Source organism: Natrix helvetica (assembly GCF_964273705.1).
Source record: "Natrix helvetica genome assembly, chromosome: 4".
Classification (NCBI taxonomy): domain Eukaryota; kingdom Metazoa; phylum Chordata; class Lepidosauria; order Squamata; family Natricidae; genus Natrix; species Natrix helvetica.
Window position 1 is genome coordinate 125,026,015 of NC_138550.1, and position 144,179 is coordinate 125,170,193.

At 38.5% G+C, this 144,179-nt stretch overlaps 1 protein-coding gene across 1 annotated transcript; it reads right to left on the reverse strand.

Moving 5' to 3' along the window:
- Positions 1-14,701: 14,701 nt before the first annotated feature.
- On the reverse strand, positions 14,702-95,941 carry KLHL14 (kelch like family member 14). The gene is made up of 9 exons (XM_081952634.1): positions 95,742-95,941; positions 93,664-94,659; positions 73,815-73,936; positions 39,642-39,731; positions 34,116-34,194; positions 22,070-22,260; positions 21,811-21,969; positions 18,511-18,668; positions 14,702-15,798 (listed from the first exon to the last, which is right to left on the reverse strand). The coding sequence occupies exons 2-9, from the start codon at positions 94,614-94,616 to the stop codon at positions 15,658-15,660; spliced, it is 1,893 nt and encodes a 630-aa protein (XP_081808760.1). The 5' UTR covers positions 94,617-94,659; positions 95,742-95,941; the 3' UTR covers positions 14,702-15,657.
- Between the last annotated feature and the right edge of the window lie 48,238 nt (positions 95,942-144,179).

The window sequence follows — 144,179 nt, forward strand, 5'->3', positions numbered from 1 at the left end:
GGTCCGTCCAACCTGCCTGAAAAACCGGTTCCAAATGAACTGCGCAGGTCTGGTAGAGTGAAACAAAGACCCACCTACCTCAAAGACTATGTGACCAATAGGAACATCCCAACCAAGAGGGGAGGGGTGTTAGATATTAACACTAGCTACCATGGTTTCCACTCTGGTCCTCTGTTCCGGCGGGAACAGAGGTTTAATCTGATTGGTTAAGAGGTCTGACAGCGCCCTATAAAAGGAGAGCTGTCAGACAAAATAGTTGCTGGATTGTACATACTTGCTGTTGCAATAAAGAGATGTTGTTGCGTTAAGCCAGTGTCTGCCTTCTCATTGCCCTATCTAACAGTTATCCATTCAGAGTTCTATTCTTAAGATGAGCAGCCATACAAAATTTAAATAAATAAAGAAATGTCTGTAGAGGCTCTCCATGCAATTCCACACTCTAGAATTTCACTGAGAACCTTTATGGAGGTGGAGGAGAAGTTTTCATTTGTAGGTTATGAAAACAAAGGAATTTATTCCCGTTCTGTCTGCTCACATGTAAAAAATTATGTATGTTGCTTATGTCTGAAGAAGAGCTAGGCAACGTTTATAACAAAGCCATTGTAATGTCTCACTCCAAAATTCAGTACATACACCCTACTATGTCCTATGGATTGGACAAAGATAAAAAGGAGGCCCTTGCAGAGCTGCCATTCATCATTTTAATTAAAAATTTCTATGCTTTTCAAGCAAGATAACATTGTGTTCAATACTTAATTGACAGCAAGCTCAGCCTATAAGGGGTTTGAGTTTCAAATGCTAACCAAAAATTCCTTAACTAATCATAAAAAACCCTTTAAGTCAGTGCAAGTAATGTGATTATTGGTTAGAGGGCTTAGCCAATGTCTTTAGCCCAAGAATTCTTCAAACCTCTCCAACCCATTCAATAATGCCTCCCACATTGCTAATTTGGGTGCTTACCAATTGTTCTGGTTATTTTCTTAACAAACTACTATAAAACTTCCTGTAGTTAAGTCTAATCACTTGGTTTATTACACTAGCAATAACTGGACATACAGGAGGTGACTCAGTCTTCGGGGTTTATTCTGCTGTCCTTGTGGAAGGTCCAATGGGAAGTTTATAAAAATTTAACAAAAATCCACAAAAAATTGTTTTGATTCCCAGAATGAAGAATAATTCCTCAATGTGGGGCTGAAAGATATGCAAACACAACATTAGTGCTAATTAGTGAGCTAATTAGAGAGCTTATTGGACGAACCTCAAGGCATTCATGAGGACAATTTCTCTACTGAAAGTTGAATGAGGTATTTCTAAACTTATCCATTGCCCTATTTTACTTGTTTACCAAATTCTAGAAAATATTCTGGGAATGCACAGAAGTTCTAGGACAACCTTACCCAAACTAAATGCACCATGCTGAACTTCTAAAAGTTTCAAATAATCACCATTTTGGCTGGGAATTGTGAATATTTACATCAGTGGTGGGATATGACCGGTACGCCCCGGTATGGGTGTACCGGTGCCTGCTGGGAGCACCAGGTATCGTTCCGGTGTGGTGCTCCGGAGAGCCCACACACCTGCCCGCCCTCCTTACCTGTATTTGAGCCAATCGGGGCTTTCGCACACATGCACGGAGCATACGGCGCCTGCACGACGCTCCGCCAAGAAGCTGGAGCTTCGCGAGTGGTAAGTACGCATGCGTGCGCTGCGCGCATGCATGGTAGACGCCTGGCCCTGTTGCAGTGTACTGGTTGCAACGGGATACGGAACCCACCACTGACTGACATCTACATATCTGGGAAGTGTTGGGAAGTACAAGCCTACTATTGTAGGACAAATGATACTACTTTTTCACTGGACTTCTAATCTCTTCGGTCAGGTGTATTTTTTTCTACTATTTTCAGTTGCGAGATTAATTAGTTGGAATGATCAATGCTGTGAGGATAATATTAATTCTTTCAATATAAGGAACTAAGATCATTAATTGATCTTAGTTTCATTGAGTTGAAATATGAATACTCTGGAGTCTATACTTTTATTGCTGCCTCATGCTTGACTATTTGGTAGAACTGAATCTCATCTGCCAATATAGTTGAAGGTCTTTGTAGTAGGAGATGTATAAGTTGCCTCTGAGGATACTAAAAACATTTGTCCTACATTGGCACTGTTCCATTTGTGTAATGGAGCTGCTAACTTAGACCCATTTATTACAGGATGATGGTTTTTCTAAGCCAGTGTAGATTCACTCCATCAGCTTAAATAACTTGTCTTCTAAAGTTAATTGATTTGTCTAGTCTACTAAGGACAATAATGGCATCCTTCAATTGGTGTGGCTTAATTACAGTTTGAATTGGAAAGAAATTATCCTCCCATCTCCACTTGTTGGTTAAATATGGACTTTCCTCTTATAGTGGCCTTTAGGATGTACTATGGAGTAGTCCAAAGTCTACCAACTGTATAAAGGCAGGAAATGTGTCCCCAAACTGTCAAATGCTAAACAGAGTTCCTTATAATTAGACAAAACATCAAAGGAGGAAAAAGATGGCTAGTTCTGGCAATGAACATCTGCAGAATAAACCCCAAACAAAACAAAAAAACATTGGGCTAATTACAATTCCCCCAATGGCATTAAACTTGTGTCTCATTGGTAAATGCATTAGTTGTGATTCCATCTCTGCCATTCAGACAGAAGCAGAATAGGTCTCTGCTATTAGATAATGTGTGAAAGAACTCTATGGATAAACATAATCATCCTGTAGGAATTCTGTGAGAATTACAAAAAGTATTAACAATCAAAGTTTACTAGGTAATTTATTATAAATTCAGTCTGAGAAGACTTAAATCATCTCATGGAACACTTATTAGGCTGAATTTATTTAATAAATTAGAAAAAGTAGAGTATTAGAACTGAAAGAAGAAATTACTTAAGCCTAGGTTTGAATAAGTTTTCCTTTTGACATTTTTAACAGAATAATTTTTATAGATGGAAGGATACTGGTATAGTTTTGAATTTTAAGGTAATCTCTGTAACTGGTTTTGATGTCTTACTCAGCTTTGTACCAGTAGTACTAGTTCTGTAATAATTTGCATGAAAACAAATATGAGGATGAGGAAGCATTTTCCCTTGTGTGCAATTCCCACAAAACATTTACATTCTTCTAATTTATTGGTTTACTGCACCGCTTAGTGCATTCTGGAGATGTGTAGAATGCCCTAACTGTTGGAATATGCAGACAAATTTCCCCCTTTTTGCACTAAGTCATTCACTGTCTCCTTGAAGTCATCACATTCTTTTCTCGTTTCTCCTCTCTTTGCTTTGTATGTTGCAGAGAGCCTCTTAGCAGTGAGGATGAACTTTTCTATCAAACAAAGAAGAAGAAATTCAGACAGCCATCAGAAGGAGAACAAAAATGGGACGAGGAAACAATTGTCCAATAAACTAAACAGGATTGGATGGATTTATTAGGTAATATGTTACAATACAATTAGATCCTCATCCACATAAGGATATTCAACAGAAGAGAGAAGCGAACCTTGGAGTTATTGGGATAGGCAAAGGAGAGCATACAGCTAAAATAACACTCTCTTCCAATAAAGAATATTTTAATCCCCTTGTTTTTTCCTCCTCCCTCCTCCCCAATATTATATCAGTTATTTATAAAATTTAAGGATTTGGGGCTGATTTAAGAGTTTTCCAGGAAAACATTCATGTTGCTATTCCTTTCAAGGGCTTCCAAAGTGGTATTTGTCTGAATCTGGACATGTAAAATCTCTTCACTTCCTTGCTAAACACCATTATCAGGAGGGAGATTGTTAAGTTCTGCTTAACCTTATTTATTACCCTTTGCTAATGTCTGAGGTTGTGTATAGAATACTTGGGTGAGGAAAAAGACCATAGCATGCATTTTGTGTGAATAAATTAAAACTATCAGGAATATTACTCTTCTCTGCAAAGCTTTCTTTTCTTGGAATTACACTAATGCAATCTTATGGGAGAAGCAACCAGTACGACCATCTTTTTCAATCAAAGATGTCATCTCAACATTCTGTTTCTGTGTATTTAATGTCTGGCCATTTATTTCTTTTTTGGTACTACTATGCAATTGCAGGTAGCCCTCAACTTATGAACATTCATTTAGCGATCATTCAGTTACAAAAGCACTGAAAAAGTGGTTCCTTGGACTTATGACTGATGCAGTATCCCTATCACCATATAATAAAAATTCAAGTGCTTGGAAAGCAGCATGTATTTACAACGATTACAGCATCCCAGGGTCACAAGATCACCATGTGCGACCTTCCCAGCTGGCTTCCGACAAGCAAGTTCAATGGGAGGAGCCAAATTTGCTTATCGACCACACAATTTGCTGAACAACTGCAGTGATTTGCTTGACAACCGAGGCAAAAAAAAGGTTGTAAAATTGGGCATGATTGATTCAATTGCCTCATTTAGCAATGGAAGTTCTACTCCCAACTGTGGTCATAAGTCAAGCACTACTTGCATTTTTCTAGTTGACTTCAGGATGCTTGTGGTTCTTTTCCTAGGGTTTGCCACGATTACTCTATTCATATGACCTTTTTAAAAAAAGGAAAAGTATCATGCCAGAAAGCAAAGCATTAGCTTTTTCTACTGTATTTATTTGTAAGAATGTTCACTTGGCCCTTGAGGTTGTTGCAGAGTGTGCATCCCTGACCCCATAGCTTTCCAGAAAGAAAGAAAAGCAAAGCTAATAACGAATGATTGAGAGTATTCAAGGGAAATGACATGGACAGGTCCAAGGACTACTAGGGAAATAACCTCAACCAGTTTGCTTTCTGGTAGCTCTGTGGCTTGTGTCCATCACCATAGCTCTTTTATGAAAAGACAATCATTTGTTGAGAGCCTCAACAATGTGAGCACTCAACGTCAACATATACTAATTGATTTTTAAAAAATCCATTCTTGCTTTACAAATTTGGATTCAGCAGCTTTGCCCTGCATTGAAGCAACAACAGCATAAGAATAGCACATCTAAAACAGAGGTGGTATTCAGCAGGTTCTGACCAGTTCTGGAGAACTGGTAGCGGAAATTTTGAGTAGTTCGGAGATCCAGTAAATACCACCTGACTGGCCCTGCCCCCATCTATTCTCTGCTTCCCAAGTCCCAGCTGATTGGGAGGAAATGGGGATTTTGTAGTAACCTTCCCCTGGAATGGGGAAGGAATGGATATTTTGCAGTATATCTTTCCCCTGGAGTGCGGTGGAAATGGAGATTTTATAGTATCCTTCCCCTGCTACATCCACCAAACCACGCTCACCAAGCCACGCCACGCCCACCAACCCATGCCCACAGAACTGGTAGTAAATTTTTTTGAATCCCACCACTGATCTAAAAGGTACAGAAGTATTACCGTGTTTTAATGTAATCAGCTTAAATATTGATGGCTTATATAAGCATGATAGACTGGCTGTAAAGTGTTTATAAAAATACTATTTTCTCCTACTATATTATACAAGTTCCATTAATATAATATTTCACACTAGTGTAAACTTCAGAAAATATGATACTTTATAAAGCAAACATAAATAATCAAGTAACAAGGCACCCGGCTTCTTTGAGTGCTTTCTAAGTAGAAAAATGAATTTGCACATTGCACCTTATGCAAATTACAACTTACACACTGACTAGTAGAGTTACATAATTTTATTTTAACATTAAGTGATATTAAAGTATGAAGGCTAAAACTAAATAATGTATGTATTGCAAAGTACTTCAGAAGTATTATACATTATTGAACCGAGAAAAAATATTGAAAGATTTGAGCTTGGCCATTTTAATAATCCATACCTTTAACATTTCAGACAACTTGGGTACGAAGGAAAGTAAATTTTACTAAACAGAATTGATGCAAGTTGAAGTCTTGAATATTCATATTTTTGTGATTGCAGTTGTAAAATAAATGATTAATCTTTCACTAAATATTAAAACTGAATCTTGTTCTCAGAAGATATTCTGTGACTTCAATCCAGTGATCATATTTATAGGCATCTACTGGGACAATGCTGTTTCTCATACAAGAAAATCTTTACCAAACAAAATGTTGATAGTGTCAAAAGTTGCATTGCAAATTGATGAAAAGAGCAGTTCCAGGAAGAACAAAGAATAAAAGTGTACATACCAGAAGAGGTTCTGATTCAGCTTCAATTCTTGTTTTCCACTGTCCACACTTTCCCCTTTAAACCAAGAATTCCAGGGTTGACCACATGAAAATAATATGGTTTTGGTTATAATTTGTTTTAAAAATATACTTTTCTTGATGAAGCTCTTAGAAATCTTTTCCACTGACACATGACACAATACAACAACGGAAAAGCCAAGCTATTGTGGTGGTATCAGCTATATAATCCAAATTCCAAAATTTCACAACCATTGTTAATTTTCCTACTTTGAGCCTTCACCCCAAATCGTAGGAACACTGCTGCACCTATTTTACAATTCATTGATATTTCTGCTACTACTGAAATTCAGTGTTTAGCTTTTGTGATCATTACCTATTGAATATGGCAATGAATCCATCTCACTCACCTGTAGATTCTTATTTAATCCAGTAGTCCTGATAACAAAATTAAAACATGTACTTTTTCTCTATATTCTGTTTTGCAAAATTGCTCTTAATGAAAAATGTGCAGTGTCAAACTTCCATTGTTTGGCTATTGTTTGCTAAAATGCTTCTTTCTAAGGATTTCTTCTCTTAAAAATGCATTTTCTAAAACATCACCTATACACTACTACTACTGGTATGTCCTAGGATGGATAGGGTGAGATAGAACAGTTCACTCTGTTTATATTTATTAATTATTTAATATATTTGTATACTGTTCCCATTGTTGCAATGAAACAATTTGTGATAGGATAATTAAACTCAACAAGTTTAAATGTGGTGAAAGTGATAGGTTCATTTAGAGAGGTCGTATCCAAACATACACAAGGCGCAGTGGCTCAGTGGCTAAGATGCTGAGCTTGTTGATCAGAAAGATTGGCAGCTTGGTGGTTCGAATCCCTAGCACAGCGTAACGGGGTGAGCTCCCGTTACTTGTCCCAGCTTCTGCCAACCTAGCAGTTTGAAAGCATGTAAAAATGCAAGTAGAAAAATAGGAACCACCTTTGGTGGGAAGGTAACAGTGTTCCGTGCGCTTTCGGCATTTAGTCATGCGGCCACATGACCACAGATACACCTTCGGACAGCGCTGGCTCTTCGGCTTTGAAACAGAGATGAGCACCGCCCCCTAGAGTCGGGAATGACTAGCACATATGTGCGAAGGGAATCTTTACCTTTTCCTAAGCAACACTGGGCATGCAATATATTTCTCTAGAAACATAAAGATGCCCCTTGCCTCCTGAGTCTCTCTGTATATGATTCAGACATGTCTCAGAGCAATCAGCTGCTTTTTCTGCAGATGCAAACCAGCTTTTCTATTCGTGAAAATCAGAAGTCCTTCAGAACCTAAGAATACTTCTAGATCAGATGCCAATGTGTCTTTCTTCCACCTTACATAGTAAGGCACTCTTTATTGCCTGTTTCTCTGCAAGAGTATTTGCACAGTGTTTTATCTCCGACTCTCTTCATATTTTGCTTTAGCCCTCATACGTGGGGAAATAAAAATAAAATCAAAACTGTTCATGCAACCATTCATCTAGGAAAAGCCTAGACAAAGAATTAAGCATCTGCCTAGAAAAGGTTAATAGGTGGCTTATGAATTTCAGAGAAGAGAACATTTCAGAGTGCATTCTTACTATGAGAATGCTTTAACCCTTTTGGACTGTGCCAAGAAACTGCTTTTCAGCAAGCATATTATACAAGCAATCAAGAAGATGCAGTTAATAGAGTTCCATTAGTGAAATTAATGACAAGAGAGAGGTTAGAAACAACAGGCCACGAAAGAATATGAGAAGATATAGGCCACTTACTGGGGTTTCATCTCTTGTAATTGTTGTAGAGATAAGGCTTATTGGTGAATGTTCCTGAATGGATTAGTAGAAAATATTCGGAAATTATCACAGCAGATGGCAGCATCTATTTGATCTAGGAGCCAGGCTTAGTTCGCACTGGGATAGGAGACTTGAACTCCTAACGTGGGAGACTAGTCTGAAGTTGAAAAACATTCTGAAGGGAAGCAGTGGCAAATCACTTCTACACCAATGCCAAAACCACAATTTTCAGAGTTGAGATTGACTCAAGGAGGACTATATTCTTTCAGCAACCACTTATATTTTTTCAGCAAGTTGTGCAGTAAAATTTTATCAAAGCAGATTTATTAAGAAAATGACTTTAGATATTGCTCTAGGCCAGGGCTGCCAAACCTGCGGCCCGCGGGCCAATGTGTCTCGCACTGGCCATGTGGTAGTTCCAATATCTTGTACTCAAACCCTGCTGCAGGGCATACATCTATTTTAAAATCTATTCTATTAGAATGTCGTCTTCCCAGAATTTTTATTTTAATATATATAGGATAAAACTACTCTAAAAGTCTGACCATCTTATTTCTGGGAAATTCTGAGGAATTAATTTGCTGCTCTAAATTTTTTGTGTTAACTATTTAGAATTTACATTTCTGCAGGGACAGTGCTTAGTAAAAGACAAAATGGTGATAAGATGTGGGCTAAATTCCCATAAAATATCCTATTATCAAATGTTTTTTTAGTCCTAATGCCTTACAAGCAGCACAAAGAGATACAGGAGGAAGTCAATTACCTAAATCTGTAAGTAATACTCAGGGCTTACAGTTTTGCCAAATATTCAGCAGCCAATCTTCCTGTATAGTTTCATTGGGACTGGAGCATAATTTAATCAATATGAGTCAAATCCTTATAAAACATATCCACAGCTTATCTTCTTTCATGTTAACAGTGCTCATCTAGGACCAATAGCTCAATGAGGTCCTTCTAATTGACTTCATTGAGAGCAAAATGTTGGCATTCATGTCCTCAACTAAATAATTCGGCCACCCTAAAAATCTTTCATTTACCATGATGTTACTATTTAAAGATGAAGGCTGTAATGCCTGGAAAGCAAAATCTTAAATTTCAGTCTGCATGAAGTCAGTAGATTCTATTTGATGCTATATTTTTAAGAAACAGCACTGGGAATGGGGGGAAGCAATATTCTTATATCCTATAAGATGTAGCTTTAGTCCTTCTAAGATTTCCAGTTCAAAATATTATTCCATTAGGATTACTGTCTAGCATTTTTTCATGAAGTGAATTAGGAAGCAACAACATCATGGAATTTCAGGGTATAAACTTATTTATCCCAAATTAATACTGGAAAAAGTATCAGTGGGAATTTTGAGGGAACAAGAGAAAAATCATTACATTTAAAACTACAAAAAGGAAGTAAACGAACTCAGTTGTGCCCTGGTTAGTCACCACGTTGGGCTGCACAATCTAATAATATAGTTGATCAGGACCATGCCGGTGCAGTAATAATGCAATTGTACCCATAACGATCCTTTAGAATTAAAATACATAAATGATTGTGTCTTTTGTAGAATATGCACTCTGTTTTGGTTTCAATAAAAGACACGAAAGCCCAACCTCTGTAGTTTTAGCTTGCAATTCATGGATGGCTTATTAATCAATGCAAGATGCATTCATTGAACTGGATTAATCCTGCATAAGTAATTTCTGAAATTTCCTGCTGAAGTTATTTTTCATTTCTGTGAACAAATAATTTATTTGGATTTTCATATATCAGGATCACAGAGATTTTCCACAGCTAGATTTTAATTTCAATGACATCTAAGTTGGCTTAAATATTAGGGTGCAGAGTTTTGCATGAGAACCTCTTCAAAAATCTGTAATTGGTGTGGAACACTGACACGCACAGAATAAATCTGACAAGGTCCAGAGAGCTGAGTTCAGTTCCACTGATCAACATCTATGCTGCAGATTAACAGAAGCATTTATGGTATTAAAAGCTCTCTAGAATTCATTAGTTTCCCCTCCCACTAACTACTCTGACCTCTAATACCACTATTTTTTTTCTGTCATGAATTTAGAAACCTGGAACAAAACACAACACAAGATGCCCTGTTAAATCTTTTCCTCTCTTTCATTCTCTTTTCTCATACACTAACATTTTTTAATAAGCATACAATAATGATTAAATATACAACTGTATTGTTTATTTTTTTTAAAAAAACCTCAGCTTTTCCTTACAAGGAAAAACCTTTAAAGAGAGTTGGCCTATCAAAACAAGATGTTCAAAATATTATACATGTTTCAACAAAAAACAACAATTTGGCATTTCTATATGGGATTCAGGCCAGAGAAACAATACAAAATGATCGTGGTTAATAGTCAGATTTTTATGTATCGATGTGATGAAAGCAATTTCAAAAAAAAATAATGCTGGATAATTTAAATATGTTTAAACAGAGATTTGTCAGACAGGCATGTTAGTACATAAGATTTTATTTAAAGTTCCCTCACCCTACAAGCAAGCTTCATTTACACACGCATAATACTGTACAAAATTTACACTGTTGGTGTCTTGTATGATTTCCTTGGTCATGCCTTCTAGAGAGTTAAAATGATTGAAATATAATACTCATAAATTCTTTAATTATATTTCTTAAAAAAGAATTTTAAATGATAAGACCCCCCTCCCCACCCCTTAAAGTGGCATTTTAACAGTGGCACATGATAATGTTCAGTGTTTGACTTTTTTTTTTTTGAATGCCATAAAATATTCTCTAATGTAGCGTTTGTGACAGGCTTCCTTTTCACATATTTATATACACAGATATATATTTCTAAATACTATCCCTCCACCCAAATGATGATTGCACAATGTATTAGTTTACAAACAAATCTTTGAATTGAATAACACAAATAAATACAGTATATCAGAATTCCACAACATAAGCAAAAATGAAATGAAGTTCCAGGATAAATATTTTAATTTCAAGGAATGTATTAACAATGTTACTTTTTCCCTTTAGATACAATTCCTTCAACAAATAATTTGCTGCCTGGGTAAGGCAGTACCCAGCCAATTTTGGTGAAATTATATAGTGTCACTGGATTAAACATTAGTAAAACAACTACAGATAGTAATAATAGTAGTAATAATAATAATAATAATAATCATCATCATGGCATAGTGGTATAACACATATGAATTTTTAATATTTTCTGAGTAGCCCAAACCTTATGGAATATTATCTAGTAAATTGCTTCTTGTATTCTGCCTATTTATATGTTTCACGTTTGTATCCCATTTGAAGTTATGTACTGCCTTGCATTTTCGAATATACAATATTCATACAAATTACAAGCTAGACTTTGAAACAGACATACCACGAGTTCACTTAATTTTCAGAAACTGTGCTAATCTACATGAATTTAGAATTTGTACCGAACACTGGAGTTCAAAAATATCATCTATGGCTTGTTATAAGCTGCTGAAATGAGATGAACGTTTATAGAGTCCCCCAAAAGTCAAGATATATCTATTTATTCATATTATGACTCAATCCCAATCTTAGTCTACTCTTCCTGAGTCCTAGGCAAGATAACTGCATAGTGCAAGGGCGCTCAGTTGATTCCAGTGGAAGGAAGAAATGATAGAAGCAACATACCCTCCAATTTTTGTATAGCACTGATGAGAAGTGGTCCTATTTTTCCAGTCTAATAAAGGTATGGGATTCTTGGAGCACAGGGCAAAGCCAGTTGCCTCAAACAGGTATATAATTAAATCTTGACTCCAGCAATGCAAGATTTTACTTACTGGGCTACATTTTAATCTAAGCCTTGAGGATAGGAGAAAGGAGTTTCATTGCTCAAAGTCTAAAAAAAATATAGACGAGTCTAAATTCCTGTTAGTTCTAAGTAAATATGTATGTAAATATAATTCAACCTAGTAACAAGGATAAACTGCCATTTTGGAGTTGAATCCATGTTGGTTTCCCCCCTCTAAAGTAGATCTAGCTGCTCAGCGGATTAGTCAAAGGACTGAAGTTCAAATATTGTACAGTGCAAGGGCAATCCTCTTTCTTTTGTGATGTTCCTGAACGTTATCTGATAGGTCAAGGAAACCCCTAATTGCCCCAAAAAATGCTCAATGGCCTGAGAATACTGAGCATCAGTTAGGGGATGGGGTATCAAAACATTCCGTATCAAAATAGGGAAATAAGAGTGGAAAATGAAAGTAGGTGGAGACCAAAATTGAACTTTTTGTGGCAATGCACACTGTTAAATCCAAGTATTGAGTGCTGGGTCAGGGGACAGGAAATCTGAAGCGTTGTTCCAATTTTTTAAAAAAAGACAGCAAGAGAGAGGGAGAGAGGAGAGGGAGAAAGAAGAAGGGAGAGGGAGGGAGGGAGGGAGGGAGGGAAGGAGGGAGAGAGAGAGAGAGAGAGAATTGTCAGTCCACAAAACTTAGCTACCAGTAAATTAAAACTTGACCTCCTTTGCCATGCATGAACTATTCTATGTTGAAGATGATCAGAAATTAGTGACCATTTTGTTTATTACTAAAAATCTCCAACAGACTTTGATCCGTAGCTCAACCACAGCCTCAATTTGAAGGTATCATTGGATACAAATGGTAGGTCAGTCAGTGTGGAGAACGAGATAGCACGGGATGTCTGATTTTATATGAAGCAGCTTTCCATATTCTGTATGGTTTTTCGGCTTGTTTCCTCTCTTCCTGCTTGTTTTTAATCATTCAAAAGTTATTGTTTGTACCCTTTTCATGAATTCTTTTTAATATAAAAAGGAACGGACCACCCACTTGAAGAATGTGAGAAAGGCAGAACAAAGCCCAGGATCTGATTCATTGTTTATAGCTTAGGGGGGGAACCACTAGGTTTTTATATCACATCTGTTTCCGTTCTGAAATGCAGATTTACAAGCATTCAGCCCCAAGCATAAGATATTATGGTTAATTATAATATTTGTTGTACCCACATCTAAATATCTAAAATGGCAGGGATGGCACCTGACACACAATAGTTGAAAGGAAGTATATAAAAATTCTGCAGTCGCTGCTGTCTTGCATTCTGCATATACTGTTCACATCTTTGGGGGGGGGTGTATATTATACAGCTTAACAGACATTAAACATAGGCAGGTAATCAGCTGCCAATTTTAAAAGGAGGATTCCAAAGACAGCAATTTACTGTGAAGAACACGACAGCTTCAAGCTATATGTTCCTTCTATACTTTTCTGCCCAAATCTTTCTATGCTGCATGTCCTCTCTGGAAGATTCCAACTGCATAACATTTGCCTTACTTTCAGTTCATGACCATTTTTCATTGTAGCATCCCCATGCTTATGTGATCAAAATTTACATGCTTGGCAACTGGCTCATATTTATGACAGTTGCAGTGTCCTGGGGCCATGTGATCATTTTTTGTAACCTTCTGACAAGCAAAGTCAATGAGGAAGCCAGAGTCACTTAACTACCATGTTATTAACTTAACACTTGCAGTGATTAACTTTAACAACTGTGACAAGATAGGTTGTAAAATGGGGCAAGACTCATTTAACAAATGTTCTCACTTAGCAGCAGAAATTTTGGGCTCAATTGTGGTCATAGGTTGAGGACCACCTGTATTTGGATTTAGTCAAGAACATACCCTAGTACAGTGGTGGGCAACCCGCAGCTCGGGAGCCACATGCGGCTCTTTACACCCTTTAATGCGGCTCTTCTGTGTGCCGGGTGCCCGCTCCCCTCCCTCCTCTCGGGCTTCGGAGGGAAGCTTCTGCAAAAGCCCGGGCGAGTGACAACCAATTTTGGTCCTATGACTGCAGAATGCTGCAAAATACCATAAATGCAGGCCAGTTGTTGAGTGTTTCAAATGTGATTGGAACACTCAACAAGGTGACCACAGTGTGTGTGTGTGTGAGTGAGAAAGACAGACAGAGAGAGGAACAGAGAGAGGGAGTGAGGGAGGGAATCAGAGAGAGACTGACAGACAGACACACACACACACAGACATACAGAGAGAGACAGAGAGGGGGAGGGAGGGAGAGAAAGATAGACAGATAGAGAGACACACACAGAGTGAGTGATTAAGTGAATGAGTGAGAGACAGACACACCCACATACACAGAGTGACAGAGAGAGAGGAAGGGAGGGGAGAGAGACAGAGGGAGAGACAGAGACAGACACACATACACACAGAGTGAGTGAGAGACAGACAGACAGACAGACACACACACAGAGTGACAGAGATGGGGGAGGGAGGGAGGGAGAGACAAAGAGCCAGAGAGAGAGAGAGAAAGAAAAAGAAAAAAAGAAAGAAAGTGGGAGAGAGAGATGAAATTAAAAACAACAACATACAAACCTGACTTACTCAAACTATCCAAGGAAATGCAAGGCCAATGTTCACATTAGTGGTTGTGACTTTGTCAGTCAATGTCAGGATGTAATTTTCTCTACATTGTAAGGCAAATTTTATGGAATTTAACATTATCGATAAATAATATCGTTCTAAAATTTTTGTTTTATTAGTTGTGTTATTTGTATCCTCCCGACCTATGTGGATACTTGCATGCAGAATATTCTCAATAAAAACTTATTGAAACTAAAAACAGTGTACCATCCCATGTATTTTCGGTTTTAAAAATGTGGCTCTCAAAGTAAATTTCAATCGTGGTTTTGGCGAGATTTGGCTCAGTTGAAAAAAAAGGTTGCCCACCACTGCCCTAGTAGGTTAGCTCTCAGAGTTAGGCCTGCATTTTTTTTACTCAAGCATCAGAGTAGTTTATATTATCAATATTAAACAATTAGGAAATTTGCCAATCTTTGCTAATATTGTATATCACAAAATCCTCATGTTATAAAAGTACTGCGCTTGAATTTTGTCCTTGGAAATGAAAAGTAAAGAATATTTACCATTTTTGCAAAATGGCATTCGTAATTAACAGATTTTAAACATTAATCAAAACTTTTAAAAAACACTCTAAACAGTACATGCTTAAACGCTGTGGAAAGAAGGATAACCAGAATCTGTGAACTTTTGCAGTAATTATTTTGGATTTATACCCTTGCAAATAACATTAAAGATTGGCACAGATCCTGAAAGCTAACATAATGTTTTTGCAATTCTTAATGAGGAGAATATTAGGGCAAAGTGTACATCAGAACAACCAATTTGTTTTCAATAGAAGCATTACATTATTACCTCTGAGTTTTCTTCTGAAGTTTGTTGCTTGCAGAGTATGTAAAGCAGTCATGGATTATAACTGTAATGGAGCAGACCATTCTACGATTCAGTGCTTTTCAGCACCACAATTTTGAATTACAAGTGGACTATCATTGTTACTTCAACACAGATCCCATGCAGTAAAACAGAATGCGCAGTAATGTTCTTGTTCATTTTCTTTAAATTTAGTATCAGTATATGGGTCTGCAGAAGGGAAAATATCAATCTGAAATGGCCATCTGTCAACATGTGCAGTGTTCCATGCGTCTAACCTACTTGTCTGACAAGATACCAATTCATCTGAGATGGGAATTTGCTTAGTCTTTAAAAAAAATCATAAATGCAGGTGTAGGAGGAGGATCTTGTGATCTGTGGTCCAAAGAACTGTTCTTTAAAATCATTACGTTTCCCATCATTCCTTTCCTGAATGCATCAATGTCCTCTTCTGCATTTCCAGAACTTATTTGTTGTACGGCACACAGGCAGGAAGTATGACAGTAGAGCAAGCAGGACCTGCAAGTGGCTCAGCTACATCTCCTTCGAGCTCTGTCCAGGATCCTTTCTCAGGACTATAACAAATAGTAGAAGATTTGTAGGCTCCCTGTAATGCAATATAGAGGCTTGTTTAATTAGCTGAAAAACATCAATTCAAAATGTAACATGACAAAATGTAACTGTAACATGATTCATATTAAGAGCCATGGTGGCGCAGTGGTTAGAATGCAGTACTGCAGGCTTCTTCTGCTGACTGCCGGCTGCCTGCAATTTGGCAGATCGCATCTCACCAGGTTCAAGATTGACTCAGCTTTCCATCCTTCTGAGGTCAGAAAAATGAGGACCCAGATTGTTGGAGGAAAATATGCTGACTCTGTAAACTGCTTAGAGAAGGTTTGGTACGTCTAAGTGCTGTAGCTATTCAAGAACCTGCTATGTATTAATCCTCAGAATGTTATGTTCATACAAGCCTTTCAGACATAAGGCTTTCAATCATTAGGTTGACTCAGCCTTCCATTTTTGAGGTCGATAAAATGAGGATCAAGATTATTGGGGAAAATATGCTGACATTGTAAACTACCCAGAGAGCGCTGTATATGCTGCCCACTATTGGGCCGTATGTAAATCTGAGTACTAGTGCTATAAGGGACGGTGGCTCCGTGGCTAAGGCGCTGAGCTTGTCGATCAGAAAGGCTGTCAGAATCCCTTGCTCCCCGTAATGGAGGGTGCTCCTGTTACTTGTCCCAGCTCCTGCCAACCTAGCAGTTTGAAAGCACGTAAAAATGCAAGGAGAAAAATAGGATCACCTTTGGTGGGAAGGTAACAGTGTTCTATGCGCGTTCAGCATTTACTCATACTGGCTACATGACCACGGGGACATCTTTGGACAGTGTTGGCTCTTTGGCTTTGAAATGGAGATGAGCACCGTCCCCTAGAGTTGGGAATGACTAGCACATATGTGCAAAGGGGACCTTTACCTTTACCTACTAGTGCTATAAGCACTTATTTTTAAAAATGGCAGTGGAATTTTAGGATTGAGAGTGGACAGTGTAAAAAGTATTAAGAACCTGGTTATAATGATGATTGGGAAAAATAATCCAACTAATATCACTACCTTCTTTTTATGGGAAGTCCAGTGGAAAATGGCAGGAGTCAGGGACTGATGCTATACCTCCTCGCGGTCAGCAGTGGTCAGAGAGGTTGTTGCTATCTTGCTAGTTACTCCCCAAAAACAATTTCTAATACTCCCTTTGACAATGGGGCTTGAAATTAGTAAGATACCTTTTGGATAACAGGATGGATGTAATGTATTTTCTAGACACAAAGGAATACTGCTGCTTGATTTGGAAAAGTGCTTATTGGGAACAAAGAAAATATGTCAATGCAGAAATTACAGAAATTCTAGCACAGCTTACATATTTTGTACATGTATCATGGGATGACTGAAAGCTTTATGACTAAACAACATCACTTGCTCCCAAATTTCTTGGAGGACTTGTGACCATAATGGAAAGTTAGCTTGTTTCTTGCAGTGAGTTGGTGCTTATTTTTGATATTACAGTACTAGCATCTTTTAATGCTTGTGCTAGCTGTTTCTTTGGAACAAGCTTCAATGCAGGCAACCTTATTTTATTGTTTTTGTGCTATTTTAGATGTTCAGTTATTCCTTGTTTCGATTCTTATACTACTTTGGTTAGAGAGTTTTGTTCTTTCTGAGGCAGATGAAAGGCTGCCTGATTCTGGAATGAAAACAATTCAATAGCTGTGCTGCCTTCACTTACTGACAACTTTCCCTGGTTTACCTCTACAATCTGAGTTACTTCTGACAAGGCTTTGATTTCTTTGCTCTGGGAAGACCTTTGCAATTCTTCCAATTCTGATTCTGTTAGTTTTTCCAAAACTGGTACATCCATTTCAGATATCCAGTTGTTGTTGGACTTGATCTCTAATAGCAGATTATTTCTTTATTTTCAATCACTTTATATTTGCAATGGATAAAAACCTTTTCTTCCAGTAGTTCTGTAGCTGCTGGCCCTGATTGCTCAGCCAAGAGTCCTGAGTCCTGTAGCTCATTTTCTTCCAGGAACAAGAACACCTAGTGTGATCCACATTGAACCGTGCAATGACTGAACGGGCATGTGTTTTTGTAGTTTATGTCTCACCATATTCACACTCTTCTCCTGGCTCCTCTAATGAGATTTGTCTAATATGAACTGCATTAGTTCCCAGTGAGTTTCCAGTTAAATTCAAGATGCTGGATGTCACCTATAAAACTGTACATGGCATGCAGCCAGGTTATTTGCAGAATTATCTGTCTCCTGACATTTCAGCTTGCCCGGTCAGTACCATGATCTGGGTTTCTTCTATTAGAAAATATCATCTTGTAGCACCTGGGATTGTGTTACAGCACTGGCCCTATGAAACAGTATCCCTTTAGAGGTCAGGATGGCTCTAACCCTCGGCAAGGTACTGTAGACCTGGATGTTTTCTCAAATAGTTGAATCAGAATGCTGAACAGCTCAGGGGGAGGATTTGTTTATTTTCGTGTATCTGGATTGAAAATGGAATGTTTTGGGCCCAGAAGAATGCCCTTTTCTGTTATTATTTCTACTACTGGTACTGCTACTCTCACTTGCACTATTACTTAGGATGGAGTAACTTTCTTTCTTTTTTGTATTGTCTTCTTTATAATCCTCTGTGTTCAGTCACTGCCATGAAATTAGGTGGTGGTAAACAATTGCTTAACTAAATAAACAGCAAGCTATAAAATTAAAACCATACAACCTAGTTAAGACTACATGTTCAAATTAATGCATACCATACTCCAGCTGTAGCCTCCAACAAGATATATGCTGTCATCAAGAACTGCACATCCAGGACCACTTCGACCCTCTAAAATAGGAGTTTGCAAAATATTCCATTGGTCGCCCTTTGGGTCATAACATTCCACAAGCATGACATCAAGGTGAGAAAAACCTGCATCACACATTCATAAAATAATTTGAATCCACTTATTTTAAAGAATGACTAGAGTCACCATTGAAAAATAATTTGTCAGCAGCATAAAAAGACAATCTTTATACTTTGTTAAAATAAGAGGAATGAGCCTGTTAAAATAAAACTGCAAAAATGTCCTTTGATTTTCCTCTGAAATTCAGCTAACATCATCATAGGACATTGTACTGAAATTCAACTTCTTAATTATTGGCAATTATCTTAATAGCAAACATATAGTGGTTTTGTCAACTGTACCACTCAGTCATTTAGTGCAAAGAAAGATTCCTGGCCATTTGTTTTGCCAAGAGTATACTTTACTGAAGCTTACATTGTTACTTAAGTAGCATAAGTGGAACCTGAGGTTTCCCCATGCAAACAACACAAAGGAAAGTGTCCACACACACACACAGCCATCTCCCGGTTTTCTGCAAATGTCCAATCAGGTACTTGTATATTGTTTAGGAAACCTGTGCTGGTTCCCAGCTCTGCATATCATTAGGTGACCTTGGCTGGCTGTAGCTTCTCACAAGGCTCAAATGGGTTTCCATCCTCCCCTTCTTCCTTAGTTTCAAGATCCCCTCCTCCTCAGTGCTAATGTCAGGCTGTCAGCTCAGGAAGCTTGGATAGGTGAGATGCAGCCATGACAGACCTCTAACAACTACAATAGTTAGGGCTGTTAATAACATGTGATGAAAGATTTTTCTACTCAATATAATATATTGAGATTTTGATTTCATGGTTTAAAGGGATTTGGAATATTTATAGTAAAACTTTTTTTTTTCACTTCACAGAGTTTGCACTGAGGAATTTCTTGTAAATTCTGTCTTTGACAATATTCTGATGTTTACAGTTTGCTTTGTAAGAGATATGTAATCTCTTCTTCTACTCTGTGATTTTGAAAACAGAGCAAAAGACAAATGTTACTAGGCAAATCAAACAAGCAATACTGATGTGTATAGACAAATATAGTATGTTGCAATGTCACTTGCAAGGAATTGTAAAATTCCAAAGATCCGTAAGATCTCTGTACAGGTAGTTATTAACTTGGGACCAGAATTTCCATTGCTAAGCAATACGGTTGTTAAGTGAGTTACTGCTGATTTTACGACCATTTTGCCATGGTTGTAAAATGAATCACAGCACTTATTAAGCGAATCCAATGTCCGCCATTGACTCTGCTTGTCGGAAACTGGCTGGAAAAGTCACAAATGGCAATCACATGAGTCTGGGATGTCGCAATCACTGTAAATACAGGCAGTCCTCAATTTACAAGCGTTCATTTAGTGACCGTTTGAAATTACATTGTCACTGAAAAAAGTAATTTGTGACTGTTTTTCACAGTTATGACCATTGCAGTATCCCACGGTCATGTGATCAAAATTCAGATGCCTGGCAACTGACTCATATTTATGACGGTTGCAGTGTCCTGGTATCATGTGATCATCTTTTAAAACTTTTGTTAACTTTCTGACAAGCAAAGTCAATGGGAAAGCCAAATTCACTTAACAACCATGTTACTAGCCATCAACTGCAATGAGTCACTTAACAACTGTGGCAAGAAAGGTTATGCAATGGGGCAAAACTCGCTTAACATATGTCTCACTTAGCAACAGAAATGTTGGGCTCAATTGTGGTCATAAGTCGAAAACTACCTGTACATGGGGTTTCAAATGCACAAACTTTGATCAGGCAACATTGATGCTGCAATGATCATAAGGACGAGTACTGGTCATCACATTTTTCAATGCCATTATAACTTTGAACAGTCACTAAATGAATGGTTATAACTTGAGGACTACCAATAAAAACATTGGTACAGAACACTAACATGAGGAAAATATGTTAGCAGAAAGGCTCGTGTATATATACAAGCATTGAATGTATGTGCGTCCTAAATTCTTCAGTGAAACCCCATCACACTGATTGAAAAGAAATATCTTCTTTTAGAGAGTTGTACCCTCCCATACATTTCATTTTTCCAAATGAGAACAATATAAATGCAATCCTTTTTAACAAAATTTAGTAGTGCATTAAATGAAATGGAGAGTAGTGAATAAAACCAAAATAAACCAAAAAATAGAATTTTTTTAAAGAACATAATAAAATTTGGATTGACTTTACAAAAATTAAACTCAATGATCCTTTCATTTAAATGCACTTAATAATAGGGGTTTTTTTCTGTCAAAAGCTACACATCTCAGGAGTAGTATATTCTAAACAGTGAGAAAAGCCAAGCCAAAAAAGCAGAACATGATTGGCTTTAATTTAAACTCCAATTTAATTAATTACTGTTGCTATTCTTTGTCTTTTCAATAGGTTCTATCTTCTGTCACATTAAATGACAAGTTGCTGGGAACTTCTGGAACAGTTCCAGAGAGTATAATCAAGAATTTTGCAAATAGAACTCTGAGGTTGCAAGTTATATCTTCTGTTTTAAATAATAAAATAATTCAGGAATTGATTGTTACTGGGGCCATAATGGTGCTTTCCCTAAATTAATGGGAGCAAGATTTCGGAGAAAAGGTGAGCATATAAAAGATTGGAAGTAATTCTGTTTTTTCTGGGCACAATGCTGCAGACAAAATTATTTTAGATATAAGTACCTGTGCAGAATATTTTTGCAATATGAATACAAAGACATAATACATGCTTTTAGCATTAATAAAATGCTAATAAAAATAAAAAAGAAATTTAGATCAATCGTATTTATGCCAATTCAGAAGTTCTCAGGTGAATGTTTTGCAGCTTAATATTCAGAGTTTCTTCATGAAATCTAGGAACAGTTTTTCCTTGGAACTCTTGTATAACTTCTTACGATGGCAAATAATTTACAGAGGCAAATATTGCAGGGAATTTGGGTTAATAATAATCTGTTTGTTCCAATGAATTCATAGGGATGACAAATCATCCATGATTCTGAGTAATGAAAATTCTCTTTTTTATTATCTAAAGCATTCATTACTCATTTCTTTAATCGGGTGTTATAAATTTTTCTTTCCTCAAAATGTTGCTGAGGCATGATACTAAAGTCTGTGGCAGGTTTTTAACTATAATAACAGAGAGAAAAACAATGTTCGATCAAAAATAAAAAAGTACATTATTTTGCTATTTAAAAAGTGACCTTTCAAATGATTTCCTCCAATTGCATACAGTCGGTCATTCATTACGGCCAGCGTGTGGATAGCTCTTTTTGTGTTCATATCTTGTTTTCTAGCCCAGACATCCATTATAGGGTCATAGCAATAGAGCCAGGGGATATATTCACCATTATGAACACCACCTATAAATCAAATATACCTCTATTAGTTACAGTTTTTAAAATAAAAATTTGACTCAAACGAATTTTAAAACAATCAAATGGAACCTAGGAAACAGCTTACCTGAAATATAGATTTTTCCATTATGTACAGCTCCTGCATGTGCTGCCAAAGGCTGTGGTAGGGAAGATACATAACGCCACTCATTTGTCTCTAAATTATAGCATTCCACACTTGACAAGTAGCCAGTTTCATTTCTCCCGCCAATCACGTACAAGTTCTTATCAAGACGACACGCATAAAAACTAGCTCTCCTGGAGGACAAAAATAGCAAATAGAGCAGTTAGTTTCCAGTGACTAGAATTAATTCTGTCATAATTATTTACAAAAGTTGAACAAAAAGCATTTGCTTATTAATATACTTCAAAGAATTCAAATTGTGGTTTCTTAAATGACTGAACTTCCACTCAAGCCCCCACTTTAAATACTAAGAAAAAGAAATAAAACAGTGAATATTGCAAAACTTTTGAATGTAGCTATCCTTGAAATACTTGGTATAATTCTCTAGCAAGGATACTGTAGAGCTGGGGAAAAATACAAGAAAAAATTAGGAAGCTGGAAACTCAGGCTATAAGGAAAGATTTGCACCTTTTCAGTTTTACAAAAGGTGGCTACAGGGGATTGTTTGTATGGAAAAATGGGATATACAGACAATGATTTTCCCCATTCTCAAAATATTAGAAGTTAAGAATCATCTAATAATAATGGAAAACTCAAACCGATGGAATACTTCACACAGCATATTATTAAATTTTGGAATTTGATGCCAATAACACTGATGACTGAGAAAGAGATAAACAAATTAATAATGTATAAAGGATGGTATTAATAACTACTGTTCAGGCTGGAAGAGACATTGTTAAACAGATCAGAGATACAGAAAAAGAAACCCAGAACAACCTTTAAAAGAGCAGCTGCTTCTATGACCTAATTGTAAAATTTCATTAAGTGTAGTGATTAACAAGATGCTGAACATCTCTTGCGTCACATGCTGACCCCCCCTCCCCGCCTGGTTTAGCAAAGGGGGAACAAGTCCCGATATGTCACATGACGCCGCAAGTTTGACACCCCTATTTTATAAGGAAGGGAGAAGCAGTGTCCTGTATAAATGATGCTATATTCTAAGTAAGCTGATATTATGAAGATTTATAGATGGGCTATTTTGGGTGGAACAGAAGACAAAAGGCAGAAGACAAAAACAATGCAATGTTGATAGTGTTGGATTTATTCACATAGTCATTAACATTTGGTGCATTTGGTATCAGGCTAGGAATTACAACTCAGTAAGACAAGTTTAAAGTTAGGACAGATAATGTAACAATAATAAATTAGCTTGACATTCACTTTCTTTATGGTCCTTCAAGGGTCATTGTTCTCAATTTACTAAGAGAACCACATCATCAAATTTTTTCTTCAATTATCGCTTTTCTTCTTCTTTCTGCACTACTGCAAACAGAACAACTTTCCTTGTATTACATTCGTTCTTTCCAAAAAAGGATTTCTCTGGCTAACTCTGAACAAAATCTTATTTATCTGCTTGTTTTCATGGTCATATTTCAAAAGAAATATAAAAGTTTACTAAGGAATCAATATTGCTACCTGACATCTTTTCATACAGTCAGTTTCAATAATTTCCAGTGCTTTTGAAACTCCTAAGAGTTATTTTTTGAACACTCATTTCATTTATTCATTAAAAGTAATCTGGCATTCCTTTTGTCCCTGTATAAATAAGCCAAGAATCAAAGGTTAAAGTAATTCATCTTCAACTCAAACACATTCCAGATGATGTTTTATTGCGCAGACTATAAATATTTTCAGTAAAAGAGGACCAAAATTCAGACATCAGATGAGGCAAGATAATCTAACATATACATTTTTCCCACTCCACAAAGATTACAGGGGAATTATGGCAGAAAAGACAGATATCTGATATCTGCTGAAATTCTCTCCAAAACAAAGACAAGTCCAGAGACAGTCCATATGTACTCGCCTATAGCTGACTTTTGTGAATAGATCGCAGAAATTGACATTTTTACAGCTTCTTGCAATCAGCTGAAGGTAACGGGTTCAATCATGTTCTAAATCATACATGGAACTTCTCATGAATTCAAGGTTTGACCAACCCTCCTCTTTTTAATAACTTTGAAGTTTATTTTTTGTACTGCCTCTTTAAGATGGAAAACCTGTGGAACTGTGAGCCTACAAATTGCTGGATGACTGCTTTAGAGAAAGACTTTGAAACTAATTAGAAAGATTCTCTCATGTGAGAAAAATCTATTTTGTTAACTTTTCAATGCAAAACAAAACTTTGAAGATTGATTACCAAAGCACATGATGGCTACTTTAAAGGAAAACTTAGATCTGTGGGTGTGTGAAGTGCTTGAGCTTTTTAATTCTTTACTATAGCTAAAAGTTGTTATGGAAGATGAACAAATTCCTTTGAAGACAACTGAAATGGACTTTAAGATGGGCTTAAAAATTATAACTAACAAGTAAGAAATAGAAATGCTGGATCATCTAATTGGATGATCATTTAAAGAACAAAAAAACATACAAATAATGTACCCAAATAATGTATCCTTTTAAATTGAAATGTAAGAGATTTACTGGAGTAGATCTTCATGGAAAATACCAATGGACTAGGATAAAGATGACAATAACTTCATGAGACATGACAAAGTGATTAGAAAAAAATAAGAGTTAGAATTTTATTTATGCAACATTGCTGGGAAGAAGGAAAATAACCCCAAAACTGGTTTATTTGACTGTATTTAAAATTATCTTTGATGTTTAATATTTATCTGGATTGGATAGTTTCTCTTTTGAAAATGGTTTAATGAATTTATAATACTTACATTATCATTTTTGATACCTAAATAAGGGTCTATTGTTTCTGGTAATGTTTAGCAACTTCCAATTTTATTATGTTTTGCACTTTTTAATTGCTAAGAGAGGGGTGAGGGAAATTTAGATTAAATGGAAAGAGATTACATTTTATGTTATTAGGTATTTTTGTTGATTTTTATTGGACCTTGGTTGATCAGTAAAGAGAAGATTTAGAGATGAATTTATAGAGTGGAGTGAAGTTTGGAATAAGATGATACTTATTGTAATTTAAGACAATTATAAAATTGTTAATGTTCAATATACTTGCTGAAGATGAAGAAAGAAGTTTCTTTTTCTTATTATCTTTGGGGGGGATTTTTTCTTATTTCTCCTCCCTCCTCCGCACTTTTTCTTTTTATACATATCTTTGTATTGTTTCTTTCTTAGTTTTCATCTATTTAATAAAATTATTTAAAAAAATAAAAAAATAAAGCTAGTATTCTTAAACCCATCCTGAAGTGTGAAAAAGTGCCCACTGTCCCTGCAAACATTTTTTAAAAATGCTCACTCACTCGACAGAATCCATAACAGAATTAAAACCTGTACATATTTCTATGAAAAGTTAAAGAATATTTTCTACACCATTTCAAACATGAAAATTCCATGGACATTCCAAAGTATTAGAATCTCCAACAAAGCTCTACCAATGGATTCATGATTTTAAAAATGTTTAAATGGTATTAACAGATCTGAGTTTAAAACTGATTCATAATTAAGATACATAGATATATACTATACTTGTCAAAATGTATTTAATAGGATGGACATCAGCTTTTCTATGCTAGTTCTGTTTAGCAGAAAGCCTCATCCTAACTCTCAAATTTCATTTATACCTGTTGTATAATTTATCTCAAAATTACACCAAACCTCTCCCCAGGCATATTCTACACAAGTAGACTCCCCCCCTTTAAAAATTAATTTCCCTCTGTATTGGGAAGCAAAAGTATCATTTTTCCAATCATTAGGCACACATGCAGTCTTCAGCTGTTTTGATAAATCACACTGCCACTCCCTAAGCAAACCACATACATCTTTTAATGTTTCTCCAGCCATATCATTTAAAAACTTTTTAGACATTTATATCTTCATTTCATTTTTCTTGGACACTAACATTTGGAGCAGGGGTGTCAAGGCCCAGGAGCCAGATCCAGCCCGTGGATTGGGCCTGTGGAGCCACCCTGGAAACAGCGAAGGACCGGCCAGCTGTGCCTCTGCCAGTGAACATGGAGCTCGGGAGGACTGCGGGCAGCCCATTTTTGCTGGCAGAGTGCTCAGACCACCACAGGTGCCCCCAACATGAGTGATGTTGAGCTGGCCATGCCCACCCTAGTCATCCTCATCCTGGCCCCCCAAGGTCAAACACAACCCTGATGAGACCCTCAATGAAATTGAGTTTAACATCCCTGATTTAGAGTATTTGTTTCAGTTCCCCTCTTCTACATATCACATTCATTCCCATGAAGTTATCTAAAATACTTCTTCAAGCATTTCTTCACTTCATGTTCTTTCTCTGAAAATCAGAGCTGTCAAAGTATGCAACAAGAAACTTGAGGACAAATAAGTTTTTTATGTAAACAGAGTATAGACAAAAGAACAGCAAAAATGCCTTACAATATCCTCAAAACAGGAAAAAAATGGCTAAGGATTGAAATTTCATTCTTTAAAAGTCTGTAGATCTTTGTTGCTACAATAATTACTTATGACAGCAATAAAGCTTATGTATCCCAGTTGTGTTCTTTTTTCTCCATGAAATTCCAGTGTGCATTTCAATTTTGAACTTTGTCCATATTATATACATCTCTCATTTTTTGCAGCAGGATTTATTTCCTCATCCACAGCTACTTCATCATCATCATTCCATCATGGCTTTTTTTCCTATTTCCCATTACAATACCTTCATATGTTTATGCAGCTCACTGTAATATTTTTCTTTTCACTTTTGGGAGATTCTTTTTTTTTATTAAGTTCATACTTTCTTTTCTAAAGTCCTTTTACCGTCTTTTTGGTTTCTTTGACCTTATTTCTTTTATTCCATATGCAACTTTTTCCATCAATCCACTCTTGACATTATCAAGAAAATAATCTAGTTTCACTTCACTCTATATATCTTTCACTAATTCTCTCATGTTTTTCATAATAAACAAATTAGTCATGTAACAAAACAGATAGATTTTCATTTTCTTGCAATATATAAATGAATACTTATGCTTACACCACATATTCAAAACAGTTTTTTTCTAAGCAAATGCTTCCAGTCATTATTTTAATTCGCTCATGAGTCTCTGAAATAACTTATTTTTTCACAACTCTCTTGTCTTGTTCCCATTTTATTCCTCCATTTGTGTCACCTAACCAGAAGTTTCACAGTTATTGCAGAATTCACTACTGTTTCTTTCATTATTACATTTACCAGACTGCAGTAGGCGACTACTGTATCGTCAAAATAAGGATTCCAAATTTTATGCACATGTACAATTGCCTACAGATGTATATTCATATTTTCTGATGTAACCATTTCTCTTCCTCCACACTTGGACTGTACTTTTTGAGCATTACCACCTCCTTTCTCTTTATTTTCTCACACACATAAATCTATTTTTCCCTTAATTTCATTTGTCGATTCATGCTCTTACAATCCAAGTCATATCCTCCATAATATGCTCTGTCCAGATGGACTCATAGTTATAGATCTCCACCACCAGAGTCAAACATTATGACTTTGGCCAAATTACAGTTTCACATAATGCTTTATATTAAGATATAGATGTAGACTGGATTAACAACATCAGTTATATCCATACTACATGCAACAGTCCTTGCTAACCATAATTCCTGACACATTTGTGCTAGTTATTTCATAAGTGCACTTATACAAGATATAAGGTCCACACAGTATTGTGGTATGCATTCAGAATGCATGTTTAAACAATTACAAATGTATAATTTAAAATATTCTTTTTTTAAAAGCAACTCCTTATTTAGAAACATTTTTTGTAACGAACTTATTGCCTGTGTGCATTTTTTACTTCATCCACATAGTGTCACTGTTAGGAACACAAATATAACATTGTGTTTTAACTTTCAAAATGTATTTTATTGGCAAACTAGTAGTATGTTTTAGGTTTCTTTTTCCTTCTTTACCACCAAATAAATTACATTTGAGCCACAGAGATCTAATTAATTAATGTAACATTTAATTGCTATAAAAAACTTCCACGCTAAATTATTACATTAAAAATGCAATTTCAGAAAGGAATAACCTCCTCATATATATCAGATCACCAGAAATAACTTGCTACCTCTGGTAAAATATATTACATTGAATAGTTCTTCCATATCAGGATATTGGTTCAATCATAAATCCTTCAGAGCCTTGTGAAAAAAAGGTCCTGTAATTGAACTTTGGACAGTGAGACGGGCAACATATAAATTTAGTAAACATACTTAGGTAACTTTTATAATGTAGATACATGAGAAAGGTAAGAACATCTTTCTTGAATTCTGCAGACAATGATTTTTGCCCAGAATCTTACAGGTTGATAATCTGTTTTACATTGAGTATGGATCAAAATTATGAGTAATTATAGCAACTCAAATTCTTTTAGAGGGTCACTTTCCACTGAAGAGTTTATGATTGAAAAACACTGTGCTGTTTTTCAATATTACAGATACCTTATGACAAGCCCAGATTGGGTCAGTGGCTGAATGAGAAGGGAAGATGGCACCCTTACTTCTTAAAAGTATGGATGAAATTCATTGTTATAAAACTCAGGAAAAGGATGTATCCCATTTACAATCTGGTCAAACCATTGATTGACATTCAGAATGGAGAAATGCTCCAAGAAGCTCTATGATGATTCAATTCCACCATCTAAACACTATTTTCCCTGCTAACAGAACCATATTAGTCTTATAATGGTCTTGGTGATTAAGCTATAGAGATAATGATAGCACAAGATGCATATTGTATCCATTTCTGAGTCTTTTCAATAAGCTAACAGAAAAGCTAATATTTTCAGCTACATTGCACTGATTCAGAATTATCCAGTGTAGCTTAGAATTTGAAAAATTTAAGCTGGAAATTCTTGGAGAGATTGTTCATATTCCTTTAGACTGGTATGGGGCCATTTTTCTCCACAAGAATAGATATATCTTATCAGCAGTCATAGCCCTAACTGCCAACCACTTATTACAATAATGGCAACTGAGAATTCTCTATGAAATCTTTAAAAACTTATTTTTTTAAACAAGTAATAATTGATCAATACCACTTAGCTTAAGTTGCAAAACAGTATGGTAGTTAAGCCAAAGTTCTATAAGGTACTGCACGTATCAACCCTTCAACTGGGTTGCAATCACAACAGAGAACTGTTTGCAATTAATGTAGTTTATAAAGCTTCTTGGCTTTTGGATTCCAGAAACGATGTAAGCAAATAGCTAACATGGATCCACAAACTGAATCCAACTCAATTATTTCTGTAAGCAAGCTATCGCCTCTCTATTAAAACTAGTATCTTTCTTTATTCCAAAGCAATATAAGATGAGTGTCCCTAACAGTGACATCTGAATGAATCTAATTCTAAGTAATGATTGTTAACCGGAGAAGAACTGTCATGGAGATTCTTTTCAATGAGAGAGAAAACAAAATGACAATGTGTGTTTGAGGAGATTGAAGTGGTACAAATCATATTAGCGTTATGTCACAAAATACCTATTTGAATCAAATGCCTATTTGAAAAGTTGAGTTTCAGATTAGAACAAAAAATGAACTGATGATACAATCAAACTGTGGAAATATCTGAAGACTACAGTGTACCCCTGTGACAATCGTGCTGATTACTGATATTAAATGAACACGAACAGAAGGTAAGTGGTACCTAGTAGTAGGTAGCTGAGTAGAATGGAAATTTAGTTTGAATTGAGAGAGAAGGGAGAAATAGAAACAATTTCAAAGGATTTTAGGAGTTGAGTATTTTGAAATCTAGGTAAATAAATACATAGATAGGTTAATAGAAATAAAAGTAGGTTTCTATTCAAATTACATTGGATTTTTACAATACAATACAATAGCAGAGTTGGAAGGAACCTTGGAGGTGTTCTAGTCCAACCCCCTGCCTAGGCAGGAAACCCTATACCGTTCCAGACAAATGGCTATCCTAAGATTATCTCTATTTAACACTATATAACGCTATTTCAGACAACTACTACCGCGCCAGTCCGGTTTCCGACCGGGTCACAGCACAGAGACGGCTTTGGTCGCGTTGGTGGATGATCTTTGGAGGGCGAAAGATGGGGGCTGTTCCTCCATCTTAGTCCTGTTAGACCTCTCAGCGGCTTTCGATACCATCGACCATGGTATCCTATTGCGTCGTCTGGAGGGGATGGGGGTGAGGGGCACCGTTTTGCGGTGGTTCTCCTCCTTCCTCTCCGGTCGGATGCAATGTGTGTTGGCGGGAGAGCAGAGATCGACCCTGAGGCCGCTCACGTGTGGAGTGCCACAGGGGTCGGTCCTCTCGCCTCTCCTGTTCAACACATACATGAAACCGCTGGGCGAGATCATTCGAGGATTCGGGGTTGAGTGCCATCTGTATGCGGATGACACTCAGTTGTACATTTCTACCCCGAACCACCCCAACGAAGCCGTCGAGGTGATGTCCCGGTGTCTGGAAGCCGTGCGGGTCTGGATGGGCGACAACAGACTCAAACTCAACCCTTCCAAGACGGAGTGGCTGTGGCTACCGGCGCCCCGCTTTAGCCAATGTGTTCCATCTCTGGCCATTGGGGGGGAACAACTGCCCCCAGTGGATAGGGTACGCAATTTGGGCGTCCTCCTAGATTCCCGGCTGTCGCTAGATGATCATGTGACGGCCGTGGCTAGGGGGACGTTCCACCAGGTTTGCCTGATGCGCCAATTGCGTCCCTTACTGGAGCGGGACGCCCTTTGCACAGTCACCCATGCCCTAGTGACTTCTCGCCTTGATTACTGTAACGCTCTCTACATGGGGCTCCCCTTGAGATGCACCCGAAGGCTCCAGCTGGTCCAGAATGCAGCCGCGCAGGTTATTATGGGAAGTACTAGGTACTCCCATGTAACACCTTTCCTGCGCGAGCTGCACTGGCTACCTGTGGCCTTTCGGGTGCGTTTCAAGGTGTTGATCGTCATCTTCAAAGCGCTCCATGGCTCGGGACCTAGTTATTTGCGGGATCGCATTCTACCCCATACATCCCTGCGACCAATCCGCTCTCACAGAGAGGGCCTCCTCCGGGTACCATCCGCTAAACAGTGCCGGCGGGCGGTGCCTAGGAGTAGGGCCTTCTCTGTGATGGGCCCAACCCTCTGGAACGACCTCCCCCCCCGATATTAGAACCACCTCTGATCTCCGCTCCTTCCGCAAGAAACTCAAGACCCACCTGTTTCGAGTAGCTGGTCTGGCCTAATTATAATTATAATCATAACTGTATTTAACATCTATTACAAACCTTCCTGGATGGCTTTTTAAATTTTATATTGGGGTTTTAAACGGGTTTTAAAATTGTTTTTTAAGTATTTAAATTGGTTTTGGGATTTTATATACAGACAGTGTGTGTGTGTTGTTTCTGCTCTATGTCTTATGTTATTTTCTGTTGTTTTGATTATGAATGGTCTGTACACCGCCCCGAGTCCCTACGGGGAGAGGGGGCGGTCTATAAATTAAATAAACTATAAACTATAACTATAACTATAAAAAATAAAGACATTAGGGCTTGAAGAAACATTTTGATTTGATTAAGTTTTGATTCAATCACCCCACAAAGGAGATCCATGAGATAAAACAAGCTGAAAATTAGAAAAGGTACTTCCCAGTGGGAGGTAACAATGCTGCCGTCCAGAGCTTTCCGGATTGGATGATTTTCCTATTGTGGATGCATGTTGATGTTACCTAGTTTGGGTAATGAAATGTCTGCAAGAAAACAACCAAACACAGGGAGCACCAAAGACCCCTAATTTCCTACTGCCTTGTATGAAAAAGGGTGGTGCGCGATATTGACACTCTGATATTGACAAAAGCCAAACAATTTAATCCTGTACTAAACTCTTTCATTATCAGAGCTTCCTTGGACTGGTTATATTAACATTTTATGTTATATTTTTCAAATATGAGACAAGCCTTAATATAGTTTATACTAATTAATGCTACATTTCTGGAATGTAATATACTGTAAGTGGAAATTCAATTTAGCCTTCAGTATCCTGAATATGGATTCCCAACTGCTCTTATTGGTACTTTTAAAATCTGCATGGCTGCAACATGCCTCTTGAGATTAAGTGAATAGATATCAAGCTAATTCAGTTGCTGGCCAAACCTTTACTGTTGTAAAATAAGGGTGTGGCAATACTACGATTTCATTTTTTGTTATGCCCTCATTGTGTTTTCCTCTGTAGTCTGTGTATCTTTGTGATACTGTGTCTCACATAACCTGCAAGCCACAACCTTCATATAGCTAAGTCTTGCCAGTAATGAGAATGTTCTTTCCTAGAGAAACTAAGCTTGCTTTTTAGCTATCTTCTAGGCACTCCAATTATCAGAAGCATACAAAGTGACATCTCCCCACAAGGTTTCTTCCAAAAAGCAAGACTTGGAAGAACCACTGATTTGCCCTTGTGGGGTGAATCAGTGATTCTTCCAAGTCTTGGGTTTTTTTTGGAAAAAAACCCAAATTATGTCCAAATGCTTCCCTCTCTATGTACTGTAGACCAGTGAAATGGGGGACCTTGTCTATATGCTATTTTGCTTGACAATTTGGAAGCCATTGAAGTTGTCTTTCTTCACCCATACACCATAGATATGATAGGTAAATTGGAACATAAATAAAATTTGATCAAAAATCAGAATAGAAATTGTGAAGGTTCACAGATATTCTGTTAGAAAACTGCAGGAGTATATAAGGCCTTTTTATTAAAGAATTACTAGATGCTTAAAATCTTTCTTGAAACACTTTATAAGCTACATAGACTCTGCTGTAAGGCCAATGACCTTACTGTGAAACCCAAATAGCAACAAAACCCACAATATTTAATAAATCACACGGGTTTTGGTGCTTTTATTTATATTTGAAAACTGAATTAGGCTTGTATGAAAATACTGAGGATGTGTTCTACCTCAATATATCTGTAGATGTAATATACTCAGTACAGACATTAAATCTGCTTTAAGTTAGAGGCAGTGAGGCTGGGAGAAGTAGATTTATTCAAATGGATAATGAGCTGAACATCTTCTGTTTTTATGGATGTCCTAGCTAAAGGGTATCCCCAAATGCTTTACATAGTGTTCATCAGTGTCTTAAGATCTGGATTATGACTTTTATCTTAAAATTGCAACTCTTGATTTACAAGCTGCCCAAGTAATCAGCTACATTAAATTTAGGGGCTCCCTAATTAGCTTTCACTCCATATGGCAAACAAACAAACAAACAAACAAACAAACAAACAGAAAGCTTGGAAGTGCAGCTTTTACTGCTTTGTTCAAAGGCTTTACAGTATATTTCCTATGGTTGAGTACCAATGCTTTGCTTGTTCTGTTTAGTAAATTTGCGAGGTTTTTTTTTAACTGTTGATACCTAACCTTTTAACAGTTTAATTATTTGATATATCAGCACTTTGATATCAATTTGAATAACGCAGGATTGATTCAAAGTTTATTTGTTAGCAGGTGGGCTTGTATAAAATAAGCAAAATATTTCAATTAAAAAAAATTAAAACAATGGGTTGATAAGTTTCAGATCAAAAGAAGAAATCCCTTCATTGCTAGCATGCTTCAATCAACGTTCTCTGCCTGATTATACAGAAACTGCAGCCCTACAGCAGATGTCCAGATGCTGTGGTTTAACTACCAAGGCATATGACCTATTGGCTCCTAAGCTACACTAGGAAGTCAATTTTCCAACCATACTGAACTTAAGAAAAGCATGAATGAATATCATATCTTTTTTCAATCTTAAGAGAAAACAGCAATGTTAGATTTTATATGACATGCTAAAATCAAATGTTAAAAAACTTAAGAAATTACACATTTTAAGACTTCCAAAGAAAATATTACTTTCATAACTCAAAATGATTCTTTTCTCTTATTAATAAGGAAAAAAACCCATAGCATTTCATTTCTCTGTATCGCTGCTCTGCCTCAGAGAAAGTACTGCCATTCATTACGATACCACCATTTCCCAAACATCTAGTAAGTTTTACCTTTCTTGCATAGGTGGAAGTTGTATCCAGCTGTTAAACCTAGGATCATACCGACTGACGAAGTTTGTACTGTGTTTGCCTGTAAAGAGATTAATTTCACATTTAGCTCTTTGCTTTTTGAAGGACTGACGCAAAGCCTTTTGTTGCTTGAAGACCAAAATGGAAAAAAAATCTCCGTTCAAATACAGATGATTAGGCTGACCAAAAAACCCTCTCATTCCAGTATTAGGATGTACAGTAGGACTAGCAATGCCTTGAACCTAATTCAGAAGAATATGAAGGGGCACACGCATATAATTTATTGAACTAGCCCAGAGGTGGTATCTCCCGGCTCGCTGCAGTTCAGGTGAACCGGTAGTGGTGGCGGTGGGAGGCTCTGCCCACCTGCCCAGACATCATCGCGGACGCTTTGCACATGCACAGAAGGTTATGCACAGAAGCAGCGCATTCGAGCGAAGCGAGTGAGTGCACACACACGGTCCAGGTTCCAAAGGTAAGAGGATTTCATGCCTGAACCAGCCATATTTGTTTCTCAGATAGTGTAGGAATATGTTGCACAGAACTAATAAGTAGCATTCTTCATAACATCTGAATAGATGAACTTAAGGGCTAAACATAAGACATAGTTGTATACTCCCACTTTTCATTACTGTTCCATGCCCCTGAGCATTTGCCATTTGCCTCATTCTGTTTTAATAGTAGAGTGGCTGCTGATGCTGTATGATTGCAAGTCACAGTTTTATAGCATCAGTCTTTTACTTGTGAACAACAATTATGGATGTTTTTATTTAGACCGATAAAAAATTAACAACATTTCCCTGCAGCTTTTTCTAGTCAAATTTATTTAGTCAAATATGAAAAAGCATTAGTTATTACTTCACCCTGTATTTCATAAAGACTTGTATATGCCAGTCATGAAAAATCTATGCCCCAAAGATATTAAACTATATTGAATGCATGTTATATTCTTATAAACATCAAAAGAAAGACTTGAGCAAGGAGAGTACATTACAATTTCTGTCTAATACCTGAACCTTCAATGCAGAAATCTTAAAAATTATTCCTTGCATGCAACTTAAAATTATAGCATAACTATATCACAGTTAAATCATGTATTCCTCTATCAAACCATGATGCTTACAAAATGCTTTATTCATGGGAATTAAATTCAAAATTCAGTGGCAATGAAATATAGATTTTGGCATTCAAAACTAATCATGTAAATAATTTAATTTATATTTTCTAGTTATGTGATTCAGATTCTTTCATACTTCTGAAGAGCACTAAGGAGTCCCTTATTTGTATGAATTTCTCTTATTAACACAGGTTACCCAGAAATACTATCTGTCATGTCAATCAGCATTTTCCAGCATAATTCCATTTTTCCTAGAATATCAATCCTCTTTTCCCTTCACATATACTTTCCCTTTCAAATCTCCCATTTATTGTTATTAATCTTTCATCTTCCAGTTATACCTTCCCCATTTCCCCCTTTCCAGCTCTTCTAATATTCAGAAATTGAGTAAGAAATTTGTTTAGACAAAACAAAGAACAAAGCAAAAGTTTTTGTTCTTTGTTGATAAATGGCAAGCAAAGCTGTGGAGCATATTGTACCCCATATACCACTCCTAAAATGCATCTCTGTCAGGAAGATGACTCCTTGGTTTTTTGTTGTTGAAGTAAGGGTATTTACATTTGTTTACAAGCTATGAAAAAGTTCAGGTCTTATGTCCAGATTTTAAAAATGGAAGCAAAGGGAAAATTCCTTGGTTTCAGGGTTTTCAATGTTATGCTATAGTAGCGATGGCGAACCTCTTTTGGCTCGCGTGCTATAAGTGGGGGGAGCGCAGGGGGGGTAGTGTGCGGGTGTGCTGCACCCATAATGCAATGCGCGACCCCACAGTGCCATATTTTGCATGCTTTTTTTGCCCTCCCCAGGCTCCAGAGGCTTTATAGGACCCTGGGGAGGGCGAAAACAGCCTCCCCCCCCCCCGGAAGCTCTCCGGAGGCTTGAGGGACATTCAGGACTCTTCCCTGAAGCCTCCGGAGCAGTCAAAACGAACCTCCAGGTGAACCAGAAGTGACGTCTGGTTTGCTCGAAGGGTCGTTTTGAGCGCTCCGAAGGCTTGAGGGACCTTCAGGATGTTTCCCTGAAGGCTCCGGAGCAGTCAAAACGAACCTCCGAGCAAACCGGAAGTCCGTTCCCGAACTTCCGGTTTGCCCGTACACCCATTTTTTTGCGCTCCAGAGGCTTCAGGAAAGCTCATGAAGCCTCCGGAGGGCCTTCGGGGGGGGGGGTGGGGTGAGGCTCTTTTTGCCCTCTCCAGGCTCTCATAAGGCCTCTGGAGCCTGGGGAGGGCGAAAAACGGCATTAAAAAAGGGTGAACTCAGCTGGCCAGTTGACAGGGCAGCGCCTTGTGTGCCCTGACAAATGGCTCTGCGTCCCACCTGTGGCACGCGTGCCATAGGTTCGCCATCACTGTGCTATAGCATCACCAGGGTCACCAGAATAGTCTGTGTAGCTTTCAAGTAGCTTTTATCAAGAAACATGAACATCAGGATAAGAACTGGGAGAAGCAGTTTTTTTGATTTTCCAAATCCCTGACATTAGTTCAGGAGTTTGAGAAGGTAGGCCAATAAAGTAAATTCTCCACTATTATTACATCTTCTTCTACGTAAGGGGCCGCAAGGCTTGATATGTTCTCCCCTCCTGTTTAATTTCTAGATGAAGCTGTCAGAAAGGTGTTTTAACAGTTTGGAGTGAATCTGCTGCTGATACCCAGCGTTTTTATCTCCACCCCAGACCATTTGAATGATACAACAGAAGTCTTATCCTAGTGCCTGAAGGCTGTGTGGGTCTGGAAAGGGCGCAACAGGCTTCAACTCAACCCACATACGTTTGTGTGGCTTTGAGGGCTTCCTGGTTCTGGGAACCTTCCATTTTTATTTCTGGATGCGGTGACACTGTCTCAGGCAGAAGCAGTGCACAATTTGGCGTCCTCCCAGACCTGTAGCTCCTGCTCAAAGAACCAGTGGCAACCATGGATAGGAGGGCCTCATGACATCATGATCATTTGTGCCCCTTGTCACCTCCTGTTTGGATGACTGCAATATGCTGTTCATGGAGCTACCCTTGGAGAGCATTCATAAACTTCAGTTGATGCAAAATACAGCAATAGGTAATTACTGGTACTAGCTATTTGGATCATGTAACACTACACCATCACCACTATCAGTTTGCCCTCCAGATGTAATTCAACATTCTGGCAATGTTTATTACCTTTAAAAATCCTATAAGGCTTGGGCCTGGGTTACTTATTGAATCATTTCATGCAGACTGTTTCTACCCATCCTGTCAAATCTAGCAAGTGAGGCATGCGATATGATTCTTCAACCAAGGTGGGTTGGCTGAGCCCCCTTTGGAAAAAAAAGGCTTTCCTGCTGTTGGCCCCACTCACTGGAACATCATTACTCCTGTAATTAGGTTGGCCCCCAATCTGCTGCCTGTTTGAAAGGCTTTGAAGATTTGATTCTGTGGCTGAGCTTGGGGCCCTGTATGTGAGATGGAGCACATTTCTTGTTCATGATTCTATGATTCTTTGAATATTGTGCATTTTATTTCTTGATTGAGTTTAATATTTGTATATATTTTGGTTCTAATGTTTTGAGCCTCCTAGAGTTATGTACTTGAGATGAGTGGCTACATAAACAAACAAACAAACAAACGAACAAACTAGCCAGAAACAAAACTAACAATTTCAATTTGAGTGAAATAGTTTGGAAACTATCCTTCTGAATTTAGTGTAGCCGTTGGGGAGACCTACCATCCAGTTAGTCTAATGTACAATGTTTGTCCATTTTTTTGGTTAAAGAAATTCAATAACATCAACCTTCAGGTGAACTCTATAGCATATACTTCTATAAATAAATTACCTGTAATCTTTTTTTATAGAATGGCTTGTTAAGAACAGAATGCAAAAGTTATTTTTCCAGAACACTGACTTAAATAAATATTTTTAAAAACTCTATTGAAATAATGCTATTAGAGAAGATTGCTTAGCTTAGTTTGTAAAGAAATGAACAGATGTAATGCTTCGATACAGTTTGGTTTAGCACAGATGCTGCAATGGGCTTTTCAAATAAAATATATGCAGTATACGTAATTTCAGCAGGATCTTCTGGCATTTTGAAGTGAAAATGTGTACCTGCAAGCTGTTTTATACTTTCTAAGTCATAATTATCTATGTTACACAGACTGCTACAGCTGCAACTCTGCCTTTATGTACGAGCCTCTCAATGATGTCTTGACAATATTCTAAATTTTGCAAGGCAGATTGTTCTTTTGCTTTGTTCAGAAGCCTGTTAAATGATTTCATTTCTCTCCACAGAAAATTTATAAAGTAATCTCGTTAAAAAGCCCTTACCATAATCATTATGTAAATCGCTGATAAGACTAGATATACAGGAGTACCAGAAAAATCTGAAGGCGTTTGAGAATGTGAATGCATACCCATTTTACATGATCATATTAGATTGGAACTAGAAAAAAAGTGAATAATGGACACACAAAAGATATAATAACAAAATAGCAAAATAACATTGATACAACTTTAAATAATTATCACCAAATGTCTTAATTAGGGAATAACTATTCAAACATTTTAGAGATTATGAATGAATACCAGAAATATTGAAATCCCAAATCAGCGACGTAAATTAGTTTCCACTTTCTATTCTTCCATCATAATGTAGAAGTGTTCTGCTAAAGGGGAAGGGCTTGATTGTTGAATTAAAAGAGTGATTTGGAGTAAGATTTCTTTTGAAATACAGAAGCTTGTTGCTGAAATCTCTTTTGTTAGACATATATGTGTATGGGTTAGTTTACATAGCTATTTTAAGAGATTATCCTTCTAATACATCACTTTTGAGCTTCCTATTAGCATATATGTTCTGTTTTAAATGTTTAAAAATTATGCATATGTTTTTGCAGTAACATCAACTGGATCTATAAAAATGCATGCATTATGGATCCTCTCTTTATGTATGCATAGATTTCAAAAAATACAACTTAAATGTTTTAATAGACCTCAAAAGCCTGTGTTCTAATTTGATCGTTAGAACTCTGTGTTCTAATTTGTTCTTATACAACTGTGTAATGTTGGACAATCAATGATTCAAAGTTGAGACTTTATTGCCATAAATGAATTTCAACTCACAACCTAAATCATTGGTATATAACCTGAAGCCCAAGAGAGTTGCTCAAGGTTGCTTGTAGATTCCTAATCTTTCCTTCAGTGTTTTCTGATTTTTTTTAGCAAATAAGCTAACATTAAACTATCTGCTGTTCCAATCCGATGAGATTAGATGTGAGATGGGGCAAATCAATTTATAAAAAAAGAAGGAAAATCACCATATTGCTATTTCATGTATAAGTAGCTGTTCATGGATTTCCTACCCATTAGTGATTTGTGTGGAGGATGCTATTTATGTATTTCTTCATAGTTCAACTAATTATTGCATACGTACCATTAGGATTCCACTGATCTTCTCCTCCCAGAACGAACAAGAAATTTTCTACTTCCACAACACAGTGATGGGCACTATTGTATGGCATAACTGTGAATAAAGCAGATATATTTTTATTAAGGTGCATTTCAACAGTAGGTTTAATAGTATGGTTCTTCTGAGGATTTCAGGGAAGTTCAAATTTAGACTCCAATCTGGGTCGGTAAACCAGGACCAGAGGTTTTGTCTTCCTAGCTTTCGGACTAGTACTGGAGCCCATTCATTCTTCAGGAACTTCTCTCTAGTAGAGGGTGTGCTGTTAGAGAAAAGTTCCCTGAAGATGGACTCCAGCATGAGTCCCAAAGCTCAGAAGAAAAAACGTCTGTCCTGGTGACCGACCCCGATTGGATCTTGCAACATTATCCTGGGACATGTATATTTGCCTTCATTTGTTCAAATTTAGACTTTCATGTCTTAGTCCCAGTAAATGTGCTCAGTGATCTAAAACCTGCTGTGAATCAATCCTTATAATCTGTTTAGATGGTCAGTGGCATTGTCATATCTGCTTACTGTTCTGATAAGAACATTTTGTTCTGTATCTGCAACTGAAAGCAACTTCTTTAGCAATACAGAGCCTTGGAAAACTCCAGCATAATTGGTATCTCAAAACAAAAGAGCCCAGAGAAGTTTGTAATAGTTTCTGGAATTGTGTGATTTGAATGAGCTGTCACAGTAGCTTCCCAAAGTATGCGGAAGGTCTTATTAGCACGCACAGCCAGTCTCAATAGCATTATCAACTAGATTTTGGACTGAGGCAACTTTAGCATCCATTCTGGACAAAGTTTAGCTTGCTAACCACACATTACAGTAAATACTGTACCCTACAAAACAGAAATATTTCATAAAACGCAATAGTTAGACTGTGATCTGTAATCATATAATAAATACTAAAAAAAAATAGATTTACAAAATGTTAAAAAAAATACCCTCGGCCAAGATTCAGTCTGTAGGCAACATTTCCACATCAAAACTTCAAACTATTCAACAGCTTTCTCTCACACCGCAATAAGCATGCTGCATTTCCATATAGTTTTTAGTTTTTAAATTAAGGTCCTGCTGATTTAATGCCTCCTCCAAATGTATATGCTTAATTTTCTGTACAATGTCATTAGCAGCACAATCAAACATTTCCCGTCCACTGAATCAGGAATCCTTTGTTGAAAGAGCAACATTCCTTTAAAAACTATTGTGGGGAAGTTGTAACTATGAAGGGGAGAAAAATGGGACAGTCTTTTTTTCGGATATGTTTTCCCTATGGTTACCGAGGTACTAGGAAAAAAAATGCAGCATTAATGTCATAAAATGAATTTCTTTGTGGTATGTGGCAGTATTAAACATCGTATGTTGAAATGCATACTCACACAGCTAAATTGTACCACATGCAGCAGTTCTGGCTGGGTGTCACCAGTAGGAAAAATAATGTCCTTGTTCTGCTCATCATATGGGCACCTTAAATCTAGGTGAGGACAAATGGGGAGGTGATGTGCATGTATAGGCAGAGAACTTATTGCTTGACACGGATCAATAGAGCACTTAGGAAACCAGTGCAGTGGGAAATCAATATGACTCAGGGCCAGCTCTTACTTTGTGCTGTTTTGCCAGTGCCAAAAAAAGAGGCAGCCTATCTCACACATGAATTATTTTGGGTGATATATCTCTCATTTCATTTGTTTTATTATCTTTTATTTTTCTCAATGCACTTGAATGTAGCATATGCAAATAACAATAAGAAATATATGCAGCTTCCTTGTGTAGGACACATTTTCTTAAAGATCAAGTAGTCCCATTTAAGCTTCTTACTGATTTTTTTTCTTTTCTAAAGCAATGATGAATAAGCAAGGTGCATATTTAGTTTCCAGTAAAGGTCAAATATAATTTTCATAGTCTGTGCTCATGCAGCTGTCTAAGCAAAAGCAACTGATAGGCAGATAAGGTTAGTACAAATGCATTAATTAATATTATATATTGGTGGTATATCTTATAAGCAACAAATACTATTAATATGCTATTTTATTTTAATTTGTGACAAATGACAAGTCAATTGTATTTTCTTAGGAATTGATTTTAAAAAAAATATTTATTCAGGTAAAACTCATTGAACTCCAGTTTTGTTTTTGGTTGATGTTATACTGCAGTGCCCTTCAACAGCATATTCATGAGCCTTATTAAAATGATGTGATGCTATACTGAAAAACCATGCATCTGAAATGGTTGGGCCTATGAATGAGCTTTAAATTTCAAACAATGCCAATTATCTGTTAATGCAATCAACTGTATTACCTTTAAATTCAGTGTTCTTAAGTAGAAGACAAACTACATGTGCATCTAATTATACTACATCACACTGTTATATTTTAGTGGTTGAAGTATTTTTATGCTATTGAGCATGTCTGTTGATATGCAGTGAAATGCAAACGTAAGGCAAGCAACTTATCAGAGCAGAGCTTGAAAAACCTACCAGATTCTCAGTATTATGATTTTGTGTCATTTCAAACTCTAAAGTAATAAGCAAAGTAAGGAAAGTTCAAGAATGTCAACTAAAAAAAAACCGAAGTCTGAAAACTTAATTTATGACGATCATAGTACAATTCTCTACATTTCAGTTCAAATACAGGTAGAACACTAAATAGGATTGCAAAATTTAAGCAGAACAATGGAAAAGAGGATGAAAGTCTCTATGACTAGCTGTAAGATATACAAATGTCCATGTCTAAAATAGCCATTTGAACTATGCAACACATATGGCTGAATTTTGGAGGACGTAACTTAATTTTTTTCATACTGCTGAGACATTCCTCTTGCCCCACAATACCTTTCAACTAATCTTACAACAATTCACTAAGAATTCATGGGTGTAAATAATACAATGTACAGGCCAGTCTGCAGTCCAGTGATGCAAACCATCTCTTTCATTAATTGTATACTGTCTTCTGCTTTGCTGATTTATTTTAATATGAGTCTCAGGCTCACTCATCTTTGCATTTCATTTCAGCTCAGGTGAGTACCTGTTTTCCCCTCCAAAAAGGGATTTGAAAAGAAGTTTGAATGCCACGCTCAAACACAGCCCAGTGTGAGTTTTTAGCGTGTCAGTCAGTGAGTTAGAGGGAAAGGGTAAAGAGAAGCTAATCAGGATGAAATGAGATTAAAGGCTGTCTAATTTTACAGCAACTGTGATCCATCAGCCACTGTGAAAGTGACAGTGGAAATGAATGATGGAGACAGACAGGTGGGGCTGTACATTTCACTGATTTATCCTCAAATGCACTGGGCCTTATTTTATTGAGTGAACATGACCGCATTTATCATGACTGTCATCTAAACCCACTTCTCTCCATTTAAAAAGGTCACTTTACTAGAAGGAAGTAGGATAGAGCCACTTTCAAAAGTGATTCAGAAATCTAAGAACATGAGTTTATAATGCTTTGCAAAGCAGCTCTCAGCTTTATTAAACAAAAAGTGAAAAAATAAAGACCAATAAATAAGAGGAAAAAATTTTATACCTGAAAAAAACACATTTAAAAACAATCTTTGTTTTTTAATCCCAAGATTCCAAAATAAAGGTGCAGTATTGGGCTAAATAGTACTCATTTAAAATTGTATAAAGTATCTTATTCTGCAGGATGAGGAGCTTCTTCCAACTTGATTTCTTCCAATAATTGTTTGAGGACACTCTACTCCTTCTACTATGTATACTGATTGGACTGTAGGAATATGTTTCTGTCTATCAATCTTAACCGATTTGTGGAAAAAAGGAAAAGTATCCAGCCAAAAATCAGAAAAAAGCAAAAGGGAAAAATATTTGCCTACTGCATCATATTTGTTGAACTTACTGCTACTACCAACCTTATATTCACTGTTGGTGCATTCCAACCAATAAAAAAGGCAACACAGCTTGAAATAACACATGCCCTGTCACATATGAAATATGAAGTACATATCTAAATCCTAAATGTACAAAAGAACTGGAGAAAAATTAGCATTAATGCAATTGCTAGCTAATTTAAGGATACATATCTTTTTTTTTAATATCATGTGAGGTTTTTTTTGCAAGAAATATAACAAAAGTGGGAAATGCTAACATTATTAACCTTTTTTTATTTTTGGAAGGTGTGGCTAGCCATACCCTTACTGGGATTTGAACCTGGGCTGTATTATATCTTAGGCAGGAGTCTTAGCCACTAAGCCACAGGCTTGCCTCCTTATCAGTTGAGCCAGGGAAATAGGTATGTATTTGTGTTACAACCCCTGGTATGCCTAAATATGGGAGGAAGGTCACTACTCCCTCTTTCTGTCCTTCGGCTATAAAAAGGCAACATTAAAAATAAAAATATGGTTTTCTGCCTGCATGGTCTTCTGTGATGAGCCGAAGTGATGAGGTGAAGATACTTCCAATTCTACGCGGGGAAAAACCCGAACAACCAAAGACGCACATATAAACACCCGCAAAAACCTCAAAACACACACACACACACACACACACACACACACACGTGTGTGTGTGTGTGTGTGTCCCTTGTTCATACCTTATGATAGATTTGACTAACCATATCACAAATCCTCATTGGCCATTCCAACATTACAGCTTACTGTGACATATGAACTGGATATATTGATGAAAAATGATTTTTTAAAAAAACCTTCTCTACTCAGTGGAAGGACACTGTTTCTACAAATAATGATTTTCCTTATCATTTTTCCCTGGTAAGATCTCCCTCTTTATCTGCCCTTGAAACAGGAATTTTTTTTAGAATATGCAGGAAAAAATGGCTTTATCAAAATGGCGAGAGCACTAAACCTTGAGGTTATGTATTCACTCAAACTCCCTCAGTAATAATAGAAAGACCTACGAGAAGCTCAGATAATATTTAGTTGCAAATATGTGGAAAAATTGAGAAAATTCTAAGGAGGAATGAACTCTTAATTCTACTCCATAGAACTATAGGTCCTTTTTAAACAAATCTACTGATATGTTTTTGTTCTAACATTGTTTGGAAACTATTTTTTGTTAAAACATGTAATTTTATTGTTCAGATATATATACTATATACATATATATATATATATATATATATATATATATATATATATATATATATATATATATATATATATATATATATATATATATATATATATATATATATATATATATATATATATATATATATATATATATATATATATATATATATATATATATATATATATATATATATATATATATATATATATATATATATAATCAGTGTATAGTGTGTGTATGATGAGGAAAGTAGTATTTTTCCCAAATAAGTAGCAGCATGTGTCATTATGCAAAGGTTTGAAACATAGCTTTTCAAATTATAAATACTACAAATTGCTAGTTGTTGTACCTTGTTGTAAAAGAGCAGATCCTGAATCACTGATTCAAATGATTTCCACGAAATCCTATGCTGGTGTACTCATATGTAATCCATACAGTAGTCAATGGAACAGATTTCCAGGGAAGTAAGATCTGCAGTCCTAGGCATGCTAGATTCAATGTTCATCAGATCTTATTTTTGAGTAGCCATATGTGAGGTTACACTGTCAACCTAACAAATTAATCATAACAGTTGCAGTATCTTTGCTACCTTGTTTTTGTTTTAAAACTAGTCATCCCCTCATCTATTGCAATTGTAGAATAAACTATTAGATGGTTCACAGCTGCCTTTCTGCCTATGGCCTACCTCAAGATGATTTGAATTATTGTATTAATCAGAATTTCCAGCCAACCAAAAACAAAGAAGTGAAATGCAACAAAAATGACATTGCTGATTTCTTTCTAGCAGTAAGCTTCTTGTTTGTTCCTCTTGTTCAATTTGAAGGGAAGAAATCAAATGCACTGTACAGGAAACATGTATATTTGGTGCTGATCCTAATAAGTACTGAGCTCCTACATCTTCCATTGATTAAATTTAGCATTAAATCCTAATTATCTGCTTTTCTTGTCTCAGACCCTATGCCAAATTGGATGTGAATCAGTTCTTGATTTCTCTGGCAGTCCAAACACATCTGGTTTTTCATTCTGCACTTTAGTACTAGAAAACGAATTGCTTCTGTTTGCTGCCTTATGGCTGTCTCATGCATTACATCTCAAACAAGTTCCTGCAGCTTCTCTGTTAGTTGCTATTTTTTTTTCTGTTTTCTTATGATTGAAATCAAACTATAAATACATGGCTGGAATAGTAACAATGCAAAAGTTAATGAATTAAATGAAACAATTTTGTGTTTTTAAAAAACAAATCCACTAACTAAACACATGAAAATAAAACTGCAGATGGTAATGTTAAAATATTCATGACTGGCAGAGACATGGGAACAAGGTCAGCCAATTAATAGGCATAGCAACTAAGTCAGCCAATGGGAGCTTAAACAGATCTGAGTCTCTGCAGAGAATTGAAACAGAAATTTAAGAAAGCAGTCTGCTGCTCTGAGAAATAAACTAGCAGTCTGTCTGGGCTTGTCTGCTAAAATGAAACTAATTGCTTGTGTTTGCCTATAACTCTCCTGCCTTGTGTTGACTTGGAAGAACCACCTGTTGGTATTGTAGATTTATTCATCTATTCTTATGTATATAAAGAAGTTAATGACTTCTGCTGCATCAGTTACCTGTGTATGCTTCTGGATTTGAATTTATGTAACGAACTCTGACAAAATGCAACCCTGAAAAAGGGTACCCTTTTTTTTTCAAACAAATAGAAACAAAAATAACATTACATTAAGCAAAATATGTAGTGCTGTTAAAACTATGCAATACTTTAGATTTGATTCACAAGAGCTGGTTTGGAATTTGTCAGCACCTGTCTATAACTTATTAAAACATCTATGTCCATCTATAGGACTGCAAAGCTGCAGAAGCATCCCCACAGCAGCCATGATTGTAGAAAAAAACATAGCTGATTTAAGGAGCTACAAATAATGAGCTCATTTTCCTGCACATTTTGAAGCACCTCTTCTGAATACAATTTTCCCATTACATATCACATATGTTTGTACTCTCCTTAAGTTTTTCACCCAAGACAAAGGAAAAAAAATCCAAATTATAGCAGCTCTCCATAGCACAGAACCATATGTTTTGTCATACTTAAAAATGGATTCTATATACATATGATAGAGATGCAGAGAACATAAAAGGTTCCTGGACCAGTTAAAATTATCCTTCATATTTATGGGACCCTGTATGAAGAACATAAATGGACTAATGCAATGAGATCTATATGGGACTGTCCTGGAAGACCATTTACAAGCTATAGCTGTTCCAAAGTGTGAAAAACAAGTATTCCATGTGATGCTACTGCTCCACAAATTGCACTATTTATGGTTGCCTTCTTGTTGCAGTTCAAGTTGTGGATTAACACCTAGTATAAAGCACTCTGTAGCATACAGCTTATTTTTTTGAGGTACAGCCCTTTTCCAATTGTTTCTCACTGCTGATCTAGTGAGTTCAGGCAGAGTGGGTGTACTTTAGATCCCTTCAATTAAACAGTGTCATCTCTTGGGATCTAGAAAGCATCCCTTATCTTTTGTGAAAGTATATCCCTCCAGAGATCCATTTAGTTCATATCCTGTTGATATTCAGAAAGTCATTCAGAAAGTTGTTTCCCCACGCCTTAGGCCAGGGGTGTCCAAACTTGGGAACTTTAAGACTTGTGGACTTCAACTCCCAGAATTCCCCAGCCATGCTGGGAGTTGAAGTCCACAAGTCTTAAAGTTCCCAAGTTTGGACACCCCTGGCCTAAGGCGTGGGGAAACAACTTTCTGAATGACTTTCTGAATATCAACAGGATATGAACTTAGGCAAAGGTAGTGGTTGAATCCCTGCAGGATTACTGTGTTTACAATAGAGTACTTGACTTCTGGATCTAGAACTGGACATGCGATTGGTACATTTTTAAAACTGTTCTTGCTTTTCTTAAGTGTATGCTACTCTGTTGTTTGGAATTCAGGAGCCTCTACGTTGAAACAAACCAGCAAACAAAAAAAACCAAAAAAATCTAAGCTGCTGAACCTTTCATCTCCATGGCACTCAAATTTTTCACATCACTTCCTCCCCAAAGATTATATACAAATGTAGCTTTAATTAAAGAAATGTGGTTTCTTTGACACAATGCTGACGGATATCTGCAATTACAAATAACTGTTGCATAAAAGTGCCACTTTCTCCTATTTTTACAAAACTTTCTCAAGGAATACAAGTTCCAAAAACCAAACAGAACTAACATTACAACTGAAGAGGGAAGGTTTAGCACGATGCCGATTATGCCAACAAAACAGGTGAAACTCAAAAAATTAGAATATCGTGCAAAAGTTCATTTATTTCAGTAATGCAACTTAAAAGGTGAAACTAATATATGAGATAGACTCATTACATGCAAAGCAAGATAGTTCAAGCCATGATTTGTCATAATTGTGATGATTATGGCTTACAGCTCATGAAAACCCCAAATCCACAATCTCAGAAAATTAGAATATTGTGAAAAGGTGCAATATTCTAGGCTCAAAGTGTCCCACTCTAATCAGCTAATTAAGCCATAACACCTGCAAAGGGTTCCTGAGCCTTTAAATGGTCTCTCAGTCTGGTTCAGTAGGAATCACAATCATGGGAAAGACTGCTGACCTGACAGTTGTGCAGAAAACCATCATTGACACCCTCCATAAGGAGGGAAAGCCTCAAAAGGTAATTGCAAAAGAAGTTGGATGTACCCAAAGTGCTGTATCAAAGCACATTAATAGAAAGTTATGTGGAAGGGAAAAGTGTGGAAGGAAAAGGTGCACAAGCAGCAGGGATAACCGCAGCCTGGAGAGGACTGTCAGGAAAAGGCCATTCAAAAGTGTTGGGGACTTTCACAAGGAATGGACTGAGGCTGGAGTCAGTGCATCAAGAGCCACCACACACAGACAGATCCTGAACATGGGCTTCAAATGTCGTATTCCTCTTGTCAAGCCGCTCCTGAACAACAAACAACATCAGAAGCGTCTTACCTGGGCTAAAGAAAAACAGCCCTGGTCTGTTGCTCAGTGGTCCAAAGTCCTCTTTTCTGATGAGAGCATCTTTTGCATCTCATTTGGAAACCAAGGACCCAGAGTATGGAGGGAGAATGGAGAGGCACACACTGCAAGATATTGAAGTCCAGTGTGAAGTTTCCACAGTCTGTTGATTTGGGGAGCCATGTCATCTGCTGGTGTTGGTCCACTGTGCTTCATTAAGTCCAGGGTCAACGCAGCCGTCTACCAGGAGATTTTGGAGCACTTCATGCTTCCTTCCGCAGACGAGCTTTATGGGGATGCTGATTTCATTTTCCAGCAGGACTTGGCACCTGCCCACACTGCCAAAACCACCAAAACCTGGTTAAATGACTCTGGGATTACTGTGCTTGATTGGCCAGCAAACTCGCCTGACCTGAATCCCATAGAGAATCTATGGGGCATTGCCAAGAGAAAGATGAGAGACATGAGACCGAACAATGCAGAAGAGCTGAAGGCCGCTATTGAAGCATCCTGGTCTTCCATAACACCTCAGCAGTGCCACAGGCTGATAGCTTCCATGCCACGCCGCATTGAGGCAGTAATTGCTGCAAAAGGGGCCCAAACCAAGTACTGAGTACATATGCATGCTTATACTTTTTAGAGGTCCGATATTGTTCTATGTACAATCCTTGTTTCACTGATTATATGTAATATTCAAATTTTCTGAGATTGTGGATTTGGGGTTTTCATGAGCTGTAAGCCATAATCACTACAATTATGACAAATCACGACTTGAACTATCTTGCTTTGCATGTAATGAGTCTATCTCATATATTAGTTTCACCTTTTAAGTTGCATTACTGAAATAAATGAACTTTTGCACGATATTCTAATTTTACGAGTTTCACCTGTACATGCCACAACTGGATATGTAGCAAGGAAAAAAGGCATAAACAAAAAATAGATGTACAGAACTTGGAAAGTGCATTTGCTAGCATTACAACCTCTTTAAAGCAGGATTTCTAGTCTATAAATCTGTAACGTTTATCCCTAAATGGATCAATTTCCTTACCATTGCAAAAATGCCATGACAATTAGTTCACTGTTAAGCTATGTGTGTAAACGGTAGTGAAAAGTGTTGCTGCAAAAGGCGGCATTGCAGTTTCTATTGGAGACCACATGAGAGAAGAGCACAGAATCTGAATTTGATGTCAGCACTGAAAGTTGTGCAGTCAGTTTGAGGACAGCAGCCACGAACTGTGCACTTCTAACTTTGTGCCTGACCTCTAATGAAAAAGTGTGTCTACAGCACTCTACTCCCAATTGCCTGCTATCATTTTCTGATGTTCTCCAACAATAGCCATCTGTTGGGAAAGCTTTTAATTTGCCAGCAAATTACAGCACTTGCTAGTGCCACTAGCAATTTGCTTGAAAGTGGTTGTGCAGGCCGGAAATTTGGGGAATTGAAATTCAATCCATATGAAGACACAGGGTTATAAAAGGTTGCCACAGGAGTGCTATCCCTTGCAGGTGTAAACTTGAGTTGTGCAGCACTTAAAAATCAGTCTTTAAAATATTTTTGGAATGACAGGTGCTACAACAAACCAATGTGCCCTCACCTGCAATAGTTTGCTAGGTTTGTGCTTCTGTGAAGCATTTCTTGAAGTTCAAATCTGAAACATAGAACAGCCCCAGGATACAGTATAAATGAGCAAAATATAGAAACAAAGTTAAAACATTTTGCCTCTGTCTATCCTAGGGAAAGAAATGAAGAGAACTGCAACAAATGCAACAAAGTAACCCGGATGGATGGATGGATGGATGGATGGATAGATAGATAGATAGATAGATAGATAGATAAATAGATAAATTTGAAAATGCTTTTTGGTGCAATATTTTTTAAAATGATGTAATAAATACCAGAAATTTAACCATATTCACCAGTTTTCTCTAATCTGACACATTTATAATATGTATTCAGTATAAGCTCCATGTATTGGTCATTGCCATTTCCTATGAAATGGAAATTGGCTTATGTAACAGCCATAGTCTATTCCTTTCTTCTTCTTCTTTTGTGGCTCTTGAACCAGGAAAAAAGAACTCGAGTCGTAAGGAAGACAAGCAAATTTTATGATTACTTCTGCTTTTAATGATTTTTATTCATTTGTTGCTTTTTTGCATCCCAAAAGTTTGGTTCTCAATATTCTCAAATGGAACTGAAAAAGAGTAGTTTGGGAAAGCAGCAACCAGTCAGTATAAATGTTAAATGCTGATCTGATACAAAATGGCTAAGTTTTTCTATGCATTTTATACTTTGTTGTGAACCATAGGAGGAGAGCCATTTTAGTTTATGCTAGCCAAAAGTCAGAAAATGTTGGGTAACACTTTTTAAAACTAATAGTGATTAAAGGATATATCTTATAGTATCAAACCATTACAGTGGTTAGTACTAAAAAGTGCTACCGGACTCTTTTGTGGCTACTACCGTGTTTCCCCGAAAATACAACCTGTCCTGAAACTAAAGCCTTGCCACATTTTTTGCGTGGGCAAAAATATAAGCCCACCCCCGAAAATAAATCCCTGGACAACCCCCCCTCCGGCCAGGCAGAGCACCGCTCACCAACATAGTGGTATCCTGAAGGCGCCAAGCCGCAAGAGCCGGGGGGAGAAAGGCGCTTACATTACTTGGCGCCTTTGGGATACCACTAGGTTGGGGAGTGGTGTTCTGCCTGGCCGGAGGGGGGAGTTGCCAGGCAGCTGCTCCCCTGCCTCAACATATCCGGGCCCAGTTCTCCCTGAAGCGGCAACCACCGCGCTCGCGCTCCGAGCATAACGTTTTCTCCGGTTCCAAACTTCCAAACTGGGCTGCCGAGTCTTCCAGCAGCGGCCACTCTAGGAGTGCGCTCTATGGTTGTAGGCTGGCTGATGGAACTCTCTGTAAGAGATTCTTCCGGACAGAGAGTCTTCCGTTATGCTCGGAGCCTCGCGGTGGCGGCAGCAGCTGCTGCAGGGAGAGCTGGGCCTGGACATGTTGAGGCTAGGAGGCATGCCTGCTGGGGGTGGAACAGGTACTTGCGCAACCCCCTTCTCCAGGCGGGCAGAGCTCCTTGCACTGACCTAGGGGGTATCCCGAATGTGCCAAGCCGCGGGAGCTGGGGAGCGGGCAGAGCGCCACATGGCTTGGCGCCTTAGGAATACCCCCTAGGTCAGTGAATGGCGCTCTGCCCGGCTGGAGAGGGGGTTTGCCGGGCGGTTGCTTGTGAGTTTGGTCACCTCATGGCTGCTTCGCCCCTGAGGCTGTTCCCGGCTCTTTAGGAGCCAGTTTGCAAGGGAGCAGCTGCCTGGCAACCCCAAAACAATAAGCCCTCACCTATAATAAGCCCAAGGCCATACTTTGTAAGTGAAAAGAAAATAAGACCCTGTCGTATTTTCGGGAAAACATGGTATGTTGTGAGAAACTTCATATTTCCTGCGTCAGAAAGCAGGGATAAACGTATTGTAATAAACAAAACATTTGCACAAAATGATTGACATTAATATCACTATTGTTATCATGACAACAATCATCTAGGGCAGTGTTTCTCAACCTTGGTCCCCTGAAGATGCGTGGACTTCAACTCCCAGAATTCTGGGAGTTGACATTCACACATCTTCAGGTGGGCCAAGGTTGAGAAGCACTGATCTAGGGGAATCACTGAATCTATTTTTATGTGGTGTCAAGGATGCTTCTGTATTAATGTGGCCACTGCTTGCTCAAGCTTCTAAGTGCAAGGCTGACACTTCAACATGTCACTGAAGTAGAAGCCCTGATGCTTCCAACTGTTGACTTAATAAGTGAGATACAATGAATATAGAAGGTCCACTAAGAATTCTTTGCTAAGCTAATTAGATGACCAAATTGAAAGTGTTAATGTGTTCACAAGAGAAGAATATATTAAGAGATTAAGTTCAATTCTATTTCTTGCATATTACACTTTACCTATTATTCTATGAAGGTAACTTGTTGCTCTTCATAACAATTACTACATTTCAAATATTCGAAGGTATTTATAGACTATCTTTCAAAAAATCTCCATTATAAGTGAGATATTGAGATATTACTTTTTTATTTTTTTTTATTGTCCAAATTTTATTGATTTTAGAAGGGAAAAAGGGATTAAAAGGTTATAGAACATTTTGACAGCTACATCGTGCGGGGGGGGGGCGAAGCCCCCCCAGGTCTCACAACTTTTACAAAAAAAGAAAAAAAAGAAAATTATCAATATTTACATAGATATTAGCAGTTTTAAGTTTAACACAAAATCATCAGTATGTTTCAATCATTTTGCTTTTTATCACTTCCATAATGGTACATTGTAACATTTGCAATAATGTTTCAAATCACTTTTGTGATCTGAGTCTTCTAGTTGTTGCATCCTCCCCCCTCCCCCCCGTCCACTGGCAGAGCCTCAGCCCCTCCCTCCTTTGTTTCTCCCATGTCACCTAAGAGAGCACTGTGTTTTTTAGTGAAAGCCTCTGCTTCCGCAACTGTGTTAATTCTAATTCTACTGCCCTCCCAAAAAATCAACATGCCTTCTGGTAACAACCACCTAAACTAAACCCCATTATTGTATAATTTTTTTGCTAAGAAGGAATATTTCCTTCTCTTATCTCTTACTTTCTTTGGGATCTGCTTAAGAATGATTATTTCTTTATCCTTATATTTTAATGGTCCTCCCCTTTGAGCTCCTAGAACCTCATCTCTTGTGGTTTTTCTAAGAAATTTAACATGAACTTCCCTTGGAACATTGTGTGCTCTTGCATAGGCTGAATTAATCCTATAGATCGGATCAATATCCCACCAAAGCTGTTGTTTGTCTCTGTTAATATATTCTGCTAACATTGTGGTCATAATCTCCTTAAGATCTTCATTCTCAACATCTGGCAAGTTTTGGAACCTAAGGAAAAAAGACATCCTTTCAAATTCCATTTTTATCACATGATTCTCAAATTCTGCATTCCCCCTTTGGATTGTCTTCAGGTCATCTCTCATCCCAACCGCACCCTTCTCCAGTACACCTATCCTCTGCTCATTCTGTGTGGTTTGTTGTTGCGTCTCTCTGAGCTGATCATTTAAGTCCTGCAGTTGTTTTTTCATTTCGTCCTGTCCCTTTAAGATGGCTTGCAGCATCTGATGAATGGACAAATCCTTTGAACTCTCTTCAGGGGCTTTAGGTTGTAAAAAAGATCCCAGTTATGACTGGTGAGCAATGGGGCTGGACGTAGAAGATGTCGGGGCCGATGAGGCCTTTCCAGGCGGCAACTTCTTAGGACCCATCATGAAGCTCAGAGATAGTTATTGTTCTGTACAGAGAAATGGTGTCTGTGGGAAAGCACAGCCGGTAGAGATCACCAGACAGGCAGGTCCAAAGGAGAATAAATCGTTTAATACAAAACTAGATCAGATAGGTGGATCAAAATATTCCAAATCCAGAGGAAAAATGTATTTGAAGAGGCTCCTGGAGGTCTCTGGGGTGGAAATTAGTTCAAAGCCATAAACTTTTTCAAGGGAGGAGTCTCATGCACAAAGACAAAGAAGAAGGAGGAAGTTGGCCATATTGGCTCAGCCAGTACAGGTGGTCAGGAAACAACAAAATCAAAATTCCCATGCATAGTTTAGAGAAGAATCAGTTCAACCATCCTTTCTCTCGCAGTTGTGGTCAAAAGAAAAAAAAAGAGATTTCCCCCCCCCCCCATTAGTTAATGGAAGTAAAAGTAGATTTTAAACTTTCTCTCTCTCCCTTATAAGGGAGAGATTTTCCAAGTGCCGCTTTTCCAAGGGGGGTTGGAAATTTCCCCCCCTCCAATCTTGACTCCTCCAAGGGTTGAAACAAAGCCCCCCCCCCAAAAAAAACCTGCAGATCAGTCAATAGAGTAATAAACTGTAAAAGACCTGGGGAGACCCCCCACCTCACCGTGCTTCAGCTGTTGCATTCAGATTAATCATTTCCTTCCAGGCTGCGTTCGGCGAAGCGCGCAGTGGCATTCCGCGCGCTCCCTACCCTCTCCGGCTCCTGGGGCAAAGCTGGAGACCCCCCCGTGGCCGCCACCGCTCCAGGGGCTCCCAGCAAGCCGCCCCAATGGCAGGGCACCCCTCCAAGGCACCCTGTGCTCCCCCTAGGATTTAGGGGAGCCCACCGAAGCAGCAAGAAGGCAGACGCATGCGACCGTCGCCTTCGGCTGCTGGAAGTCATCTCCCGAGATATTACTTATTTGAAACTATGGTAGATTTTATATTTTTTCCACCTAATAAAGCTACCACGATTTCATCTTGGATGAGAATGCTGACCTAGCCTCTATCACTGAAACTTGGTTGGAAACAGAGAGGGGCTTTTGCTTTCTGAAATGTGCCCACTGGGATTTTGAGTGTGACACCAACTGTGATTCCAAGCCAGAGGTGTGTGTAGCTGTTGTCTTCTGTAAGTCAAATGCCAGTCCGGGGAGGGGGCTTTGCATTCCTCTAATGCAGTGCTTCTCAATTATTTTCTGTCATGCCCCCCCTAGGAAGAAGAAAACATTTCGCTCCCCCCGCGCGACTGTAAATAGTATCATTTGTCTATAAAATTGTTATAAGTACACCTCTGCATAACACTGTATCCTTATTAACGTATAAGAGAATAAAAAAAGAAAGAAATGTGGATCAATTTACAACAAAGAATAGCTTTATTAACTGTAGCAGAAAAGATTTAAAGGAGCACAGGATTTAAAGGAACACAATATTTAAAAAAACTTTAACCTGCAAAACAAAAATATATAAAATAATTTGAGCTGAGCCCCCCTTTACGGAGCCTCGCGCCCCCCCTGGGGGGCCCGCCCCACTATTTGAGAAGCACTGCTCTAAAGCAAGGGGTGGCAAACTCAATTTCATTAAGACCCATATCACGACTGGGTTTGACCTTGGAGGGTTGGGTGGGGGTGGACGGGCATGACACAGAACCTCACCTCCGCAGACATGGTTTTATAAACTTATAAAAATAAGGAGGCGTACATTTCTGTGATTTTGGTTGTTTAATACTTACTTGATCACCTTATGAAAGAGAGACCAGATCAAGAAACTGACTCCATAGGAAGACTAGAACTATAAATTATTGACATACTGTAGACTATTATATCCTGATAGGTGATGAGGTCAAGAAAATCTGAATGCAGTGGTTTACAAGACATAGGCCTAGTAGCAGAATCCTGCAAGCCTGAAAAGTAAAATATTTTACTTTTCCTCCCTTTTATAACCTTCTGAGTCAAGGACGGCCTCCTGCAGTACTCTGGAGGCCCCATTTTGGGCATGGGAAACCTCCCGGGCCACTCTGGAGGCCCTGTTTTGGACCTGAACAACTCTGGAGGCTTCCTGGACAACTCTGGAGGCCTCCTGGACAACTCCAGAGGCCCCGTTTTGGACCCAGAAGGCCTCCTGGACCAATCTGGAGGCAAAAACTGTTGCTGGGGGGACCCGCACATGTGGCCCATCCGCGCCCCATTGTTGCTAGCAAAAGAGCCACAGGCCGGTCCTTTGCTATTTCCAGACAGGCCCCATGGGCCAGATATATCTGGTCCACGGGCCTTGAGTTTGACACCCCTACTCTAACGCATCAATGAAAGCCTTACCTGCACTGGAAGGTCTTGCTCACCATCACTAATGCCTTGGTCATCTCCAAATCTCATTTGAATTATGCATTCTACAAGGGGCTATCCCTGAAACCATCTGGAAACTACAACTGATCAAAATGTGGTGGCACATATAGTGATGATGACCCTAGATTTACCTTTGTAATACCCGTGCTACGCGAGCTATACAGGGTTCCAGTTTCCTTCCAATCTAATGCATAAAATATCAAGTACGTTCAGAATCCCTTTTGGCATGTGGGTCTAACCCAGAACTTCAAAAAGGAGTTTAATTTAGCCCTTGGCTTCAAAAGAAGAGTTTGACTGAAGCTGTGTTCAATTGAAGCAATCCTTCAAAAGTCCCTACATTCTTAATATATATTTTAAACAGAAAGCTGGAGTGTTTTATTTAATATATTAGACTATATTTTAGCCACTAATCTGAATAATTTTTTATAATTTATGTCACAACCTGACCATATAATAATTTGCAAGTTTCATAAAACATGACATTCATATTGCATTCCATATAGCATTAAATTAATAGGAATGACAATCTAAGATGATCCTTACCACTTAAGACTTAAGCATTCCTAAAAAATATTTATTTATCTGCTTATGTAAAATGTTTTATGTAATAGTCCCCCTTTTTAATAAAATCATAGAACATCAGTGCATCAGTTATACCAGTGCAAAGATCGGTATTCAGAAATTCCATTCCTACCAATCCAAACTACTTGTCAGTACATTTAGTTCATCTAGATATAAAATCCAGTCTCTCTTGTTGCAAGTAATAACATGAGAAAGATGATATTATAAAAGAAACATCAGTAATAAAATTAATAACAAATAATTATATTCTTTTTAAATAGAACACATCCTGATGTTTGGACAGCAATTTAATTTCATTTTTTTTCATTTTTCTCTCATCTAATTGGCTTTTTTAAAATGTTCATTGATAGTAGGGTAAAAAAGCAAGGGTTTTAGCCCCAGTTCATCCTTATCATTTTAACAAGTACAACAAGACAAAAGCATTAAAGTAAAATTAATCATGTCAAAGGATTTTAGCAAAAACAAGTGAGATCATGCAGAAAGCATCGCTTTGTCTACTGAAGTCTCGCTCTGATTAAAAACATATAATGAAAGTAAAAGTGATACATCATTGCCTTAGTGGCTGCATTTTTTAAAAGAATTATACAGCTTTGAATAACTCTGTCTCTTATAGGTGACTATTACTTTAGTTCATTTCCAACAAATAAAGCAATTCCTCCAAAATCCTTTGATAATTGTAATTTGGCTCGATCACTTTAAAATAAATTATGTTTTAGAACTGAACAAACTGCTGCAGATTTTACATAATACGGCTAAAAGTCTAAGCATTGGTACTGTATCCGATTTTTATTTGAACAATTCTATTGATAACCCAAGACATATTTATTTATTTCATCTCACCTCACACATCCCTGCGACCAATCCGCTCTCACAGGGAGGGACTCCTTTGGGTGCCGTCCACTAAACAGTGTCAACGGGCGGCACCCAGGAGCAGAGCCTTCTCTGTGATGGGCCCAACCCTCTGGAATGACCTCCCCCCCGATATTAGAACTATTACCGACCTCTGCTCCTTCCGACAGAAGCTTAAGACCCACCTGTTCCAATTAGCTGGCTTAACTGATTTATAGTCCCATTTTTAACCCCCTGGCAAACATCTTATTGGGTAGTTTTTAAGGGTAATTTTAATGTTTATTTGTATTTTAATTATATTGTACAGTGCATATCCTACCTCCTCCGTTTACCTATTTGTATATTTAAGTATATCTATATTTTGTATTCATACTGTTTTAATATGACTGTACACCGCCCCGAGTCCTGTTTAGGAATGGGAGCGGTTTATAAATTAAAATTTATTATTATTATTATTATTATTATTATTATTATTATTATTATTATTATTATTATTATTATTATTATTAATTTCTATCCCGCCTTTATTATTTTTACAAATAATTCAAGGCAGCAAACATATCCAACACATCTATTTTCTTCACAACACCAACCCTGTGAGGTGAGTTGGGCTGAGAGAGAGAGTGACTGGCCCAAGGTCACCCAGCTGCCTTTCATGGCTAAGATGAAACTAGAACTCACGTTCTCTTGCTTTTCTAGCCTTAAGCTAGACCAAACTGGCTCTGTTCTATTGCAATGTTCAACTTTAAAAAAAAATCAATTTGCTTCACAATCTTATGCATATTTCTTTAGAAATATTCTTCATTGAATTCACTGGCATTTGCTCACAGGTAAGTGGCTACAGATTTGCAGCTTTAAAGTTTAATTAATCACATATTTATGCTGATAAAGGTGCTAACAACGAAGTTTTGTGCTGCTCACCTGACTTACCCAATTATGTCATGGATAATGCTAATTTATATAAAATGCATGTCCTGTACATGAAACAGTGGATGGGTTAGGAAAGCACCACTTCCTACACATATTTAGTCCCCTTTACAAATGTGGAACTTTCTTCTGCATGAAATGTTGGGATCATCTTATGGAAGTTGAATTTTAAATACAAGTGTTCCTGTGAAATACATTTCTGCTCGATGAATACAGTTTGTTAAGCATTTATTGGAGGATGCTGGCATAGACCTGACAATTATCTTTCTTGAATTTTTTAAAAACCAAAGTATGTAACTGATAACAATGCACAATTTGGAATACAGGTAATCTTGACTTACTACCACACTTGGGACTGGAATTTCCATCATAACTCACTGTGGTCAAAAATCAAGTCAGAATGTGACTGGATCTGATTTTACAACCATTTTATGATGGTTAGCTGAATCACTGAGGACATTAAGTGAATCATGTAGTTGTTAAGTGAATCCAGCTTTCTCAATGGACTTCTTTTTGCCAGATCTAAGAGCTAATATGACAATATTCAGAAAACATACTTGCTTCTCACTGCTGTTAAACATTTCAAAGGGTTTGATAAAACAGATTTAGGTTTTATGCAACAATGTCAACATGGAAGTGGCAGTGATGAGAAGCAGGTAAGGGATCTGCGTGAACTACCCTTGCCCTCAGGGGAAAAAGCAGGCCAGGTGGTGTTCATACACAACTCCAGATTCCCATCCAGTTATCTCATACTCAATGATAGGAATCTCCAGGAAGGAGAACTCAAAACTGCTCGCAATTTAAATTTAAAGTAATTACATTGTTGGATTAGGAGTGGGAACAGATCTGATGCTGAATGATTCATCCATAGTCTTGCCATCTCAAAATAATGCATTCCATGTGGTGTGTTTGCTCGAGGTGAGGTCCATCTTCAACCATGGAAACTCACCCTGCGACTTTGTGGAAATCACTTTCTTTCCACCAAAGTCTACCTTAGCTGAAGTTGTTGTAAGGATAAAAATGAAGAGAGAGTCCCCCTGTAAGGAGATTAACTGTACCTATTTGGAATCACCAGAATAGCTGAGTCAGTTGCCTATTTCTTCTTTTTCTTTATATCAGGGGTGTCCAAACTTGGGAACTTTAAGACTTGTGGACTTCAACTCCCAGAATTCCCCAGCCAGCCATGCTGGCTGGGGAATTCTGGGAGTTGAAGTCCACAAGTCTTAAAGTTCCCAAGTTTGGACACCCCTGCTTTATATGATCAAAATGATGTTTAGAGGAACTGTTTCCTTTTCTTCATGTTACTCCACTTTGATTTGATCAAAGAGTAACCAATCAAAGATGCTTCTGAATGCCAGAGGTCACTGGACTGAGTTTGTCAATGGAGCTGGCAATGGCATTTACTATTACTAAACTCACTGGAGAAGAGCCTAACGCTAAGAAAGACTGAGGGCAAAAGAAGGAAGGGATGACAGAGAATGAGGTGGCTGGATGGAATCACTGAAGCAGTAGGCGTGAGCTTAAATGGATTCTAGAGGATGATAGAGGATAGGAAGGCCTGGAGGAACGTTGTCCATGGGGTTGCGATGGGTTGGACACGACTTCGCAACTAACAACAACAACATTATTAAACTAACTGTTCCACAGAATATAACAGCCTGGAACAGATACATGACTTAAGATGTTACTGGTCTGCAACACATTCTCCCATAGCAATGCTGAAAAACCATCAAGAAATCACCATTGGTTTCTTGATAGACTTTTAATAAGAAATACACATCTTCACATCCTGGCCTTCCCAAATACACAGCAAACAGAAGAAATGGATATCAGAGGGCAGCAATTTACAACTGCACTTTTGAGTGTATGCAAAACAGAGTCCTACAGTCATAAACTGGGGTTAGGGAAACTGCAGAAGGGCCTGCATTTCACACTCAATCTCTCCAAATGAAAATGAAAATAATGAAAGAGATTAAGAGTAAATATAATTAAGCAAAGGAAAGAGTTTCAGCTTCACACTTGATGGAAAATATGCAAAGGCTCTCCTGCTGATCAGAGAAAACTGATAGCAAGGGAGGAAAATCTTAGATCATTAAGTCCCATCAAAATCTCTGCAGCTGTGGAAGATGCCCCAAATGACTATGTATAGACAAATAACACAAATATGCAATACCACAAAGATATTCACAAGACCAGAGTGAAATCCTTAAGCAACATAGATTTTACGAATTATGCAAGGCAAAGGATTTTTTTTTAAATTTTCAAAAACTAGTATTAGCACACTCAACTTGCAATTTTCTACATGGGACTGGGTGTGCTAGTTTATATGGAAACTGAAAGATGTGATATATTTACCACTTTATGAAATAAAGTCAACTGAAGCAAGTTAAATGTTAGTTTTCCCTGTGGAGGTAAAAAAATATGGAAGGAAACTATTCTTCTCTCTTGCATTCACCCCCAATCATGGTTCCATTTGACGTGCTCCATACATAGTTCCAACACGTTTTTCATCTTTATATAAAACAATAAATCATTAATCCTTTATGTTTATGCTCCCTCACTCCTGTCCAATTTCACAGGCACATAAATTCTGAGTCAAACTATATATATATTGCTTGTTGAAATTACGCTTATAAGCTGCTATATCAAATACCACTTTAAAAGGTTTCTGCATCTGCAATGGAATGACCATTGTCTTACCTGAAGGGTCGTTTCAGGGCGCTGCGAAGGAGAGTCCAAGCAAGGGTTAAATACAGCCAATCTGCCCAGAACTGAATTGAAACTTTAAACCACGCCTCTAGTGCTTATTATCTTCAGATTTTTTCAATGAAGACGTGGAACTGTTGCCGGCTGAGAAGTCCAACAATGTAACAAGTCCAACAAGGAAACAAAGCAACTGGAACCGTAAACGTTCGAACTGACACCAGCGGAGCCAGACCCCAGGTTGGGGTGGACTGTCCTTCGCAACGCCCTGAAAATGACCCTTCAGGTAAGACAATGGTCATTTTCCAGGGCGCTGCTCTGGAGAGTCCAAGCAAGGGACATGCCCAAGCTAATTGTCACTAGGGTGGGAAGTGGCAGCATTCAGGGTCTCATTGCTGGTGTGAATGCCTTGAAGAACTCGCCTCCCGAATGCCCCTTCTGCTGACGCAAAGCTGTTCAACTTATAATTTCAGACAAACGGAGACAACGAAGTCCAAGTAGCCGCCTTCCAAATTTCATCAATCGGTGCCTGGATTGCCCAGGCTGCCATGGTGGCAGCGCTTCTAGTCGAGTGTGCTGTTACGTGGTGAGGCACAGGTTTGGACTGTAGGACATGGGCGAGAGCGATGCAGGTCCTAAGCCATCCGCCGATCGTAGAGGAGGACACCTTCCTGCCCTGGGATGCCAGCTGGGATGATATGAAGAGTGATTCAGAGCGTCGAAACTCCACCGTGCGCTTGATGTACCTGCGAAGTGTCCTGCGCACATCCAGTAAGTGCCAACATTTCTCCCTCGGATGTCTAGGATGCGGACAAAAGTCCGGAAGAACTACCTCCTGTGCTCGATGGAACCAGGAATTAATCTTGGGGATGAACGCCGGGTCCAGTCTGAGAACTCTCCTGTCTTGTCGTATCAAGCTTAAGTCCTCTCTGACGGACAGGGCAGCCAGCTCCAAAATGCGTCGAGCCGAGGTGATGGCGACCAAGAAGGCTGTCTTAAATGTCAGATGTTTGAGACTGGCAGTCCTGAGTGATTCAAATGGGGGCCCGATGAGGGCACGTAGCACTACGTTGAGGTCCCAGGATGGATATCTGTGAACCACTGGAAGTCTCAGGTTGGTCGCGCCTCTGAGAAAACTGCGAATGGTGGGATGCCGGCCGAGCGAGGAATGCCCGTCCGGAGCCAGAATGGTCGAAATTGCGGCCACCTGGCGCCGTAGAGTGTTAGGCGCCAGGCCCTTGTCCAAACCATCTTGTAGGAAGTCTAGGATGACAGGGATCGAGGCTGAGGAGGCGGAAGACCCACGAGCAGTGCACCAGCTGGTGAATGCTCTCCAGGTAGCGTCATAGATCCGGGTCGTGGACAGACATCTGGATGCTTGGATGGTGCAGATCACTTTGGCCGAGAGGCTGCCTCTGCTCAGGAGATCCATCTCAAGTGCTAGACGGCTAGTAGCAGCCACTGGGGCTCCGGGTGTTGAAGAGCCCCCCTGGCTGAGAGAGATCTCCTGCAGAGGGATCCGCCAAGGAGGTTTGACAGAGAGGCTCACCAGGTCTGCGAACCAGGTTCTCCTGGGCCAGAACGGTGCCACCAGCAGTATCTCCGCCACCTCCGACAGGATTTTCTGGATGACTCTGGGAAGTAGAGGTAACGGTGGGAAGGCATACAGAAGACCCCGCGGCCAAGGGCAGTGCAAGGCATTGACTCCCTCGGTTCGCAGGTCGTGAAACCTCGTGAAGAATCTTGGGAGGTGTGTGTTGGATGCGGTGGCGAACAAGTCTACCTGCGGACGGCCGAACCTCTGGGATAATTGCTGGAACAGGTGCGGATGCAGGCGCCACTCCGAGTGATCGACCGTGGCTCTGCTCAGCCTGTGTGTTGGTTGTGCCCAAAATGTGTTCCGCCTGTAACGACAGGAGGTGTTTCTCCGCCCACCGCCCTAGGACTTCGGCCTCTGACATCAGGGATCTGGAACAAGTGCCCCCTTGGCGGTTGATGTGCGCCTTTGTTGCGACATTGTCCGTCAGTACCCTCACATGGTGCCCTTGTATGCTGGTCTGGAAATGAAGGAGAGCCAATCTGACCGCCCTCAGCTCCAGCCAGTTGATGCTGTGAGCAGCCTCAGAAGACCACCTGCCCTGCGCCAGTTGACTGTGGTAATGAGCTCCCCAGCCGTAAAGGCTGGCATCCGTTGTGATGGTGAGACAGACCGGTTCCTTGAAAGGGGAACCCTTTGTCAGGGCAGGGGACAACCATCACCTGAGGGAACGCCGTACCTCTAGGGAGACCGGGATTAGTCTCATCGAACTGCTTTTGTTGGCCCTTTCGTAAGGTAGCAGTAGCCACTGGAGTGGGCGGGAATGGAGTCTTGCCCATGGCACGATGGACAGGCACGAGATCATTTTGCCTAGAAGCTGAGACAGCTGAACAACCTTGGCCAGGGGCGACCATTGCACTTGTGCGACCCTTTCCCTGAGGCTCATCACCTGTTCCAGAGATAGGAAGACTCGGCAGGAGACGGTGTCGATGATGGCCCCTAGATATTGTAGTCTGGTTGTCGGGAAAAGATGACTTTTCTCCAGGTTTATGTAGAACCCGTGGTCTTGAAGCACCTGGATGATGTATTCCAGGTCTCTGGTCGCCTGTTGGTGAGATGATGACTGGATGAGGACATCGTCCAGGTAGCAGTGCAGTCTTATTGGGTGGGATCTGAGGAAGGCCGCCACTGCCGTGAGGATCTTCGTAAATATCCTGGGGGCCGATGATAGGCCGAACGGCAAGGCTCGATACTTACGCGGCCTGCGTAAGTGAATCTTAGGTATCAGCGGTGGGCTTTGCGGATGGGTACATGGAGGTAGGGCTCTTTGAGGTCTATGGATGTCAAAATATCCCCCGACCTGATGCATCCCAGGATGGACTGGAGGGACTGCATCTTGAACCTTCGATAGGTTACATGATAGTTTAGCCTTTTTAGGTCCAATATTCCCCTCCATCCCCCGGAATTTTTGGGGACCAGGAACAGGATTGAGTAAAATCCTGTCCCCTTCTGACCCGCCGGAACAGCCTCTATGGCCCTGATATTCCTGAGATGCCTGATCTCCTGTTCCATGAGAGCCCGTTTGACTGGGCAAGAAGGGACAGGGCACCTGATGAAGTGGCAGGGGGGGAGGGAGAGGAATTCCAAGGTGAGACCCATGCGGATTGTTTGTAGGACCCACTGGTCCGACATGATCTGCTCCGACTTGGTGTGAAATAACTGGAGACGCCCTCCTATGGGAGCTGATCATTGATGGTCATCTGTATCTCCTGAAGGGGTGTGAACCAGACCCCCCCCTGAAAGGGGCATTTGGAGTAGTGCTGCTGGCGACCTCTGTCGCGAAAGGGCTGACAGTCCTGGGACCAGTCAGTTTGCTGGGGATTCGCCTGGTGAAATGGGGGGGAGCTAGTGGAAGGCTCAGTGTTCCGAAAGGGTTGCCTCCTGTAGGAGTTGGAACCCTTCCGATCGGACTTCTTTGTGACCGATGGCATCACTTTCTTCTTGTCCTTGTTTTCAACTAGGACAGGGTCCAGGACCTCCCCGAAGAGCTTGTCCCCTTTAAAGGGAGCTGTGACAAGCTTCCACTTGGAACGCATATCCACGTTCCAGTGCCTCAGCCACAGGAGGCATCTGGTGGTAACATTAGACGCTAGGGCTCGAGAGGCGAACTTGGCCGCGCTCAGGGTGGCATCAGCTGTCTATTCTGTGGCTGCCATGATCTTATTGATATCCTGCCTCAACTTAGTGTCCCTAGCTGGAATCTTTGTCAGTAACTGTCTCAACCAAAGCAGGGCTGCCCTGGAAAGGAAGGAGGCTGAGGTGGATGTCTTAATCACCCATGCTGCCGCCTGGTGAGTTTTGTGGCAAGCATTCTCAGTCCTCTTGTTCTCTGTCTTGAGCCCCTCTAGCAAGTCAGGGGGAAGAACAGACGTAGAGGTGAGTGCCGCCACGGGAGGATCGATTGGAGGTAGCTTAAGCAAATCCTCTAGGCTGGCATCTACTGTATAAAGCTTCTTATGATTGTTAATGGGGATAGCCATGGTAGCAGGCTGTGCCCATTGCTTTTGAACCATGTTGAGAAAGAGTTTGGGGACTGGAACTATCTCCTGGGCTGACACAGGTTCTTCAAAAAGATCCCCAGATAGATCGTCTGGGTCCTGGGCTGTCGGAGCCGATGGGGTAGATCCCATGCGGGTTGCTACCTTAGCCTTATCCAGAATGGTTTTGAAGTTGGTCAATTTAAATAGGCCTGAAAAGGTAGGCTTTTGGGAAGAACCACCTTCATCCCCCGAAAACTCGGATTCCTGCCTAGGCAATAAGTCTTCCTCCTCCTCCCAGACCAAATCCCTGAGGCTAGGGAGGAATGCGGGGACTGAGGAGGTTGGGTGAAGGATGCTCTACTGGGAGCAGCCTGAGGCTCCAGATGGCGGGTCTTGCGAGTGCGTTTGCCTCTCTGTTGCATGCCCGCTTCGATGCCCTGGGAGATAGCCCTGTTGATGACCTCCTGCATCTCCGCTGAGAGGTTGGGCCCCTGGTCCTCGACTGGGCAAAGCCTGGGATCGGGCCTGGGAGGTGGAAGCTGCGGTGCCAAGGGCCTCACAGGGGCTGGCCCCTCCTCTAGGTCCGAAGGACAGGTGAAGAAGTCGGCCTGATCCGCCATCGAGGGGCCTGGAGTAACTGCCATGGCCAAGGAGGCCGTGGGTGAGAATTCCTGGTCTTCCCCCTCGCTATCAGAGATAGGATGAGCCTGGGCAAGAGTAACCTCCCCGGAGGATTCCTGAGGGTCCACCAACTGGGAGGCTTGGGCCTGCTGTTGGGCCTTAGAAAACTGTATCTCTAAGGCTTTCTGGTGGCATATGGCATCCTTATCCTGCCCCGATCCCTGCTTAGGCCCGGGTTTGGAATAAGATTTGTTGCCTCTGATGGCCTCCCTGGCAGCCTTGCCAGCCTGCCTAGCGAAGGCTCTGGAAGAAACCCCCATTGATTCAGGCCCTTCTGGGATCTGATCTGCCATGGTGTTAATAATGGGTCCAAATTGAGACATGTAGGGAACCACCTCCACTCAGCACCTCATAGTAGCCCACCGCAAGCCAAAATGCTCAAGAAGAGACACAGAAGGTTGCAGGATGAGATTCAGCCAAGGCAGGGGTATGGCGCGAGCAAATCCAGCTCCTAGCGCCTGCAGGAAAGTAAATGTTGTGATCCAGGCGACCACAAGCCCTTGCCGCTTTAGTCCAAAAGGTTAGAGGCCCAGATCGCCGGTCTGAGCGGTCAATGAGGTCTCCACGCGGCTCCTGCTATGAGTCAAGTTTTAGGCAGCTGCGGCATGTGGTTAAATCGAAATCGCAACCGGCAGGGCTCCAAAAATGGCGGCCGGAACTCCCTGCCGCCTCTCCAGACCTTTTAAAAGTGCCGCTAACACTTGGGAGAGCCCTGAGGGGCCGCGCCAAATGCTGGCTTGTAAAAAGCATGGATGACAACAATGGATCTCTCAGCGAGGATTTCCTCCTGCAGCAGGGTTGCTGCAGCGGTGCTGGCATCAGCATCTGACCCACGTGCTTCCCAAACAGCTGTCTGTGACCCTGCGGGGCCCGAGCAAGATTGGGACACCGGGAGGATCAAGGGGTGAGAGAGAAGACAAATTGGGATTTAAAATAAATTTTTCTCACCAAGCCTGCTCCAAAATAAATAACACAATCTTTTCTTTTCTGTAATATAATTGAGAGTCCAAGCAATCTATCTAGAATTGAAGAGAAACTTGAAGCGTGTCCACTGGGCTAGCTGAATTGAAAAAAAAACTGAAGATAATCAGCACCAGAGGCGTGGTTTAAAGTTTCAATTCTGTTCTGGGCAGATTGGCTGTATTTAACTTGCTTGGACTCTCCAGAGCAGCGCCCTGGAAAAGTCATCTATCCATTTATGGATAATTATCATCAATATGCTGATGACACCCAACTTTATAGCTGTACTCCAGGCCAAATAACAATGGAACTCTTCATTTCCTGAAGTTATAAGGGGGTGAATAGGTGAATCTGATTTCAGCAACCCAGAATTAGCCAACAGCTACAATGGGTGTACTATTAGAATACTTGAAGTGTTAGGTTGGGGTCAAATCTTCATGGAGAAGATCTACAGTAACTATGTGGTTATTAAGATTTAACACCAACTTAATGGCACTTAATTAATCAATTAATCTGTATTGGTACATGCCTCTATATAGTGTTTTTCAATTCTGTACTTTTTTCAAGTTCCTACTTTTATGACTTTAGATAAAATTGCTCTTAGGCTGCCATTTTAGAAGTCTCAAATTTCACCAGTCTAGCTGTTAAAGTATAGATCTGATTTATGGATGAAAAGTGCTCATTTATAATTTTATCTGAATAGCTTTAGGCAATTCTGACAATGAAAAATTTAGCTTTATTGACCAATGCAGCTAACATGTCCACAAAGGGACTGATATATAAATGCAGCCAATCAACCCCCAAAAAACATTTATTTGATTCTACAACCAAGTAAGTTTGGAAATTGTAATTGATAAAACAGCATTTTCTAAATCTCCGGACAACTACCCTTTAAAAAAAGAGATGAACAGAGTTGGGCAACTATAAGTAATAGTCTGCATTGACCCAAGGCCGCGTCAGAGAGAGAGATACAAGACAGATTCATCTAGCATTGGTGTAAGCACAAAAATGGGAATTTAACATACTGTATTTTTCGGAGTATGACACAACGGAGTATAAGACGCACCAAGATTTTAAAGAGGCAAATTAAAAAAAAAAGTCTTTGCACTCTGCACATCTCCCAAAAACGGCCCATTTTTATCAAATAAAGGGCATGCATAGCCTTTAGGAGGCTTGTAGAGTGCTCCTGGGGGTTAGGGGGGGGGGGGGGCAAAAACAGCCTGTTTTCTCTCATTTTCCCCTCCCCTGTCCCCAGGAGCACTCTGGAAGCCTCCGAAAGGTTATGCATGGCCATTTTTGCAAAGGGGGTGGGGTTTCAGGAGGCCAAAAATGCTGTATTCAGTGTACAAGACGCACTCAGATTTTCAGCCTCTTGTGGTGGTGGTGGTGGTGGAGGAGCATCTTATACTCCAAAAAAATACGGTAGATCTTTTCAAGTAGGTATTGATTTGGCTACTAAGGTTTATAGAGTAGACATATTACCAAATACTTTTTTCAGCTCTTAATTCAGTGAGTTTGGTTTTGAAATGGAGATTTCAGATTGGTGTTTACATATGAGATGGAGGTAAAATAAAATACTGATACAGAGGCAAAAGTGAGACTGTAAAAAGAAGCTAAAAGAGTACTGATGTTAAGGTACTTAACCTTAATCTAAATTAAACTACAGATTTAAGAATGGTTTGGGACATAAGCAAAGCTCTCACTAGAGGTTACTTTTTACAATATAATGGTAAACTGAAAGAAAAGAGATAAGAGAAAACACAAGCTACTTTGAGTGACATAAAAAGAAGAGAATTATAGAAGTTTCCAGAGAAGATAAGTACCGTATTTATCAACAAATTAAGCTTTTACAGCAACAATTATCTATGTAAAAAGTAAAAGATAAGAAAATGAATTATGCAAAAGAAAATAACTCTGAGTTTGCAAATAAATGAAGGAAATGGTTAGCATACAAATGATGAAAATAAAATAAAATGATATTGAAATTTGCAAGAGGGAGATGCTGTAATAGCAGATAATGTGGTTATGCAAAAATTATTTAATTAATATTATTCTAATCTAGATAATGTACAATACTTTTTGGAGAAAATAGATCAATATTTAAAGGCACAAAATTTATTATGAGTTGCAGAGAAAAAGAAATAGATTACAAATGGACTTATAAGGGAAGTTTGTAAAACTATAAAAAAGACTAAAACAGGAATGGTTCCTTGGACTATATATGGTTTAACCTTTTCTTATTATCTTTACAAAATATGATTAATTCCAGAGAGCTGCAAAGAGGCTAACAGGGACAAGAATTGACTTTAACACGAAACTATCAGCAGTATCATGACTAAAAAATGATTATGTTGTTTACAATGGTTCTAATTGAAAGAGTGAAAAAAGTTATACAAGAATTTATTTATGAGGATAAATGTAGATTTTTATCTAAAAGACTTTTAAAGGATAATGTTAAATACTTTGGATATTTTGGATTACCGGGAGCAACTTAATGAAAAATTGGCCACATTGATTGTCCTAGATCAGTGGTCGGCAAGCCGCGGCTCGCGAGCCACATGCGGCTCTTTACACACTTTAATGTGGCTCTTCTGTGTGCCGGGCGCCCGCTCCCCTCCCTCCTCTCGGGCACTTCAAAACAAGCGCCCCTTTCCCTTTTTTCTTTTCGACCCACAATGATTAGGGAGGATCCTGAAGTCGGGCGGGGACGAGAAGCGAGGAGGCAGAAAAAGAAACGGAGGCTAAGGAGCTTCCCCCCTGCCCCCTCCCAGCAAAAATCTAACGGGGGAGCCAGGCGGGCAGTAGCAAATTAGCCGATCACGCCGCGTGATCGGTTAATTTGCTACTTCCCACGCGGCGTGATCAGCTAATTTGCTACTGCCCGCCCGGCTTCCCGGTTAGATTTTTGCTGGGAGGGGGCGGGGGGAAGCTCCTTGGCCTCCGTCTCTTTTTCTCCCTTCTCGCTTCTTGGGGCTCCACCAATGGGGGAGCAAGGCCCACCCAGCGCCAGGCTTTGGGCTAACACAGAGGTCTGCAAAGTCGGCTGTTTTAAGACTGGTGGACTTCAATTCTCAGAATTCTGGGAGTTGAAGTCCACCAGTCTTAAGAGCCAATTTTGCAGATCCCTGGGCTAATATGATTGATGCCCTTGGTGGACTTCAATTCTCAGAATTCTGGGAGTTGAAGTCCACAAGTCTTCAAGCTGTCAGGTTTGAAGACCCTGGGTTTTTTTTTCTAAAGGGTTAGGGGTGCAAGGGTCTTGCAACTTGACAGCTTTAAGACTTGCATGCTTCAATGTCAGAGTTCCTGAGCCAACATGACTGGAGGAGGAATTCTGGGAGTTGAAGTCCACAAGTCTTAAAGCTGTCAGGTTTGAAGACCCCTTGGGGTTTTTTTCCTAAAGGGTTAGGGATGCAAGGATCTTGTAACTTGACAGCTTTAAGACTTGCGTGCTTCAAATGCCAGAGTTTACTGAAACTAAAAACAGTGTACCATCCTATGTATTTTCGGTTTTAAAAATGTGGCTCTCAAAATAAATTTCAATCGTGGTTTTGGCGAGATTTGGCTCAGTTGAAAAAAAAGGTTGCCCACCACTGTCCTAGATGCAGTAGAGGCCTTTGACGATTTGAACTGGGCTTTCCTGTTTAAAGGTTTAGAAGATAGGAACATGGGAGAGAATGTATACAATAAGTAATAATAAATCCATCTATAATTCATAGAAATCAATTTATACTTCATAGAAAGTACACATCACTGTCAATGGAGATTTGATACAAAAAGGGACAAGACAGGGATGCCAGTTGACTCCTGTCCTGTTTATTTTAGTTACTAAATCACTGAATATAAGTCAAAATGACAGAATTGTGGGAGCAAAGATGTAAAAACTTAAAGGCATTTGCAGATAACTTGCTCTTGGTTTTGGAGTACCACTAAAGAAAATAGAAACACGAATGGGAAAATTAAAAGAAGTTTGTGCTTTAGCAGCTATTAATATTAATAATCAGAAGATGAAGATGTTAATGAAGAACACAAAATGGTTGATCAAAGAATTGATGAAGAAAATGGGATTAAGATTGAGAAAAAGTATAATATTTGGTTATTACTATAACAAATATGAACTACATTTTATTCAAAAGAACTATGTTAAAACATGGAATGAACTTAAAAAGACATGTTCAGATGGGTGAAACTACAATTGTCATTGCTGCAGAAAAATGTTGTGATAAAAATGAATATTTTGTCTAGAATGATTTTTTTCAGACAATGCCCATTTTGTCAATTGATATACCATATAAACAGTGATAAAAGGATATACCTAAATTGATGTGGCAAGGGAAAATGCCACAAATTAAAATGCAGCAAGATGCAAAGGAAAGAAGAGCATTTGATTGAGTTGATTTGAAATTGTATTTCATGGCTTGTGATTTGGTTTGGATGAAAGAGTAAGTGCTTCTAAGAAGTAGACAACTTTTAGAGTTAGAAGCACATGACCTGAAATTTGGATGGCATGGATATTTATGGTGTGATAAAGCCAAGCGTGGCTACACAAAGATTTGAACTCAGTCCTTGGGCAGCAAGCTGAAGTTAACCCATGCATGGACACTCCAAGCAGCGCCTAGGAGAACAGCTCTGTGACCATCAACACAAACAGCATTCTATAGATGAGAAATAATAGGCAAACTAAATGTTTTAGTATCATGAGGCACTAAAATTATGTCAAGGGGAATACAAAATAAAATCAAGAGAACAACCAATGGCAGAAATACAAGTTATCTATGGTTTTTATTTACAGTTATCAAAACAAAATTAAGTAGATAAAACAATTTATGTTATTGAACACTGTAAAACTGAATTTGAAATAGTATTGTACACAAATGCCAAACATGTGATTGTTAAAATGTCTATTTTTAATTGAAATTTGAAACACAAGATGTACAAGTTAAGGAATGTATGATAAAGTGGACTAAATTTTTTGGTTATAATATATAGATGGAACAATGAGAAAATATATGGATAAAAGGTCTTAAAACACTTTTATAATATTAAACAGAATTTTTATAAAACAATGTGCTATTGGTATGTGGCATCAGAAAAATTATCTAGAATATATGAAGGTAGTTCAAATTTATGTTGAAAATGTAAACAAGAAGAAGGGTTACCAGATTCATATCTGAAGAGTTCAATTATCTACTTTATTGCTTGTGCCTATTTCACAGGAATCCCCCACCCACCCACCCACGGATTGGTGATTTGTACATAGGCCACACTAGATAAGATTCAACAGCATTCAAGGAGGTTTGACTTTGCATTCTTGTGACGACATAAAGATTCCAGACTAATTCCCTGTTTGACTCCTCCACCAGGTTCTGCCGGTCTCTTTCCAACTTTTTATTATGCTTAGTGGACATGCAAACAAGTTTTAAAATGTTGGGTTCAAATACATTCAGTTATTTAGGGCATTGAAATCAGAACTTTTCCTCTTTGGACAGTTTGAAAAAAGTCATATAACATTGCTATATATGATGATTGCAACCATATTATTGTATTTACAAAGATACAATAGAGAGGAAAGACTAAAGATGACTAAACTCATGGAAATGGCCAAATTTGACTTGTTTGATTAAAGGAAAGACAAAATCTGAAGGGTCTTTGGAGTCCTCTGAGCTTGGTTGTTTTCTTGCAGACATTTCATTACCCAAGTCAGGTAACATCATTAGCACAGCATTACCTAGCTTGGGTAATTAAATGTCTGCAAGAAAACAAATAAGCTCAGAGAACACGAAGGATCACTCATTTCAGTCCTGAGCTACAAATATTCTCCTGTATTGATAAGACAAAATCTATGTTTTGTGCTGACTGGGAATCCCTTATGAACCCCTTTTTGTGTAAAAAGCAACAACAAAAAGTGAACTTATGATTTATAGTTTTAAATATTAGAGAGAGATAAAGTATACAAAAAGAGAGTCATAATATAACTTTGGAGAGAGAGAGATCAATATACTTATAGCTGCTGCAAAGGAGATTGGAAAATCCTTTATATTTTTAAATGTTCTTTTATATTTTCTACTTACCTACTTATTTATTCTACTTATTTTCCTAAAAAGTCTTTCATTTCCCCCCCCCCTTTTCTTTTGCTCTATTTTAATTTGTATTAGTCTCATTCTTGTGTTTAAAATTCTCAATAAAATTGTACACATATACAGAGTAATACAGTAATCACACCGCAGTAAAAGATAAATAATAGAATGCAATACAGAGTACCATGAATTTCAAAATATAAATTAAGCATAATTTCAGCCAAGGTTAAACTTCTCAAACTTTATTAGCTGCAGTGTTTATGATGTGAACAGATACGCAATTGTCCTACAGACATAACTGTTCTTGTAATTCAGTTTTACTGGATGGTAGCCATAGTGTATAACATGCCCTGCACTAAAAATGCCTGCTTATTTAGAGAAGGTGAGATAGAAAGCGAAACAAGTTTATGCTAAAACAATATTAAATGATTTTAAGCCAGTTTATTTTGGGCTTAGTCACAGAAAATATATTACCTTCCTCTATCTCAATTTATTTGTCCTTTGTGAAATCCTATTGCTATATAAACAAATCTCTTCAGGGAAGGCAATCAATAAAGTGCCTAATTTGATTAGCCATGTTTTAAAATTCATCAAGGTAACTTAACATAAATAAACTGCTTACTTGTCAGTATTTTCCATGTCTTCTTTTCATCATCGTAATACTGAACCAAATTGCTGGGAAGCCGGTCAGGTCCAGGAGGCAGCCCTCCAACCAATAAAAGCATTTTCTTGTTGGAACGAATTCTTCACCCCCAAAAAGAGAGAAGATAAAAATCTTATGTTATTGGAGAGTGTTTTAGCAATAACAATCAGAAACCTCACAAGAATTTTCACTGATTACAATTTTTTATTCACTTTTTCTATTTCTTTCCTTATTATGTCTCAACAGCTTTCTGAATCAAGCAGAAAAAAGAATAATCTGAAAAGCTGTGCAGTCCTCTACTTGTGGGATAATACATTTTTTTAATGCAATTTGTTGAAGGTTCATTCTAGAACGACCTTTTTCTTCATATCATTCCCTTAAATCATCACTCTTTACAGCTGAATGCACACGGAATGCTCTGGAGTTGTACTAAGGTTAAGCATTAAAGTTGCATGTCAAAATTGTATTAGTCGAAATTATTATTATAAGCCATTCTAAACCCAAAGAACCATGAAAAAAAATTAAGGTGCTGCCACCTAAGCTGAGCTGTCTAGGCCCCAAAAGAAACCACTGAAGTACCACCCTAGCAGTAGGATGGCCTGGGTGCCATGTCCCTAATTTTTACACTTGCTTTCCAAAAATTATTATCCCATCGTTTTATTTCTCAAATGACAGTTTACAGATGTTACTTACAATGAGGGAGGAAAATAAGAAAGTAGAGGCAGAAATAATAGGAAGTCTGAGGGAACACTGAGAAAAAAGGGCCTGCATCAAAAATTTCTGCTTTCTTTCCTAAGACTGCAGTTTGAAATCAGAACCCTACTATGTAAAAGCAGTGGATCATCACTACTTCACTGTTCCTTCTTTCTGTGCTTTTCTTCACTATAGATCTTACAGTTTGCAAAGAGATGCTGTAAACTCTAACTCTTTTTGCCCTCTATTGGTTTCCGCATTTTTGCATCCAGAACTGCTAATCAGATCTGTTCAATGTGTGGGACAAGGAAAATTAAAGCATGTCCCACATGCCTGGGTGCCCCAAGTCAGCTGCTTCCCAGGCTTCCCCGTGTTTATACCATTGGAGAATGCAAAGAATTTGCAAGCCAACTCCTTAATTATATACTTCAAGTTAAATTCCAGCATACCAGTACAATTAGAAGCATTTCAACCATAGTTATACACTGTACTCTACTTAGATCTAAAGAACCGTTCTGTTGCTTACTTTAGCCTGGCCTTCCGATTTCCTCCGTTCTGCTCCCATCCCATTGCCCCTCCTTTCTTTGCTCTCCCACTGGCTATAGCAACACCAATTGGTAAAAATGAGACTGTGATGTTGTTGAGAGCCTCCCCAGAGTGGAGTCCTGCCAATGCCTGCCACTGATCCAGCAGCATGAACCTGCTCAACTGTGCAAAGTCACTCTAATTCCCTCCCTCTGTTTTTCTACCTTCTCCCCCAGGGGGCAGCCACTGAGAAGAGTGACTACCCACCCATCAAGAACTGGCAATTCGCTGCTATTAACCGTGACCGTGATTCCCAATCTGCCTGGCAGTTCTTAAGAACAGGGCTTCAACGTCTCATAGGCAGTAAAAGCTGTAATATGCACCCTGGCCTCTATCACTATACCTGATGAATGCACATTTCTTTGTAACACTAATGGTTTTAACACAAATTCAAGAGGAAGGAGGAAAGGAGACCTAGACCCCTAGATGAGTACTGATTCTTTAATAGTCACTTTACATATAATTGAGTATCTATCAGTTACACAAAGCCTGGAAAGTAATAAAAGTCACAAAAAAGGAAATCATGTTAAAGTAATTCATTCTAGTATGATAAAAAATAACATACATAGCATAGCATGCATCCAAAATAATGTATTACCATATAATACCAGTTTTTGTGCTGCTGAGCTACTTGAGATTACTGAAGTTAGCGTCCATTATTCACTGTATTAATCCTTCACACAGCTGTATTAATCCTTAGGAGATTTCTTTTCCACTCATCATTCTGCATTATGACTGAATTATTTGGGCATATGTGGAAGGTGGGCAACATTTCTGATGTATATGCTTAGTGACAATGACAGTAATAATAATCTTTGCTTTTAAAAGAAAAACAAAGGTACTACCAATGGTGAGTCAATTCCAAAACATCTAAACGAGCACCACTTGAACAGGACTGGCATTAACAAAACCACCATATTAGTCCATTGCAAAAGGCAGCTTTAGTTGTAACAACTTACATTCTGCAACAATATCTTTAACACTATCAAATAATAACATCTGTCTATCCCAGGTCCTTAGGAACTACTTGATAGATGGATAAAAATGCCAAATCCAGTCTAAACATCTGGATGACTGTGTGACCAATCATAATAATAAAAGTTCCAGAGAGGGAGCTTTATTACCAATATCAATATGCAATCTAATAGATTCATCTGCTTAACATATAGTGTACAGGTACATAATTGGCCCAGTAATCTACTAGAAACAATCAAGCAAATTAAGGACATTTGTAACGATTTCTGTACAGCCTCTAATTAGTATGTTAAGAATGAATTAATAACAATTAAAACAGAAGGTTCTTCTGGAATGTGCAAAGGCTTTCTGAGAAAGCCTTCTGGAATGTGCAAAGGGTTATGTACCAATGTATCAAATAGTACATAATATATAACTTCACACTGCCAAAAGTATGCTACTCATTGCTTTGTCTTAGGATGGTTTTACATTGAGCCTAACCAACTTAAGGTCAGGCAGCTGCACCAAGAAAACTGCTCATGGCCAAAAGTGCTACTTATCCCATTTTATGTATGCCATTAATAGTTTTTGATGGGACATTCCCACCTTGATCTTGTTTAAAACTGGGTTCAGAAAACAGGTCCATTTTTGTCATTTGAAATTATGGTACTGGAATATAACAGTGTTAGATGCTTCCTTTCCCCATTAGTCTACCTCCCCCTTACTTCCTGCTTCTTCTCTTTTCTCCAGTAGCCATGTTAATATGAGTCTATTTGGCTCTGAGCACTGAACAAAACCATTTGCTCAGCACCGGTGGTATTGGAAGCAGCATTCCCACCAGCCTTTGCTTTTCAGCATGTAGATACAGCGTTGTGCTAGACATTAGAAAGGGGAAGGAGGAAGAAACTAGTGCCTTTTTTCATTGGTGTCATAAAAACAAAATCAAAGCTAAAGAGGAGAAAGAGCAGCTAGTATCAATATGGAAGAGTGAGAGAATGGTATGAATACCTGTCCCTCACTGACTCAGACTCAATTCAAATTTGTTAATAACTTCATCCTTTGCAGTGGGAAGAACATTAAAAATATGTCTGGAGTCAAAAAAAATATGTCTGGAGTCCACTTCTGAATTGTGTTCAGATTACATTCAGAGTTTCTGATGCTTAAGAAACCATGCTGAATCTTCACCATTTTACAATATGCATTTCAATAAGAAATACAATATACTCTAGTGTGAGTACACCAGTATATGAAGAAAGATGCTTAGAATTAGTTTTCTAGCAATTCTATTTTAAATCGTTATTAAGATTGTCTCTTATAATAAAATGTATAAAGAAGGCTAGTATAGAAAAGCCTTAACAAAGTTAGTAAGAACTGGGATTATTTTGATCCTCACATCCAGAATCAACCCAGCTGTTAGGGTTCTAAATACCATGCAGAAATAAATCATTGTCCAAGGCAAAACATCCTTTAAGGTACAATTTATTCCACAGGCAATTTAGCACGGCTATGGAAATTTCAACTCTGAATTACATCCTGTAAGTCAGTGTTTCTCAAATAGTGGAGGCTCCGTAAAGGGGGGCACGAAGGCTCCCTTTCCATCTGGGTGCAAATGAGGAGCCAGGAGCAACAGGCGGGGTCCCGCCACCACGTTCAACAGTTTGCTTTCAAGTGGGCTCAGCCCATGTGTAAATTTCCTCTTGCAACCCTCGCTTGCTCTGGGGATGAAGAGTAGCGGGCGGCTGCGAGGGGGTGCTCAACCCTCGCACGCCCTGAGCCGTCGGAGCTGCTTTCGGGCTTACCTGCCGCCTCTGGGTTAACTGGCGGCGAAAGCGGCGGCGGTGGCAGACTAGAGTTTCCCGATGAGGTTGCCTGTCCGACCAGCCCCCGCTGGCTCCTGGCTGAGGGAGGAGATGCCGCTCCGCCTTCTCCGAGCGGGATCCGCGCCCTGCAACTGGCCGCGGCGGGCGAGGGGAAGCGGGAGCAAAAGCTTTTGCTATCAAATCCAGAAACCATATTTTTTATGGGAAGTACGAGAATGAACTTCAATTTCATAATGATATCCCAAGGAACAGAAATAGCATTTTAAAAAATCTTTTGAAAATCTCAAAGTTCCTTGTATCTGGTGGGTGTTATCCTTTATCTAAAAGGGTTTGAACTTTGAAAGATTTTTTTTCACTATTAAAGTTCATAACATGTCCTATTTATAGGAAACATTTGGACTGTATTTTTGTTTGATCCTGCTGATAGGACCCTACAAGGAAAGGATTATATCATATCATTGCAGTTGTAATTGGATTTGGAACAATAATTGTTATAGACAAATGATACTATTTACAGTTGCGCAGGGGGGGCGCGAAATGTTTTCTTCTTCCTAGGGGGGGCATGACAGAAAATAATTGAGAAGCACTGCTGTAAGTTCACCTAGTTGAAAGTTCATGATCTCTCCCCACACCCACAAATCCATCACATGTTCCAATCATCATCTTCCACGCTGGCATGTACACCCATCTTCTTCCGGCCAGGTGTCGAGGTGCTGAGACAAAAGATGACCTTGGCTTCTACAAAAGAATGTCAACAATCCATTCTACAATCCTACTCCTTTCTATTCCCCCCTCCCAACTACTACACTATTGAAACAGCATAGAAAATTATAAGAAAGTGTGGCAGGCCAAAGATCCTAAAAAGAACATAACTACAGGCCTGACACCAGCAGGACTATCTTCAATCTCATGACTGAATCATAAACAATTCCATATGCTTCAAATTCTTTGTCTAGGAGGTAGATTGTAATATTTTTAAGTGTGAGATGTGTATGGCTAAATATATATTACAAGAGCCTCAGTGATGTTAAGCCATAACTGACTTAAGCATTGTCATCCTTAATAAGCAAATAAATTGTTTATTCCAACCTCTTTGTGAATAATGTTCTGTTTCTAGAGCAAACAACTTCAGCTGTTCTTTAAAATTCAAAACACTTGGGTAAGATTGGTCAATAAGAAAACATTTGAATTTTGTATTAGTTTTTACATTTTAATCTTTTCCAAGTAACCCTTTCCAGGCCTCAAAACATTATAAAAGAATGAAGAACAATACAAATTCATTTGTTTTTGATGTAGAATAAAAGTTAATATTTATTCTATCTAGCAGAAAGTGCAGCACATGCTTGGAACCAATGAAATATGCACAAGTTTTAGTATTATGCACACAAGCATAGGCATCAGAAATTAGTGGAAAACTGTCAGCTACCTGTTCAGTGCAGATGAAAAAGCAGAGGATCAGAATTAATTAAAACCAAATACCTACTGCCACACACCTATATTCAAAACATCAATTGTACTGATAGATTCCAATCTACTTAAGATATGTACATGGAAGACTGTTTCTGCCAATTGAGAGGTGTATTTGGAAATAATAGAATCACAGGGAATTCTTTCTAACCAAGCACATTTGGGAATGGACTTTTCATTTAATTAAATAAGGCTATTTTATCAAGACTGCTAGGTTAAAATTTCACTATAGTCATACATTTATAGGTCCAGGCACTTTTTTTCAATTTATCCTACACAAAAGTAGGAATGTTTAGTATTGTTAGGTATAGGTATAGGCATAGTTTAGACAAAAATTATAAAAGGCTACTGTTAGAAAATATAATTAACTGTAACATAGATTAGCAGAATAGTCAGCATCCATAAAAACTATCCACAGTTAAATCACAGTACAGATGTGCAGGTTGAGCCAGTTAACTAAATTTAAAAGATGAAAATTTTTAAATCAGGAATGCAGCTAAAATCCGTAACACATTGGCAAGCTTCATATAGATGTTATCCTCAGATCACTTATGATCTTTAATTAAATATTAAAAATATGGGTAAGGAGGTAGAATAGTTGCCATATGTTTTTGCTATGCCAGCGCTTATGACTCCTATCCTAACTGTAGTTCAAGAAGCTATTACAAACCAGTAAAATTAAATGCTTTCAAGAGATCAGCAAGAATGTCTTATTTTCTCTATTCTCTCAACTTTTATTGTCCATTAGAACAGCCAAATATACTTTGGTCCAAAGCCATGCCAAAAGCCAAACCAAAATGGTTTTATTAGTATTTGCCTTCCAAGAATATCAGGTACCATATTTATTCGAGTATAACACGCAAAATTTTGTACCCAAAAAAGAAGTCAAAGTTTGGGTGCGCGTTATAAACGAGGAAAATTTACTTGGCATGGTAGCCCCTGAAGCATTCGATCCTGCCGACTGGAGGAAGAGGGTGAGAGGCGGGTCCTGTGAACGGCGGCAGCAGCGGCGGCAATACTCACAACTCAGCTGCCTGCCGCCTTTCCCCTCCTTTGTCTCCCAGCCGGGGCGGCCCGCCCCCGAGTTGCGACTATTGCCGCCGCTGCTGCCGCAGTTCACAGGACCCGCGAAGAGGCATTGGCTTTGCAAGCGGCAGCAACGGCGGCAATAGTCGCAACTCGGGGGCGGGCCGCCCCAGCTGGGAGACAAAGGAGGGGAAAGGCGGCAGGCAGCTGAGTTGCGAGTATTGCCGCCGCTGCTGCTGCCGTTCACAGGGCCCGCCTCTTACCCTCTTCCTCCAGTCGGCAGGATCTCGATCCGTCTGGAAGGGAGCGGAGGCGGCGGCGGCGGTGGCGGCAGCATCTACAGCGTCTTGGTCAAACCGCAGGACAAAAAGACGGGACCCCCCGCAGCCGCCATGTGCCAAGGAGCCTCAGTCGGGAGCAAAGGGGAGGCCGTGGACTCCTGCAAGCCGACCCTGGCTTTGCTGCCCCGCGAGAGAGAGACTTGGACCCGGCAGATGGATTTCATCATGTCCTGCGTGGGCTTCGCCGTGGGGCTAGGCAACGTGTGGCGCTTTCCCTACCTGTGTTACAAGAATGGGGGAGGTGAGCAACCTGCGGCCGTGAGGGCTGGGTGGAAGGGACGACGTGGGGGGGGGTCTCCAGGATTTTTGTCAATTACAATGCTTGGTGTGAAACAAAATTTTATACTGATTTTTAATCAAAAATTAGGGGGTGCGCGTTATACACGTGTGCGTGTTATACTCGAATAAATACGTATGTATATATATGTATGTATGTATGTGATTTTTATCCTGCCTTTATTACTTTGTAAGTAACTCAAGGTGGCAAACATTCATAATACTTATTCCTCTTCCTCTCCACAACAACAACCTATCAGGTAAATTGGACCGAGAGATTGAGACTGGCCCAAAGTTATCCAGCCATTTTCATAGCTACAGTGGGACTAAAACTCAGTGTCTCTTGGTTTCTAGGCCACTGCCTTAACAAATACATCAAATTAATGTCTAAGCATTATCCAACTTCTAGAATAATTTTTTGGAACATTTTCATACTTTCCTTTTCCAGGAAGTCAGTCCTTACCACCCAAATCCAATGTTTCCAGTCATTTCTCCATATAAAATACTTATAATCTGCCAAAAAGGACAATAAGCAGAAGGCTGCATACAATCTTTCCTCCATATACACTGTATCCAAACTATCTGATAGCTTGGAATGACTGTGAGCTATTTTATTCAGAAAATGTTCTGCAAATATGTCATAACACAGATATAAGGGTAGATTATTCTGGGAACTCACAAGAATTTGCTTACTGGATTAAAATTCTGCTGAATGCATTGATAAAATTCACTGGTGAATCTTTGATAATAACCCTATAAAGTAAGCTCTAAAGCAGGGGTGTCAAACTTGCATTGTCACGGTGTCGTCACGTGACGTATCACAACTCCCCCCCCCTTCGCTAAACCAGCTGGGGGCATGGCCAGTGCATGACGCATTTGGCCCATGGGCCGCGAGTTTGCCAGCCCTGCTCTATAGTAATTGTTCCCAGCCTATCAGATCTGTTAAACTACTACAGCTTCCATAGCCAATTCTGTCTCCAGCACACCTAGAAGACCCCAGCTTAGGATAGGTATTTAAAACTGTATTCAACTGGTACATCTTAAAGTTACAAGCTTAATCATCTTTGTTCTAATTCCAATGAATCAGTTCAACAGCAGTCAGTATATTTTAAAATGTGACATACTTACAACTTTTTCCTTTTCTTTGGTAATTCAACTGCTTTAACTCTCATACCACTGATGGTTGAACTTATTACTATAATAATCATGGCAAAACATATTTCTCTCATTAGAGCTTGTGTGTGTGTGTGTGTGTGTGTGTGTGTGTGTGTGTGTTTCAAGAGAGAGGGAAGGAGGGAGAATGTGCATGTGTGTTGTACATACATTTGGAAAAGAAGACATCCTGTATGTATGTTTGTTGAGAATCCATACTAACCTATAAGTATCTGCTGAATGGATGATGACTATACTCCCTGCAAATAAGGGATGTATAAAATGGTAGTGAATGATAGAATGATGGAAACTCTGAAACTTCAAATTAAAGATTTTCAAATTTTGCAACTAGCATGTATTAGGCCATAAATCAATTACATTAATTTGTGTTTCACACACAGTAAAGTGAAGAGTTCCCTAGAAATTTCTATTGGACTGTTTTCTGTTTAGGTATAATGTAATGAAGTTAATAGTTGTTTTTAATTAAAAACAGAGAAGAAGATATGTCTGCAGTGTAAAAAAGGCAATCTATGCACAGGTGACAAAATACATAGCTACTAGCTCTGCATAGAAAAGAACTCTTACTAATTACTACCATGCCTTCCCATTCAAGTCTGCCAACTTGTTTTATGGCTTTGGATTTCTCTTTAAGCCTGAGGCTTAGTTATTTTAACTGAAAGCTTAGGTGGGATTTCAAACAGGCAGATCAAACATAAAACTAAACACAGAAGTATAAATCTTACCAAGAGTACAAATATATCTCAATATATTTGGCAATATCATAAGAACAATCCCGAGAGCAATTGTTCTGGAACTGTTGTACTGCCATGCTAACATGGAAATATTTGAATAATAGTATTGTTTATATGATATGATGTTTATGATCAGGAGCTATATGTGCTTGAAAAAGTAATATTGACATCAAAGGAACAGATATAACTTATAAAACATTCTGAATAGCCAAATGATTTACATGAACGATATGCTTTTATGTTTGCCATGGCCTGATGAAGAAGTGAACCATGAATTTGTTACCTTATTTTTAAAAGTAAATACTTTTGAACCATCCACATTTACTTTAAAAAGTTCATTTTCCCGCATCTTGTGTTAGTTGTAGAAAATGAAAATTGGTAAAAAAACAAACAAACAAAGCCTATAATTGTCAGAAATGGAGGTCATCATTCTATTAGGTTAAGCTGAATTAATTAAGTAATTCTAAAAACACATCGAAGCTTTGGGAAATCACAGGTAGAAAGTTCATCTTTTAAAGTATCCTACTTTGACAGCTATAATAGTGATAAACAAAAAGTGAGGTAGCAAAAGGTCTGACACAAATAATGTATAGTTGGAAGAAATGTCCTTCTGTGTTCAGTTCCAAGTGAAGAGAAAGACACTGGAAACATGGTGGATGGGATCACAGGCATTGAAGATATTGAGTAAAGAAAAAAAGGGCAGAGAGTGCCTGAGTTTTATACCCTCTCTGGGCTTTTGAATTTGATTTTGTATTCTGATTGGTTGTCAGACTCCCATGTAGGCTGTCCTGAGTCCCAGGCTTGGTTGACCCTTGCTAGATGATGTAATCTTCCCAGGTGCCATGTGGTTAGATGGGTAGAGGGCTAATCCTATCAGGTCCTGAGGGCCATGTCTTAATTCCATCATCCTGGAGCTGAAGAGGGGGAGGGAGCAGGGAGCTGTAGGAAGTTGCTTTGTCTTTAAAACATGTTTCTCCTTTTCTCATCCAGGGAAACATATATTCTGCCTTTTAAATATTTCCTAGAATATTTCATTCTTCTAGCAGAGGGGGGGGGGTGCTCACTTCCTACAGTATGATATACAGAAACCATTGGTATCATTTACACATATACGTGTGGGTGCGCACGCACGCACACAGAGCCAATATAGCAACTACATTAAGGAGAAAAGAACCAAATTTCAAGGAAATGTTAACAATCCGTAAACCCAGAACACATTTTAATGTTATCTTAGTGAAAGGATTTTTACAGGATCACCCCAACATTCAAAATACATTCAAATTCTTATTTCTATTCTTGGATAAAGTTAAATTGTATCAAAGAAACTGCTGCTTAAAAATCATTTTTCTGGTACCTGCAAATGTTTTTCTATCCATTACAGAGGTCTCATTTGTCTTCTAGTAATTTTATTTGTACAAAATCTCCTTGATGGCCACAGTCTAGTTTATTGTTTACTTTATCTTTCTTCGATGAACCTGAAATTCCCAGGACAAAACAACAGTTCTCATGGTTGATTTCATCAAATTATCTTTTAGGACAAGTTGTTTTTATTAAATTGTATTAAATTGTAACATGTTTAACTATTTTGATCTTATATTCCACCTCATTCTAGATATTACATGCTTTTCCACCAATTTGGTATTCCCCAGATGCTACTGATCCAAATCTAATGAGAAGAGATACAAAAAGATAATCTTAGGCTAAAGACTTAATTGGAGATACTCTTTAGATGATAATACGCATTACTTCATTCACTTCAAAATGGGTAAGTTTAACCCTGCTTCATTTGTGAGTCCTCCTGTTCATTCAGCTAAATGGGACTTCAGATTTCTGCCCGAATGTTTAAATGAATTGGCACGTAATACTTGTTTTTCTTCTACCCTATTGCTTCCTACTCTGCTATGAATAGAATTTCATAGCTATATATATTAATTTCCCTTTTGGTTTTCAAAGCACCTCCCTTAATAGTTTGTCAAGAAATAATTAACTGTCCTAATTCTTATAATTTACATTTGTGAGTGGTATTTCTGCATGCAAATGTTCAGAATTAAGACTGGTATTCTTTGTTTTGTCGTTATTAATTTTAGCCATCTAATTTCTTTACAAATCTTTTGAGTCCCCAGATTATTGTCTGGCCAATCACCCAAATCAAAAAAACACTGGGCAGTGTAAAACAAAGTAGTCATATAAAAAGCAAAACATTAAAACTAATCATCTCACCTCCAAGTGCCCATATAAAATTAATTTGAGCTAGAAGTAGATTAGAATAGTTTACAAAACAAGATACTGTATGAACCTCCAAGGTAAGCAAGTTACAAATCATGGAGGCTACTACAGAAAAATATTGGTAATTAAATCTTTTTTAAAAAAATCAATCATTAAAATAAAATTAAAACAGCTGGATGTATGCAACTGAAATTTGAATTCTATCTGAAAATGATGGTGCCTTAAATAATCTGGACTCAAACTAAATAGCCTTTTGTAGGTCACAATAAGCACTTTAAATTGTACTCAGAAACAAATGGGTAACCAGCAACAGGAGAACTTTCATTAACCACATGTACCTGCTAAAGGTAGTCTTCAAAGACAGCCCAAATAGAGCAATTGAAATATTCGTCTCAATGCAGTCATTTATTACTGTTTCTAGCACCTCCTGAATCAAAAAGCCCCACGAAATCCACACTCTCTACCTGTTGATTCGGTAGGTGCTCTGAATTCAAGAAAACCTCATGTCATGGACTTGGCATTTCAGAGGGAACATGATTACATCCAGAAAAAAGCATAAGGATCAATCATGTTACTTTGTCTTGCTGAGAAGCAGTTGCAACTTGTTTTGTCCTATCCAAACTCCTTACTGCTTCCACGTCCCAGGTGTGGGCATTTACTGAATCTTCTGTCCAGCCCAGAATAGAAACAAAGAACTGGACATTGATGATACCTCAACCTTCAAAGGATGCCTGGTGTCACTCAGTAATTTCATTTACATGCTTAATCGTATGAAAGAAAGAGGTGAGCCCTGTCCGCCCCCCCCCCCTTTCCCCATATAGAGCTTGCTCCTTTCCAATCACTGCCAATTGAACTCTGGAATACATCTGCTAAACAAAGAATTCCCTCACCACGGTCAAACTATTCACTAAGGCTGCATTACTATTACTATTAGTCTTCTCATCATTCCTATCACCCATTCTCTCCCACTTATGACTGCATGATTGTAATTTTGTTGCTTGTATCCTTATGATTTATATTTATATTGATTCTTTCCTGATTATTTATTTGTACCCTATGACTATCATTAAGTGCTGTACCTTATGATTCTTGATGAATGTATCTTGCCTTTTTGTGTACACTGAGAGCATATGCACCAAAGACAATTTCCTTGTGTGTCCAATCACACTTGACCACTAAAGAATTCTATTCTATTCTATTCTATTCTATTCTACTCTACTCTATTCTATGAAATTTCAACAGAGGGGAGTGGGTACCCATGTTGGTAAATCCTCTCCCTGAAGGAAAGAGAGGTTCAGAAGACAACTGCTGTTAGATAGCTCTAGTCCCAAAGGCTGAGGCAGTGCATTGTGGCCAATTCAGGTCACTTGGGAAGGTCTCAACTGGCATACAACCTCTCATTCTTATGTAGCATTAAATGTCACAGCCTAGTGGTAGCAACCAGGGAGAAGACTTCTATTACTGGCTCCTTGCTATTGCTCCAAGTGAAGATGTCAATATGTTGTTAAACTGCATTCCAAAAATCAGGAATTTACCCATTACTTGAGAACTTTGCTTAAATCATGCATGAACCATTGAGAAGAAGATAACATTGCACTTCTGGACAGAGGTGTATCTTCCAGATTTTAAATTACGGTTCAATGAAATCTGTTAATTCTCAGCATTTGACTTAGCAGGGTCACCTCAGGTTAGTCACTCACACTCAGTTCTAGGAAGGAGAAACTGGCAAACATCTTCTGAAAAAAAACTTGCCGAGAAAACTGCAGGGGTCAGTCCAGGCAATTGCCTTTAGTTAAAAAGCTAATTCAAAGGCATACAAAAAAACACACACACAAGAAAGGACTAATGTAGATCACTACCATCTTCCTTGACTGTGGAATTGGTGAGCAAATCTTAGATAGGATTACATCTATCACCTTCACTCAATCAGTTCAGTTATGCCTCCTTCTAACCAATTCATGGAAGGATAAACGTCTTATTATAAGCAGATTTGGCATTCACTAAAGGCAATAAATAGGGAGACCAGGGGAGAGGCAGATGAATTAGAAGAAGGGACAGGCACCACCCTGTCAATAACCCCTCTCCTTGAAAAGTGAGATAATTAGTGTCACCTTTCCTTTCCTGTTTGTTACTTCAAAAATGTGCCTAACTGCCCTCATAACCACTTAGTGCCATCCTGGATCCTCACCTGCATTCAAAATTGGGGCCTACCTATATGAATGGAGTTATCAAATATTTGATTATGTGGTGATTACTTTTTTTTTTTTACAAAACCCAAATACTGCAAATGTTGCATTCTGAATCTCTTGCTAAATTTAACCTTCCACAGATAAATAGTTATTCATTTATTAAGGCAGATTATATCTTCTCTGAGATTTCTGTTAAGACAAGAGTTTTCAGAGGTGTGTGTGTGTGTGTGTGTCTGTGTGTCTGTGTGTTTGTGTGTGTCTGCTTTCTCAGCCATTACTTTCTCCGGACACCCTCCAATCAGTCTGCTTCTGTTAATCCTGGCAGGGTTTATTTGTGCTAAATCAGTTATATCCCTTGAAATGACACAGCAATAGATATACTATGTTCAAAGAAATCTTGGGAACCATGATCTTCCTGAAAGCATTCCAAGGTGGTAAATTAATCAGATTCATAAAGCTGAGGACAATTTTTTTTTTAACAAATCTTGTTAGAAAATTATAATTTGATTACTAAACAGCTATTGTTGCATATTTGATTATTTGTCACAACAACTCACTGATTCATTTTTGCCAAATATAAATGATACTATTTTAAGGTTAGGAATTGTTCATGCCAGTGTGACAGAAACATACCATGTATCAGGTTTTCTACAGAGAACCCCAAAAATAATGCCAAAGGAAAGTGGTTTTTTGGAAAAAGGATTTAGGCAAAACAAACAACTACTGATTTGGAAATTTACTTAGAAGATGAAGAAATTGCAACCACAGGCCAATATTTATTTTTTTAAGCTCAAAAACAGCAGGTAGTAGATTGACCCTCTATTACTCAGCAGGTTACTTTGATTCAAATCACAATTCAGTACCTCTGCAATCCTCTACAGTTAAATTGCTTAAATCCCAGTAAATCCCAGTGTTTAAACAGCCTGTGTGCAAGATTGCTGCCCAAGAGAAAAGACAAAATTAAATACATGTTTTATACTGCTTACTTGTATTTTAGGTATTTCTTAAATAGAACAGCTTTTCAGTTGATTGATAGAACAATTAAATCATATTGAACTATAGATAAGTATAGCTTCCAACCAAATACAAGATATACCCTTAAACAATATTTTTGCATACATAAAACAACATTAAACACATTTGTTTATTTGAAAACAAAATGTTCAGTAACTGGTGATAGTTTCCTGGGAGACGAGCATTTCTTATGAGATGAAAGTAAATTGACTCAAATGTTATGAATGAATATTTTTTTTCAATTAAGACTTAGGTTCAAATCATAGCCAGACAAGTTTTTACAAGTTGATCATAGAGTATTTGCATTCATTTCAATCTAATTTAGTGAACTCAAAGCAGAAAAGATAAAATAGAATGATTTCACACCTAACGCCAATCCTTCTGGAAGAAGAATGGAATATATACAGTATGTGTGACAGATACATGTAATAAATTTAATAAATAAGTGAATAAATATATTCTTTAACTAGTGATAAATATAACAATATCCATAATTGTATGCTAGGGAATAGAACATGGTCAAAATTAATCATTGAGATCATATTAACTGTAGATGATGTTATACTATGTTCCATACTCCAGATTGGTTGGCAGAAAGTGTATAATGCAATGAAAATGGATTGAAGAAGGTTGTCACTGAAGCAGGTCACAATGACTATGTGGCAGGTAAAGACACCAAGTCAGAAGCTTCTAAGCAAAATTATGGTGCATAATCTTTTGGGGCAAAGTCGTAACACATTCTCAAAAGGCAGGTATTTGTCATAGAATTCCCTTCACAGAAAATAAATCTATGTTCAAATCAATGGTTTTTTTTGTCAGAACACTACATATTTAATACAGACTATTACATATTCAGTAAGAAGAGATACTATTGAGGTTCTAAAGATCTAAAAATGTTTCTATTTACATAGTGAGTTTAACTTAATACTTTACAAATGAGGGTATGCTGCTTGTAATAAACTGGCCATGAAAATGTTTTGCTTTAAAGCCCACTCTGCACAAGTGTGCTATGTTTATTATGTCAGTAAATGAAAACAGCCTGAAGCTGCGTGGATTGACTGGTTCCCTACTACCATTAAAGGGATCAAAATGTAGTTATGCTTTTTCATATTTTCTGAGCATTGGTGTTCAGCAGAAGTCATAATGATGTCAATCATACAGTGACATCATTTGTCTGCCCTCAGTAGTTCCTAGACCAATTTCTCCTAAATAAATCTTTTTTAAGAAGCAGGGTGGGCATTCAACAAAACACAATTTAAGCAATCCTTCACCTAGTTCTAACGTAGCAAGCCATTTCTTCAGAACCCCTTTTCTCAAACAAGTTCTTTCTGGCTAAAGGAAAACTTATAAAACTGCCATTTCCAAAATTGCAACCATAAAATCAGATTTTCAGTTCAACCAGCAAGATCAGCGTGCAAAAGCAAGGCTGTTAGCACTTACTGAATCAGGAACAAAGGGTAGATCAGACATGCATCACAATACTCATCTTGTGATAGGTTCTATTTGTACCATATTAATTTCAACTGAATTCATTCTCCAGTTTGTGGTTAGAAATGTTCCTAAAATAGTATATGTAAATAATTTAAAATCAATGCAAAATAGCATAAAATGACTCAAAATGAAAACAAAAATAGCTTTACAAAATACACCAATAAGCCTTAAAACAGTAGCATTTATATGATCAGTTAGAAGCAAACTAAACTGGTGATAATAGTAGCTTTAAAAATGAAAGGCAAAATCAAAACATGAATACACTAGAATTAAAAGGAACCCAAAAGTTTTTGCTTTAAGTCAAAAAGGTTATAGTCACTAGACATGCCACTCTGGGGAGAGTAATTGAAAGCTCAAGATCTTCAACAGAAAACATCCAGAACAGAATTTTCCAGAATGGTCTTAAGAGTTTGGATACAGACAGTAAAGGGCAAAGACCCATTCCAGCTTTCCATTGTTGGAACTGGTCCACTCTGCATACAACTATAATTACAGCATTTGAATGTAAGCATACAAAAACAACATTTTTTTAAAAAAAATCTCATTTTAAAGTTTTAAATAATGAGAGTGAAATGAACATATAGTTAAAAGTTAACTCTTTACTGACCAAATACAGAACACCTAGCATTTTACAGAGCTGCAATTTCCTTAGGTATTCTTAGAATTCTTATTAATGTTAACGTTTAAAACCTGAGCTAGATTTTTTCAATTTCACCTTATTAAAAATGCCAAGAGGTTTCATTTCTGTTTTGCTGTTAAACAGGTTGTAGAACATACACACATATAAATGTGGTGTCAAAGAAGTTATTTTATTCTAAATCTGAAACTCAGAACTATAATATTAATAATATTTGAAATGAAAGAAATTTTAATGATGGCCCCATGCTTCAAATTAATGTCATTTAACATAGATCGTTATCAAAAATATCAGTATTGTACTACAGGTGTTTTCACATTTTTGCTATTTAGCTTTGCTTTCTTTTATAACAATTTAAAATAGACAATGATTACAAATTGCAAAACATCTATGTACTACATAAGTAGTGTTTTGGGAATAAAGGTGTTATTTTAAGCAAATAAGGAATATGGTTACTAAATATGTTGAAGGCCTGAGACAGCCCTATTAAAGGAAATAAGAGTTTGTATTAAATGTTAATTTAAGAGTAGATGCATTAATTCTGTTTCTTCACTCTTGAACAGCAAGAAGTTACTTATGGCATCCAATTGTTTATCTCAGTACCTAAAACTATCAAAAGGTGGAAAAGAATCAGATTTGTGTATTACTTCCCAATGCATTTTTTTTGTCAAGTTAATTTACAATGTCATTATTTCCTCCAGAAATCAATAAAGGTATCTAAAAATCATTCACTGAATTCATTTGCCTTAATTTGCTTTACTTTCATAACTTTCTTTAAAAAATAAAATCTTATATCTAATACTTGCATATTTTCTAAAACCTTTCTTCTATTTAATGCTACATTTTAAGTGTTTTATTTTTAAATATTTATGTACTAGTTTTTCATTGAGTATCTAAACTGAGTCTTAAGAGTTTTATCACAGCTTTTACAAAATCATGACATAAATCTTACACATACACACACACACCCCTACCTTTACTGTATATGTACTTTTTTGCTTCTTAGGGTATTTGATCTGTCCTTTATTTTTTATGTATGTGTGATAATTCAGCACAAAAGCATGGTTAGGCCTATTAACAATCAAAGTGATAAAGCTGAGTAATATTATCATTAAGATAAGATCAGAATATCAGGGTTAGTCAGAATAACATTGTTTTTCATATAATAGCAATTCCTTTGGTTTAATATTCTAAATATGTCCCACGTTATTCTATATCCAAATCTGAGTATGTTTATAGATATAAAAAGTAATACAATGTAAACCTATGTGTGTTTTCTTGAAAACAAACCTCAATGAATTTAATGGGGCTACTCTCCAGAAAACTGGATTGTAGGTTCCACCCAGGATGAAGTAAGGTGACAGCAAAGGAAGGCCAGTATCACTATTTTTGACACTTGTAAACATTCAGAAGTCACATCCTTCAAATGATATGGACCAATGAAGCTGGAAGGTATTTGCACTGAACCAAACAATCTGGTATCTTGGTAATCCACCTCAAGGAAAGACCCATCGTGTCACAGGTGGTGCACAGAATTCAAGCTAAGGAAAGGACCACAATTTCCCACCAAATGGGAAAGCTATTTTATCCCCGATAATCTATTCAGACTGAACCCCCAAGATACTTAATAGTGCATAATGCAGTTGGATATTTTTAAAAAGCCCTCAAGAAAGGAACTTGAGAAATTCTTTATGTATCACTTACTGAATGCCATACAAACTTTGTTTAAGTTCTTCTACACAAAGCAACAAAACACAATTCAAAACACTACAAATCTGATTTATTTCCTGATACTTTAGGTCAGAAAGTATTGCTTTGTGTAGCAAAATGTAAAAGTTTGATATATGTAAACTTTCAGTTTGTTTACATAATATGAAACATAATTTGTGTGTGTGTGTGTGTGTGTGTTCTGTTTACGTTGTATATTTATTTTCTTAATTACCCTTTAAAAATTTTGTATGAGACACTTTCCACTCTGATATATTCACAGCTTTACTCACTTAAAAGAAAATGCTGCTGATGTCATAGACATGATGCTCTATTTTTTCAATACAGCAGGGATTATTTCATTATCTCTAGTATTAGTATATACATAATTTGATTGTGAGATATAAACTCAGACCATAGCATTTAAAAGCTACTCCATTTCTGAATTGCTTTTTAAAATTTTAAATCACAAAATGTTAAACTGGAAAAAAGGTAAGAGACCATAATTAATTGCATATTCTGGTAACTAAATATAATATTTACATTTAATGTAGCATCACAGCATATGTTATTTTTGTGGTCACAGATAACAAACACTAATTCTAAGTAGAAAAGACCCTGAGAACCCGGGGAGCTCATAATGGGTTTTAAAACTAATGGTACCAAGGCATGACTGCTTGCCTATCTAATTTCTTCCCATATTGTATTTTAAGAGATGTCTACTGAATTATCCAGCACATTTCACTTTCTCCTGTCACCAATCTTACTTGCCCACAGCTCCTCTAAAATTAGTTGGATGGACAAGGCATTTTAAATCCATTTAACAGTATAGAGCCTGAAGAACACTATGTTATCTAGGGTGTCCCCCCCCCCCCACCTTCTACTCTCTTTGCTCTCAATAGGCTCTCCTTATACATCTTCTCCAATAGTTCATCCTCCTGTCCACCAAATTAATAAACCCTATAATTAGAAGGAGGGGAACTCCATAACTTGCTTTCTTCAAATACCCAAACAGCATCTTTTCCAGAAAAAGGGAGGAGGAAATGCATTGGTAATCATTTAGGATGTTCTTCAGAAGCTTCTTTCTACAATCATTGCATTAAGGTAACAGTTCTTGATCAGTAGACTATTGTCAAAAATAGTAGATTCTGTGCAATCCTGCAAACTTTCAATAATCAAACTCACCAAATAACAAATTGCAATTTTCAAAGGCGATGAACTAACAATTGCTTCCTGATGTTCCTTTTTGCGACACAAGTTATATATCTGTGATTGTTGCCAGAATATATTTTCGGCTGTTTTCTATTTTCATACAATACCTATGGGAGGTACATTTACTCCGCCCTTAAACTTTACTCAGCAAGTCCCTCTCAGGCACTCTCTTAGCTGCTTAACAGCTGAAATCAACTTTTGAACTTTGCGTTTCATATGTACTTAGTTAATGCCCTGTGGAATACCAGGTTTCTGCTGAACTCCACCACCTCCCCCTTTCTTTTACCTGCTGGCCAGACTTTGTCTGCAGTGCTGCCTGAAAGGCATCAGGTGGTAGTTCATGGCGTCCAGAAGTAGCTTCTGGCAGACCGGGTCGGTACGCATGAAATCCACCGACTGGACCCGCTCGACAAGCTCTGGAGCCGGGATGAGGGCAAAGCGTAGGCGCTTCATGAGGTCCGGGGCGTACTGCATGCGGGTCTCCCGATCGTGCTCCAGCCACAGGACGGACATCTGGAAGAGCGCCAGCTCCGATTCTACCGGGGGAGGCAACGAGTCTAGCAGGGCGCGCATCTCTTCGAAGTTGAGCAGCAGCACGTCCTCCACGAGGTACTTGTTGGCCAGTTTCTTGGTCTCTTCGAGGCCGTGCAAGGCTGCGATCTTGCACACTTGCTTGTAGTTCTGCACGGAAATCTGGTCGTTGAGGAACTGAACGCACAGCTTGGTGACCTGCGGGATGTGCAGGATCTTGCTGACCGACAGGACCTCCTCCACCGTATCCAGAGAGAGGGTCACGTTGGCTGTATACAGGTACTCGAGCACCAGTCGCAGTCCGATCGACGAGCAGCCTTGCAAGACCAGGTTGTTGATGGCCCTAGGGCTGGCCAAGAGCTTGTCCTCCGGAGAGGAGGAGGGCGTGCCGGGCTCCTCCTGCTGCTGCTGCTCCTTCGGAAGCAGGCCGTCCTGAGCTCCTGGTCCAACGCCCAAGGGGTGATTAAGCCCGCTCCCCCCTCCGCCGCCGCCTCCCCCGCCTCCTCCACCGGCGGTGCTGGAGAAGAGCGACCGAAAGTACTGGGAGCAGGAGGCCAGCACGGCCTTGTGGCAATGGAACTGTTGGCCTTGGGCCGTCAGGGTCACGTCGCAAAAGAGCTGCTTCCTCCACAGCAGGTTGAGGCCGTGAAGCAGATTGTCGCTATGGCTGGGGTCGAAGGTAGACGTCCTGTCCCCGGACCGTGACATGGCGAGCAGCCTCAGCGCACCTGACTGGAAACCCACCTCCGACCTGGGCAAAGAGGGGCAAGGCGGGGGTGGGGGAATAAGGAAAAATGAGTGGTTGGGAGGGGGCACACAGAGTAATAAACATGGAGCTTTACAGGCCTGGCTTGCCCACCCGACTTGCAAGAGCCGAGAGGCTTCCTATCCAGCCGTCCCCTTCCCCCCATCGCGGCAGCCTTCGGGCTGCATGACATTTTCTGCACCCCCCGCCAAGGGGCTTCGTCCTTCATCGGCAGGCGAGACGGGTTCCCTCCCCAAAGTGGGTGGGGGTTGCGGGCAACTACTTTCTTTCCGCCTAGAAACCGAAACGCGCGCGCCACTTGCGAGCAGCCTGCTGTCTCATTTGCAACGGGGCATTTCCCATGCCCGGGGGTGGGGGTGGAGAGGAGAGAGAGAGAGAGAGAAGAGTTTGGGGTTGTTGTTCCGTAAGCTGGGAAAGCTCGCAGAACGGCTACCCGATGACCCAACGGGAAGGAAAGGAAAGGGAAAAGAAGCCACCCCGTCCTTCCAAAGTCCAGAGCCAGGCCATCACTTGAGCCAAGCTGACTGAGCTGCCCCCTTCGGATGCCCCTCCCCTTTCCCCCCCAAACTGCGCCTTTCCCGCCTTTGCAAGCCACTGTTTCTGCAGAGCGAGAGACGCTTCGCCTTGAAGCAGTACGTGAAAAGAGGGAGGGGAAGGTTCTCGGTGCCGAGCGAGGGGGAGCGCAGCCGCGTGCACCGAACTCTTGGCCAGACCTTCTCGCGCCTGCTGCATTCTAACACGGGGGAATAGGGGCGAGAGGCTGGCCGGTCGCCTCTGCGCCCGCTGCTCATTTTGTCCGGGCTGGGTTTTCCTCGGGGTGAGAAGCGGCGGCGCTTTAACTCGAGCAACTCTGGGAACTTCGGGGGCGGGGAGGGGAGGGGGGGGCGAGCTCGGAGGGCCTGGGAGCTACTGGGAAGAAGGAGGAGGAAAATACAGGCGGGAAAAGTGCCCCTGCGCCGCTAGAAAGCGGAAGCCAAGAGCGCCCCTGCCAAAGTCGCGGGACTCTTTGAGGGCGGAGGCGGCGAGGAATGAAAAAGACGAGCCTTAAAAAGACCTGCCAGTTGCACCTGCTAGTAATGAAGAGGAAGGGGACCCGCGGTGGCTTTAGCCCGCCTCGGGGAGAGCAGAGCCCGCCACGGCACGGCAAGTGCCGCCGCCGCCGCCGCCTCTCCTCTGCAGGATTCCAGCGAGGACTGCTACTTCCATTGTACCGTCCCCCTTTTTTCGCACTGCTTGCACTCCGCGCTTTCTCCTGCGACCTGGAGAGTCCCCTTCGCCGGCCACTTTCCCTCCTAGCAGTCAGGTTTTAAGAAACCTCCAAGAGCCTCTCCCTTTAAGTGGATCTGGTCATTCCTCTCCTCCATCCACATATACACACCTCCCATTCTCCCTCCCCCTTTTTTCCCCTCCTCTGGCCATTTCTTACAATTCGAGTTTATTCTCCAAAGACGTGTGTGCAATACAAGTGCCCCCTCCGTACTTCTCGTCCACAGAAATCGCGCGCATACACACACACAGGCATACCGTCTTCACGACAATAAACAAGCCACAAGAAAATACAGCCAAGACGGTTAGACCGAAGGCCAGAAACTTACCTGCTTCACAACCAGCTGCCAAAGTAAAGGTTCACTTAAGCTCCCCCCCAAAAAATCAATTGTCCTTCCTTTTTAAAGGTTTGATTGCTCCTTCAAAACAAAAACAAAAAAAACCTTCTTGTTCCCAATTCCAAGCAGTCACTCTTTACAATTTATTTTGTCGTACATCATTTGATCACCATGAATTAGCAACAGCAAGAAAATGTAGGAGAGGGAGAAGGGGAGAGAGAAAGAGAGAGCGCGCAGAGCTTTCTGCAAGAGAAGAAGAAGAAAAAATGTACGTGTGACAAATTATGCTACCAAGAAACAACACATCATTATCCTTGGGCCTGGGGCTCAGTGAGTCGTAACGAGAGTAATAGGAAATCCACGGTTGGGGAGAGAAACGGTCGTGCATGGCCAGTGGAGAGAGACCATACAGGGGGATGGATGCTGGAGAGACTCGCAAAATTATGGCTCAAGGCTATTGTAAAAATTGTCGAGCGTAAATGACTGCGATTTCAAACATCTTTGGAAGAAAGAAGGGGAGAAAGCGACCCCCCCTCCCTTCCTCTGCCTCTCTCCTCTCTCTCGTCTCTCTCTCTCTATAAAGAACCGTCAAGTTTTAGTGCGCATTGCTAATTAGTCAATTTCTCTCTGCCTTCACAGGCTGGCGACTTTGCTGCTGAGCTGAAACTGCTAATTTCTGTGACCAGCTTTTTTTCTTAGCTGTGATCTGGATGAATGAGTAGCTGTCTCACAGAGATGACAAAAATAAACTCTAATCCCCCCAAAAAATTTCCACTACATCTTTCTCATGCATAGATTTATGATCTTCCGGCACCTAGTGCAATATGCAAACTTTGGTGCCTGTATAGTATGCTCCCAGATTCATACGAGCCATTATTTTCTTTTCTGCCCCCTCCCTTGTGATGGAAACTCTGATCTAGGTATAAGAGATATTGCCACCCTCTTAACTCTGTGTTATTAGCTTGACAGGGTACATCCTCGTTCATGCATCTGTGAAAGGAAAAGATGGAGGAATGGAGGTAAAATGAGGCTAGTGCATAGTATTGGTACTATAACTATTCCATTTTAATAGTTCATCTGTGCCACCCAAGATTTATGCCCTTGTTTGAAAGCATATTTTCTCTATCATTTTGTCTGGTTAGACAACCGTCTCTGTACTTCACTGTCAGCTGAACAGATAACAGATCAGAAGTCACTTTTATTATCAGATTAGCATATTGCCAGATTTCTTTTGGAGTCTAGAGACTTTGCAGTGCAGGAGATGACTCGAAGAGTAGGGAGGTGGCTATTTAACTAAACAAAGCATTTCAACTTTTCCCTTGATCTGGAGACAGTTATGATCCTTGCTGAGGAACACATTCTTTCCTTAGTTGCTTTATAGTAGTTGGTTGGGGATATTTTAGGCTATTCCTTCTATGAACAGGAACTCAAGCAGAGGGCATGGTCTCCACAATTGATCCGATGATACATTACATTTTCAGATTTACAGCTCTGGTCAAAATTTCCAGTTGCCCCCAAAGAAAATACAACCTTGAAGAAATTAAAAGAAGCTGACGATCAGCAATTCAGAGGAAGTTTGGAATAAAAAATCTTAAGAATTTGAAGCAAGATTTTTAGATGGAGAGATGTCCTTATATTCTTAGTTTGCAGAGAATGCAAAAATATATGCTGGAAACCAGCTGGAAGTTGTATCATAAAGAAAGCGGGTGGACCCTGATTGTGATGAGGTCACTAATACCATAAAAATAGTGCTGATGTCAAATAATTCAAATTACTGTTTGCATTTTGTAATATAATTTACATCTTGCTTTCTCTAGAATGGCTCTTATTAAACGTTATACAATGTTTTGGGTTAATTGCATTGACAATTTTGGCCTTAGTTTGACATCGGCCTTTGCCAACCTGCTACCAGGCATCTATGTTGAACTATAGTTCCTCTAGTTTCCACCCACCCACCTGGTAAATACACCACTTGGTATATTGTGTCTACACAGAGGCATAAAACCCCCTTTTGAAGCTTGTAAGACCAAATCTGATACATTTGCTATCACTGTGTCAAATTGAAAGCATAAAGTGCTACTTATTAAGTTGTTTACCACTTCTACAGCAACAGTGATAGACTCATTGTATTCAAAAATTGTAATACTGAAAAATATTTAATTTTCAAAGAGATGTGTTAGAACTTTTGTAAAATATAGCAAATCCTTCACGGCATTGTTGGTGTTGTGAAATCTCAGCACTACCTTCAGGTTATAGAACACAGGTAATTGTCGCATTAGGATATCGCACTCATACTACTGAATGGGGTCACATTTTAATTTGAGTTTGTGGGTTTGCTGCTTTGTCAATTTTCTTGATTCTGGCTGGAAAAATGGGACTATCTCCTCATGTTGATTTGTCACCACATTCCAGCATTACAATTTCAATGGTCTCTAGAAACTGGAAAGAAGGATGGCAAGGTCCATATATGGACCATAGACAGCTTTCATATTGTAGAAAATATATAGTTAATTTAGATATATATATTTTTTGCACAAAGAGTGTGTATAGTACCGGTATTATATCCTATGATTTATTGATTTTCAATGTGCATAAATTTTCTAATCTATTCAGCTGAGCGACACTTTTCCTCTTATGTACCCAAATAATTATTCAGTATCATTCAACATGAGGAACAGCCATGTATATTAGTTTTTTAAAGTTTTACTAACAAAAGACATAATGCTAAATAGCCCCTAATGGTACTGTAGTTCTTTTATGCTCAATAACTATTCACCAAGAGAACAATGCAAGGTAGAGAACTTCTCTCATTCCCAGCAATTGCTCCATTACTTCCACTCATAGATATATATAACTAAAGAACAGATACTGGGTAGCCATCATAAGTGTCTTTTCTGCTAAGAAATATAAGGTTTTATATTGCACTTGTGCAATTACTGTTGCTAACACTATTATGCTTACAAGTCACATTTATTTTGATATACACTGTCTCTCGTCTGCAGTGTAAATGTGATCATAAAACCAGTGTGAATGTACAATTTACATCTTGAAGGCATTGCTATGAGATTCACAACACAATTTGTATTATGATTTTCAAAGGGGTCATGTGTAATATAACAATGCACCAAAATAGAACAGAATAGAATAGAATTCTTTAGTGGCCAAGTGTGATTGGACACACAAGGAATTTGTCTCTGGTGCATAACCTCTCAGGGTACAAATGAAAAGATACCCATAACCTTTTTCTCATGGTACTGTAAAATTTGTCCTTTGTTTCATGTCTTTATACCTGTCTATCCAATCAAGCGACAGAATAGATACTTGAAATCCAAATGAAACTTGAGCAACTTTCCCCATTCTGATGCCTCTTAGGTATGATGGGAAGCTGCTCTTGTCATCTGCAAACAGAAGTCATTGTTTAGAAGGTGGTGATAGTATTTTAGTCTGACACATCTTGAAAGGAATGAGATCAGAAAAATCTGCATTACTGGACTACAAAATGATATCAAATGATGCCGTACCTTCTATTGATGACAAATTACTCCAAAATAAAAATGCCCCATGATTGTGTTCTGTCCTGCCTCTGAGAAGTAGCTTACCTATTATATTATTCATATGAATTTATACTTATTTCTCAACCTTTTTAAGCAGTTTTTTTTCCTGCATAATAATGCTAAACTGAAGACTTAAAAAGCCTTTCCACATGAAACTATAAAGCCCAATAGAAGGTATAAACATACCATTTTTTTTCAGTTTTAAAAGTACTTTGCCATGGGAAGGATGACAATTAGATGTTACAGTAGTTATAGTACTCTAGCCAAAACATTTTAGGCATCCGGAACTTGTTGCCCAGGATTTTCTTTTTGTTCTGAACTCTTTATCAAGACATTCTTTTTTTTGGACATGGAGCTCCAGACATAACACCTGGAGTCTTCATACCAAGGTGCTGGCAGACCTCTCTTAGGAACTTCCAGCCTCTATCCCCTATCTGATTTTGTGGGTTTTTTTGTTCTTTTCTTTTGGGATCGTCCCCTTCCTACCTGTTGCATCTGACAGCATTAAAACTCCAAACATGCTCAGTAGCCCAGATCAAGTGGAATTCTGCACTAAATTATAAGAAACATCTACCAAAAGAATGGTGTAAACATTTTTTTATAATTCTTCCTCCTCTCTACAGCTTGACTTATATATCCAGAATCTGATCTGAGGGATTGTCTAACCCTGCATTCCCAATCCCCAGGTTGCAGACTGGTAGGAACTGGGCCGTGCAAGCGAGCAAAGTTTCATCTGTACATGCAAAGGTTTTAGGTTGCACGCAACACCCCACTCCCCAGTGCATGGAAAGTTATCTTCCACAAAACCAGTCCTTAGTGCCAGAAAGATTAAGGAGCACTGCTCTAACCCATAGGTGATGGCAGGACCAGTAAGGATGAACCATTAATGACCGTGGTGTATATATCATTATACTATTAGGTCTTCAAAGTACAGTGTCTATCTGCTCCAATATAGTGTAGTTGTAAATAATCAAATTAGAGCTGTGGTGGCGAGGTGGTTAGAATGCAGTATTGCAAGCTAACTTCTCACGTTGTCAGGAGTTCGCTTCCTTAAATCCTGACCAACTCAAGGTTGATTAACCATCTAGTAAAATAAGGATCCAGATTGTTGGGGGAAATATGCTGACTCTGTAAACCATTCTGTTGTAAAGCACTGTGAAGCAGTATATAAGTCTATGCTATTGCTATTAGAGTATTTGATTTTGCAGCAAAATAAGATACTTGCAGATCTGAAAAGAGTAATAGATTCTTTTTTTCTATATGTTATTGAGAATCATGTAATATGGTATATGCTTTTTTTTAGCATTCATTCCTTGTTATTTAGCTGAAATGGGTTTTGTTGCATGACCAGAGTATTGGAAGCAGAATGCCAAAATAAAAATAAAAGTTCCCAAGATTAAGACCTAATGTAAAAAAAAAAACCTAAGAGTCCATCCACAAATAATCCCTGTCCAAGCTCCAAGATAAGGTATTTTACCATTTTATGGAAGTCGTCCATCCTGGGGCATGCCTGCTGCTGAGGCAAACTGAGGTGGATCAAAGTAGAGTGGTCAGAAAGTCGTATTCTCCAAGAGAAAAGGGAACGAGTTTTTTGTAGTTGAACACTCAGTATTGCATACAGGAAGAGCCTGAGGGGGTTCAGTAATCTGCGGGGGGTCCAATTGCCCCCCTGCAGCACTGCTCTTTCCATAGCCATTTCTGCTTTGGCTGCCAGGAGGAACAAGGAAGGCAAAGCAAGTTGGGAACTGGGAATGCATAGTGCAAGGGGAATGGAGAAGGGCCCAAGCTCCTATTATTCTTCCTCACAAGGACCTCCAAATAGTCTCTCTGGTCATAAAGGTTTTCATGCCACTTGTGCTTAATGATGCATTGGTAGTTTTATGTTCATACATTTAAGGGTTAAATATAGTTGGATTATCTTACTTTTGAGTTACACTAAAGATTTACATATTAGGACAAAATTTGCGATACAGTTTAAAATCACTTTTGAATGACTATCAATTTCAAAACCTTCCAACTCAGAATTTAAGATTTTAGTTTTGTGAAACAAATAATTCTGTAACCATTTTTTGGCTCTTAGGGGCAAATAACTTTTTAAAAAATTTCAAATCATCTTATTTAAATCATGCAAATACAAATATTTTTTCTGATTGTATTGTTTATTCTTCTTGAATTTGTATTCATATTACTTTTAGTGGATAATATTTAAAGGAGAGATTTAGCTTCTCCAGGCTTTACTGCTTCCTATTCTTCATCAGAGCTTCAAGAAACCAATAGAACCATCCTTAATGTGACACAAGACAGCTTAGCTATGACCCCCACCCCTTGGGAGTCTGAAAGCCAATGGGATACATTTCTTACACAGGAACAGGAAACAGAAAGGTAGGGCCCAACAGAGGGTATAAAACACAGGCTCTCTCAGCATCTTGGCCCTTTTTCTGCTCAGGAACTCAAGCCATGGGATTCTGCTCAGAAGCTCAAACAATGTAATCTTGTTTAGGATCTCATGCCATGTGATCCTGTCCACCATTAAACCATCTTTCTAAACAGCCTCCATGTTTCCAGTGTCTTTTTCCCCACTTGGAACTGAACCCAGAAGATATTTCTTCCTTATTTGCAAAAAATAAGATTTATTGAGATCAATAGAGTTGTGGCTAGTAAACTTGTTTTAGAGTGTTTTCACCCACCAATATTTGCTCTGTAGGAAGCTACAAGGCTGAACTTTCTTCCCTGGATGATTTATAAGAAACTATATGTGGTACTGCAAATGAATGGAGAAGATGTTACTATTCCCCTTTGTTGTAAATGTTTGTTAGCCCCATGGAAATATGAAGTTTTGCTGTGCAGGTATATTTCCTTATTAAATATTTTCAACTATGCTAAGTTGAAGGAAAAACCTCCCTCAAACTAAATATTATCCCATCCAGAAGTGGAATTGCATCAGGTTAAGTGGTTAATTCCCTATAACTCCATAATGGTTGGAGATAAAAATGGGAGTTCTCAAAAAAATCCTTTAGAAAAATTGAAATTCCTCTTGTTAATTTTTACGGGCATTTTTTTTTAATGTGGTTACTAATAAAAGCCTGGTTTATTGCAAGACTGGCAATATTATAGCCTTCAATGTAGACTTGCTTTAAAACCTGTTGGGTTTGTTTGATAAACTCATTTAATTCTTTTTCAAATATTTTTGAAATGTTTTTGAAAATAATATATCTATAAAAAACACTAGGTAAGCAGATCACCGTCTTCAAAGTCTTAGATAAAACATGGAGCCAGCAAATACATATAAAAGCAAGGAGGAAAAGATATGTTTATGGTAACAATAAATCTATATAATAATAAATCTGAGTATTTAAAAATATATCAATACAAAGAAATGCAAGGGAAGAAGTGGAATTCTTAACTTTTTCCAGTAGGAAATGTATCTAAATAGTGTCAATTTGATTTGCAAATGCAAGTACTTAAAATGCTTTCAATGTTTAAATATTTTTAATTAGAAGAATAAATTAAAAAATACATTCAGTGTAAACCAAGTAAACGGGAAAGGCACATAAAAATGAAACCCAACTCAGTGTGTAACATACTGATAGAAACCCTTGTAATGGTATTGAGTCCTTGTGACCGATGGGGCATCGGTTACAAGGAGATTCTAATCCTGCTCCACTTACTGTGCATAAGTGCCCCACTTCCTAAAGTTGTTTTTATCTCTGTAGGAAGTTAATAAAATAAAACAACAATACACTAGAATTAAAGCTTAAAATATCCACTCTATGCATATTTGGCCCAACATTTACACTATCTTGGTTTAATTTCTTTGGGGGAAGAGCTGAAGTATATTGGCTATTTTCTTAGTTGATATATGAACATTGCAGATGGGAAATAACATTATAGTTCTTTAGCACTGTAGAAAATTAGTAGGTGGGTTATCTTCTTTAAAAACAGTGAATTGTTCAACTTCCATGGGACTCTAAAAAAGGTAAATTACAGTGAGAAACTGGGGGAGCTGGATGCCCTTAGGCAATTGATAATGGTTTATAGAAGTGTTCATGATCCAATCATCAGCTGAAATCGGACTTTGGCCAGGAGAGACCAAAAATAATTATAGACCCATGGCAGCTGCAAACTTAGATGTGATGAATTGATGGCTTCAGTTGTGATACTTTGCATTGCAAAGATAATTCCAAAATAAACATTTTTGTGTGGTTACTAATAAAAGCAAACATTAGTACTACTATTGTTCAAATAGCCAGAACATAGGAATTATATAACTATATAAAAGCACCACAGAAATTACATTTTGCAGCACTTCTTTAACCGTCCCAAGTCAGAAACAAGACAGCTCACAATGTCGTACATAAATATAAGCAAATATATAGGGAAAATATGTAGAGTAAGTATTGCTTTTATAATTCTTTCCAGCCACTTTACTGGCAGAGCTTATAGCCCATTTTCTTTTGTGTGAAGAAGTAACCATCTGTGTGGTTCTGCTCCCTCCTCACGTTGTGTCTCTGCACATTTGGGGTGTGTGTGTGTGCGTGCACATGCGATGGGAAGCACAGGATGAACTGCCTGTGTCCCACTTTCGGTCTTCTAATCAGGCAGGAAGGAAGAAGGGTCAAAACAGAAGAGGTAACCATGTTTCCAAGCCATGGTGCTGTTCAAACAGCTATTCTATAAGGATGCATTTAAGGAAACATTTTCTTGAATGGTTTTCTTTTCAACTCATAATAGAATTCTTTGGCCAGGTGTGATTGGACACACAAGGAATTTGTCTTTGGTGCATATGTTTTCAGGGTACATAAAAGAAAAAAAAATACATTAATCAAGAATCATAAGATACAACACTTAGTGATAGTCATAGGTTACTAATAAGCAATCAAATCATGCTAGGAAACAAATAAAACAATATAAATCGTAAAGATACAAGCAACATGGTTATAGTCAAAAGTGGGGGGAGATAGGTATTAGGAAGGATGAGAAGAATAATAGTAATACAGTCTTAGTAAATATAGTGTTGTGGGAATTAGTTGTTTAACAGAGTGATGACGTTCGGGGGAAAACTGTCCTTGTGTCTAGTTGTTCTGGTGTGCAGTGCTCTATACTGTCGTTTTGAGGGTAGAAGTTGAAACAATTTATGTCCAGGATGTGAGGGGTCTGTAGATCTTTTCACAGTCCTCTAAAAAAGATCAGAACCACTTTATAGCATAAACTTTCTTTTGCTAACTTTTTTCATCATACCAAATTTGTTTCAATTCTGGTCAACTTTTAGAGTTTTCCTGATGACAGCAGGTCTTTGAACCTGTTTACATGATACTCTCTTGGGCTGGAAATAATAACAAAGTAGAGAGAGTCCAGTTTCTGGAATTCCTTCTATCTGTTCCACCAGGGGTTGCCATAGGAAAGAGGTGTGTATTTTAATAGGTAATCTGTTGCATCAATATGTGTCCATTTCTGCTCTCTTCGTAATGCATTGATATGTGACTATCAGTGGGGATGGAAAGGTTTCCCTTCTTGCAATTGTGGTGCTGATATGCAAACTATTAAACATATTGTGCAAGATTGCCCACAATGTGCATTCTCTGTTTCCCTAGAAGATTTGCACGAAACACCAGAGGCAGCTGAATTGGATAGCTGAATTGGACATCCAGTTATGAGGCCATTGCTATAGCCCCATAGAAGTTTTGGTATATAATTATAAGGGTTGTGTGTGTAAGTTTACTTCTCTTCTGTCATGTTCTCATCATACACTAAATAAATAATGAAATGTGAGTATCTATATGGATGCATTTCCCCCCAATGTCTAATCAGGGTTTGTGCGCATGCATTGTCTGTATATATAGTATGTGTTCTTGCCAGGTATTGTATCCACATTTGTTTACTTGTATGTGTTTCCTTTCTCCCCAAGAATTAATGCAGGTATGGTATAAGAGTATCTTTGATGGTATAACTAGGATAGATTAGTAGAGGTTGTTTCTCTCTGTGTTTCTCTGTTCCATTGTGTTTCATATTCATGTGTTTGTATGTGTGCACAAGACAGGTTGCATATGGAAAGCAACCTGGAATTTTTTCTAACCCTTTAAAGACTGCTTCATTCTGGATCATGAGACTAAGAAGGGGAAGGGCTTAATTATGGAGCTGGAAGTTCTCCAGCCACTGCTTTTCCTTTTTCTTCATCTTCTTTTCCTTCACAAGCTCTAGGAACTTATATTTTACTAACAAGAAATAAAGGGAGATTAGTATAGATCTATTTTAAGTTATTTAGCTCTCATCAGCTAGCCATACCCTTTCTGGGATTTGAATCCAGGCTACTAAGCGGAAACAGTATGTTCCATCCCATATTTAGGTAGACCAGGTTGCCCTGACAGACTGGTCTTACCAGAAAACACTCAAGCTGTAAGAACATTTGTCTGTCCTTTTCCAACTTCTCCTACCAAACCAAATTTGATCTTGTTCAGTCCTGTTTGGGGAGAGTAATCCTCTTGACAGCCAAACAGAAAAGATTCCTGAGTCTCTTTATGCAATTTCTTTTCAACATTCCTTTGGGGGAAAGGAATAAAAACAAGTTGATCGACTGTTAGCTCAAGGAAGACCTAATCTCTTTGAAAAAGTTACTTTTCAAACCCTGCCTATCTATTATTGCTTTCTTTTGAACAATTGTTGCTGATTAGTTAATATAAGATTGATATTTCAGGGTAACTCACAATACTGTATCCTGTAAAATGTAACCACAGATGAAATAACTAAGCGAAACATTCTTCTGTAGGACTACAAAAACAGAGAGGTTATCAAGGATCTGACAGATTCTTACATACCTGTTTGGTTTTGGCTGGATTTAATTGCGCCCGGCTTAGATGCTCTTCCGTTGTAATAAATTCTAACTTCTATAGTGTAAATGTTTTCATTATACAGTTCTACAGATTTATAATGAAATAAAAAATATAAAGTGATAAATAGATAATTCTTTAACTGATTTTGATGTTTTTTCTAAAGGAATTGCAGAGACTATAGGATAGGCAGTGGTAATGTACAGTCCTTTTATTATTTTTGGTAAGCAGGTTGCATCTTTCAGCGCTTGCTTCTCTCTACTGAATAAAATATTTGTGAATATCCTTATAATTTAAAATCTCCCAATAATCAACAGTATTAAGGTGTATTATAATGTTTTTAGAAGGAAGAAACACTAAAAATTCTGTCAATAATTAACACAGAAAAGTAAAATGCATTATCTTACTGTAGCATGAACCCTTTATAACTAATTGAATATAAAACACTTGAAGGAATGGCTTGTCTAAACTTCCAAAATATTTAACTATATTTGGGACCCCAAAAGTTGAAAGACCTTTTTTTCCTTGAGGTCATCAGTGTATGCAGAACCCGTGGCAGGTTATTTCTGCCCTCAAAGACTTGTATAAATCTGTAAAGCTGTTATTTCAAGCCAGTAAAAGGCATTCATTCTACTTTCCCATGTGTCTTCACTGACAGTGATGGATCCAGGGGGTCCTTCAATTGTAATCTTTCTGGCTTGCCTCTCAGAAAAGTCTGGGCAATGCACACCTCGGATGTATGGGCTACCTCATCAAAGCCTCATATACATTCCCCTTTATACTCTGGGGTTTTTCATCATTAAATATCATAATGTGGTCCATACAGGTCCTGAGCTCTATATTTGCTTATGTTCAACGTATAATTCTGCTACATTGTGCATTGTTAGACCATATTGAGGGATTGCAGAGAGCTAAGTAGAATGTTTCTCTTTTGATTGGTTGAGTTGGAAGATTATTTTATGTAATAATTGAGCAACAGGTAAACATGCTTTAATGATTACATTTTTATCTAATATACATAATAAGGTATATGCTACAGTCTATAATATGAGAACATTATAAGCCATGTGGAAGAAGCTGCCTTCTTGCCTAGCAATGATTTTCTTTTTTTCCCCTCAGTTATATTAAACAGTGCACATAAACATACCTATACCACATGTAATTGGGGCATGCCTGTTTGGTTCAGGAATACATGTTGACTTCGGCACTGTTGATAACAATGAATTTAATACATGGAATGTATTAAATGATCATGTATTGTTCATGATAACTTGGGTTCTGCCTCACATCTAAGAGATTTAATAATCACCAATCTCAGAGCTCAAACCAACAACATAACTACCAACCCGAGCTATTAATATTCAAATACATTTCAACCAGATTTAGTAATATCTTTACAGACACTGATCTATTAAGTCATTTTGCTCTCTAACTTCAGACACTTTGCATGGTTTGCCAGACAATTACTTTATCAGATCTGAAATTACATAGTAAATTGCAAACATGCTTCAAACATGAACAATAGAGGGGTAGAACAAGCTATCTATTCCCAGTTGACTGAGAAACAGTGACTTTTATTTTTATAAAGCAAATCTATATTCTTCTCAAGACCAAATATAAACCATGTGTGTACATTTATCTATCAAACTAAGTAGAAATAATTGAAATGCTTAATATGCATAGTAATAAAGAAATGCAACAACAATTCCATTATTAATGTTTATTGATTACTTATATTTTTAAATAGGCAATTGTAGCTACTATTTTATCATGATGGTTTATGAATGCATTTTGGCTTTACCTGTTTATTGACAAATTTATGGGCCACATTACTGGTGGTTTACTCATTTGCTGGATGCATAGTTGATGTCCGTTATGAAGTTTTGAGTATTTTTTCCATTTGATTATTATATAATATAACAGAGACTGATTTTTTTCTCTCCCCCCCTCCCAGCCTTTACCTTTAGAATATTAACAGTGCAAAAAATAACCCTGTAAATCTTTACCTAAAAATTTCAAACTTTAGATTGATTCCAGCAGTGGGTCTGTATTGATCTAAAAAGCTTTGCGTTCCTAACTAAAAACTAATCTTTATTTCACCCTTTAGTGACTACAGCAATAAATATGTTCACTCCTACTGGAGTTTAGTGGATTAATGGTTATTGGAGATTGTGGCTTCCAACTGAGTTGGTAAACTTTAACCTTTGGAGGACAACACAAAGCATTTACCCCTTGTCATCCATAATAGCTAGGTCCACTTTTTGACAGTTACCTCAGTGTTAAAGAGAAGTCAGAGCAGGAGATGGGGAATAAAATAGCATCAGTTCACTTTAGCCATCAATCACATTTTAGGTTTATTACTCTGAGCAGACCTTTACTCATTTTCATGAAGAAACAATGAAAGGGTCCCCAAATTTGAGAGGATCATTTGGTTATAAGGAACGTCACCCTTAAATTTAGGATTTCTTTTCTGAAGTTGTCCTGTGCAGGAAGTAAATTCTAACTTCCCTGAAGTCAGATTTTAGGAGTGGCATGCACTTGACTAAAATTACTACTAGTATTCTAAATGCCATCAAGAAAGTCATTAGTATGTGTTGTGTTCTTTGCAAAATTCTGTTCTGCATTCTAGTTTGCAGAGAAATGTAAATGCTTTTCTCTCTCTCTCTTTCTCTCTCTCTCTCTGTCTCTCTTTGTAAATTCAAATACAAAATTATAATTGGGGCAGGTTTACTAATGAGTAAACAGTAGCCAAACATTGCCAAGTGGTTATGCTGTTTGTCAAGAAAGCTTGCTTGGATCTCAAGCTCCCTTCAACAATGTCAGTGTGTGCTACATATCTTTCTTGGGTATAAAACATTTCTGTTTTGCTTTATGTACATTATACATACATACATACATACATACATACATACATACATACATACATTTTACAGGTATATATTAAATATACATTAAATCAGGTATATGTTTAGCATTCATATTTTACATGAATGTAATACACATATAAGCTTTACTTGGCTATTTTTAAATAAAACCCATCATTTCTGGCATAATAGACACCGGGCTAGAGCAATACACTCCATTTTAAGGAAGATCAACCAAATGGACCAAATTCTCAATTTCTGAATGTCTTTCAGCTTGAGGATACAGTGTAGATCAGTTGTCTATTACTGGGAGCTGATTAATTAATTGACTCCTGCAAAATAGCTTCTGTTACTACTGGCATCAGACAAACCCTGAAGGACTGAGCATATCTTTGCATTTGAAAGGCCAGTTTTAAGCTTTAGTATCTTCAGACAAACACTGGGAAATTCCCCTACTAAAAGCTCATGAGAGATATTGCGAGCAACCTATGCTGCAGGAAACACAGAAGAACTCTATTGGGCAATTTGTTTCATTGGGCAAAAATACAAGAAGCCATCTATGATTTTTGTCAAGAGATCATATATGATTTTTGGCATAAGCTTTTATTCACAGAGGAAACATATTCTGGCAAACCTCCCCATATGCTGTATTTATTTGCATGAAGAGAAGTTTGTGGCATCATGCCATAATTTCAGGAATCAGTTTTATTATGGCAATAATCTTTTCCCTCTCTGTAAACTCTTTTCATTTTGTAAACCATGTTCCCTCGGGAGAGATTACTCTTGTAACCATAATGTAGAATTGCAGTTATTGGCAGCTGCTACAAATAATTATAATCAGTTCTTGTCCCATAAGACATGATCCCAACATCCCAAACCAATCAGGGCATAGGGATATACTTTTGAAACCATACCTAAAACTGGTCTATAATCTTAGATCAAAAATCATCTACTCTGGGATAAATCCAGAAAACAAAATGTCTTTCAGTTTGATATCTTCATTTCCAGTTCTTGAGAGGTTTTTTTTTTAATTAGCTATAATAAAAATACGCCAAAATATAGGGGAAATCTCTTGAGTATTTATCTGATCATGAGATTCTACATCATCTGCCTTTCTGTTTCATACTTATTGGGAGCCATGTTGGCAGCAAAAGAAGAAAGGGGGATAAATAATTGGTGAGTGAAAGGAGGACACTTGATCTTTCTAAATTAACTGCCCTTGTTAATTTTTACTTCTTTCACTTGCAGAACGTTTACTGGAGTTCTGCAAGAAAAGCTGGAAGGAGAGGAATGGACTTAGAAGACATTTGAACCAGTAATGGTTTCTTCTTATCTTTGCTACTGGTTCAGAACAGGGAGCGCACGCATGCACTTGCTTGCTTCACTCGCACATGGCAGAAGCAGAAGCACATGCGCATGCACAGAGCATCCGTGATGATGTCTGGGCAGGTGGGTGGAGCCCAAACCAGGGTAAACCCGCAGAATACCACCGCTGATTTCAACAGAAGAATCAATAGGGACAAACTGAAAGAAATTAAATCCCAGGGATTTGGGCTAGTCTCAGTGGTGGGATACAACTGGTACGACCGGGCGTACCGGTGCCTGCTGGGAGCACCAGGTACTGTTCTGGTATGGTGCTCTGGACCGCCCACCTGCCCTCCATACCTGTATTTTAGCCAATCGGGGCTTAAGCGCACGCTGCGTATGGCGCCTGCGTGATGCTCCTCCGAGCTGCTGGAGCATTGTGGGTGGTAAGTAAGCATGCACGTGTGGTGGACTCCTGGTCCCGTTGCACTGTACCGGTTGCACCGGGATCCGGAACCCACCACTGGCTAGTCTGTAAGGACAAACAATATCTTGGCAGGAGGCAAGGATAGACAATTTATGTACAACTGCTAAAAGCCCTAAATTGACCGGCCTATGAAGTCCATATTACTAGGTTGAAAAAGTTTTATCTTACATCATTTGTTTTCTATTTCAGTTTTTTTCTTTAAATGGTCTTCACAAATAGAAACGTGAAGTATGTACCTTCTAGATGTTTTGAAAAAAATCTCAATTGTCCCCATCACCATGCTTCCAGTGTTTGTAGGAATTATGATTTGTAGAAATTAAATTTAGCATTCCATCTGCAGCATATGTGGGTATATCTTTAAATTTAAATTGGGTAATTAGTATTCCCTGGGGTGCTAATTTTGTGCTAGTTTCTTTTTTAAAAAAATGAGAAAAAGCAAAATCAAGTGAATAGAAAAACCTTTCTACAATAGTTTTTATTTTTCAAGATTATTTAGGGAAAACTATCACTGATAAACTGCCTTCCATCTTAATTGTAAATATATTTGCTAAAAAATGATGCAGTCATTACAAACTGTTAAAATACTTTATCCACTTTGCTCAATTTAACCTTTCTAATCATATATCCTCCATGTGTGAACATAAACCCTAAAAGGAGCCTTGGGGGAGCAGGCTAAAGAGTCATCTAGTCCACATCTGTCTCATAGAGAAGCCAGTGCGACACGTTTGAGAAGCTTACTAACATGGCAAAGTGGGTCACTATTTCAGCTGGAATTTAAACTATAGTGCCTGTGATCCAGGGACTGGTATATGCTGTCAATTGGGTCTGTACCACATTAATCTGCATCTCATAATCTTTAGCCAGCACATCCACATATGTTACTGAATAAGCTTTCTAGACATAAAGTAAGTTTCAAGCTCTTAGTGATTACATGAGTAAACTCATGTTGTTATCTTGGTAATAACACAAATTTAATTTGCTGCCTCCTCTTGGTGTTGTTTTTTAATGTTTCATTTACTTTGCAAGTCTAGTTTGCAACTCTTAGATTTTCTGGATGCTCCCATCCAAATATTAACGAGGTTTGACCTTGCTTAGCTTTTTTGACATCAACCAGTATCAGCTAAGTGCTGCCACCTGCTGTGATATCTAAAAAATGAGATGTTGGGTCACACAAAGTTGAATTTGAAGTAAGATATATTAAGTATATCTGCTAGCTCATTTGTACCATTGTTTCCAGAAGAGATTTCTAAGAGGAGGGTAGAATAACTAGATACAATTTACACTGAAGAGCGCATGTGCGTGCAAGCACATGTCTGGCACACATGTGCACATTGCGCATGGGTTGCAAACCGGTAGTAAGATCAGCAGCAACCCACCCCTGCTTTGGCCATATTTGAGTATCAATTGTCAACATCCCATTTCGTTTGAAGACAGTAGCAAAATTTAACAATAAACAGGTAGCTCTATTAACTGGGGCTGCAACTATTTTTATTACCATATTTTTGTAATGTAAAATTTATTTTTAATTACTATATTTTTATTTGCTAGTAAGATGAACGTTTGCTGGGCAATATGCTCAATGTTTCAAAAAGAAAGGAAAAGATTGAAAAAGGATAAAACAAAGAAGAGCAGGAAGAAAATTTAAGACAGCAACATTTGGAACAAAAACCTGGTTCTTTTGCCACTTGTTTTGAAAATAAAAAGAAGCATATAAGCATAATTTTGAACGTTTCTCAAGTCATATCTTGAGAAAATGTAACGCATATATATGGGGGAAGGCTGTTCAAAGCATTAATAACCCAAAGGAACAAAAAGACAACTTTAGTGGTCCCATTGCAGTCTGATGGGATGGAAGAGTTTGATCTCAGTGCCCCAAAATATAATTCTTATTCCATCCTTGGAGCACTGCAATTGCCAAGAGTCACTGGGACCTGGGCAACATACATTTAATTAATTAATACTACTACAGTAATAAAAAATAAGTAGGCTTCGTATGAAGGGCTTCTTTAGTAAAGCTCCGATGCCAAAGTTTCTTTTTAATTCTGCCTTTTTAAATATATAAAAGAAGGCAGGGAACACACCTAGTACTCCTTTTTCCTCCTATTTTCCCCACAATAATAACCCAGTGAGGCGAATGGGCTGAGAGAGAGTGACTGGCTCAAAGTCAGCTTCTATGCTTAAGATGGGCTTCTTTGCTCATGCCCTGCTCCCAAATCTGATCTGGAAGATTTTTGAACCTCAACTAACAATGAAAGGTGCGCGATCATTCTGACTATGGTCTCCATTCTATGGACAGATGGCCAGCATTGGATCTAAGCCATGGTTATTCTTTTGTGGCTGCTGGATGTTGTGCTTCTAGGCAAGGGATAGAATATATTTGATCCTCCAATTAAGGCTGAACTACACAACTCTTAGCATCCATTACTATTGACCATAGTGGCTAGGGACAATGGGGAGATGAAATCAACCCTTTGTTCCTGCTTCTCCCCAAACATAAACTCTGTTGTTGTTGCATGGTATGTACACAGGGCCTCTCCTTCTCCTAGGCTAATTGGTGCTTGGAGTTACAGAATCCTTTCCTGGTTGTAGCTGTACCATTTAATCCTTTGTCACTTACATAACTAAAATAGATCCCAGCAGTGTCACTTGCTGATGTTTCACTGTTACAATTCTCATTCGTGTATTTTAAATCATGCTCTTATGAGCCAGAAAATAAGTGAAATCGTGAAGCTGCTCTCATAGAATAGATGCTTCTCATGTGTTAAATCTTCCTAGATCACATTGCCAGTGATAAAGCATTCTGGTTTGATTAAGGAAGGACTAACATTTTTGGATGTTACTAATATTTTCACAGATATGCACCCCGATTAAATCAATGTAATTTACACCAATGTAATTATGCCTACAACTGATTGTTAGTGCAACTTTTTATTAGAAAGTATGTACTTTCATATTTGGCATTTGATTCTTTTTTTTTTTTTTTAAAAGAGAGAAGTGCTTTGCTAGTTAGCCAAAGGATGTGGATTATTCTGACTTGCTTGATTAAAAAAGGCATTGAATCAAAATGAAAGTCTATTCAATCAGCTAGACACCATGCTTTCTATTCAAATTGCCAAAAGCACAATTTTGCTGTTAATTCCCTCATAGTCTGTGGACAGCCATACAAGGTGAGAAAGGATCAGCCAGGAGTTCATGCAAGATATCTAAGGGAGGGAGGGAGGGAGGGAGAGAGAGAGAGAGAGAGAGAGACTTTTGCTTCTCTGCTTACACTGAAGTAGATCCTATTAATTGCAGGAGGATGTTGTCTGTTTTAACAGGTTTAAAATCTGGGAGGTAGAATCCTTTATCCTTAATGGAATGTGCTAAATTTGCCTTTATGGCAAAAAGGAGAAACCTGAGGCAATGAGAGTTTCTGGCAATCCTACCATGCAGCCTCTTAAATGATTATCTAAAGCTTCTCCCCTTTTTCTAATTTAGCCTAATTTCTACAAAGTGTCACAGCCCAGTGAACCACTGAAAGCGAACCAGTTCACTGAACTGAACTGGATGGAACAGATGGAATTCCACCCTTACTCTGCTTGAGAGACTCTATGAACAATGCAAAGTCTTTTAAAACCTCTCCCTCTGAGCCTGCTACTTAGAACAAATACTTAGTTTGGTCTGAAGTCATAAAGCCAGCAAAACAAAAAATCTTTAAATCTTATACCAGTTAGCTTGGAAACAGTAAACAGTTTACCTTCTTTTAGCATTTCTCTCTTGCCCCCCCCCCCCCGCAAGGGAATAGTGAAAGCTAGGCAATAAGGCTGTAGGATGCTTTTATCTTCTACTTTTGATTCAATAGTACCATCTAATCCAGTTTTCCAGATATTTCTATTTAAATATACATATACACACACTTACACACCGTGTGTGCGCATATGTGTGTGTTTCTGTGAACAGATATTCCCATTTCTGCAGTATGGAAATCCAGCGAGAAATGTGGCTTCAGCATTGTGGCTACTTAGGTGACTGCTTCTTTAAACTCTCCCCCCCCTCTCATTCTGTGCATAATAAATGCATAATACTGTACAGGTATGCATGGTCTTGCTTCTCTTCTCCCCCCTCCAACTCCTCCAACCAAGAACACACATTTTCCAACCTGTTTGTGAGTTAAGCTTCATGGAAATTTTGATCGTTATCATGAGGCTGTAATTTCTACAGGGCTTCATGAGTCTGTGGGCAAAATGAAAGCCAGCTCCTCCAACCTTTTTTTACAGGAAAGCCCACTAAGGAGTGTGCAAGCTCCAACAGGCCATATAAATTGGTTGTGCAGCATCTCTACAGATAAACGACTTGGCTGGAAGGTTGGAACAAGTTGGAAGGAGGAAAAACCTTTAACCAGCCTCTAAGGTTTTCAAGGAGTGGTGTCATGAAATCTCATATCAAGGTTTAATTTTTGATAAATAAATGTTTGCACATCCGCTCACAGCAGCTGCAATACACTGTTATACCCAGCCCGAAGCTGCTGTTATCACTGCATAGATCTCCCTCAGGAACTAACTAATTTTTTGTTAGTTTGTTTTGCTTGGCTGGTTCTGTAAAACAGCATGGACCTTGCCAGAAGGCTGTGAAATTCTAAAGTTGCTTTCTTCCATTCTTCTATTCAAAGTATGCATGGTATTCTCTCTGATGCCATCGCACAAAGTCCATAATGGAACAAAGAAGATTGAGCTTCGGGCAGAGGTATATAACTTCAGACACAACAGTCACATGTCATTTTTAATATAATAGAAGAGGGAAAGTACCATGACTGTACTTCTATCACATTAAATCATATATCATCATCATCAAATCATCATCGTCATCATCATTATTATTATTGTATTGACATGGTATAGTAATCATGTTAATTTAATTTTAATAAATCAAACTTAACTTTAATCCTAATCCCAGCTACTTTTTCCTTTTGGCTCTGTTTACTTTTTGAGATGTAGCACTTGATATAATCTCCAAAGGTCAAAGGTATAGCTTTACCAGCAAAAAGAAATGAACTAGTCTAAGAGTTGGAATAACAGATGATGTATGAAGGCATTCTTACAGGGAAGTCAAAAATGTAAAGAGATAGTCACACCCATGTAATTGAAGTCCCCCACTCTTTAATTCTACCATTTGACCCATCATATAAAAGCCTTTGATTCTATGCACTGACCAGAGCTTAAGAAGCAAAAAATTATTTCTAATTATTTCAAAAGATAGCACTACCTCGCAAAACGCAACTTCAGCTTCAGCTGAGCAAACTAGAAACAATGGAAATCAGAACGTATTAGAAACAAACTTGATCCATCACTGGTTCAATTCTGATAGATTTGTGTGTATAAACCATTTTTTGTTGTTGTGGGTAGTGTTACTCTGTAAGAGTTTTAACATGGAGAGTATTCCAAAGCAGTGAATTCATACCTCACACATAAAATATGAAAAGTAGTTTCAAGCTTATATACACCAAATGAGTCTGATTGTGTTGTACAATTTGGCTTTATTCTATTTATTTTACTTAATATTCTACTTAATAAAAAAAGTTCTATGAAATATGAAAGTTTGATCATTTCTACAATACAGGTGTGTGTGCCAAGGTGGTTGTTCCTGATGAACACACCTTCCCTCCAGTCTCTGGTTAAATCACCTCGAGCCAAGTGTTCCTTGTGAGGAGGGCAAGGCTCTTTGCGAACAGCCTCGCCGATCTCCTCTGAGCTTCCCTCCCCCCTCTGCACCCCCTTCTCTTATCAGGTGGGGGATGCAGCTATTCCTTGTCAGAGGGGATCTGTTGTCTCTCATCGCCACTACCACTGCATGTCTGCAACCAAACCTCCCCTGGGTTCATGAGGGCAGGCAGTTCCGTGTCCAGTAATGCCAGAGGGACTTGGGGCAGCATCATCTTCAGCCACTGAACTCTCCAGATGTTCCAGAAGAGATGTGCCATCCCTGTCAGATCGTGCCAGTTCTGACTTCTCCTCCTCTGAACAGGGCTCCAATAGGGCCACAATAAATGTATTGTGAAACCCACCCAGAAGCTATGTAATTGCAGCAGACAATTAACACCATCTAGACAAAGAAGGTGCTAAGATTGAAGAACAGCTGACACACCAGATCCATTTTGCATTTATTTCTGTGCCATTTCCCCTTTTGTTTGACTTTCATAAATATAATGAGAACAGCAGTGCCAAGGCAAGAAACATTAACCTTTCCTCCATACTGTTCTTCTAAAACTGGGATTAACAATGAAAACAATGATTTTTTTTAGGTTATGCAAAGCATTTGAAAAGAAATGCTTTATAAAACAGGTTATCAGGATCAAAGCTGCTTGGGATCTCTGGATCTGGTGCAATTACATTTAGAGGCTTCCCCCAGTTCTCTGCAAACAGGTACAGACTGTGCTCAAATGGGCTTACAGTATGACACAACCTTCGAAGCAGCTGAAGGACATGACTATTTTACTGTTATGGAGAGAGGTGCTTTGCCTGCGCTGATATGGCTTTGGGAAACACTTTTTCAAATGATTTCCATACTAGAGAGTTGATAACACAGTATCTTTGCGATAACAACAATGGTGGGATACAACCGGTACTCCCCGGTATGGGTGTACTGGTGCCTGCTGGGAGCACCAGGTACCGTTTTGGTACGGTGCTCTGGAGGACCCACCCGCCCATCATCCTTACCTGTATTTGAACCGATCGGGGCTTCCGCACATGGAGTGTACGGCCCCTGCGCGACGTTCTGCCAAGCAGCTAGAGCACCACGGAGCGTCGCGGGTGGTAAGTACACATGCACACACTGCGTGCATGCTGCACACGTGCATGTGGTGGACAACCGGCCCATTGCACCATACCGTTGCAACAGGCTCCGGTAACCCACCACTGGATAACAAGTAAATTAATTTGAAGAATAAAACTAGGTCAAAGTTAAGACTAACTTCTGATCCCAAGGCTGAATATTCTACAATGGCTCTTTTCCTAAAAACAGCCATGTCCACCGGGTGTGATGGGGAAGAGAAAGACATGGTGGCTGAGACTATGCAATTAAATATCCCTTATTTTATGTGCATCACGTTTGAAAAGTATGGGATTCAGTCATCTGGCTACAACTGCCATCTTGACTTTTCTGACCCACCTGTTTCAATCTTCCATGAAAACAAGCTACTGTATGAATGAGGTAGAATGAGGTCTCTGATTGAAAAGTGCAAATGAAAAGCCAGCTGAATATGCCTTAGTGGACAGGGTGTGATTTTGTGCCAATCATCCTTAAGTTATAACACTTGACGGCAAGGCCTTTTTTGATCGAATTATAGCAAAAGGGGGGAAAAAGGTATGTACTATCTGTCAATCAATATGCACCTCATAATTTTCGGTGTCTTGAGTGTTTATATTATAAAGCAGAGTACATTCCCTTATTTTAACAGACTTATATTATAAATGAAAATCAAAAAGACCTCTGATCTTTAGCTGGGATAAAGATTTTAATTCCAGGTAATTAAGCATCTGCTGTAAAGGCGGCTTTGGTAATGTCAGCATTGCAATCCAGTAGGGGAAGATCGAGTCCTGTTGTCCGCCCATTCTTATAATGAATGAAATCGCAATAATTGTACTGCTTCTTAAATACTAGAGGTTTGGGGGCCCTTCGAATGCAACATTTGGTGTTCACAGGATGATTCTTCAAACACATATACATGGAAACATTATATCAGAATTAACAGTCCATGTAATTTTTCTAGGGATGAAGCTATAATTAGGCCCTGTCAGAAATCTATGTACATTATGTCAGCATTGGCCCTTCCTTATCCAACAGCTTATTGATGTAACTCTTGGGGATATTTCAGAGTGGAATTCTGATTCTAAAGCCAACGATCCTCATTAAGGGTTTTTTTAAATATGTGTGTGTGTGTGTGTGCGTGTAATACCAAACATTTCATGAATTGTAGGGAAAGTCTGGAGCTGAATTTGACTGCTGAAGCCATTAGCAGTTTAGAGAAAAACTGAGAGGAAGGCTGTAGAAACATAAACATACACAGGACAGAATTTTCCTCCTAATACTCAGCAGTGCATTTCAAGCCTGCCAGCTAGACAACACATTCCTGAGGGGGTATGATCTACTGGTTAGTGAAGCATACTTAGCATCCCCCAGCCGCCCCATTTTCTGGCTAGGGAACATGCTAGAGTTGGCAACAAGCACCGGCCAAGGGCACACAACTAACCCCCTCCTGAAGCTGTAACAAGCTGCTGCTTTCTCCATCAACCCTTTTCCATCTACCGAGGTCTTGCTTGACACCAGGACCTGCATCTCATTTATCTCCTTCCCTTTTTTCCCTGGCACACATGAGATGGGAGGATTCAGATAATTCAACCAAAATATGGGAAATATTTTGCACTAAAGACTTACTGTGCTCCCCTGGGAAGAGATATCAGATGGGCCCCATGATTGCTTCACTACAGACAAGGTTTTGCAGAGTAGCTGCAGAGAGGGAAAAACTTTGATATCTCGGCTGGTGCATAAAGAATAAGAGTCTGTTTTTAAACAAACTCTTATTCTACAAAAGTACAGTGAACTCTAAAAACTGATTCACACCAAGCTATGGTATGTTTCACTATCTTCTTTTCAATAAGCCACAATCATACAACACATGAAACCAAGCATTATAGCTTAGCATAATGTATAAACGCAACTTAAATTTGTTCATCTGGAATTTCCTTAATGCAGGATGAATCTTTTTTGGGGCAAAATGTGTTAAGGTGTGAGATTAGGACAGGGAGGCCCAGATTCAAGTCCACCTAAACTTTGCCCATGGAAACTCACTGGGTGCTTTGGGGCATCTCTTTCAGCCCAACATGCCTGAGAAGATGCTTATTGTGGGAAAACTTTCAAAGAATCAGTTCTGTGTCTGTTGCTTTGAGTTCCTGGAGGAAAGGCAGAGTATACATATCTAGTGATTAAATAAAGTGAAAACAAACGCAATGAAAATGACCACGGAGTAATAAGTATTGAGAGTTAAGAGTTAAGTATTCACATTTTCTATTATGGACTAGAGTCAGGCTATCCTTCACTCTCATTTTCATAGGAAAATGATAAAGATATGATAAAAAAGGCCTGGGATAAGAACAATACATTTGTGGCATCTGAAATTATAATAATAATAATGAATGCAGCAGAATGAGGTTTTAAATTAACATAATAAAGAAATAACTTATTTAGAAAATAAGAAAAACAGTATAAAAACATACTCGGTTTACCAGATTTAGACTTCACAATCTGGCTGGCTTCTTGGTACAGCAAAGCTATATGGAAAACTCTCATTATTTGCTGACATCTAACAGCCGTTCAGATTTTTGCAGGCCAAATCTGGTAGCCTTAACCTTCTCTGAAATATTTGTACTTGCAGTAATAATTAAATTTATAAAAGTTATAGAATTATACAGCCAGTTGGTGTATTATTAAGACATTAGGCCAGAAACCGAGAGACTTTTAGGAATGAAGCCAATTTTCGTCAGTTACTTTCCTCAGAATGCGGTGGCGAACCATTTTTGAAAACCTTGCCAAGAAAATTGCAAAGACCTGCTGAGGTAGTTGCCAGGAATCAAAAACTGACTTGGACACAACGACAACAACAAAAGAGTTATAACCATAACATTTTTTTCTGTTGGTGCTTAATGACAATAAAAGATGAAAACAGTCCTAAAGGAATAAAAAATAGCTGTGTTATCCATCTTTGATTCCTGCCTTATTTTTCCTTTTCCTTGACTATGTGCCCAGCATGATGAGACAGGATCAGGCTTCTCTAGGAGGAAAACACTCTATGTCATGGGTATCAAACTTGGTGTGTCACGTTGCCGTCATGTGATGTTTCGCAATGTTTTTCCCATTCATGGAGCTGGGGTGGGCATGACCTGCGCATGACACATTTGGCCCACGGCAGGGGCGAGCAAGTGAGTGATAGGGGCGGGGCAGGAACTTACTTCCGGGTTCATTGTCCAACAGGTTCGCCAGAACCGGTGCGAACCGGTAGGAACCCACCACTGGCCCATGGGCCACCAGTTTAACACCCCTGCTCTATGGCATGAAGTCTGCCTATTCCTATTCTACCCTTTCCTTATTTCCTTCAGCAGAGGTACAGAAATGTTAACATATTAAAAAGAGCTTCTGAAGAGAAGAAAGGAGCTGCTGTGGGTTATCTTTGGACTGTGAGGCAACATTTTCTGGAGAAAGTATGGAGCCGTTATCAAACCAATGGGCAACCAGGATCAGCCCTAGGAGAGAATTGTTAAGATTTTAGCTGTTACAATGCAGTGGGCAGAAGTCAAAATAAACGGAAGTCTCCATTCAACCAAGTCATGTTTTGTGTGATGGACATATATGTCACAAATCAGTATATTGATTCCTTTTCAGAAGATCTGATGATCTGAAGGAAGTTTCTAGCTTTATCCAGTCCAGCCAAAAGAAGATTCTGAATTTCCTTCATCACCACATTAACTTCGGAAACTGAACACTATAAGCTGCTCTGAGTTTGTCATGGGGAAAGCTACAAGTGCTTTAAAAAGTCTCAAACTAGTGCTATGTTTGCATTCCCACATGTATCTCTAATATACAGGGTAACATGGCTTTAGTTTTGATAGAAACATTATTTATAGATTGTTGTTTGTTAATATTCTCATAATATTTTCCCATAATATTTTTAATTCATTTTGATTCTGCCACATTTATTTGTGTCTCGAGGGCATTTGTCCTTTGAATAACAAAATTATTTTGATACCTGCATTACATTTTCCTGGGACTACTGCTTTCACTTATTATTTCAACCTTGATTAAAGCTAAAGAGAATAGAAATGTCACAGGCTTTCTATTTTTAAACTAATGCATACTTTTCCCTTTTTACAGCCCACAAACAGTTGTTTCCTATCAACTTTCTCCAACTCATTCCAGACAGTGCTGTACTTTGATAACCATTCAGATACAAATATTCTCAGAAGTGTTTCCAATCTGGTGATATTATGATAACATAGCCCTAAGGGTTTATTAGCATCATGCTATTCATTTCACCTACTTTCATTTCCTGGGATGAAGTCCAGAATAGCCTCTAGTCCTGTTGATTGCTCTTCAAACAGAAGAAATAGCCCAGTATTACATTTAGAAACATGCATCCCATTTCTAATGACTATATTGCTGCTATACCCATCAATGACAGGGTAATTGAAATTCCACTACAGTCACTGGCTCTCTGTCTCGTTACAAATTATTTTTCAGACCTATCTGTTTTTTCTGCTTTCTTTTATTTTTCTTTTAATCTACCAGTTTGTCCTAAGTCTTTCCCAGTCCATGTAATTTTTCTCCCTAACAGTCTTATGCTAGTGTTGTTCCCTTGGTTTCCCTTTAGTGGTATTTTTGTGTTGTCCTAACAGAAGAGCAATATTATGAATCTTGAGAAACTTCTTTCCCTCTTTCCCACCTATTTCTTAAGATGAGCATTTGCTGCATTCCATTCTGAGTTGCAAAAAGTTTGGTTCGATTTATCCCCCTGAACTTCCTTGCTATTTTTTCACTTACCTGGCTCTCCTCAGTTGTTTTACTTCAACTTCTCTCCTACTTGTCAGTTCTCTTTCTGCCTAAATTCAGGAGAGCAAATCATACTCATAACCTTTGAGCCCTCTATCTATAGAACCCTGCTCCTCTCCGATATATGAAGACTTCCCTTGTTCCTTTGATTTTAGAGAATGAGCTACCCAAGACATGCTATATTTCTAATATCATAATGCTTCATTTTGCCATTTGTAAATAGGTTATTATCTTCAGAAAATACATCCAAATAAATCAATGATTGATTCTGAGATAATGTTCAAAAAGAGATTAGTTGTGGCCTGAATAAATCAGACCTGTTGTTCTTTGAAAGACATTTTATTAGGTATACTTGTGACGGCTCCTCGAAATGTTTCTCCCCCCTCCATCATTTTAATGAAGAGATGCTTTGGTCTAAGACAGGGGTGTCCAAACTTGGGAACTTTAAGACTTGTGGACTTCAACTCCCAGAATTCCCCAGCCAGCTGGCTGGGGAATTCTGGGAGTTGAAGTCCACAAGTCTTAAAGTTCCCAAGTATGGACACCCCTGGTCTAAGAGGATCAGACCAAAACTGGGCATTCTAGGGAAATGGTTTCCATGTCAGTTCCAAAATGTCATTACATATTTCTCTTTAACTAGCAGTGCTGATTTTACACCTCTATATCAGAGCAATTTAACACACTTAGTACCATACTACATTTTCTCTAACTTGGTTTGATTCAAGATAGTTTTATTTTTAGAAATAGTATGTTCTAAAAGTAGCAGTACACAAATACTACTTGGGAACTGACTGGCCATGGCCATAGTATTTACCCAACACATCATTTAGCTGAAGAAAAGAGTTTTCCAACCTATTTTAGAATTTTAAAAGGTAGGGATTTTCAGCCAATTTCCTTTTCAGATTTTACATATTTTACTAGCTAAACAAACTATTAGGGAACTCTTAGTTCTTGGCAGCATTATGGGGATCATATTTTCAGGCAAGTTACTCTTTTTGAACTATTTCTTTGATTTATAGGGCACATGCAGATTTTAGAAGGCCAGAAAGCCTTTTTATGTATAATTAGGCTGTCTTCCCTGAGTCATATTTGGAGTGCCAACTTATTATAGAAACTCTGGCACACAGTGTTGGGGTCTTTTGATATCTTCAATTATTTAGGCAATTTATTTAAAAGCTTGAAATCAATTTCTTTTCTTCCTCAGGTACACTGTTAAGCAGCAATTTTCAATTTGATAGCTTCCCACTGTTTAATGTGTTCCTGTGCCCTACTTTATAGAGGACAGTTCTCTATTTGTAGGACTGCACAGCCCTAACCTAGTTTAAAGATGAGAAACCAGAATCGTGACTTTGAAATTGCCCAACCACATTTAGCATCTGGATAGCAGAACGAACAGAAGAGGTCATCTGGTTATTGTCTTCCCTATTATGCTGAGAGGTATTTTATTTTTTAATTATGGTAATTACGTATAGATTTGAATCTATGCCTACACATTAGAATATGTAGTTCCCGTTTGATGATGTTTTTCTTATTTAAAATAATGGCCATCATATCCTCATTATGAGGTTGTTTCACGGTGAATATTATTCTATCAGTCCATCCATCCATCTATCTATAGCATGTTGAATATTGTGGTTCAAGAATGCTGCTAAAGAACAACAACAGTTCAAAATAATTTAAATTAGCAATCATTCTTTCTTGATGTGCCTGACGATTCCCTCTGTTTTGGTCCTATTTTTCTGTTCTGAGGCCAACTACATGTATTGGTAAGTTCACATGATACTTTAAGCAGATCTAGTATTATCTTTGAGTAAGATGCAAACAACAAAGCTAAAATGTATGCTGCTATCTAATTGTTTTCACGTTCTGCAAAAGCCAGAAGGTGTGAGGTGGCCTGTCACTTGGAGCAAAGCTAAGCCAATCATTTCAAAATAAAAGCCATGGTTTGTCCTCAACCACCTAGGAGTTTTGCCCATGCTTTCATTTTGGCTTCAGATGGATTTTCAAACACTTGGACCAAACCTCTTGTGCTGTGTGTTTTTAAAGAAGGGCCCCCTGGTTTGAGCTGTCAAATTAGGTTGCAGGGAAGCCTGGGTTGTGCATTTCACTGGCCTGACAGAAACTGCAGGACCTACAAAGCTATTTTCGTTCATACTGTCAAAATGGTTGGTTGCTTAGAAATATCTCAGATGCAACAGCATAGAGAAGAAAGTCCATAAATACAGTATATCAGCCTGCAGCCTAAATGAGCATGCTAGCTGAGTATTATGGAAACTATAGTCCAGCACATCTGCAAACAGAATAGGTTTGAAAAGAAAACTTTTTTTCAGTTGGGATATAATATTTATGAATAAATATTTTATGGCAATAAAAATAACACAAGATACTTTCCCCTTAAAAAGAGGAAGTATAGTATTGAAAAAAATGCAAAGAAAGAGATAAAAGAGAGACAGAGAAAAAATTATAAAGAAGCAACATCCAATCATATTCTACAGTCTCTCTCTAAAGTTACTGCCGAATTTCCTTCTTTCCATAGTCTAGCTAAAAGATTCCTTTATATGAAGATTTTTTTAAAAAAAATCCTTTCCTTAAAGTTTCCTGCCTGCTGATTAGGCCTGGTGTCTTGGCTCAATCCTGTTCTCACCCAATATTGCTTCTCTAAAATTTAAGTACAGTTCCTGGCCTAGGACAGGATTAACAAGCAAACCATTTAGGCAGACTGTGCTCTAGAAACAAATGAATTACTTTCCTCGCTTCTGAAGCAACAAGAACAATTGTAACAGTCCTTTATTTTTGCAAATGCTTTCCCAACTACATTGATATTGTACATAATCTTACATTTAGGAATTACCCATTCTGTGGTGCAGTCTACTGTTTATTTCAGTGTCTGTCTTTGGCCCAGGGTTAAAACTATTGGAGGTCCAGATGACATCTGGCTTCTCCGCTCTAAGAGAATATTGGCTGCAGTGTTTATCAGTGCATTATTCATCAAACTGATGATGCAAAGTATAACATGCTGTCTGTAACTCAGCATACAAGTGGAAAAAAGTTGGCAGAAATGCCCAGTGTTCTGTGAGCAGCATGTAATCAATAGTCTGGGTGCTTGTTCACTTTATGTTGATGGCTATTCCCTCTGGTATGCTTTTGTATATTTGGGGTGGATCACTGTCTTCCCAGCTGTGCTGCTTTTTAACTCTGTTCTTGGTTCCAGCTAAGATAGATAGAACAGAAGGGACAACCTTTTGTGCAGTGGGTGTCAAATCAACTTAGCTAGTTACACAAAGCATGACAATGAGAATCAGAAAGGAAATGAGGCAGGGTAGCATTTCCAGGACTGCAGATCTTTCTTTCTTTTAGCAAAACAAAGATCTGAAATATGCTCTTGATTAAATGGCCATGGTGACCCCCAGTCCTAATCTACGATGGCATCGCTAGTGCTGCTGCTACAATTAATTTCAGTGGGACTCGCTTTGTTTACTGCCTATCCATACAGTTTAGCCTTGAAATTATTACTGCTTAGACAAAACAACATGCATATGTTTAATGGCTGCGAACAATCCAATAAATGGGGAATATAGGATCTGAAACCAACATTTGGCAAATTATGCATGCAGTTGGGCAGATTGTGGATTGGGAGGGGAAGGGAAGGGAAGGGAAAACAGACAGCTGGAAGTTAGCTGAAGACTAAACATTTTTGGATGAAAGGTATCTTTGTGGGGATCCGATTTGATAGAGTGGTTCTGCTATCAAATGCTGTTTTACATTTTAACTAGACCAGTACAGTAAAGTAACTCTAGTGCTCTGTTCTCATATACAAAAGAAGCTATGATAAGATGAGAAGAAGATATGGAATGATTTCCTGGGATATTCCTTGCCTCAAAGAAGTGGGAAAAGCAGCAACAAATAGTTTGCAAGAAGGTCAGCTATAATGCTTATTTCAAAAGCTGTAATGCAGTCACATAAATTCAAACACTACATATTAGGCTTTGCGGGTAGTTCTTGACTTAGCAACTGTTCATTTAGTGATAGTTCAAAGTTACAACAGCACTTTAAAAAGTGTCTTATTGCCGTTTTTCGAAATTACGACCATTGCAGCATACTCATAGTCTCATGATCAAAATTTGGATGATTGGCAACTTGTTCATATGTATGCCGGTTGCAATGTCCCGGGGTTATGTGATTACCTTTTGCGACCTTCTGGCAAGCAAAGTCAATGGGGAAGGCAGATTCACTTAATAATGATGTTATTAGCTTAACAACTTCAATGATTCATTTAACAACTGTGGCAAGAAAGGTCATAAAACGGAGCAAAATTCACTTAACAACCACCATTTTTTTTGGAGTATAAAAAGAGGGTGAAAATCTGGGTGTATCTTATACACTGAATACAGCATTTTGGCCTCCAGAAACCACATCGCCTTCACAAAAATGGCCGTGTGTAGCCCTTAGGAGTCTTGTAGAGTGCTCCTGTGGGCTCGTTCTGAATAAGTAAGAAAAGCACATTATCATGTATCAGCATTTAGCTATCAAATGGAAAAGTACCATCTTGACCTTCCTTTTATGTCCTAAGAGGGGTCTTTCATGAGACCTCTCGTAGAAGGTACTAACTCAGTCGTTTCATTATTCAAAACATTTATATCCTACTGTTCCCTTAAAAACTCAAAAGCCTTGACCTATTCACATACAAATACAAATCTTTATTCTGGTACAACTAGAAAGGAAAGTGCATCAGTGGTTCTTGCTAAGTAAAGGTGCAGTTCTAAGCAGAAGGCAAACTCTGGCGGCTTTCAGCGGGACAAACATCTAGAATTGCTTCCTTTCCCACATATTTTCTGAAGCAGTTGTCAGGAGACACAGCTTTGTTTTCTATACTGATTTCCTAGAAGAAAAGCTAAAAAGTGCATCCTAAATGAAAAATGATATAACTGTGAGGTTCCCCAAGATGCTTAAGTTCCAAAGCAAACAATATGGATGCATTCCTTCCCATAAAACTGGGAAATAGCCATTAAAGCAATCCCAGATGTTTTCCTTGTTCTAATGAATCAACTTTCTCTGAAAGCAAGCTCCATTAGAAAAATAAGGCCAAAAGTGGAAAGATTTTCTTTTTAGAGAAACTCTCCTGTTAAAATGTCATTGATTTGATGGATTCAAAGCTGAAGCCAATCTTGGGCCAATCTATTTTGGCGCTCTAAACAGTGCAGTAAATGGCACCACCACTCATCCAATATCTAAAGTAGGTACTTTATTGGCACACAAAGCAGGCACCCCCATCAGCATCTTCCCCCAGTGCACAATAATGAATTAAATAACCTCCAATGTACTGACCTTTTATAAGAACCAAAATCTTTTCTAATGATGGAGCTAGCCTTAGCATAATCTATAAATAATTTTTGCAAGGATAAATTTTTGCTGACACCCAGTAAGAACTCAGGTGCTTGCTCATATCTTTATTTCATTTCATTTCATTTTCAGGGAGTTTGAGGGATATTTAACTAAGTAACTTCTATTGTCTCAGTACCTGTAATCAATTATGTTAGTTTGTGGAATTCTGGAAGTTGGGGCATCTAAGGCCGGATATTCGCTGCCCATAATTTTGACCTAAATGCAGTTTGGTCCAATTCTTGTAATGTGCATTGTTTTTAAATGGGAGCTAGTTGGCATACATCTACTTCATCTGAATCTCAATTACAGGGTCCAACTGTAACTACATCCATATTGTCTGAGCGCATGAAGGTCAGTTTGCTTACCCAAATCTTTGCTATTGATCAGAGCATATAGTTTATGCAGTATATATCTTGCATAAAGAAAGTATAGGAAAATTGTAATTGAAAAAAAATATCCCTCAGCTTCCTGAAAATGAAACATGAGTTTAAACATTCTGTGCAATGAAGGTAAAATGATACCAGAAAATTACTCCTGCTATGTTGTGGTAAGAGCAATTTAAATTTAATTTTTCCAGTGCCATTGCTCTTCTTTACAGATAAATGGAGACTCATTCTTTGAAAATATTGTTTAAATGCCTGAAGTTTGTGTGCAGAAAGGAAATGCACAACCGTTACTTTTTTAAGTCTCTCCAAAGTTACTGAAGATTTGCACCAAAAATGATTAACTTATATGCAGACATTGGACCTTATCAAAGTTGTACTTGAGTGGAGAATTAACCTTAAAATTGGTATGTCAGTTCGGTTAATATTTTTAGATGCTCACACATGAACCTTAGACCAAGGATTTGATAGCTCATAGAGCTTGAGTGACTTACAAAAGAAATTAAGAATGTCTGTGCCAAGTATTTAACAATACCAACAGAATGTTTCTATACAAGTTATGATTTTGTAAACATAGAATGAAGAAAGATTAAATTAACCATGGATAGATTTTCACACAAAAGGACTACATGCACACACTCAACAGGCATATGCCTTATTTATGCTGTTTAATATATTTATCTAGTATTTCCTTAAATTTAAATTACATTCCTTAAATTAGTTTTCCCAAAGCATAGTTATCACTAACGTAGTTCTTTATATAATTATACTTTATAAAACTTGTTGTACTGTGTTCTTTTTAAACTTACATTTAACAGAAAACAGAAAATAAGGGAGCCTTGTACTTTTAAAGATGCTGTTCAATAGTTCAGAAAGGACAGGACATCCTTGGTCTCTGTCTGGCAATGGGCCATGAACTTGTTCTGTATGTGGCATATGTCCTGGAAGCATAATCAGAAGAGTACTGATTAGCTCGTCAGACTGACCTGCTCATCCCATTCGTTTCAGTTCAGTAAGCATGCTGCTGCTAAGCTCAGCCATTTGGTTTCAGAGTCATGGGATCCCTGACGCAAAGGAGAGCACCCTTCTCCAAAATCTACGGGTTTAGGGCCATTACATCGGAGCATGGGCCCTGGGGCTCTAAATAAACCTACAACTCCCATACCCTTAATGTGTGTTTCATTTGTTACGGCTACTGAGAGACATAAGGCAGCAAAATTTTGAAAGATCTGCCCTATCCTATTTCCAAAAGAGTTAATAAACTTCTCTTGATGTTGCATACAAAATTGTTTCGATTTTAATGTTGCAGCTACCACAAAAACTTCTACTTTATCGTGCATTTTGAATGGTGAATAAGTAGTATTTTCTGAGCAGCAAAAATACAGATTACCATAAAATGGCAACAATCTGATAGACAAAGTTGAAATTTGCCACCATCAAATGTCCAGAGTTTTGCAGCTCCTATCTGATAGGCCTAGTGTTTCCATAGGCAAAATGAAAACTTTGATGGATTTTGACTTGAATCATGACAGAGAAATTGTGTATGTTTTAAAAGCTTACTTTAGAAGCTTAAAGTAGGATAGTGAATTAGTAAAGAAAGAGAATGGCCTTGAAGGAGAGAAGGAAGAGGTATCAAGGCAGTGATCAGAAAGACAAAAATTGACCCCACAACAAGATAATTTGTGAAAATATCTGTCTGTCTGTCTCTTTCTCACACACTCACATATGTAGATTCTAATAAAGATAACAGACGAGGGGAAACTAGCACATTCAGACTTGCAAATTTTCTGTTACTATAGTTATTCTATGCGTTAGGCCTGCATGGTGTCTGTTTTTCTGACAGGACCCTCTAAGCATCTTTGAAACTTTATTCTGTATATGATGACATATTATACTGTTACATTATTATATAATTGCAATGTATGTAATGGCTTTAATTATAGCAATAATGTGCCATGATCAAGAGGTGTAAGGTTTTTTCTCTCTCAATATTGGCAAGTGTCTGACTGAAAGGATAGGTAGTAAAACCTGCAAATAAAGTGCCAATAGCAACATAGGATATCATGTTTGTTTCGCTGTAGTGACTTCCGGTTTGGCCGTAGGGCCATTTTTCACCCCCCAGAGCATTCAGGGAAGCCTCCTGAAGGCTCTGGAGGGCAAAAAATGGTGCTATGACCAAACCGGAAGTGCCTCCTGAAGGCTCTGGAGGGCAAAAAACAGCCCTATGAGCAAACTGGAAGTTCGTTCCTGAACTTCCGGTTTGCCCGTAGGGGCGGTTTTTCGTGCTCCGGTGAAAAATGGCCTCAAAAGAATGCCGAAGTCAGCTGGCCAAGCACACATGTGCACTGGAGCTGACAGGGCAATGCCTCGCATGCCCTAACAAATGGCTCTGCGTGCCACCAGTGGCACGTGTGCCATAGGTGCGCCATCACGGGCATAGAGTTTTCTATCTCTGGAAGCTTCCCATGATTTTGTGCAGTGTCCTGAGAACCACCCTATAACTACCAACATGTTATTACTGTAGACCAATGGTGGGATTCAATTTTTTTTACTATTGGTTCTGTAGACGTGACTTGGTGGGCATGGCATGGCTTGATGGGCGTGGCAGGGGAAGGATACTCTAAAATCTCCATTCCCTCCCCACTCTAGGGGAAGGTTACTGTAAATTCTCCATTTCCTCAGAGGTTATATTTACCGGTTCTCCAAGCTACTCAAAATTTCTGGTTCTCTAGAACTGGTCAGAACCTGCTGAATACCACCTCTGCTGTATACATCAACAGGTTCTCTCAAAAAAATTCTGATACCTTACACAACTCTGAAGATTTTAGCAATCTTCTGTGAAATACTATGAAAAGTTGCACGAGAGAACCAGAAATCTCTGAAGATTTTACAATTGTGTGCAGTTTTAAAATATTATTTTACTTGTGAGGCCAGGAGTCTCTAGCTTTGCGGGTCATTCCAGATACTGCACTGCTACCCCATGCTCTACTGTATTATATTTTAAGCTAACTAGTTTTAAAAGAATGTAACATTTTGCATGTGGATTTACAAGCAATTTATACAGGCCTTGAAAACTTGTAGTTTAAAAGGTCAGATGAAATGTAATGAAAGCAAATGAAATGCGTGCCATTATGAACTAGCTACAGACAAACCCAACTGCAATGTTATTCCTAAGGATTAATTATTATCATAATAATTAATGTAGAGTGTTTGGTTTTTTTTAGCTTATGAGGGTCACAAATTTTGCCAGCTGTTGGCAGGACTGATAGTTACTTCACGTGCCAAGTTTATGGAAATAGAAATTTCAACAATAGAAGTGTGTTTCACTTTCTTCTTTTCCTAAAGGGCTATGGAGTGGGGATCACTAATAGAGCGGTAGTTTTCTTTTAATACAGAGGAAGAATAATAATAAAAATTTGCCATAATAAAGACTACTTAGACATTGTGAAGGCATAATTTTCAGATTAATTTAGTCCAATGAACTTTTAATGCTTCATGATATGATGGCTTCTTAAACAAATATACATATTTGTACAAATATGTACAAATATGGCATGATTTCTGATTCTAATGGAATCAGAATTTACATAGAAATGCCTAAATGCAGCGGCACAGAGAACAATGGGCCAAACTAGGCGCACTTCCCCAATCTATTTCCCTCCAGATTTGTTTAAGTGCAACTCTGAGCTCCTAGTTAATTGTTTCAATGCAACTGAAGGGAAACATGTAGAGGTTTTGCCACATAGATCTCCACTTCTCACGCTCAGGCCTTATCTTTAACTTGAAAAAATACATTGCTCATTATATTCTTTTTGTTTATAACATGACTTCCGCGTTTTTCTGAATGATAAAGGCCTATGTTTTCTCAGATTTTCTATTATGTGACTGATATTTTTTATTCAAATCAATTTATCTGGCTGCCCTGCTCACTAATGTAAACTGGACAGCAAAAAAGGTTTAAAAACATACCATTAAAAATACTTAACGCGACAAATTAGAAGCACAAAGTGGCTGCCAAAAATCCCCATATACAAGCAAGGCAGAGATGGTATTCAGCAGGTTCTGACCAGTTCTGGAGAACCGGTAGCAAAAAATTTTCAGTAGTTCGGAGAACCGGTAAATAGGGTACCATCTCTGATTAGCCCCGCCCCCATCAGAATCCCAGCTGATCGGGAGGGAATGGAGATTTTACAGTATCCTTCCCCTGCCACACCCACCAAGCCACGCCCACCAGCCATGCCCACCAAGCCATGCCCACAGAACCGGTAGTAAAAGTTTTGTGCTTGAGAAAATAATCAAGCCTTAAGGTTTTTCAGAAAGATGCACTGGCACTGGACCAACCAAACTCTGGATAGGATTGTGTTCTAGAAGTTTTAGAAAGACATTTGCTTTAATTACCCTTAATTTAATTATATTGTGTAGACATCCCTTCCCATTGATTAACTATTGGGTATTGTAATCCAGAGCACTTGGAAAGATTCAAATTGGGCAATGTTTCTGCTCAGGATTGTTGGTGCCTGATCCAATTATTTTTCCTTTCGTCTTAATTCAGTTTTGTAAGAGATGTTTCCAATAACATGTACAGTATTTCTTTCTCTGTATATAAGTAAATATCATATCTTCATTTTTTATTTGATAGATTACAGTGAAAAAAGCAAACAATTCTGAACATATCCAAGTAGTCTTTGCTTTTTTTCTTCTCTTTTTCTGGTATTTTTCAACAATGGTTATAATATCCACATGAATTGGATAGAGGATAGTGCCAAAAGAACAACGTGCAAAAAATAATAATACAAATTTTCGCATATCAGAAAAATACTACGCTATTCAGAGAAACCTTTACAAATATGGCCTTATTTCACAGGTGTCAAACTCTATCGCATCACGTGACGTCACATGATATCTTGTGGTATTTTTGCCTTTGTGGAGACGGGGTGGGCGTGGCCGGCGCCTGATGCATCTAGCCCATGGGCCACCAGTTTGACACCCCTCCATTAGACTAATGAAAAGGAAAAGTTAGAAGAATACAAACAGCAAGAGCCAAAACACACTAACAGATGAATAGCAAGCCAGAGTACTTAAGGGAATGAAATTTAGAGCATAGCTTTACTTTCTATTGCATCATGTTACTTTCCAGTTGCAATTTTTCCCCACGGATTTAAGACAAGAACCATCAGTGACCAAACTGAAAACAGAAGAATTTACATCTTTTAGAGCTGGATTTGGTAACTGGATTTGGTGTTTCACCTAGAATCAACATTACTGTAAAACCTGAAGTGCACTCCTACCATAGAAATGTCTGTCACTAGGAGAACATCTGGACCCTGCCTACCCACCCATGCACATACACCTGTAAACTAACCGACAAGAATGCCGGTTGTCACCTGTCACTTTTTATGTAAGAAAGTGTCAATGGAGAGATGCTTAACAAACCATGGATTTGTGGTTCTGCCCTTGAAACTCTCACAACTTAGTGAACCATTAACTGGTTAAATATGTGAAGTATTTCTGATGATGTGAGCAAACCGGTGGAAATTCAGAAATGGCAAAGCACACCTATCATGAAGCTTTGGTATATATATATACCATATGTATACCATATATATATGTTGTATTTGTGCTGATAAATAAATAAAGGGAGACTAGTATAGATCTATTTCAAGCTATTTAGCTCTCATCAGCTAGCCATACCCTTACTGGGCATAATATTTGGGCATACCAGGGGTTGTAACACAAATACATACACACACACATACATATACATATACATACACACACACACACACACACACACGGTTTCTTGAAAAAAGTTGCATTTTTTCATGACAGCAGGGCATTAGCAGTCCTAGTCTTTTCTCCAATTCCTGTATTCCTTCATAGCTATAGAAATTGTATAAAATCATTCTAATCATTCTCTAGAAGAAGAACAGCTCCATCTTCTTCGTTGGATCAACAAAAGAAAACCTCTTTGTGTAAAATGTTGCAGAGTTATTTTTATAATTGTTCAAAACACACAGTTATTACATGTTACATAAAAATATAGGGGGGTTAAAGGCAGTTTTAAAAAGTTATCTTCATTCAAACTGCATCAGCTACAAATAATCAAACTGAATCTCAAAGGTGCAACAAAAATGTGTGTAAGCATAAATCAATTGTAAGTTCCCATTTAAAAGCTGACAAAAAGAAGCATGAAAACTCTTCTTGGGGGAGATTCCACAACTGAAATGCACACATAAACCAGAAGAGGTCTGCTAGCACCTTTTCAGATTGACAAATTAGATTAAAAACATAAGTTTGTGTGAACTACAGTTCATTTGATTGGTTGCAATGATGTAGACTGATGCAGCATTTAAATTGGGGTGGGATGAGGTGAGGAAGGAGGGAAAACAAAAGACAGGGTCATAATTCAGATGCAGGTTACATGTGAGACAGATCAATTAAGAACTATAATGTGTTAACCCAAAGGTGCTTTTTCAGGAGGCAACTGGACTTTCTTGTTTTTTCTTTGAAGACATTTTGTTTCTCACCCAAGAAGCTTCTTCAACTCTGACAGGATAGTGGAGGATAGTGAAGAGGCTTCTTGGATAAGAAGCGAAACATCTTCAAAGAAAAAACAAGAAAGTCCAATTGCCTCCTGATAAAGCACTTTTGGGACAACCATGACCTGGATGATTGAGAATCTCTACAGATTTGTAATGCGTTAAATATCCATTTTGTTTGTTGAGATCTTCAGATTGCCTGAAAAGCTTTTGATGCGTGTGAATTCCACAATCTTTCCCTCAATTGTGCTGGTAGAGCTGCCACCCCACCCCAAAAAATGAGCTCTGTAACGGAGTGTCCTGAAAGTGTGAAATTCCCTGCGATTACATTCTGCTTATTTTGAGACTTAATGTCAAATTGTGCCCCATTCATTATTTTGTATAAAAGTTTGCCTGTTTGTCTTTTGTAGGATTCAGAGGGGCATTACTGGCAAATGATGACATATTGGAAGTGGAGCATGAGACAACACCCCCAATCTTGTACATGAAGTTGTTGGGGCTGTGATGGTGCTGTTGGTTATGTGAGGGTAAAGAAGACATCTTGTTATAAGGTGTAGCTCACAGGTTAGCAACATTCTTCTGTTGATTCTCGTGAGCCGCTTCAGGTTAGGTAGTGGTCTTCATCCAAGTATGGACCTGCCACCCAGTGTCCGAGTAAGTGCAGTGTCATTGTCAAAAGGGGGCTATAGCTTATTTAATAAGCTTGAGTGACTTGATTTGTGAGCTATAAGTGGTAACCAGCGTTGTGAAGGTCTGTTTTTGTGGTCTGTCTTTTAATAGCCCTCCTTGGGAATCAATCTGACTCTATTGATTTATATAATTGGATTGGTAGTTCAGTCTCCTGAATGCCTGATTTAGTTCTTATCAGTTGAACATTTCTGTCAAGTGGGTCAGAACAAATGGGACATTAGTGTAAAGTCTTGCTATAGATGATAGATATAGTGGTGAGTTCTGGATGGCAGTTAGAGGTATATAGGTATACAAGGTGATGTGTAGGTTTCCTGAATGAAATGGTGTTTGTGTGTCTCTCGTGTAGTTTTACTATGACATCAAGGGGACATATTCTGTAGATTATGTCAAAGCAAGGTTAACGGTGGGGGAACATGGACACGAGGTCAAGATGGAATGAAAGATTCTTTTTCATGGGCCTAAATGAATCAATGAATTTCAAGTAAAAGATGAGTTTCAAGGAGTGAAAGCTGAGACAGCATTGTTCTATGTCAGCATGAAGATGTTGGCATATTTTAGAACTCCTATACGCCTTTACAAATGTATGAATAGCCCGTCTAGAAAAAAAAGAAATTAAGTGACTTTGTCAAATGCAGGACCATTCTACATATTTCATATGCAGGGCATTTGAAATGTATTCAGAGAGATGTGAACATTTTTTGAAGCAGAGATATCTTCTTTTCTTTTCATACCACGTTCAACTTCTTTATATAATACCTGTCAGAACACTCACATGAAAAATACTGCTCCTGATTATTAGTACAAGGCAAGCTGCTGGCAAAAACTGAAAGATTTGCAAAAAGCCCTTCAGAAGATGATGATCTCTTTTACCTTGGATAATTGTTAGCTATCATAATCAACAGACTTGATGATGAAATATTCATTCCCTAATATTGAAGCTGTATAGAAAAACACCTGAATCTGTCTACTGGTCTCTGGGTGTATTATTAGAACCCCAAATATAACTGAACTCCATCCTGCCTTTTAGCTGAATCATTTCCTTCCTGGTAAAGTTTCTCCTGTATTTCTTTTTATTGAATTTTTATTTTATTTCTGAGTTCTGTTTTTGCCATAGGTGCTAACACAAATTCGTCTGCTGCGATAATTCCTTTCATTCATTGTCTTAAATATGTATATTTATTTTAAAAGAATGTCTGCTAATGGTTTTATTGTTGTTAAAGTTGATTTTCATTTTTTCTGGATTTTTTACAAATAAGAAGGGAAAATTCATATGTAAATGTGCATTTCAAAATCATGTTTTAGACAGTTTTTTTTTTCTTAAAATATGAATTAACCCAATCCAAAATAAGACTGTCCCTTTATTAGGCCTACTCAGGGACCCAAATAAATGTCAGCCTTCACAATTTGCAAATCCCTTTATTTGGGTCATTTAAGCTCCTGTTGTGATGATCTGAAGTTGCAGAATTCTAATATGTCTGAAACATGACAAGGTAGAAATGAGATGAAGATAAACTATGTTCTCCATCTCTTTCCTGGAACATGATGTTATTTCTTTGAAGCTTTTCACTCCCATTGTGAGTGTAGGGGGTGGCCAAAACTTAGGAATTCAAAGAAATTGAAGAAATATTTTAGAGAATAGAAATAAATGATAGCATGTCTAGTCGTCTTCTAACCAGAGGCAGGTACATCTGGCATCAAATAATTAAAAGCTTCACCAAGGAAAAGCATTGCTTGTCAAGGATTTGCACTTAATCCTCTGTTCTTATAGAATATTTGTGAGTTTTTCTTTTCCTTTTTTAAATCTTGGTCACCTCACTGGATATGCTGAGTGCATATTACATGTGGAACACTAGGCTTAGCTTCACCAGATGGCTTCTACAGCAGTGCTACGTTGCCCCCATGAGACATAATTTGAATAACATAAAACAACGCTGCTTACAAATAACCAATCTCATTTTATGTGTTAAAGCAACACTAACATATTTACCATCTTAGCTCTCTAATTTATTACTACCATTACTACTGCCTATTGCAGCTGTTTTTCCTGTCACACCTATTATAAGAGTTTCATCACAGGGGCCTATTATGCTACAGACATCTCCATTGCCATCAGAATAGCAGAGTGGAAAGGAAAGGTTATAATGTGAGGTTGTTTCGTTTAATCCAATGGACGTCCACTCTTCTAAGATGAGTGGCCTCTGGGGTTATAGCAGGTGAATCAGACGCTAAACCACAGTCTCTCTTTTAAGCTAAGAGTCTACACAGAAAGGAGGTCTGCAGAAAGTAAACAACTACATGTCCATATGCCATCACATCTATATTAGTTTTATGCAATGCAAACTTTTTATTATTGAAAATGATATAAAATTGTTTAATTGCTTAAGCAAAGTAATAATGAGCGCTGTTAATAGTAACTTTTGGAAGATTCAGAAAACTAATAAATAGAGAATTAAAACTTTTGTTTTGTATTTTCAGCACAGGTAGTCCTTGACTTACAACCAGCTCTCACACTTATGACTGTCAAAGTATCTCCACAGTCAAATGATCAAAATTTAGGTGCTTGGCAACCAGCATATATGTACAATGGTTGCAGTGCCCAAAGGCATGTGTTCATTATTTCACCACAAGCAAATGGCTAAATAGAACCTTTCCCCCCAATTACGTTCCGTTTTCATCCTCCCACATGACATTCACAACTGAAATGTATTATTAAAAACCCTGTTTCATTTTAAGATAAACTAATTGAACACTGCAAGGATGATGGATTTTTGGGGTGAATGCTAGTGCCGTAGGTTCTACTTCCAAACACGAGACTCTTTAGTCCCACACCTATCCTAGATCATTCACCCACTTCAAATCTTCCCAGATTTTATTTTCTTGCTAGTGCTGTCTTCCAGAGAAATGGGATGGCATTGTCAACATCCTTTTTTAAAAGATGAAATAACTAATGCAGTTGTTCAACATTTTCCAATCTGGCCTTCTCCCTGCAGATTTCTCCCTATACATCTATGGGCAGCCATGTTGGAGAAGACTGCACTAGTCCTTTTCAAATGTTTCAGTGAGGTCACATGGAAAATAAGTAGAGAGTCTTCCAATGGAAATATAGCTCAGTTTATAAACAGATCTACAATTTAGAAGAATATAAAGTAGGAGGACCAAGAAAAAATACACATGTATTCTTTCTCTATTTTATACCTTTTTAAATTGCAGATCTTTTTTTCTTAACCTGTATTAAAGGTTTAGATGCACATGCTGATTTGCAACGTATGAAACAGTGTTCTGCACAAACTCAAGAAAATCTCCACTTATTTGTCTATGGAGATTCTGAGTCATCAGGTCATGGTTGTCCCAAAGATGCTTTTTCAAGAGGCAGCTGGGCTTTCTAGTTTTTCTTGGAAGAAGTTTCACCTCTCATCCAAGAAGCTTCTTCTACGTCTTCAAAGAAAAACTAGCTGACTCTTGAAAAAGCACCTTTGGGATCTCTACATATTTGCAATGCCCCAGTTTTGCATCAACCAGTTGAGTGCACATACACATACAGTGAGACTTAGTTGTCAGGCCCAATTTCAAAATTAAATGCACATGTGATTCTGATTTTATATTTTGGTAAAAATACTTTAGCCAGGCTCCCAAAGAATGTCTGCCTTCTTTTTCTTGGAAATAAATACCTTACTTTGTGTAATGGTTTGTGAGAAAGACCTTAAGAAATGGGGTGAAGAGAGGCTGCCTAGGGAATGGCTGGGTAAGAGAAGGGATACCTTAGAAGGGACCCTACCTACCTTCTCAGTATGTAAAGGAGATGACAAGAGATTTGTACTTTCAAACTTCCAAACTTCTGGTTAGATAGATTACAATAAAGAAGAGTTAACTCATCAGGTCAGGTTTTTCTGGCTTATATGTTTTGAATAGAAACAAAAATGAAAACAAGGATTGATTTTTTTCAACAAAAGCAGATCAATCACTAATTATGAGTCATAATGACTTACATAATGCTCAAGAATAAGCCCCAAACTGAGTAAAGTAAATAGAGATGATAGGGCTAAGAAAGCAGAAGGCCGGCAGACAGTTCAGGATTACATTCTTGCTCACAATTAGGAGGCTGGTAGTGACAATGGCTACTACCTCTGCTTCAATTATACAGCTAGTGTTTGTCAAGATTGTGGTATTAGAATTGCCAGATATAAGGGTAGCTGATAGGAATTGGCCAGATTGTCTCTCATTCCACATATAGTCTATTCCTGAAAGTAATGGAAGGATGATATTTTCAATTACACACTAGGCATTAAGAGAAGTTAATCATATGATTGCTTTGCCATATGTTCAGTTCTGCTGAGACCCACTTGGAGTATATGTTCAACATGTCATTTGGGCAGAAGAGAGACAATAGGTTTTTATTAGAATTTGCTTATTATATTTTTATATCCTGTTTTTAGCCAAAATTGGTTCCCAAAGAAGCATAATGCTAAAATCCACAAGAACAGGCAGTATATTAGAGACAATTAGAGGTATTTATGGCAGTTTCTCTTGATTTTTAGCTATAGGTGCTCGAGGGCAGGATGAATTGCAGATGGTTTTGAGAGTTATGCGAGAGCAAGGTTAGCACTTCACAGAAACCAGTCTTTCTAAACTCTGCTTAGTTTTTGCACTGATAATTTAGTTTGCACACCATGCAATTCTCTTTAGAATAGATGAAAGATGGTACACGGAGGTACCCCAAAAAATTCACCCAAAAGTGATGTTTTGAAAATCAAGAAAGCAGCTACAATCAAAGCCCTACCACTGTATGTGTAAAACACAGGCTCAACATACACACAAAAGATGAAGCTTGATTTTGCCGTCATGGCCATCATCTCGATCTAGTAGAAGCCCTTCCAGATGACACTGGTGGTATAGGGTAATAGAAGGAAAGAAAAAGCTGCCATTTTTATTACAATTTTATAAAACCTCCAAAAACCCGTGCAGAGAAATTAGAAGTTGTAAAACAAGGAGCATCTCTTTTTCTCAGTATCATTTTCAATCAAACAACTCACCCCCCCCCAGTAGACTTTGGATGCTGTAGACTACAGCATTGATTTACTAGAGAGAGCAATGGAATAAATATATATTATTTCTACAGATTGGAGTGCCCTCCTTTGCAACACCAATTTTAGTCAGTCTCACATACATACAAAAATGACATTAACTTTCTCTGTGTGTAAACATTGAGATCATTGAAGATGTTGCACCTGCTTTTTAAAGCAAGTCCACAACCTTTCCTAAAAATGTCCTTGTAATGCTATAGAAAATATTAAGTTGAAATTAAATGGTTGGTTGGCTCAAATGCTGGAACATATCAGGTTACATAATCACAAGCAAAACCAACTCTCATCTTAAGACTATGATTGACAAAGTCTTGTCTCCCCCACCATTCTTTACTATGTAACATTTATATCATAAAAAATAGATTGTAAAGGATCACAATATCTCTCTAAAATACTTGACAGTAAATGGCAGAATTGTTTCTAAAAGTATTCTGGAAACACACATTATTTCCATGAGTTAAGCACAGAATTATGGCCAGCTTAGTCTGAGCAGTGGTATTACATGACATGTTGTGAAATGTTTACATGTTCCTAGATATAGCATCTGACTTCCCTACATACTTTTACATGCTTTCTTTCCTATTTCTCTTTTACTATCATAGGGCTGTGAAAGGCTATGAAAAGGCTGGCAAGGGGTGAACCAGCTAAGAAGATTTAATGAGGGACTTCATGTGGAAGCTAACTAACCAGTGGTGCCAGGTTTTTAATGTTTATGATTTAGATAGCTCTCTCTCTATTATTATAATATGTATAATAATATATACAATAATACATGCACATACATGCACACACAATGTTGTTTTTATTGATGTTGTTTTAATTGTTCACTGGGAGCTGCCCAGAGTTAAATATATGATGGATGGCTGTAGAAATGTTTTAAAGAAACAAATAATATAAACCCACAACCTTTCATCGATGTGAGACAGAAAACAGATTTCTGTCTTCCTAGAAACAACATATAAGTAAAAAAAAAAAAAAAGCTCTGTTCACCCCTTTTGTGTAATTGCACAGCTGCAAGTTCCCCTCCTTCCCCCTTTCTACTCTTTTTCGTCTTTATGGTGACTTGGGGAGAATTTCAGAATTTTCAGGAGACTTGGAAAATGTGATTGTTGGGCTGCTGCACTATGAATCCTTTAAAAGCAGCCTAAGAAATATTTAAGATCTTCGTGTGGGAAGAACAGCTCTCCCAGGCATAATTTTGGTGCTGGTTGCAGCAGGGAGCGTATGCTGTGAGGAAAGTATTATTTTTCTAAATGGAAGGTGTCAGATGGTCACGCAATGTGACTGCATGTTCGAGATCACTGCCTCCCATCTGCAATTTGTGACGTGTGAAAGATTCTGCCCAAATGTGCTCACCAACTGGAAATCCTCAGCACTTTTTTTCCTTATCAGGAGAGACCAAGATAACCAATGGTTTACAGATCAGGGATCCTATCAAATTAATATCATTCTAGGATAAAATCTGCTTTAAATACAACTACTAAAAACTCCACTGAAGTTAACTAGTACATACAATCCATTCATCTGATTAAAGTTCCCTCATAGTGAAACAAGGAAAATGTATTAAAAGATTTATAAGTATCTTTTTTCAAAAGCAGATTTAATAGTAAATGGTATAGACACTAAAGCTGAACTGTTTAATTCTGTTATTTGCCAAGTTTATTAAAAGCATGTTTGGATTATTTTTTCTCTCTGATGATTTCTTCTTCAAAAACCAGTATTATTATTTAATTTCTGCCTCTTTTCATTTAGTTAAATTTATCCTAATATGATTATTTTGGAGGGGAACGTATACTGTAGATTGGCTTTTTGTTAAGACCATGAAATGTTGTAGTGCAACTCTTTCTAGAGCATGTGGATTTGGATAATTCTTCTATTTGTCACTCTGATTGTAATTCTAGAGCTAATACTAATGGTAGTATAGTTATTTAGTATAATGGAGAGCTGTATTTTCAGCTGGTTCAGCACTATTTGTCATTCTGCTATTTTGTTGTGTTGAACCAACCAGTAGTCTTTCCATGGAAGATGCACTACAAACTTTGCTCAAATCTTGGTATAAACATCTCAGGAATTGGTAAAGATTCCAGGTTGCCTATTGTTTTTGCTTTCATGTTTGGACATAATTCCAGACTGTATATAAATGTGGCAGCTCTTCCAGGTAGGCCAAATCAAAAACAGAGATGACAAGGATTGCAAGAATGCTACTTTATTGTTGTGTTGTATGTTATCAGAGTCTTGAAAGTGTGTCTAAGTTTATTTATGTTCCGTCTGATTCTAAACAAAATTAAGGTGTGGGGTTTTTTTTTCTTCCTTTGTTATACTTCTATCTATCTTAGTTTTTAAAAAATATTTTGCCCAAATCTCTCCTTAATGATTCACTCCTTCCTTTCTAACAGCTCACCCATGTCTTCCCCAATATCAGCTCCAGATTCATTTATAGGATGTGATTTAAAGGTATTTTCTTATTGGAAAGTGCCTACATTTCTCTCACAGATAAAGAAGCACATGCTAAACTGGAGGACTATAGTCACTCTTTTAATCAGATATGTTGTGTGTTTATGAATAAGGTAGCTTTAGGCATCCAATTCAAGTCACAAAGCTATCCTAATGCACATGATATTACTTGCCATCCCAGAATATGTATGAAAGCAGTCATGTTCTTTAATTGTGGCCCTGTGGTGTAACACTTTAGACAGTGACTGAAATGGTGCTCAGAGATTTAATATTATTAGAAATGGCATAGTGCTTCTATCTTATATTTTGATAGTATATAGCTGAAAATGTAGTAGATACTTTTAATTTCGCTACTAATGAATATTTAAACAATGACAAGTAGCTGACATACCTTTGTTAGCCAGATAGCTATACTATTATTTTCACTATTACTATCTTCCATTCTCTTCCATCAGAGAATGGTTTAGTATTCTTTTGTGGTTAGTGGACAGTGAGAGCATGTTGTAGATTGATTATGTTGTGGCAGCCCTCTAGGAATGGTTTCCCTATCCACTACATAGATACTGCAGGGCAGGGGTGGGTTGCTGATGGTTTTACTATTGGTTCGCAACCCGTGTGCACTGTTCAATGTAAATTGTTCTTTGCGCATGTGTAGAACAATTTACAATGAACTGCGCAACGCAGCCACTAAAAACCAAAATGGCGGCAGCCCTGCAGCGGTGAGAAAACTGGTTCAGAGGTATGGCAGGCCTGGGTCGCTGCCG

Bases quoted from the DNA above. Each gene is read 5' to 3' on its own strand.
- KLHL14 (XM_081952634.1), bottom strand. From the start codon at position 94,616: ATGTCACGGTCCGGGGACAGGACGTCTACCTTCGACCCCAGCCATAGC. The intron at 21,970-22,069 runs GTAAGCTGTTTC...TTTGATTTATAG, and splicing joins TGGAAAAATCTATATTTCAG to GTGGTGTTCATAATGGTGAA. The intron at 15,799-18,510 runs GTATGCATTAAT...ATTGCATTACAG, and splicing joins GAGGCTACAGCTGGAGTATG to GGAGCCTACAAATCTTCTAC.